Source organism: Oryctolagus cuniculus, chromosome Y, assembly GCF_051225735.1.
Source record: "Oryctolagus cuniculus isolate XC-2025 breed Fujian yellow rabbit chromosome Y, ASM5122573v1, whole genome shotgun sequence".
Lineage (NCBI taxonomy): Eukaryota > Metazoa > Chordata > Mammalia > Lagomorpha > Leporidae > Oryctolagus > Oryctolagus cuniculus.
This window is the reverse complement of record NC_142889.1, coordinates 19,001,673-19,124,686: the sequence shown is the minus strand read 5'-3', so window position 1 is coordinate 19,124,686 and position 123,014 is coordinate 19,001,673. Positions and strand designations below refer to the sequence as shown.

Below are 123,014 nucleotides of genomic sequence, written 5' to 3'. Positions count from 1 at the left end.
TAAGGTGAAAGGTAGGGGTCTTGCTTCATGATTCTGCACGTGGAAATCCAATTTTCCCAGCACCATTTATTGAATAGACTGTCCTTACTCCAGGGATTGGTTTTGGATCCTTGATCAAATATGAGTTGGCTATAGATGTTTGGGTTGATTTCTGGTGTTTCAATTCTGTTCTATTGGTCTATCCATCTGTTTCTGTACCAGTACCATGCTGTTTTGATAACAACTGCCCTGTAGTATGTCCTGAAATCTGGTATTGTGATGCCTCCAGCTTTGTTTTTGTTGTACAAGATTGCTTTAGCTATTCGAGGTCTCCTGTGTCTCCATATAAATTTCAGCATCATTTTTTCCAGATCTAAGTAGGTCTTGATTGGTATCGCATTGAATCTGTAAATTGCTTTTGGAAGAATGGACATTTGGATGATATTGATTCTTCCAATCCATGAGCATTGAAGATTTTTCCATTTCTTGGTATCCTCTTCTATTTCTTTCTTTAAGGTTTTGTAATTTACATCGTAGAGATCTTTAACGTCCTTGGTTAAGTTTATTCCAAGGTATTTGATTGTTTTTGTAGCTATTGTGAATGGGATTGATCTTAGAAGTTCTTCCTCAGCCAATGCATTGCCTGTGTATACAAAGGCTGTTGATTTTTGTGCATTGATTTTATACCCTGCTACTTTGCCAAACTCTTCTATGAGTTCCAATAGTCTCTTAGTAAAGTTCTTTGGGTCCCTTAAATAAAGAATAATATCATCTGCAAAGAGGGATAGTTTGAGTTCTTCCTTCCCAATTTGTATCCCTTTAATTTCTTTTTCTTGCCTAATAGCTCTGGCTAGAAATTCAGAATTATATTGAATAGCAGTGGTGAGAGTGGGTATCCCTGTCTGGTACCAGATCTCAGTGGAAATGCTTCCAACTTTTCCCCATTCAAAAGGATGTTGGCTGTGGGTTTTTCATAGATTGCTTTGATTGTATTGAGGAATGTTCCTTCCATACCCAGTTTGCTTAGAGTTTTCATCATGAAAAGGTGTTGTATTTTATCAAATGCTTTCCTTGTTCTCCTTGATAGGTGACAACTAACTGAGCACCAAAAATGAAACCTGTTAAAGTGAAATGAACACTAGGAGAAACGGTGACTTGATCAGCCCTCACCCTGACTGTTGATGAGTAACTTGATATGTTATCCCTCTTAATATTTTTCTTGTTTGTTCTACTTAATACTTTTGGTTGAATACTGTAATCAATACACAATTCTTCTTAAGTGCTGAAACTTAACTGAAAAGTGATCACTGTTAAATATAAGAGTGGGAATAAGAGAGGGAAGAGATGTGCAATTCGGGACATGCTCAAGCTGACTTACCTCAAACGGTAGAGTTAGAAACATACCAGGGGATTCCAATTCAATCCCATCAAGGTGGCATGTACCAGTGCCATCTCACTAGTCCCAGTGATCAATTTCTGTTCACAATAGATCATAATGATAGGACTAAGAACCAAAGGGATCACATAAACAAGACTAGTGTCTGCAAATACTAGCTGATAGAATCAAAAAGGGAGAGAACGATCCAACATGGGAAGTGAGATACACAGAAGACCCATAGAATGGCAGATGTCCTAACAGCACTCTGGCCTCAGAATCAGCCCTTAAGGCATGCGGATCTGGCTGAAAAGCCCATGAGAGTATTTCAGGCATGGAAACCCAAGACACTCTGGCAAAAAAAAAAAAAAAAAAAAAAAAAAAACTAAATGAAAGATCTCCAGGAGTGAGATCCCAGTGGAAAGAACGGGTCATCAAAGAAGGAGGTACCTTTCTCTGAAGGGAGGAGAGAACTTCCACTTTGACCATGGCCTTGTCTAAATATGATCAGAGTCGGTGAACTCAGGGGGCTTCCATAGCCTTGGCAGCTCATGGCAAGAGCCTAGGGTGATTACTGATGCCATAAACAAGAGTGTCAATTTGTTAAGTCAACAACAGGAGTCACTGTGCACTTACTCCTCATGTAGGATCTTTTTCCTTAGTGTGCTGTACATTGAGATTTAATGCTATAACTAGTACTCAAACAGTATTTTTCACTTTATGTTTCTGTGTGGGAGCAAACTGTGGAAATCTTAATGTATGCTAAACTGATCTTCTGTATATAAAGAGAAACAAAAATGAATCTTGATGTGAATGGAAGGGGAGAGGGAGTGGGAAAGGGGAGGGTAGCGGGTGGGAGGGACGTTATGGGGGGGAAGCCATTGTAATCCATAAGCTGTACTTTGGAAATTTATATTCATTAAATAAAAGTTAAAAAAAAGAAAAAAAAAACAAATAAAATCTTAAAAAAATATTGCTTCCATTTCAATTTCCAGTTGTTCATTGTTGGTATTTACAATAGTAGTTTATTTTGTAAATAAAATCTTAAAAAAATATTGATTCCATTTCAAATTCCAGTTGTTCATTGTTGGTATTTACAATAGTAGTTTATTTTGTATATGAACAGTTAATTCATTTCCTATTATCTTCATCAAATCTCATTGTGATTGGGATTATGTGATCTACGTCTTCTTGAAACCTTAAAATGACATTGAACTATCAGTATATTAATGACTTAGAGAGGACATGGGATGAGAACCCAGGACTACCCCTTAAACAAAGTGTCTTATTGTCCTGCTCTGTGCCTCATGGCTGGCAGAGGCTGTGCTAATCTGCTTTCCTGAGTGATGTAGCTTGAATGCATATATTTGGTTTGGAACATTCACTCCTTTCCTAGTCACTGCTAAATTCTTCTAATGTGGAGTGTAGATTGCAGGTGGTTTATATAACAACTGTCTTCAAAAAATACATTTAGACTGACTGCCTGGCTTGATATTTAGTTGGTAGACACTGACCCACAGAATTTTCATTTAAATGCATGTGCATTATCCCTTCAGATTTGAAAAAGGAAAACCTAATACTGTACATAGATGGCATGGCAATGAATAATACATTCCATGAAATATGGAAGTCTTACCTTTCATCATTGTGTGGCACAATTGTGAAAAACAGGCATGTATAATACAACAAATTAGCATACTAGAGCTGGACATAAATTCACATTAAGGTCTGATTTATATATAATAGTCTATGGATAGACATGGAATTTATGTAGTTAAGTTTTGTACATACACTTGAACATGAAAATAAACTAAGTATTGCCTTAAGAACCATATTATTGAAGAATGAAATTGAAGATCAAGAATGGTAGAACAAAGTCTACATGACAGTCATCTCTGTTTTTATTTTCTGCCATTACACAAATAGTAGTACTCATATAGAGAAATTTCCACAAGGTTGTTTTATGGAAAGCTGTTTTTCCAATTATGAGAAATCAAATCATTTGTTTTACATTGAATTTCTTTCTAAGTAAAGTGCTATCAATTACCTTCATGAAAATTCAATTTGCAAGAGAATTTATAAGAAAAGACAAGGAGAAAATGTGGAAAACTGTTTTTGAGTTTTTATCTTCTGGAAGTATCCAAATTGGAGATATGTTTAATTTATTCTTAAAGATGTAGTTACTTAATTGGAAGACAGTGTTCTTTTTGTTTTTTAAAAGATTTATTTATTTACTTGAAAGTCTCAGAGAGAAACAGAGGCAGAGAGAGAGAGAGGTCTTTCATCCAATGGTTCACTCCCCAATTGGCTGCAACAGCCGGAGCTGTGCCAATCCGAAGCCAGGAGCTAGGAGCTTCTGGGTCTCCCATGTGGGTGCAGGGGCCCAAGGACTTGGGCCATCTTCTACTGCTTTCCCAGGCCATAGCAGAGAGCTGGATCTGAAGTGGAGCATCTGAGTTTCGAACCAGCACCCATATGGGATGGGGCACCTCAGGCCAGGGCGTTAATCCACTGCACCACAGCACCAGCCCCATGGAAGAGAGTGTTTCAGGGAGAGAGGGAGAGACAGATGGAGAGAGAGAGAGAGAGAGAGAGAGAGAGAGAGATGGACACACACACACACACACACACACACACCCCACATCTTCCATCTGTTGGTTCACTACTCAATAGGTTGTAATATCCAGGGCTAGGTCAGGCCAAAACCAGGAGCCTGAATTTCCATCCATCTCTCTCTTGTAGGTGGCTGGGGCCCAAATACTCAAGCCATCCTCTGTTTCTTTCCCAGGTGCATAAGCAGGGCCATGGATGAGAAGTGGAGCAGTCAGTACTCCAAATGGGGCTCATATGAAATGCCATCACCATAGGTCGTGACTTAACCCACTGTGCCACAATGTCAGCCCCAGGAAATATTTTTAAATAAGTGTAATAATTTACCTCTTAACAATGTTACCATGTTTCATATGTGTGCATTTGGGAAATATTTATAAATAGTTAAACAGACAAACTGCACACAGTCTTGGGTTCATTCTTTTTTTTTTTTATCTTTTATTTAATGAATATAAATTTCCAAAGTACGGCTTATGGATTACAATGCCTTCCCCCCCATAACGTCCCTCCCACCCGCAACCCTACACTTTCCCACTCCCTCTCCCCTTCCATTCACATCAAGATTCATTTTTGATTATCTTAATATACAGAAGATCAGCTTAGTATACCTTAAGTAAGCATTTCAACAGTTTGCTCCCACACAGAAACATAAAGTGAAAAATAATAGATGATTTTTTTTAAATGATGATGAAATCAGATCAGACCTATTGTCATGTTTAATCCCAGTGAGAGTCAAGTTGGGAATTGATAATTTCTTTCTTTCTTTTTTTTTTTTTTTACAGAAGATCAGTTTAGTGTACATTAAGTAAAGATTTCAGTCGTTTGCACCCCCATAGAAACACAAAGTGAAATATACTGTTTGAGTACTCGTTATAGCATTAAGCCTCAGTGTACAGCACGTTAAGGACAGAGATCCTACATGAGGAGTAAGTGCACAGTGACTCCTGTTGTTGACTTTACCAATTGACACTCCTGTTTATGGCATCAGTAATCTCCCTATGCACCAGTTATGAGTTTCCAAAGGCTATGGAAGCCCCTTGAGTTCTCCGACTCTTATCTTGTTTAGACACGGTCATAGTCAAAGTGGAGGTTCTCTCCTCCCTTCAGAGAAAGGTACCTCCCTCTTTGAAGACCTGTTCTTTCCACTGGGATCTCACTCACAGAGATCTTTTGCCAGAGTGTCTTGGCTTCCCATGCCTGAAATACTCTCATGGGCTTTTCAGCCAGATCCGAGTGCCTTTAGGGCTGATTCTGAGGCCAGAGTGCTATTTAGGACATCCGCCATTCTATGAGTCTGCTGAGTATCTCACTTCCCATGTTGGATCACTCTCCCCTTTATTTATTCTATCGGTTGGTGTTAGCAGATACTAGACTTGTTTATGTGCTCCCTTTGACTCTTAGTCCTTTCATTATGATCAATTGTGAACTGAAATTGATCACTTGGAGTAGTGAGATGGCATTGGCACATGCCACCTTGATGGGATTGAATTGGAATCCCCTGGTATGTTTCCAACTCTACCAATTGGGGCAAGTCAGCCCGAGCATGTCCCAAATTATACATCTCTTCCCTCTCTTATTCCCACTCTTATGTTTAACAGGGATCACATTTCGGTTAATTTTCAACACTTAAGAATAACTGTGTGATAATTACAGAATTAAACCAGTCATATTAAGTAGAACAGACAAAAAAAAATACTAAGAGGGATAATGTATTAAGTTGTCCATTAGCAGTCAGGGCTATGCTGATCAAGTCACCATTTCTCATAGTGTCCATTTCACTTCAGGAGGTTTCCTTTTTGGTGTTTAGTCAGTTGTCACCGATCAGGGAGAACATATGGTATTTGTCCCTTTGGACTGGCTTAATTCACTCAGTAAGATGTGTTCCAGATTCCTCCATTTTGTTGCAAATGACTGGATTTCGTTGTTTCTTACTGCGGTATAGTACTCTAAAGAATACATATCCCATAATTTCTTTATCCAGTCTACCATTGATGGGCATTTAGGTTGGTTCCAGGTCTCGGCTATTGTGAATTGTGCTGCAATAAACATTAGGGTGCAGACCACTTTTTTGTTTATCAATTTAAACTCCTTTGGGTAAATTCCAAGGAGTGGGATGGCTGGGTCGAACGGTAGGGTTATCTTCAGGTTTCTGAGGAATCTCCAGACTGATTTCCATAGTGGCTTGACCAGTTTGCATTCCCACCAACAGTGGGTTAGTGTCCCTTTTTCCCCACATCCTCGCCAGCATCTATTGTTGGTAGATTTCTGAATGTGAGCCATTCTAACCGGGGTGAGGTGAAACCTCATTGTGGTTTTGATTTGCATTTCCTTGATTGCTAGTGACCTTGAACATTTTTTCATGTGCCTGTTGGCCACTTGGATTTCCTCTTTTGAAAAATGTCTATTGAAGTCCTTGGCCCATCTCTTAAGTGGGTTGGTGGTTTTGTTTTTGTGGAGTTTCTTGATCTCTTTGTAGATTCTGGTTATTAACCCTTTATCTGTTGCATAGTTTGCAAATATTTTTTCCCATTCTGTCGGTTGTCTCTTCACTCTCCTGACTGTTTCTTTTGCAGTACAGAAACTTCTCAATTTGATGCAATCCCAATAGTTGATTTTGGCTTTGACTGTCTGTGCCTCCCGGGTCTTTTCCAGAAATTCTTTGCCTGTGCCAATATCTTGAAGGGTTTCTCCAATGTTCTCTAATAACTTAATGGTGTCAGGACGAAGATTTAGGTCTTTAATCCACGTTGAGTGGATTTTTGTGTAAGGTGTAAGGTAGGGGTCTTGCTTCATGATTCTGCACGTGGAAATCCAGTTTTCCCAGCACCATTTATTGAATAGACTGTCCTTGCTCCAGGAATTAGTTTTAGATCCTTGATCAAATATAAGTTGGCTGTAGATGTTTGGGTTGATTTCTGGTGTTTCAATTCTGTTCCATTGGTCTATCCATCTGTTTCTGTACCAGTACCATGCTGTTTTGATTACAACTGCCCTGTAGTATGTCCTGAAGTCTGGTATTGTGATGCCTCCGGCTTTGTTTTTGTTGTACAAAATTGCTTTAGCTATTCGAGGTCTCTTGTGCCTCCATATGAATTTCAGCATCATTTTTTCTAGATCTGCGAAGAATGTCTTTGGTATCTTGATTGGGATTGCATTGAATCTATAAATTGCTTTTGGGAGAATGGACATTTTGATGATGTTGATTCTTCCAATCCATGAGCATGGAAGATTTTTGCATTTCTTGGTATCCTCTTCTATTTCTTTCTTTAAGGTTTTGTAATTTTCATCGTAGAGGTCTTTAACGTCCTTGGTTAAGTTTATTGCAAGGTATTTGATTGTTTTTGTAGCTATTGTGAATGGGATTGATCTTAGCAGCTCTTTCTCAGTCATGGCATTGCTTGTGTATACAAAGGCTGTTGATTTTTGTGCATTGATTTTATATCCTGCCACTTTGCCAAACTCCTCTATGAGTTCCAATAGTCTCTTAGTAGAGTTCTTTGGATCCTCTAAGTATAGAATCATATCGTCTGCAAAGAGGGATAGTTTGACTTCTTCCTTCTTGATTTGTATTCCTTTGATTTCTTTTTCTTGTCTGATGGCTCTGGCTAAAACTTCCAGAACTATGTTAAATAGCAGTGGTGAGAGTGGGCATCCCTGCCTGGTGCCAGATTTCAGTGGAAATGCTTCCAACTTTTCCCCATTCAATAGGATGCTGGCTGTGGGTTTTTTATAAATTGCTTTGATTATATTGAGGAATGTTCCTTCTATACCCAATTTGCTTAGAGTTTTCATCATGAACGGGTATTGAATTTTATCAAATGCTTTGTCTGCATCAATTGAGATAATCATATGGTTTTTCTTCTGCAGTCTGTTAATGTGGTGAATCACATTGATTGATTTGCGAATGTTGAACCATCCCTGCATACCAGGGATGAATCCCACTTGGTCTGGGTGGATGATTTTCCTGATGTGTTGTTGTATTCTATTGGCCAGAATTTTATTGAGGATTTTTGTGTCTATGTTCATCAGGGATATTGGTCTGTAATTTTCTTTCAGTGCTGCATCTTTCTCTGGCTTAGGGATTAAGGTGATGCTGGCTTCATAGAAAGAATTTGGGAGGATTCCCTCTTTTTCGATTGTTCTGAATAGTTTGAGAAGAAATGGGATTAGTTCTTCTTTAAATGTCTGGTAGAATTCAGCAGTGAATCCATCTGGTCCTGGGCTTTTCTTTGTTGGGAGGGCCTTTATTACTGTTTCAATTTCTGTTTCAGTTATGGGTCTATTTAGGTTTTCGATGTCTTCATGGTTCAATTTAGGTAGGTTGCATGTGTCCTGGAATCTATCCATTTCTGATAGGTTTTCCTGTTTGCTGGTGTACAGGTCCTTGTAGTAATTTGTGATGATTCTTTTTATTTCTGTCGTGTCTGTTGTTATGTTTCCTTTTTCATCTCTGATTTTATTGATTTGGGTCTTTTCTCTTCTTTTTTTAGTTAGGTGGGCCAATGGGGTGTCAATTTTGTTTATTTTTTCAAAAAACCAGCTTCTCGCTTGGCTGATTTTTTGTAATGTTTTTTTGGATTCAATCCTATTAATTTCTTCTCTGGTTTTAATTATTTCTCTTCTCCTACTAGATTTGGGTTTGGTTTGCTGCAGTTTTTCTAGGTCCTTGAGGTGCGCTGAAAGCTCATTTATTTGGTACCTTTCCAATTTCTTGGTATAGGCACCTATTGCTATAAATTTGCCTCTCAATACTGCTTTTGCTGTATCCCATAAGTTTTGATATGTTGTGTTGTTGTCTTCATTTACTTCCAGAAAGTTTTTGATTTCTCTTTTGATTTCTTGAATGACCCAGTGTTCATTCAGGAGCATGTTGTTCAGTCTCCATGTGTTTGCATGCTTTCTGGGGTTTCCTGAGTTGCTAATTTCCAGCTTCATCCCGCTGTGGTCTGAGAAGCTGCATGGTATGATTCTAATTCTTTTAAATTTGCTGAGACTTGCTTTATGGCCTAGTATGTGGTCAATCCTAGAGAAGGTTCCATGCGCTGCTGAGAAGAATGTGAAGTCTGTAGATGTATGGTTGAAAGTTCTGTAGATATCTGTTAGATCCATTTGGGCAATAGTGTCAATTAAATCTGCTGTTTCCTTGTTGATCTTCTGTCCGGATGATCTGTCTATTTCTGAGAGTGGAGTATTGAAGTCCCCCAGTACTATTGTATTGGAATCTAAATCCCCCATTAAGTCCCTTAACATATCTTTTAAATAGACCGGTGCCCTGTAATTAGGTACATATACATTTATAATAGTTACATCTTCCTGTTGAATTGAACCCTTAATCATTATATAGTGTCCCTCTTTGTCTCTCTTAACAGTTTTTGTATTAAAGTTTATTTTGTCTGATATTAATATGGCTACACCTGCTTTTTTTTGGTTTCTGTTGGCATGGAATATCTTTTTCCAACCTTTCACTTTCAGTCTGCATGCCTCTTTGTTAGAGAGATGTGTTTCTTGTAGGCAACAAATAGTTGGGTTGTGTTCTGTGAGCCAGTCAGCTAAACGGTGTCTTTTAACTGAAGAATTCAGACCATTAATGTTCAGTGTGACTATTGATACGTAGTGACTTTGCCCTGCCATTTTCCTGGAAATATTTTCTAGTATATGCTTTGAGCTTCCCATGCTCTTTTACTGGTAGGTGTTCTTCCTTTCCCTTCTTTCATATTGACGGCCGTGTTTCTGTGTTTCTGAGTGTAGCACATCTTTAAGTATCTTTTGCAGGGCCGGACGAGTGGCCACAAAGTCTTTCAATTTCTGTTTGCTATGAAAGGTCTTTATTTCACCTTCATTCACAAATGAGAGCTTGGCAGGATATAATATTCTGGGCTGGCAATTTTTCTCTCTTAGCACCTGTGCTATGTCTCGCCATTCCCTCCTAGCTTGTAGGGTTTCTGATGAGAAGTCAGCTGTGAGTCTGATTGGAGATCCTCTGAGAGTAATCTGACGTTTCTCTCTTGCACATTTTAGGATCTTTTCTTTATGTTTCACTGTGGTAAGTTTAATTATCACGTGTCGTGGTGAGGATCTCTTTTGGTCATGTTTATTGGGGGTTCTATGAGCTTCCTGTACTAGGATATCTCTGTCCTTCTCCAAACCTGGAAAGTTCTCTGCTAGTATCTCACTAAAAAGGCCTTCCAATCCTTTCTCTCTCTCCATGCCTTCAGGAACTCCTAGAACTCGAATGTTGGTTTTTTTAATAGTATCCTGTAGATTCCCAACAATATTTTTTAGGTTTCTAATTTCCTCTTCTTTTCTTTGGTTTGACTGTATGTTTTCCTGTGCTCTATCTTCTAAGTCCGATATTCTCTCTTCTGCTTCACCCATTCTGTTTTTAAGGCTTTCTAATGTGTTTGTCATTTGATCTATTGAGCTCTTCATTTCATTTTGATTTCTCTTCACTATAACACTTTCCTGTTCTACTAGTTTCTGAGTTTCATTTTAACTCTTCCTTAAAATTTCGTTTTCACGAGAGAGATTTTCAATCTTGTCCATTAAGGATTTCTGTAGTTCAAAGATTTGCTTTTGAAAACTTCTATCATAAATTTTTTGAAATCCGTATCTTGCATTTCTTCTATCTCATCATCTTCATACTCTTGGCTTGGGGTGTTTTGCTTATTTGGAGGCATCATAGTGTCATTGTTGATCTTGCTCCCTCTATTTCTGTGTTTGTTACTCGGCATAGTTAATTCTTCTTGTGTCACTGTGCGTTTTTTTTTTCTTTTTTTTTTTTTTTATTTATACTGTGTCCGTGTTAAGTGGACTGCCTGCTGTTGGAGGAGCCTTGGAGGCTTGAGATGGGTGCGGCCTGAGAGCTCTGCCTGGTTCTTCCTGGTTAAGGGTGTGCAAAGTTGACACCCTCAGGTTATGCGTGGTAAATCTCTCTCTTTTTATTTATTTATTTATTTTATTTATTCAGGGGGTAAGTAACACCGCAGGGCATGGCTGTGCAGAATTGATGGTATTTAGATTCCAGTCTTTGGCTCCTCTGGATTCCCACTGGGTTGCCTAGGCTACTGAATTGTAGTGACTCAGTTCCTTAGCTCTCCCCCATTGATATGTAAATCCAGAGAGCAGGCCTGCTCTTTGTCTCTTGGGAATTCTAGCCTTGCAGCCTTGTAACCTTTGCAAGGTTAGGGGGAAGAGAAACCCGGAAGCTTTTTTTTTTCCTTCTTTCCGGTAGTGAGTTTGCTGCACTTTCCGGCCCCCCTCTAGAATCTGACCCCCGTTTCCCCACCAATGTCTCGGGTTATTGAGCTCACCTCCCCTTCCAGCGCCGATGTGTGGACTCGGAGCCCTGAGCATCCCAAGTCTCCCCACTGTTGTCTGTGTGGCATGCACTCCCCTTGGAGCACTGGGGCTTCTGCGGCTCGGTCCCGCGACTTGGCTTCCGCGCGGTGGGCGACCTTGTTCTCCCAGTAGGTCCTCCGATTCACGATTCCCGTGCAATTTATTCCTGGTTCTTTTTTCTGCGGCTACCGTAACTCCCCTTTTATTAAACTAAATTTTCCCGGACTATCGGTGCGCGCCCTCACTATTCCGCCATCTTGGCTCCGCCCCTTGGGTTCATTCTTGTCCTTTTGGGATAATGGCTCAAGAGCAGTTTATCCCCAACACTGTAACCCAGAGCCACTCTCACTGCTTTTGCTCTTTATTCTAATGAGTAAACACACTTCACGTGCTCCACAAATTATTGGAACGTGTGTATTGGACTCTGCATACTGAAAATGACCATGCACTAAAACCCCCAACTCAGTGAAGTGTAAATCATTTGGTCAATCCTGAGCCTGACCACAAGGGCTTGAGAACCATAGGAAGCATACAGGGACTACAGCTCACAAACTTGTCATTTGGAGACTACAAAGGGAGAGAACATGTTTCTGCAACTTGAGGTGGCAGTAGCAAATCTTGTGATATTTCCCAGAAGCATAGTAGCTGCTTCTCTCCTCTGAGGAAGTTTCCTTTTTCCAGGACTTTCCAAAATTCACAATTTCTGGTTTGCCTGCATTCTGTACTGAAGTCTGCTGAACACTTTTCTAGATGACAAATAATTGTTGTCATCATAGCATCCATTGTGACCTGGAGGATGGATGGGCTCTGTGGAAACATTTGTTCCAGCTAGGAAACTGCATTTGAGTGAGAAGAGACTTTGTGGGGCTAAGGCCGTGTTTCAGAACATGAGGAACACTGCCTTTGTGTTATGCAACTGTGGGCACATCCCTTGCCAAGTACTCACAGTCACAAGGACCAGTCTCAAAGCTGACAGGCCTTCTTCATGCTGGGCACAGGAACAGATCTCAGTGTGCTGGGTCCTTTCATTATTGTGGTGTCATTGCACCCTTTGCTGGCTAGATACTTCCATAGTCTCAGCAGGAAGATGTGCACAGATTTCACTTGTATACCAGGCAGTGTGTTTTCTTGGGAATAGGAGTTACAGAGTCACTCCAAAGACACCACTCCATTCTGCCACATATATGTAGGTTGCTGAATATCACAAATTAAGTATTTCCATTGCAATAAAATTTCAGACAATAGTAACATTTTGAGGCATAACTCTGGATGCTAAGGCAATATGAAGTGTGGACCAAGCTTTGAAAATTTGGTTAAGGAAAATCAGGTTGAGAGTAGAAATTCCTGTCATTCTAGCATTGATTAAAGAAGAGGTGTGCTCTCAACACATTGAGGGCATTTCTGGTTTTTGAGAGATTTATTTTTATTTATTTGAGATACAGAGTTACATAGAGGCAGAAAGAGAGAGAGAGGAGAGAGAGAGAGAGAGAGAGAATCTTCTATCCATTGGATTACTCCCTAAATTGGGTGGAACTGGGCTACAATGAAACTGGAAGCCAAGAACTCCATCTGTATATCCTATATGGACCTAAGAAAGTGGGTCATCTGCTGCTTTCCCAGGCATGTTAGCAGGGAGCTGGATCAGAAGTGGATCAGCCAGGACTTGAATTTGAGCCCATATGGGATACTGGTGTTGCAGGTGACAGCTAAATCTGCTTGTTCCATTTCTATGAGCCTGATTCCTTGATGACAGTATTGCTAAAGATGTGTAGTATCCTTAGTATCTTGATATACAAATATGCACATTGTAGCTGAGTAATGTGTCACTTGAAAATGCATTTTCTGCTGTGTTTGCCCATGTTTGATTCACTTGCACACTGAAAATTACACATGCATTTACAAATGCTAAAAACCATAAGTGGTACAAAATGTAGGTGCCAAGGTAGCAGTGTATGGCACTTCTGCACAAGCCAATAAGACTATGCCCTACTTATACCCTGATGAGAATTGGAAAGTATGTGAGGGTTTCTGAGGGTTTCACTATGTAAGGAAATAAGACCTCAGGGCGAAAATTCACATAGGAGAGCACAAGGAGACTTATATATGAAAGACTCCAAGTCACTGGAGCTTCTGGATGAGAAAATAAGTAAAGCAACACCCTTAGATGAATGAAAACCACTGCAATCCTGATTCACATGTTCAAATATGGAAGGGAAATAAAAAGCAATCATTGTGATTAGAAAACTCAGTAACCAATCCATCTGGGGCTATTCCACTTTAGGTGACAGTTATCATTGGCTGACTTCCTTCCTGAGGGTGGAGAGCCAGAGGTAGCAAGAAGAATAAAACATTTAACACAGTCTTGGTACAAATATTGCCACACATGCCCATTTTAACACATACATGCACACACTCATGCATAAAATTAGCTCATGAAGGTAACACAAATTTTAGGTACACTGATGCTGTTGGTTACTGGTAATTGTACTCAGGAGTAGAGTAAACATTTAGGAACTATTTTTGTCATAGATTTTTGTAGTTACAGTATGCAGAAGACCTTTGTGGATTCATGGAGCAGGATTATTAATGCATGAGTGCTGGGCATGGGAATGTAGAGGGGTTGTCAGAAAAGATTGGATTTAAGTTGGATCTGAGGAAGAAACAGTGTGTGTTTAGAGAACTAGCTGTTAATGGAACTTGGAATAAGTATATTTTCACAATGCAGATGTGTTTGAGTGTACTGTTTAAATTGAGCACTTGATTTAGAAGTTTTCTTGGAGATATACAAGAAAAATATTTTTGTACGTTTTCCAGTGGCATAAAGTGTTGCATATATTTTGATAAAATGTCCAAGTCCTTTGAAAATAAGGAGTTGTGCATCATCATGCAGACTATTAAGCTATATCTCTGGATGCCTGCATCCCATATCAGAGTGCCAGATCAATTCCAGCTACTTTGCTTCTAACATTTCCTGCTAATGCATCCTGAGAGGTGAAAGTTGATTAACCAAATGCTTGGGTCCAGCTACCTAAGTAAGGGACCTAGATGTAGTTTCATATTCCTTACATTTTCTCACCCAGTCCTGCCTATATTTGGGTATTTGGAAATGGAACTAGTGGATGAGGAATTCCTTCCTGCCCCTATCTCTCTCTGTCTAATTCTTTCAAATAACAAAAAATGAATATTTCATTGTTGTGCAAATAACTTTGAAATCTATAAATATGAGTCTTCAAAAATTCCATGAAAATGTATATTATGAAATAGTGGGTTTTAAATTAGCCCAACAAAAACTTACATTACTGAAATATTTTTGAAAGAGAGAGAAATCTCCCAATTCCTTGTTCACTTTCTAAACACCATAACTGAGGTTGAGCCTGATCAGTGCTGAATTTGAATCTACCATCTATTGCCTGCTAGGGTGTACATTATCAGAAAGCTAAAATTAGGAACAGAGCTAGACATAATATGAATGCAGCTTTCCAAAATCATGATTAACTGCCAGGCCAAATGCCTGCTCCTAAATTTGTCTTTTAATTCCATTTTCTAGGAAGATTTTAAGTGCCACTATCCTTACTTTTGGGGGCTCTAAGACCCACAAGTTGAGATTAGACCTTATAATGAAAATTTCCAGTGAGTTTTTAGACATAGAACATCATAGCAAGAAAGGGAACTGAAACAACTGAATCAATGAATGAGAATGACAAGATGGTAAGGAATCAAAGAGAATCAAGGCTGAGACAAGTTTAGTTCTGTTCCAATAATATTGTTTGAGGAGACCATGACAAAGACACTGGGAAGGAGTAGCTAGATTAAGTTTAAGAGCCAGAAAGCATGAGGTTTCAAAAAAAAAAAAACTTTTTTAAAACTGAAGATCCAAAAAAGACAATCATGTTTTTTCTGTTGCTCATAGAAAACAGAGTCAAGTGCTGTGACATAGCAGGTTAAGCCATTGAATGTGACACTGGTATTCCATATGGACATTGGTTCATATCCTGGCTGCTCCATTGCCAATCCAGCACCCTGCCAATAACCTGGGAAAGTAGCAGATGTCCCAAGTACCTGGATGCTTGCCACCCACATTGTAGATTTGGAAGTATCTCCTGGTCTCTGGCTTCGCCCTGATCCTGTGATGGCCATCCAGGGAGTGAATCAGCAGATTGAGGATCTCTCTCTCCTTTCATTCTCTCTCTCTCTCTCTCTCTCTCTCTCTCTCTCTCTCTCTCTCTCTCCTCTCTCTCTCCCTCTCTCTGTAACTCTGAGTTTGGAAACAAATAAATCTTTCAAAATTAAGATACAATAGGAATGCTCAGTAGGTCTGTTTATTTGGAAACAGCCGGTCTTTTAAGATTTATTAATATAGAGATCAGCCATTCCAGTGGGGGGAGTGACTAGTGATGCTTTTCAGTCAAAGCATGAAGAGTGTATGAAGAAAGGGCAGCTGTTCTTTCTGCATCATTAGGAAGGGGAGAAGGAGATGGTACTGAAGAGTTGGAAATTAGGTGCATAGGTAGTTTCCTTCCCAAAAAGAAGTCACACACTGCATTTACATGGTGAGGGGAAAGCTGGAAAACAATGGGGAACTTAAGGATGATGGAAATTTCATTTGCAATTAGTGACATGAAATGTTAAGAAAGTAAAAGGAATACAAAATAGTAAAAGGAAAAAAGAATATATTCATGGTTAATTTAATTTTGAAAACAATAAAATGAATAAAAATGAGAATGAATTCTGATATATTTGTAACTTCTATGGCAGCAGAGTTTTTTTTTTTTTTTTATTCATCCCATTTATTCACCTGTTTTGTTAACTTGGAGAAATATCATGAAACCGAATTTGTGGAAGAAAGGTTGAAATATTTATGGAGCATAAAGAAATAGTATCATCTGCTAGGTATAATAATGTTTATAGGTATACATTAATATCACTTAGAGAATAATAAATCTAAGTAGATCAGGGTTGGCATTTTAATAGATACTCTGTCAGGTGCATGCATGGGGTGGGCAGATATATTTGAAATCAAGAGGCTCAGGTGCTTAATTAGCAGATACACTGAATGAAAATATGCAGCCTTGATAAACATATGGAAAAATGAATAACTGAAACAAAATAGCAAGTATAAAGGAGGAGAGGCTGGGTTTATGGAAGGAGAGTGGACCCATTTCAGTAGAACCCTGTGATGAGAATATTGAGTCAGGGCAAGAACTGTGTGAACAAGCTAGGAGGTGACATTCTAGATAACATGTAGATCTATTGTGCACCCCTCAAGGTGAACATGTTTAGAAATCAGACTTTTTGAAAGAGGGAAACCTAATTTCCAATTCTTACCATTCCATATTTTAGCTATAGAATTTTGTTAGAGTACAGGACTTTGTGATTTGCAGTTCTAATTTGGAATTAGCTTACTAATTCTTATACAGTAGGTTTACTTTGAGGATTAAGTAAGCAAATCTATGTATAATCCCATGAGCATAATATACATTTTTCTTTAAGGCACCTCAATACCCATTGGTGAAGTTCATCTTACTCCTGTTTTAACATGCAGCCACCATTGATTCATGCAGCACATGAAATTACTGGTAGGGCACTAGGCACATGTCAAGTTAAATGCTTCAGATACTAAGATGAAATGCAGGATATTACTGCATTATTAATTTAGGACAAGGTTTCAGTTACCACTTCAGAATAACAGATGGAGCCCAATACACTTCCCTAGAATCTTTTGCTGTGTATTTTTAAATGAAGGCTACCATGAACAGGCCATAAGTCAAAACACCAGCTTTGTAGTCTGGGGAAACTCACCATTTCCTATAAAGAGAATTTTGGACTAGACTTATAAGATAAGAATCTCTAAATTGGGGTCCAGGTTGTGATGCCATGGGTTAAGGTGTCCCTTTCAATCATGACCTCCCATAGTAGAGTTGGTTCAATCCCCAAATGTCCACAATGGCTGAAGCTGGACTTGTATCTGGCTGGAAGCAAGATCCAGGGATTCAGTCCAGGTCTTCCAAGAGGATGGAAATAACCCAAATGCTCAAACCATCACCTGCTGCCCCCAGGTTTTTTACTAGTGTAAAGAGGAAAATTCAACAGAAGTTCTCTACTGTGGACATGTTAACTGCTACTCCAACCACTCCCCTCTCAGAAATCTTGTCTTGAAGAAAGAATAACAGAGTAGTACTCATCAGCCCTGCCCCTTCTGTGCCATGTTTTCCCATCTGTCGTCAGAAGCACATGTAAGGTTGAAACAAGTCATTGTTGATGATGGGTGTGTGGAGTCAGTAGCAGTATAATTGAATGGTTTTCTTATTGACTACTTGCCAGGTGCATGTCCCAAATCATATTTTTTTAAATTTTTAAAAAGATTTATTTATTTATTTGAAAGTCAGAGTTACACAGAGAGAAGAGAGGCAGAGAGAGAGAGAGCGAGAGAGGTCTTCTGTCTGCTGACTCACACCCTAGATGGCCACCACTGCACTGATCCAAAGCCAGGAGCCAGACCTTCTTCTGGGTCTCCCATATGGGTGCAGGGGCCTAAGCATTTGGGCCATCTTCTACTGCTTTCCCAGGCCATAGCAGTGAGCTGGGTTGGAAGAGGAGCAGCCGGGTCTAGAACCGGTGCCCAGATGGGATGTCGGTGCTTCAGGCCAGGGCATTAACCCACTGTGCCACAGCACCAGCCCCCCCAAATCATATTCTAAATGAATCCCATCAACCACATCTGAAGAAGGCTCAGTCAGTACTGCAATTTATGAGTCAACCAACCACAGATCAAAAAACATAAAATCATCATGGTTCTCTTCATTGTTTCATTAGTAGAGCATAATAACTATTTATAAAACATTTATATTATATGAAGTATTATAAATAACTTAGAACTGCTTTAAAGTATATCAGAGAATATGTATAGGATTTGTGAAATTTCCAGGCCCTTCCAAACAAGGGACTTGAGCATCCATAGGTCTGTGCTAGTGGGGGGATTTTGAGTCAATTCCCCATATCAAGGAACAACTGTGCTAATTTTACCTTTATTTTCTAGATGGAGAAATGGGAGACTTTTTCTAAGGTCACATGGCCAGTAATTGTAGAATAGGGATTTAACTTCAGGCTTTTCTGACTCCATGGCACATTATAAACTCTTCATTTTACTCTATCATAAAGCCTATATTATATAGGCAGAGATAGACAGTGAGAGAGAGAGACAGAGAGAAAGGTCTTCTTTCATTGGTTCACCCCCAAAATGGCCACAACAGCAGGTGTGCTGTGCCGATCCAAAGCCATGAGCCAGGTGCTTCCTCCTGGTCTCCCATGTGGGTGTAGGGCCCAAGGACTTGGAACATCCTCCACTGCCTTCCCGGGACACAGCAGAGAGCTGGACTGGAAGAGGAGCAACTAGGACAGACTCCAGCACCCCAACCGGGACTAGAACCTGGGGTACAGGTGCCACAGGTGGAGGATTACCCTAGTGAGCCATGGCGCTGGCCATATATATATGTATGTATATATATATATATATATACACATATATATATATATATATGTTTAAATACATGTAGGATGTCATTCTTAAGAATACAATGCATTTTTCTAAGTCAATAAATAGCACTTTTTAATGCTTATTATTATTAGACTATATGTCTGAAAGCTTTTAGATATGTCATTGCACTTAGAGTAACACCTAAATATAATAATACTATTTTTCTAGCACATGCTATTTGATGGACATTGTCTTGAGGCAAGTGCTTTCTATTTATAACTTACGCTAACTTTACTAAGTAGTTAGTATGATTGTCATTTCTATTTTACAGATGAAGAAAATGAAGTCTAGAAAAGTGTAGCAACTTAACCAAGGTCAATCCTGTTGCAAATGGAGGGCCTGATGGAAGGCAATTACTTAAAATGTAGGGAGCTAAGTCTGTTTTTTGATTTAGAACCCAGAATTTCTTCAGGAATGTAGACACATGGAGAGGGTGTTTTTCAAATTGTGGGGGTAATTTAGAAATATCAGATCAAGCTGGGCAACAAATTTTTAGAAGGCAGGAGCTGGGTCTGTCTGTCTGATCACTTTGTCCCCAGCCAGCATAGTTTCAGGTACAGTGGGACCTCCAACACATCTATATCAAGTCCTTTACTTCTTCAAATAAAACCAGTGTTTCCTCCATCCCATGGGCATTGAGTTTGGAGAACTCATTGCTTTCAACTGAGGTTCTTCCCTAAAGATAATGCTAAAGCATCTAGCAGCAGGGTGAAGAAAGGAGTTGAAAACTTATTTGGAATGTTTAATCTGCACAAGCTCTGAACCTAGGAGATATGCAAAAATGAGCACTTACTCCTAGCTTAGAAATTGAGGTTTAAACCAGCTTTTGACTAAGAACCAGAGGTAGCATGCTATATATTCTCTGTGGGAAGAAAAATATTGCTCTTTGAATGAAACAAGAACAAGGGCCAGGACAGTGTCATTCTGATAAAGCAGATCCTTAGGAGGAGGGGAATCCTGGGATACACCTGTGGACCATTTCTTTATTATAAATATTCCCACCCTAGGCTGATTTCAAGTTCTGAATGTGATCTCTAAGAACAGATTTGCAAACAGTGACTCCAAATCTACTATGGAGAACCCAAATGAGCCATGTTCAGACACTGCTAAAAGTAGGTACAAGAGAGCAATAAAATAAAGGCATGTGACATGTCATAATCAATTGTGATATAAATGATTAATATGATGTTATTGTGATATCATAAATCCATTATGATGTCATAAATCAATATTGCGATGCTTGTAAAAACCATTGTTAGTATATCACTTCCATCTCATAATCAATTAAGACATAATCATTTCATAATCAATTGTGATGTTGTAAATATCCTTGTGACATCATAATCAACAAAGATATGATAAACCACCTTTTTTGTATTTAAAACCTACCATTATGATCTCATGATCACTTGAAAATACATAAAAAGTCTTGTGGTGTCATAAATCTATCATTATGAAGTCATAATTGTGATTTCATAAACTACTGGGGCCAGCGCTGTAGCATAGCAGGTAAAGCCATTGCCTGTAGTGCCACCATTCATATGGGCACTGGTTTGAGTCTTGGCTGCTCCACTTATGATCCAGCTCTCTGCTATAGCCTGGGAAAGCAGAAGATGGTCCAAGTCCTTGGGCCCCTGCACCCATGTAGGAGACCCAGAAGAAGCTCCTGGCTCCTGGCTTCAGATTGGCACAGCTCCAGCCATTGTGACCAATTGGGGAGTGAACTAGTGGGTGGAAGACCTCTCTCACACTCTCTGCCTCTCATCTCTCTGTGTAACTGACTTTCAAATAAATGAATGAATCTTAAAAAAAAGAGGTAAAACACCATTGTGATATTATATTCAACTGTTATGGCATAAAATCCATTTTGAGTCCATAAACTGATATTTCGATACCATTAACCAACATGGTGATGTCATAAACCTAATGCTATGATGTCACAATCAAGTTTAAAATCACAAACGCACTACGGCATCATAAACCCACAATTGTTATATCATAATCAATTGTGATGCATAACCCACTCTTGTGATGGCATAATCAGTTGGCATGTCATAAAACCACCAGTATGAATTTATAGCCAGTTGTGATTCCATGAGAGCCATAGAGACATCGTATACAAGTATTGTGGTACAATTAATATACTATTGTGATGTCATTAACCAATAATTCTGTAGTAATAAAACTGTCATGATATTATGACTGTGATGTCAAAAATCACTGATTTTAAAAAATATTTTGATATCATAAAACATTGTGATGTCGTAAGCTATCATTGTTAAGTCTGAATCAATTGTTATACAAATACCCTTCTGGTATTATACTCAATTGTGATTTAATAAACCATGATTGTGATATAAATCAACCATTGTGAATACATAATCACTGTGAGGTCACCCAAAGTATTGTGGCATCATAATCACACTATTGAGTCATCATAATCATTTTTATGTCATAAATTATAATTATGATGTTATAATAAATTGTGTTGTCATATAGACATGATGTCATAAACTATATTGTGAATTCATTATACCACTGTGAGGCAATGATTTTATCATTAGACATCATAGTCAAAAATAGTGTCATATATTAACATGGTTATGTCATAAATCAACATTGTATGGCAGAATTAATTGTGAATTTATTAACCAGCACTGTGATGTAATAATCAATTGTGATATCAGGAAACAATTATGATGCCAAATATTCTGATTCCATGAAGTACTATAATGATGTCATAACCATCATTAACCATTGTGCTGTCATAATGAATTCCAAAGTTACAAATCTGTTATCAGTTCAATTGTGATGGCATACCCAATTGTGATGTCATAGACTTCCATTATGATGTCATAAAGCTGCCATTATGGTGTTATGGACTGTGATGGCATAAAAACCATTGAGAGGTCAAAATCAATTGTGACTATACAAAAACATGGTGACATCATAAGCTACCATTACTATGTCACAATCAATTGTGATAGACTAAAAAATTTATGTGATGTCACAATCAATTCAGATGTGATACACCATAATTGTGCTATCAAAAACTACAGTTGTTCTGTCATAATCAATTGTGAAATTATAAGTCAAATGTTACACCATAAACCTGTCATTATGATGTCATAATGGTGATGTCATAAACTACCAACAGGATGCTACAATCAATTATGTTATCACAAAAATCTTTTCAATTTCAAAAATCAACGTTATGACATGAAAACCATGGTGATGCCATTGATGTCAAAATTTTAATGTCACAATAATGATTGCCATGACATAAAACAATACTGTGAAATCATAATTCACACTTGTGATATGCCACAATCAATTGCAGATGCATTAAAATCGTTACATCATAATCTATAAAGTAATCAACCACCATTGTGATTTCATAGTTAATTGTGATGTCATAAAACTATTTTGTTGTCATAAAGCAGCCATAACTATGTGATAATCAGTTTTCATCTCATAAACCACCATTAGGATTTTTAAATCAATTGTGACATCACCTTAAATAACTATTATCTTGAAGTCTGTTGCAATGTCATAAAAATCCATTTTTATGGGGCTGGCACTGTGGTACAGCAGGTTAAAGCCACCACCTGCAGTGCTGGCGTCCCATATGGACACCGGATCTAGTCCCAGCTGCTCCACTTCTGATCCAGCTCTCTGCTATGGCCTGGGATAGCAGTGGAAGATGGCCCAAGTCGTGGGGCCCCCACACCCACATAGGAGTCCTGGAGGAAGCTCCTGGCTCCTGACTTCGGATTGATGCAGTTCTGGCTGTTGCAGCCATCTGGGAAATGAACCAGCACATGGAAGACCTCTCTGTCTCTCTCTGTGTAACTCTTTCTTTTTTTTTCCACAGGCAGAGTGGACAGTGAGAGAGAGACAGAGAGAAAGGTCTTACTTTTTCTGTTGATTCACCCCCCAATGGCTGCTGCAGCCGGCGCACCATGCTGATCCAAAGCCAGGAGCCAGGTGCTTCTCCTAGTGTCCTATGTGGGTGCAGAACCCAAGGACTTGGGCCAACCTCCGCTGCACTCCTGGGCCACAGCAGAGAGCTGGAAAGGAAGAGGAGCAACAGGGACAGAATCCAGCACCCCAACTGGGACTAGAACCCGGTGTCCCGGTGCCGCAGGTGGAGGATTAGCCTATTGAGCCATGGCACCAGCCAACTCTGTCTTTCAAATAAATAATATAAATCTTAAAAAAATCCATTGTAATATGATAAAGCTACCATTGTTATATCACAAAAGTTTGTGATGTAAAGACCCCTTGATGTCATAATTTATTGGGAGGTAACAAACAACCATTGTTATATCATAAGCCTAATATTGCAATGTCATTATCAATTATGATGTCATAAACACCATTGTGATGTCAAAATCTATTGTGATTTGAAATCATGTTGATTTCAAAATCAATTGCCTAGTAAAAAACCCTTGGTGTATCATAATCTTACATTTTGTGGTAGATTTGGATGTCATAATCAATTGTGATGTTATAAGCCACTATTATATTATATTCCATTCTGATATCAAAAACACCATTGTGATTTCATAGACCAATGTTAAGATGACATAAAATAAAGCTACCATTGCTATTTATTAATCAAGTGTGAGGTTGAAAAACTCTTGTGATATCATAATCAACTGAAATGTCATAAACCATAATTGTCATATCATAAAATTATCATTTCAATGTCATGATCAATTGTGAAATCATAAAAAAATCACTGGCATTATAAACATGCCATTATAGAGTCATAATCACTTACTATGTCATAATCCACCATTCTGATGACAAAAAACATGACTATAAGTTTACTATGGTGATGTCATAATGATCAGGGAATTGTAAAAACAATTGTGGTGTCATAAGCTACCACTGTGTTGTAATAATGAATTTTGATATCATGAAAACTATAGTTGTATCATAAATATCATTTTGATGTTATAAAACTACCAATGTGATCTCATAATCAACTGAGAAGTCATTGAATCATTTGGGTTATAATAAACTGACCATTGTGACATCATAATAAATTATATTATGAACCTCCATGCAATATTGGAATCAATCAATTATGAGGCCAAAAAACTATTATTATGTCATAAATCAATATTGTGATGCCATGAATATCCTCATGTCATAATAAATTTTCATGTCACTAACCACTACCATCATGTTGTAGTCAACTGATATCATGAAAATTATTGTGCTTAACTCTATTGTGATATGTAAAATCTGTAATTTTATAAAATTATAAATGTTATAACATAATCAATTGTGACATAATCAAAACCCTTGTGATATAATAATCAATCAGAATTTGATAAACCACCATTGTGATATCATAAAGCAATCACTGAGATGTTATAATCAACTGTCAAGTCATAAAAGCCATTGTGAAATTATAAATTCACTGTTGTGCCATCCTAATCAATTAAGGTGTCATAAGCTACCATTGTGATACCATAATCAGTAGTGATGTCATAAAACACCTATGATTTCATAGATCAGTATTGTGATGGCATAAAATATTGTGCTGTAACAAACTTACATTTGTTGTGTCATAATAAATTGTGATGTCATAGAATACTTATGATACAAACCAACTATTCTGATGTCATAAAACTACCATTGTGGCATTATGATCAATTATGATGTCATAAACAACCCTAGTGATGTCATGATGACCATGTGATCTCATAAAGCTACCACTGTGGTGGCATAAGTAATTGTGAAGTCTAAAATAATTGGCACATCAAACACTTATCATTATGACATCATAATTGTGATCCCATAAACTAACCATTATGATGTCATATTCAATTTTGAATTCATAAAAACCATTGGCATATCGTAAACCTATAATTATGATGTCTCAGTCAATTACTATGTCATTAGCAAGTATTGTGAAGACACAAACAATTGTGATGTCAGAAGCTACAATATTGATGTTATAATCAATTCTGATATTATCAAAACTATTTTGATGTCAGATACTGATGTTGTGCTGCAATAAATATGTAATAGTGATGTCATAGGTCAAACATTGTATAGTCATGATGAAATATTGAAGCAATAAAAATCATTGTGATGTCATAAAACGACCATTGTGAGGTAATAATCACAACATGTTGTAAATGACATAAAGCTACCATTGTTATGTCTTAACAAATTGTTTTCAGAAAAATTCTTGCAATTTCCTAATCAACCACACTGTTATATCATACACTTACAATTTGCTTTCATAATCAGTTAACTCATAAAACCATTGTGATGTCATACATCTACCAATATGAAGCCATAATCAGTTTGTGATATCATAAGCAATTGTTATTCTGTATAAACCATTGTGATGTTGCATAAATTGTGATGTTATAAACCACCATTATCATGTTATATCCAGCTGTGATGTCATAAAATCTATTGTGATCCTGTTAACCAATATTGCAATGGCATAACGTACCATTGTGTTGTCATAAATGTTCCATTGTTATGTCATAATCAATTGTGATGTCATAAAATGCCAAAAATTCAACTAGAATATGATAAACTACCATTGTGATGTAATTATTTATATTGAAGTCTTAAAAGCCACTGTGATGTTATCAGCCTATCATTCTGACATTATAATCAATTCTGATGTCAATAAAACATTATGATGTTATAAAGCTACCATTGTGATGCCATAGTCAATTCTGTACTCATAGAAACCATTGTGAGGTCAGAAATCTATTTTTTAAAAGTTATAATCAAGTATGATGTGGTAAACTGTCATTGTGATATGATAATCAATTGTAATATTACAAAAACCACTGTTTTGCTATAAATCAATATTATGATGCAATAAACTGGCAATTGTTATGTCACTAACCAACCATTGTGATGTCATAATCAACTATGAAGTTAAAAATATCATTGAAATCATAAACCTAGCATTGTGATGTCATAACCATGATTCCATAGATCACCATTGTGATGTCACATTAAATTGTGATGTCATGAAAGCCACTGTCATGACAATATTGTGATTTATACCATGATACATATATAATTGTGATTTCATAAAGATGCAAATGTTGTTAATTGAACTTTGAAGCCATAAATGCCATTGTGACATCATGAATATGCCATTGTGATGTAATGATTGTGACATCATAAACTATCATTGTGATGTTATAAACTTCCACTGTGATGCCATAAAACTATTATGGTGTTATAACCAATTATGTTATAAAAAATGTGAAATCAAAATCTATTGTGAATCTCTAAACTTTGTGATGCCGTATGCTACCATTGTTTTCTCATAATCAATTGTGATGACCTAGAAACCCTGTTGATATAATAATCAAATGAAATGTGATAAACTACCATTGTGATATCTTAAATTTTTAAAAAGTTACCAGGGGTGTGATGTTACATTTTTGGGGAATTTGCATATGAGCATAAATTTTAAGAAACATAACAACAGCAATGTTCCAGAAAACTTGGGTGTAAATCATATTTAAAATAACATACAATTTTGAAAGCTATCAGGGGTTTCTGGATCTTTCAATGGCCACCTGTAGCAGATCTTTTCATACAGTGAACATCAGTTTGCAATATAAGTGATATCTAATTTATCTCCTGAATGAGTTTCCTTTAACTTAAAGCTATCCCAAAGCAAGATATCCTTATATGTACCTAAGAATATCCTAGGAAGGAGTGTGTCTATGTGAATCCCTAAACTAAATGGGCAACATGTCTCTGGGTCCCCAAACAGTACAGTCTATGACTACTTGAGTTATAAGATTCAAGCTGACCAGCAAGTGTATTTCTGGATGTCATGCTTTTACAATTCAGAATGCTTGGGGTGAGGTTCTGAAATCTGCCTATTGGACCATTTCTGTGTGTGGATCCTAAGCGCACTAAAGTTTGAAAATCACTATCCTTAAAGATTTCCGTGCCCTGTCTCATTATTTATCAACATTGATCTATATGAAGTCATAGGTTGTCTTTCCCTATTGCCAAGATAGTAGCATGATTTCAGAACCATGGCAGTAAAAGTACCTCATTCAATGCAATTCTCCCAAAGTCTGTGGAATATGCCTGCCTTTTGAAATGAGAGCTGTAAAGAGAGAAAAAACTTCTTCCCTTGTTTTAGCAGCTTGGTCTAACAAAGGCAATGAAATGAAAAAAGAAATGTGAAAATTCTATAATGGACATATCCAGTGCTTTGGGGGATCTGGAGCATCTTATTTTCTGAGTGAAACTGAGGATTACCAGATCACTGCAATGAATGTTCCCATCCCATCTCACTCATTTTTTTGCTAAAACAATGACTTCACATGCTGATGAGACCAGAGAGGAAGGTGCATGCATGGAGAGAGCAGAGGGGCAAGGGTTACTACATGGTATGTGAAGATATGAATGCCTTTCCTTCACCCTGGCTCCTCACAGAAACACTAGAGGCCCATCTTCAGCACTGTGGAAGCAGGGTGTAGGTGCTGATTCTGCCTAGAGGACTCAAGAGAAACTCTAGGAAGGTGGGATTTGGATGAGATTCTGAAAGATGACCAGGAGTTTCTGAATGCACAAGAGAGGGGTGCTCCAGGGAAAGTGGATGGTGTGAGTGCTTGGGTACGGAGAAATAAATCCATGATGCAACCAAAGAATGGTGAGAGTTCATTTGTCCTGTTATAGAATTAAGGCACAGAGTACTTCATTCAACTTATTTCACACAAAACAGTACTGTGGAATGCTAAAAAGGTAATGATATTTTGGAGAGATGGGAAAATAGTGAAGCAAATGTTTGAGACATGTATGCCAATTTAGTGTCTATCACAACTATTCAACTCTGGTCTCAGGGATGATAGACAATGAATGGGTGGTCATATGTCAATTAAACATTTTTAAATATTTTATTTATTTATTTGAGTGGCAGAGTTACAGAAAAAGACAGGGAGAGATAGAGGGAAAGGTCTTCCTTCCACTGATTCACCCCCCAAATGACTGCAATGGCCAGAGCTGTGCCAATCTGAAGCCAGGAGCCAGGAGCTTCTTCTGGGTCTTCCATATGGGTGCATGGGCCCAAGTACTTGGATCATCCTCTGCTGCTCTACTAGGCCATAGCAGAGAGCTGGATTGGAAGAGGAGCAGCCAAGATTAGAACTTTGGCCCATATGGGATTAAAGTGCCATAGCACTTGCCTCAACCAATAAAACCTTATGATCATTCAAGTTTGTTTCATATAATTTCCATTGATTATGAAATAATATTATTCTTTTTGTTTTTTCAGCCATCAAAATTGTCAAACAGTTCTTTTAAAATCTATTAATTTGAGCTGATGTATTGCACCAGGTTAAACCATGTCCTACAATGCCAGGGTTATATATGACATCTATTTTGAGAGCACTTGCTTCATTTCCACTCAGCTCCTTCATAAGGCATCTGCAAAAAGATTGGAGGATGGACCAAATATTTGGGTCCATATTACTCTCACATGGAAACCCAGATAGTGTTCCAGGCTTTGGCCTGGCCCAGCTCTGGCATCTATGGTCATTTAGGGGAATGAATCAGTGGATAGAAGATTCTATCCCTTTCTCTTTTTCTCCCCACTTTCCTCCTATTCCTTTCTCCCTGTCTTCCTCTCTCCTTTTCCCTATCATTATGTGTGTGTGTGTGTGTGTGTGTGTGTGTGTGTGTAACTCCCTCTATCTGTAACTCTACCTTTCAAATAAATAAATAAATCTTTAAAAATATAATAAAATGATTATTTATTATTTGGAAAGGCAGCAAAAACTTGAATAACATAAATTATGTCTAACCTCAAGTGGAGACAGAGGTATTTGTCTACAGCCAAGCACACTGGTCTTTTTTAGCAATGCATAATATTCATATGAAGTGGGATCAATAGAACTACATCTATCCTCATATCAGATCATTTGGAGGGCAATTTCATCACTAAGTTATTTGAAAAACTAGCTTTTCAGGGATTTAACCATTAATTTCTTTCATTTTATTTGAGAGAGGAAGAGAGAGAGAGAGAGAGAGAGAGAGAGAGAGAGAGAGAGAGAGAGAGATTGATTTACAGAGACCTTCCATCTTCTGCTTCAGTCCTGACTACCCATCACAGCTGGGAATGGGCTGAGCTAAGATGAAGCCAGGAACTGGAACTCACTGAGTCTCATAAGTGTATGGCAGGGAGCCAAGCACTTAATCCATCACCTGCCACATGTTAGTAGGAAGCTGGAACTGAAGGCAGGATTGAGCTCAGGAATTCTGCGTATGGGCTGTGGGTTCCCAAGTGACATCTTAACCATTGTGTCAGAGCCTCACATTTTCAGGGTCTTTTAGATTTGAATTCATGGACAAGGGAGTATGAGCCTGGAACAGGACTATCAGTATGCTCTTCCTTGATTTATGTAATCAAACAAATAACTGCAGTTACAATGTCTTCTTGATCTATGTCCAACTTTAGTTGTAGCACTGACATGTTTAAAGATACAAGTATTGGCATATTAACTGCATAGGGCATTTATTGTTTTGCTCTGTTTTGGCTTTAATGCTGAGCTTTAGCTTAGATTATTTTTGAAATAACATTTTTCTGACAACCTTTGCCATCTTTGTACTTTTAACCTGTTGCTATTACTACTGTTACATTAATCTCTTATTCAAACTTCATTTTCATGTTTTGAATCTAGAAAAGAAAGAAGAAACTGAAGCTGCACCACAGCAATTATATTCACAGAAGAAGATACAGAAGTAAGAATCATGAAGGATTAAAATAGAAAGTTTCTCAGTGGTAGGGCTATGAATGCCTTATTTCTTCTGCTTATTTGCATTTTCCTTTTCCCTAATATACACACATAATATTATTGCTTAAATCAGTAGAAGTTTTAGGATAGAAATAATGGTTTCTTCATTTTAAAATACTTTACTTCACCATATCATAAATAATGAATATTCACAATTCACTTGGGCACATTTTCTTTCTTTTTTTTATTTTGACAGGCAGAGTGGACAGTGAGAGAGAGAGAGAGAGAAAGGTCTTCCTTTGCCATTGGTTCACCCTCCAATGGTCACTACTGCTGGCATGCTGTAGCCAGCGCACCATGATGATCTAAAGCCAGGAGCCAGGTGCTTCTACTGGTCTCCCATGCAGGTGCAGGGCCCAAGCTCTTGGGCCATCCTCCACTGCACTTCTGGGCCACAGCAGAGAGCTGGACTGGAAGAAGTGCAACCAGGACAGAATCCGGCACCCTGACCGGGACTAGAACCCGGTGTGCAGCAGGCACATTTTCTAAAGGTTACTAACTGGAGAAGAGAAAAACATTTTTTCAATATTAGAAGTCAAATAAATTAGAATCAATAAAATAAAAGCAAATTCTTAAATTTGAATTCTTTTACCTCACATTTATAAAAGGTGCCTATTTTCATTTCCTTCTTTAAGTTTAAATGTTTGTATAATATTAAATGGAACATAAGTTTACATGTGGGTGAAATAAAATAAAATACAGATATTGCTGAGAGGGCATCAGCAAACAAATCAGTAATGTCAAAGCAATAGGCAGACAGGAAAGGACTAAGATGAAGGACTAAGATGGATTTTTAAAGCATAACACATAATGTCGAGATGCTTCAAAATTAAGGTTTTAAATAAGGGCTAATTGTCATATTTTCATTGAAAATATGTTGGTATAAATTCTGAATGAGGGCATATGGTATATGGAGTGAGATGTGTAAAAGAGACTAGAGTGGAAAAGAAGGATAAAACACACCTGGATTGAGGAAATATATCCATAAATATTTAGAGTAAAAATTGTCAGTACCTACTATAGAATGAATTTATATTAAAGAAAAATGCAGAAGGAGCCAGAGTTGTAGTGAAAAGGATTAAACAGCCAAGCTAATGCCATCCTCACTTATGGGTGCCAATTCAAGACCTAAGTGATCCACTTCTAGTACAGCTCCCTGCTCATGCACCTGAGAAAACAGCAGAAGATGGACTAATTGCTTGGACCCCTAACCCAAGGTAGCAGATCCAGAAAAAGCCCTAGTCTCCTGGCTTTGGCCTGGTATATCCCTGGCCATTAGAGCCACTGGGGGAATGCACCAGTGGATGGAAGATCTGTGTCTCTTCCATATCCCTCAGTAACTCTGTCTTTCAAATAAATTTTGAAAAGAAAAAATCTAAGAAAAGAAAAATACTATATGAGAGTCCTTGGAAAACTAGCATCTGATCATTATTTTATGAATCTTCCCAATAACAAAACTGAAATGATCTCCATGAGCTGTGTAAATTACTTATGATTGCTTTTGTTTTTCTTTTCACATCCTCCTGTGTTAAGGAGATGCATTTAGGTATTTGATTTTAAGTATTCTGTGTCTTTGGTTTTAAATGTCCTGCTTTTTGGATCTCCTAAACTCAAGAAGAAATAAGAGAAACCAGTCTTTGGATAGTTCAATAATTTCAGATTTATGGCTTATAGTCACTATTCTAGAAGGCAATTGAAAACACCTATAAAATTATTCATTCCACAGGTAGTAAGAGAAGGGATAAGAAAGATGAAAAATATCCTATGGTTTATTATTTTGATGAAGACAATATGATTGACTAAGGATGCTACATTAAGCAGAACACATAAGGTGCAATTGATAAATGGAGAGTTCTAGAACTAAAATGGATTATATTTTTATTTTGAAGTAATATTTTACTTTCAATATTTCTTATGAACTATTATTAATTAAGTACAGTGATAGATTGTGTAGATACAGCTTTGAAGATATTATATAAGAATTGTTCAGAGCCAGAGCTGTGGCACAGCGGGTTAATGCCCTGGCCTGAAGCGTCGGCATCCCATAAGTGTGCCGATTCTAATCTCCGCTGCTCCTATTCCAACCCAGCTCTCTGCTGCTATGGCCTGGGAAAGCAGTAGAAATGGCCCAATGCCTTTGGCCTCTGCATTTGTGTGGGAGAACTTGAAGAAGCTCCTGGCTTTGGACTGGCACAGCTCTGTCCATTGCAGCCAATTGGGGAGTGAATCAGTGGATGGGAGATCTCTCTCCCTCTCTCTTTCTGCCTCTCCTCTCTCTGTGTAACTCTGCCTTTCAAATAAACAAATAAATCTCTCTTTTTTTTTTGACAGTGAGAGAGAGAGACAGAGAGAAAGGTCTTCCTTCCGTTGGTTCACCCCCCAAAATGGTCACTACAGCTGGTGCACTGCGCCAATCCGAAGCCAGGAGTCAGCTGCTTTCTCCTGGTCTCTCATGCAGGTGAAGGGGCCCAAGTACGTGGGCCATCCTCCACTGCCTTCCCTGGCCACAGCAGAGAGCTGGACTGGGAGAGGAGCAACCAGGACTAGAACCCGGTGCCCATATGGAATGTTGGAACCACAGGTGGAGGATTAGCCAAGTGAGCCACAGCGCCGGACCCTGGATTTCCTCTTTTGAAAAATATCTGTTCAAGTCCTTGGCCCATCTCTTAACTGGGTTGTTTATTTTGTTACTGTGGAGTTTCTGGATCTCTTTATAGATTATGGTTATTTATCCTTCATCAGTTGCATAATTTACAAATATTTTCTCCCATTCTGTCGGTTGCCTCTTCATTTTCTTGACTGTTTCTTTTAAAGTACAGAAACTTCTCAATTTGATGTAATCCCAATTATTAACTCTGGCTTTGACTGCCTGTGCTTCTGTTTTTTTTCCAAGAAATCTTTGCCTCTGCCAATATCCTGCAGGGTTTCTCCAATGTTCTCTAATAATTCGATTGTGTAGGGATATAGATTTAGATATTTAATCCATGTTGAGTGCCTTATTGTGTAAGAGGTAATGTAGGGGTTTTATTTCATACTTCTGCATGTCGAAATCCAGTTTTCCCAGCACCATTTGTTGAATAGACTGTCCCTGCTCCAGGGATTGGCCTTAGCTTCTTGATCAAATATAAGTTGGTTATAGATGTTTGTATTAATTTCTGGTGTTTCTGTTGTGTTCTATTGGTCTATCATTTGTTTTTATACCATTTTCAGGCTGTTTTGATTATAACTGCCCTGTAGTATGTCTTGAAATCTGGTATTGTGATGCCTCTGGCTTTGTTTTTGTTGTATATGATTCACTTCACTATTCTAAGTCTCCAGTGCCTCCATATGAATATCAGCATCATTTTTTTCTAGATCTGAGAATGCCTTTGGTATTTTGAATGGTATCTCACTGACTCTGTAAATTGGTTTTGGAAGAATGTGCATTTTGATGATATTGATTCTTCCAAGTCATGAACATGGAAGATTTTTCCATTACTTGTGTCTTCTTCTACTTCTTTCTTTAATGTTTTATAACTTTCATCATAGAAATCTTTAACATCTTTTGATGGTGTTGTGAAATGTCATGTCTGTTTAAAACTCTACCAGGCGGCCGGTGCTGCAGCTCAGTCTAATCCTCCGCCTTGCGGTGCCGGCATACTGGGTTCTAGTCCCAGTCGGGGCGCCAGATTCTGTCCCGGTTGCCCCTCTTCCAGGCCAGCTCTCTGCTGTGGCCAGGGAGTGCAGTGGAGGATGGCCCAAGTGCTTGGGCCCTGCACCCCATGGGAGACCAGGATGAGCACCTGGTTCCTGGCTTCGGATCAGCGTGGTGCACCGGCCACGGCGGCCATTGGAGGGTGAACCAATGGCAAAAGGAAAACCTTTCTCTCTGTCTCTCCTCTCTCTCACTGTCCACTCTGCCTGTCGAAAAAGAAAAAAAAAAAAACTCTGCCAGGCATTTTCAAGAGAATTATAATAAATATGCAAAGAACATTTAACAATGGTAGTATTTCACCCCCCCCCCTCAGTGTAACATGAACTCCAGGAATTGTGTGATCACAATTTAGGTTGATCATTTTGAAACCTAGGTAAGGTTTGTGGGTATCACAACACCATTAACTCAGTTGGTTAATCATGATTTCTGTAATGGGTATGGAAATGCAAAAAAAAATGTGTATGCTTGTATTTAACTTATTCAGATATAATATTTACAAAATATACATGAAACAACTCAGTTAAAGAAGCTCATTGGTATTTGCAATTGGTTTTAATAGTATGAAGGAATCCTAAAGTCCAAAGTTTCAGAATCATTTTTTTATAAAACTAACTCTAGGGCCTGTCCCATGGGGGTGTTAGAAGTGTGTATCACAGCTTCCTACTCAAGTCAGTTGGAGCCAGAGCATGAGCCTGAGCATGAATGGAGCCTCCAGCTAATGCCAGAATGAGTGGAATATATTCTGAGTGGGTGGTAGTGAAGCAGCCATGTAACAGTGTGCAAGCCTGGACCCATCATGAGACATGGCCATGGCTAACACTAAAGATGATGACTGTCAATCAGAGCTGGACTAGAAATAGGTAGTGGATCAACCCAAGGGCAAGCTAGACCTGGCCTTTTCCAGTGACCCCCCGATTCTCCCAACCCTTCCTGTGGCAGCAGTGTGGGCAAAGATCTCTGGAGCTGTACTTAGACACTGTGGGGTAGGGCAGGCATGCTACAGAGGCTGAGGCTGGAGAGTAGGTGGTAGTTCACCTGGGGAACAAAGCCTTTTTCCACATGGCAATGGAGCACCTGGTCGTGCATTTTCAAAACATCTTTGACCTACGCAAATGGAGGACTGTTTCCTGCCTCATATTCAATGAGCTCTATTTAGCCTTTTCAGGCAGTTTGAGTTGTTTCTCCCTCTCCAATTAATCCTCAACTACCCATTAATGAGATCTTACCATAAGGTAGACTATCAATTATCTATCCTTAATTCATTACAAAAATTAATATTATACAAAGCATATTATACAAAGCAGTTTCTTCTAAGCCACTGAATTTAAGATATTCTAAATGTTAAGACACATTTTCATTACCAATGCTATTTTGCAGGCCCAACATTCCCATAACTTCTAGTTTTCATGAAATGCACCTCACAATCCTGATCCCCCACATATACATAAAAAATATTGGCCCTCCAAGAATAATCGTCCCTTAAGCTCAACATGTATCAGAACCCATTTCTTCCTGAGAATGGCAATAACATAGTTTCCTAAGGAATCAAGAAGCCATTAGTCCTGATAAGTCTTCTCTGTGACTATCCATGACAATTTATTACTTGACAGAATTCCCACTCAGTGATAACTGTGCTGAGGCAAACAGCGTGGAGGATGGAAGAGGACCTATTAGAATACAATAATGAGTGTGGTGAATTAGCAAATGCTTAAGTCTAAAAGAAATAGCAGCTATCTAGCTACAGTCAATTGTCATCCCCTGGGATTATGGATCCAGCATGGTCAGACCCCACTTATTTTTAAATATGTATTTATTTGGGGGCTGGTGCTGTGGCACAGGAGGTTAAAGCCCTGGCCTGCAGTGCTGGCATCCCATATGGGCACCGGTTCTTGTCATGGCTGCTCCTCTTCCAATCCAACTCTCTGCTGTGGCCTGGGAAAGCAGTAGAAGATAGCCAGAGTGCTTGGGCCCCTGCACCCACGTGGGAGACCTGGAGGAAGCATCTGGATCCTGGCTTCAGATCAGCACAGCTCCAGCTGTTGTGGCCATTTGGGGAGTGAACCAGCGCATGGAAGATCTCTCTCTCTCTCTCTGTCTCTACCTCTCTTTGTAACTCTATATTTCAAATAAATAAAATAAATCTTTAAAAAAAGATGTATTTATTTAAAAGGCAGTTACAGATACAAAAGTCGAGGCATGGAGGGAAAACTTTTATCCACTAGTTCTCTCCACAGATGTCTATAATTTTCTGGGCCTGGCCTGGCCAATGCCAGGAACAAAGAATTCCATCTGAGTCTCTCAGCTGCATGGCAGTGTCCCAAGTACTTGACCATCTTTGCTGTCTCCAAGAGTGTACACTAGCAGGAAGCTGGATCAGAATTAGAGGTGGGATTCCAAACCAAGCAATCTGATACAGGATGTGGAAGCCTCAAGTAACCACTTAATTCACTGAATCACAATATTCATCCTAAAACCCCATTGTTAAACCTGCAATTTAATATGAATGTTCCAATGTGTGAATGTGCAGGTAAAACTCAACATTTCTGCCAAACAAATAAAATAAATGGGTAGCTCATGGTTCTAGTATTTATTTAAATTTTATTTATTTTTGTATTTTTTGACAGGCAGAGTTAGTGTGAGAGAGAGAGAGACAGAGAGAAAGGTCTTCCTTTGCCATTGGTTCACCCCCAAAATGGCCACCATGGCCAGCGTGCTGTACCGATCCAAAGCCAGGAGTCAGGTGCTTCTCCCTGTCTCCCATGTGGGTGCAGGGCCTGAGGACCTGGACCATTCTTCACTGCCTTCCCGGGCCACAGCAGAGAGCTGGACTGGAAGAGGAGCAACCAGGACAGAACTGGCACCCCAACCAGGACTAAAACCTGGGGTCCTGGCGCTGCAGGTGGAGGATTAGCCTAGTGAGCCATGGCATCAGCTGATTCTAGTGTTTATTTGCTTATTATTTTTTAGTAAAAAGAATCAGCTAGGTAGATACTCAAAAGATATGAAATAATTCTATAGGAAAGATAACTGAACTCCCCTGTGTATTGTAGCACTGTTCACAATAGCAAGATATGGAATAAACCAAAATGTCTATCATCAGATGAATGCATAAAGAAAATATAGTATATATTCACAATGGAATATTATTTGATTATAAAAGGAATAAAATTCTGTCATTTTCAGCAAAATGGATGGACTTGGAAAACATGGTATTAATTAAATAGTTGAAACACACACAAAGACAAATACTACGTTTTCTCTTACAGGTGTAGAATCTAAAAAATCAATCTTACACATAATAATGATGACTGTAGAATGCTAAGTATGTGTGGGAGATTAGAAGAAGACTGGATAATGGGCATCAAATCACAAATTGAAGGAATATGTTTCTAGTGTTACCCAACAGAGTGGGGTGACAATAGTTCACAATAAACTACTAGATATTCTCTAAGCAAACAGAAGAGAGGTTATAATAGGCTGCAATCATAAAGTAAAGGAAAAAGTGAAAAAATGACAGTTTCTCTGATTTTACCAGTACACATGGTTACCTTTGCTGAATTATACATTATACCTGATAAATACATACAGTTATTGCTGAAGGCATTTTAATTTTTTTTTTGACACGCAGAGTGGACAGTGAGAGAGAGAGAGAGAGAGAAAGGTCTTCCTTTACCGTTGGTTCACTCTCCAATGGCTGCCGTGGCAGGCACGCTGAGGCCGGCACACTGTGCTGATCCAAAGCCAGGAGCCAGGTGCTTCTCCTGGTCTCCCATGCGGGTGCAGGGCCCAAGTACTTGGGCCATCCTCCACTGCACTCCCTGGCCACAGCAGAGAGCTGGCCTGGAAGAGGGGCAACCGGGACAGAATCCAGCACCCTGATCGGGACTAGAACCTGCTGTGCCAGTGCCGCAGGCAGAGGATTAGCCTAGTGAGCCACAGCACCAGCCTATTTTAATTTTTAAGATGGAAAAGTGAGGCCAGCGCTGCGACTCACTAAGCTAATCCTTTGCCTAGCGGCGCCGGCACACCAGGTTCTAGTCCCGGTTGGGGCGCCGGATTCTTTCCTGTTTGCCCCTCTTCCAGGCCAGCTCTCTGCTGTGGCCAGGGAGTGCAGTGGAGGATGGCCCAAGTCCTCGGGCCCTGCACCCCATGGGAGACCAGGATAAGTACCTGGCTCCTGCCATAGGATCAGCATGGTGGGCCAGCCGCGACGGCCATTGGAGGGTGGACCAATGGCAAAGGAAGACCTGTCTCTCTCTCTCACTGTCCACTCTGCCTGTCAAAAAAAAGATGGAAAAGATAACTTCATGTTCCTTTATTCTACCATGTCTCAAAAATAAATATAATTACAATAATTTTTAAAATATTATTCTAAAATCATTTTTACATATTTTATTTTTTTATTTGAAAGGTAGAGTTATGTAAGGGTGAGGGAGAAATGAAAAGTCTGCCATCCATTTGCTCACTCGCTAAAAGTCTATAGTGGCCAGACATGTGCTATTTCAAAGCCAACAGCTCCCTAGGGTCTCCTATATGGGTACAGGGACCCAATCACTTGGGACATCTTCTACTGCTTTCCCAGGCCATAGCAAAGAGCTGTATTGCAAGAAGAGCAGCCAGGACATGAACTGGCACCCATATGGGATGCCAGCACTACAGGAGGTGGCTTGGCCCACTATTCCACAGTGCTGGCCCCTCTGAAATATTTTTAAAAGGATTTTCCATTTGAGCAAATAGACAAGTTAAAATTAAAAAGTGGGCACTGTCCTAGCAGTTGATGTGCCTGCATTCCATGGTGAAAGGTTGAGTTTAACTCCCACTCTAGCCCCTGATTTCAGTTTCCTGTTTAGGAGCACTCAGAGTAGCAGCAAGTGATGACTCAACTAGGGTACCTGGATTGACTTCTCATCTGAGCTGATCCTCATCTGGACTATTGTAGGCATTTGAGGAGTCAGCATGTTTGTGGGAGATGTCTATCTCTCTGTCTGTTTGTATCTATTGATTTTTTTCTCTCTGTCTCTCTCCCTCTGGGACAAAATATAATTGATGAAATGCTAACATTTTTTACTATGATTCCACAAGGAAAATCTTGTGCCAATATTTTTGGATGTACAGATATTTTTTAAAATAAAAATAGCTAGAGAAATTATATGAAAACTACTTTGCCACATAAAATTAAGAAATTATGTGATACAAACATACAGGGAATTAACAAAGAAACAACAAAGCAGGAATAACATTTCCCAGTGATAAAACAAACAAAAAAAAACACTCATATAAAACCATTGGGAGTATTCATTGCTTCCACATTTCTAAGATGTAGTTAGACAAAATGTGTAAAAATGCTACAAATAATATTTTCAGAGTAAGCACTTATTCTAGAAATTAACACACAGGTTTGAGTTCCAGCTCTACTCTGACATGTAGCTTCCTGCTAAAGATTTCTGTTGGGAAGTGGCAAGTGATGGCTCTAAAACCAGGTTCCTACAACCATGTAGGAGACATGGACTGAGTCTAAGCTCTCAATTTAGTCATGGTCCACCTCTGATTATTATGGACATTTCAGAAGAGAATCAGCAGATGGCACTCTCTGTGTTCTTCTCTATTTGTCTCTCAACATATAAATTTAAAAATAACTGTTGACCTATTGAAACAATAGGCTTTATTCTCACAAGGTTATTTGGTATATTATTATATATGTTAGGAAACTGGTTCAGTTTTAGCCAGGTGGCCACATGGCCCAGCTACCTAAGCCAGGCTCCACCCCCATCCTAATGGGATTCACTGCTCCTGCTTCCCTGCCCACCCTTGGGCAAAGTTTTAAAAGGGCCTGTTCCTGAACATGTGCTCTCTTGGTTCTTCTCTCTTGGCTCTTGGCTCTTGGTCCTTCTCTCCTGCACTCTCTTGGCCTCTCTTGACTCCTCTCCTCTCCTCTCGTCTCTCTTCTCCCTCCTCTCTGTCTCTCTCTCTTAGTCTCCTTCTCTTTTTCCTTCGCCACCCCTTCAAAGGTCTGTTGGGCGTTCCCCAATAAACCCTTTCCCTTACTCCAATGTTCGGTGTGTTTCGCAATGGCTAACATTAATATATAACATTGGTGCCATGACTCGGATAGCCTCATATTGGTAATCCAGCATCCCCCAGGGCACTCTGGGGTCTTGGATTTCGGCCAGTCATGAAGCACACCTCCAGAACTCTTTCCAAGCCACTGAACACTCTGTGATCTCCATCCACACATCGGCCTTCTAAATTTTGAGGTAAGATGCGGAATGAAAATTCCTCAGGGTGACTGCTATTTGAGTGGTGGTCTACTGTCATATACTCACCTGACTACTCTCACATAAAGGTCGCAGCACTGGACTCTAGCCACCACTCCTACTTCTCCTACTTAAGGCCTTTAGCCTCTATGGAGACTGTCCAGGCAACAGTGGGTGCGAATGATGACTCCATCTCTTTTTGCCTCTTTACAGGTGAGGCCCTGGGCTCCAGCAGGTGCTTGGGTGACGACCCCACCTTCTGCTCCCATATTCTCTCGCTAGTCAGATAGCGGGGATGAAGGATGCTTGCAATCCACAGATCTGACTCTACAGGTTGCAATGGGAACTTTTCTCTAACCACGTTCTGTCTGATGGTCCCTCTCAAATGGGCCCCAGTCCTCAAAAGTGGCCCCTCCATGGTGGCACATTCAGCCCTGAGGGATCGGAAGTTGGAGTAGTTTGACCCTGATAACATCTTTATCACTTCTGTGAGCATTTGGGAAAATGGAAGGGGATTCCATACGTTCAAGCCTTCTCCTATCTTCAAACCAAACCTTTCCTGTGTACTTCTTGCTCTCCTGCTCAAGTCCTTCTGGTCTCCAAGATTTGCACTAGGGGTCAGAGACCTGAGCAAAAAATCCTTTCTTCTGCCCCCATCCTGTTCCAGCCACTACCACAGCCTCCTTTGATCCTGCAGATGACTTCCTCCCTATCTCCTACTCCCACTCTCACTGTATCTCCCCCTCCCACCTAGGAATTCTTTGTCTCAGAACCAGTCGGGGCCCAAAGTCTACTATCTCTATCGTATTGGCTTGGGAATGGTGGTCTCCATGGTCTCCAACTGGTCTTTTGTCCCTCTCTTGTCCCAGTCTTTTTTTTTTTTTTTTTGACAGGCAGAGTGGACAGTGAGAGAGAGACAGAGAGAGAAAGGTCTTCCTTTGCCGTTGGTTCACCCTCCAATGGCCGCCGCTGCAGCCGGCGCACCGCGCTGATCCTGGCAGGAGCCAGGAGCCAGGTGCTTTTCCTGGTCTCCCATGGGGTGCAGGGCCCAAGCACCTGGGCCATCCTCCACTGCACTCCCTGGCCATAGCAGAGAGCTGGCCTGGAAGAGGGGCAACCGGGACAGAATCCGGCGCCCCAACCGGGACTAGAACCCGGTGTGCCGGCGCCGCAAGGTGGAGGATTAGCCTATTGAGCCACGGCGCCGGCTATCTTGTCCCAGTCTTACCATAAGAATACCAAGGGAGTGGTTAGTCCCATCATTTTGGGCTCCCTGCTTATTGAGAAACAAATTAGGTATCCCACCCTTCTGAGGGCTCTTGTTTTATCATAAGCAACGCAAACAGGAAAATCAGGTTTCCTGCATGGACCTGGCCCACTGTAACTAATTTTTCTTTGAATCTAGGAAGACCACAACCTTTAAAAATATTGCTTTGTAACCTGCTGAACTTATTTTGCAATTTATTTTGACAGGTTTCCAGGTAATCAGTACTCAATGAAACAGCAATGGGTAATTAGTACTTGTTTTAGATGAATGCAATTTTAATTTCAATTAAATTCAGATAAAAATATATCAGCATCCTAAGTCATTTAAGTGTAACTGCTAATTTAAATTGGGTAAAACTTTTGTATACTCAACATGTTATATTCTATAAAAAACTATTCGGGTTAGTTTACAAACTGTCTATGAAAATAGTTCAACACTGTTTAAAGTAACTCAGGTTAAAATTTGATGCGTTACCTTAATCTTAATTTGAAGATTTTTAACAGTTTATCTCAAAATGTAAATCAAGTTTATTGGCAAATGAAAAACATCACAAGTATACTAATCTATTCCTCTTTGACATAGAATTTAAAATCTGATCCTCTGTTAAAGCAATGTGTTAAAGCAATCTATTCTTTTGATGTCTGGTAAATCCTAATTGTTTAAAAACAGCTGAATTTTTATTAAGAGCTATGGATTATTTAAATATGTGCATATTTTCAAATATTTAAATAATTACCTTGTAACAATGATCAAATTTGATCTATATTATGTCATGATGTTAAAGAATCTTATTTCAACCAGATATTTTGGATTTTGAGTCTTCTTGGCATTCTTGACAGGCATTAAAAAATCAAAGTTTCAAATAATTCGGACTCTTAAATTTCCAGTAAATTCTGGACTTTGGTTTTTCCAGTTCAGGCCCAACTGAAAAACCGAAGGACCTATGTCTCTCACCTTGTAGAGACACCAATTAATCAGGCAATTTGGAATATATTAGAAGTACTGTCAAGATATGAAGTGGTGCTAAATTTTAAGTCTATAGTATCAAATACTACTGCCACAAATTTCTAAAAATTAAAAAAGTCTAATGATCTTGTATTACTAGACATGATGGTTATCTTAACGAGAAAGCCCAGAGGCCTAAAAGGGTTAAATGCTTTGTAAAATCCTACAGATGCTTTCAAAAATACTGTGAAGTAAACAAGTGCCTCTTGTTGGTTAATGAGTTTATAATTTCAAACGTGGCAACTTAAAGTCTTTTGTCATCCACAGTTTTGTATATCAGATTTGCTGCTCATAAAACTAAAGCACTGTTGGTTCTGTGTTTAGCTGTCCTATAGGTTCCAATGGACTTTTTCCTGCCACATCTATTGTATTCAGTACTTTGGAACAGCTCTGTAAACAAATGAAGCCTATAATGTATTAAAGGTACCAACTGAGAGAAAGTATGGTTAACTGAGGTTACTAAAACAAAAAGTAATTCAAATCAATTGGTAATTTACAAACAGAAGTTAGATTTTTTAAAAAAGCTATTAAAACTGCTATATTGGTCTATTATGTTACATGTGTATACATGTTATATGTCTACATGGGAAAATTTATTAAGAATTTTATTTTAATTGGCTTATAGATAAGAGATTGTCCATAAATTTAAAGAGTTAAAATTATTCAAAGATATATTTTAATTCATGTGACCTGAATCTCTGTATCAAATGTTTTAAACTTATTGGTAGAAAGAAACTAAAAACACTTTATATGTTTGTGCTTAAGTTTACTGGTTAAACAAGCTACACCATGTTAGATATTTAAGAGATGTTTCCAAATATATGTATTCTTAATATTTATGAAAGGCATTGGACCTTCTGGTAAATGTTTTGCAGAATTCATATCATCAGCATAATTTCCACAAAATAGAAAACTGACCAAATCAGAATCTTCACACATCCAAGACATTCCTTGGAAGTGAAACATGTTCTTGGGAAAATTAAATTCTATAATGTACTCAAGGAATATGAAATAATTTAGTATTAGCCAAGTAAGACACAAAGATAAACAAACGTTTACCAAAGAAAATCTAGCAACATACATAAAGGTTGATGATCAGCCACAAAGCCTTTTGAAACATTTTTGAATTAAATTAAGAACACTTTATGTACTGTGGCTGCCCATAAAACTTTCAGAAGTGGTGTGCTACAATTCTAAGTGCTCACTTCTTAGAAATGAAATGGAAGTGACAGTAAAGAGTGCTGCTCTTCCAATCCAGCTACTTGCTAATGCACCTGGGAATGCAGCAGAAGATGGCTCAAGTGCCCAAGTGTCTGCACTCAGGTAGGAGACCCAGATGGAGTTTCAGCCTCCTGGCTTTAGTCCAGCACAAGCCATTGTGGTCCTTTGGGGAGTAAACTAGAGGATGGAAAAATCTCTCTACCTCCCTCTTCTCTCTGTAATTCTCTGTAATTCTGCCTTTCAAATAAATAAAATGAATATTTCTTAAAAATGAAAAATTTTTGGAAAAAACAGAATGAAGTTGATGGGGGCAGGTACTTCACACAGCAGTAGCACCTGATGAGAATTTCCTAGGAGATTTTCTTTTAAAAAATAGATTTATTTTATTTATTTGAAAGAGTTATAGAGAGAGGTAGAGATAGAGAGAGAGGTCTTCCATCCACAGGTTCACTCTCCAGATGGCCGCAACAGCCAGAGCTGCACTGATCCAAAGCCAGGAGCCAGGAGCTTCTTCTCTCCCATGTGGGTGCAGGGGACCAAGCACTTGGTCCATCTTCTACTGCTTTCCCAGGCCATAGCAGAGAGCTGGATTGGAAAAGGAGCAGCTGGGACTAGAACTGGCACCCATATGTTAGGCCAGGGCTTTAACCTGTTGAGCCACAGCGCTGCCCCCAGGAGATTTTCTTGAATGTTGCTACATCTCTTTTTTTTTTTTTTTCTCTGAAACCTTCTATTTATGGGATGGGTATTTGGCACAATTAAGTCAACATTTGGTGCCGCCTACATCCCACATCAGAGTGTTTGTTTTGAGTCCTGGCTATTCTGCTTCCAATCCAGCTTCCTGCTAATGTACACTCTTGGAGGTAGCAAGCAATGGTTCAAGTACTTCAGTCTCTGCCACCCACATGGGAGACCCAGATGGAGTGCTAGGATCCTGGTCCAGCCCCACTGTTGTGAGCATTTGGAGTGTGAATGAGCAGATGGAAGATCTCTCTCTTTCTTGTCACTCTACCTTTCAAATAAATAAATAACATTACAAATAAATAATGACTCTATTATTACCTCCCTTATGATTAATTTGCTGTTCTACTATTCATCAAACCTTGAGAAAATCTCTTAAATCTATGCCCAACTCTCTGGGAATAAAATGAGCAAAGCTTCATGAAAGTAAAAAACTTGATGGAGGAGCCAGTGCTGTGGCATAGTGGATAAAGCCACCATCTGCAGTGCAGGCATCCCATATGTGTGCTGGTTCAAGTCCCAGCTGCTCCACTATGGCTCTCATCATTACAGCCACTGGGAAGTGAATCAGCAGATAGAAGACCTCTCTCTCTCTCCCTCACTCTCTCTAACTCTGCCTTTCAAATAAATAAGTCTCTGCCCCCCCAAAAAATACATGATGGAGCAAAGGAAATATACACAATTGAGAATTTAAAGTTCTTAATGTACTTATGATAGTTTTAAATTCCCTTTGTAAAATGGCACCAGATGTAGCAATAATCGTTAGATTGCAAAGTTTGCTTGGAAAATGGAAGCACTAATGGCATCCAACAATCTATATTTTATTATTTGTTAAGTAGAAATAAGGGACACAAAATTGTAAGTAGAAAAAAGAAATAATAAAAAAGTACTAATAACAATATTTTGAATGGCTTCTTAAACATAGTAAATTGTAACATTTAGTGCATCAATTGAAAATCCAAGAAGCAGGATATAGAATGTTGTGAGGTGTTCTCAGAGTTGGAATATATGGTCAGAAAAAAAGTCCCATGGGCATTTCAACTAGTCATGCTATTAAAATGTTGTCATTACTATTTATTTGGGGCTTTTAGCTAAGTCTATTTTTATTTAATTATTAAATTTTATCACAATCTTGAAAATTAGGTATTATTGCATCTTTTCACAGATGGTGGAGAATTAAGACTTGAGAGAAGTAAAGATTTGCCAAAAGTCACCCACCATTGTGTGCCAACAATTTCTTTAAGCCTGCTCTGCAAACAACAGATTAAATGCTATGTGATACACAGTTACACAAGTGGTCTCTCCTAAGTCTAATCAGTATGGCAAATGTATGGACTTCACCATATCAAGAGCATTCTGTGATTGATACAGTACTAGGTGCTTTACATACATTTCATTGTCTCAATCTTTTTAGTAAATATGAGAAATGAAGTCTGAAAAAACACAACTCTTGGTTAGCTGGAAGAAAAATAAGGAGGAGGAGAAGAAGAAGAAAAGAAAAAGAGAATAAAAAATGAAAAGAGAAATACCAAATGAAACAATTACCAAAAAGTGTTGAAACCAGCAAAGCTGTGGATGAAGCTGTGAGCCATAAATACAACCAGGTAATGACTATCCTAAACACATCACTCAGTATCCCTCAGAGCAAAGTACAGTGGTTTTAAGAGCTGGCTGTGTGGGTAGAATCCAAGTTTAAATGCTGACTCTGATCCTTCAAACTCATGAAGCTTTGGGCAAGTTCCTGAACTTCTCTCATCATTGTCCTTCTCTAGAATAGGAATAGCAGATTAAGATTATCATGAGTAATAGAACCCTCATATGGTTATCATAAAGCTTAAGAGTTAATAATGAAATTCTTTTGAGAGTTTCTAGCACATACTTAATTCTCAAAAGCATATTGCCTATTATTGTTTTCACTTATGTACACATAAGGTTTTTTTTAGATTTATTTATTTATTTCAAGTTGGAGTTACAGATAGAGAGAGATAGATCTTCCATATTCCATATTCTGGTTCACTCTTCAGATGGTACCACACTCAGCACTGGGCCAGGCCTTGGCCAGGCAGAAGGCAGGAGCTCCATCCAGGTCTCCTATGTAGGTGCAGGGGCCCAAACACCTGGGCCATCTTCCACTGCTTTGTCCAGGACATTAGTGGTGAATTGGATCATAAGTGGAGCAGCTGGGACAAGATCTGGCACCCAGTGGGATACTGGTGTTGGGGAAGGTGGCTTTACCCGGTTTTACTGATGACACGTTTTCTGGAATCTTTAAAGATTCACTGTTTTATTTTTCATTTTGGGGTCTCTGCAAAATGACCTACAACAGACAGGGAGTGCTGCATGTAGTTCAACACTTGATCTTGAGCTAACCTAAAACTAATTGTCCAGCCTTCAATGCTCAACTATTAAAGAATAAGTAATCACTTTAATTTCTTAAATTGAATCAAATTTCACATTACAAGACTGGAATGAAACAATTACACAATCTCTTTACTTCTCTTAAAAGTTCAGTGTCTAAAATAAGACAAAATGCAGACTTAGAATTCCATTAAGATGGTGATTTACAAAATCCCTAAACCAAATACTTTGAATATTCCTTGGAATAGGACAGCACAAATATTTCATAACATAGAAGCTTTTGAATTTAAGACTAATCTCTGACCATTTCTGTGTTTTGATGTATGCTTCAGGGGAAAGTGTTTAAAACCACAAAACAGCAAACATGAAGATAGTTCCATAATAGTGTAAAATATAATACAGCTATATTTTTAAGAAAATGTTGCCAAGGAAACACATATATGTTTTATACTTCTTTCTTCACTTAGCAACTGTAGATACAGGTAATGCTTACAATAAGATGTTAAAAGTAGTTAACGTGGGCTGGTGCCGCAGCTCACTAGGCTAATCCTCTGCCTGCAGTGCCGGCACCCCAGGTTCTAGTCCTGGTCGGGGAGCCGGATTCTGTCACAGCTGCTCCTCTTCCAGTCCAGCTCTCTGCTATGGCCAGGGAGTGCAGTGGAGGATGGCCCAGATCCTAGGGCCCTGCACCTGCATGGGAGACCAGGAGGGGGCACCTGGCTCCTGGCTTCTGATCAGCGCACATGCTGGCTGCAAAGCACTGGTGGTAGCGGCCACTTGGGGGATGAACCAATGGAAAAAGGACACTTTCTCTCTTTCTCTCACTGTCTAACTCTGCCTGTCAAAAAAAGGAAAAAGATAAAAAAATAGTTAATGTGGGCTGGCACTGTGGCATAGTGGGTAAAGCCGCTACCTGATGTGCTGGCATCTCATATGGGCACCAGTTCCAGACCTGGCTTTTCCACTTCCAATCCTCTTTCTGTTATGACCTGAGAAAGCAGTAGAAAATGGCCCAAATGCTTGAGCCCTTGCACTCGTGTGGGAGACTGGGAAGAAGCTCCTGGCCTCCTGACTTTGGATCTGCCCAGCTCCACCCATTGCAGCCATTTGGGGAGTGAACCAGTAAATGGAAGATGTCTCTCTCTCTCTTTTTCTCTCCCTGCCTCTGCCTTTGCCTCTCTGTAACTCCACCTTTCAAATAAATAAATAAATCTTTTTTAAAAAGTAGTTCATGTGGGTAGATATTTAGATATCTGCTTTATGCTTTCTAAACTTCCTGCACATTAACTTTTTTAAAAACTTACTTATTTGAGAGATGGAGATATAAAAAGACAGACGTACACAGAGAGAGAGAGAGAGACAGAGACAGAGACAGAGACAGAGAATCCCTATCAACTGGTTCCACAGTGGTCAGGGTTGAACCTGGCTGAGGCCGGTAGCTGGGAACTCAATCCAGGTCTGTTATATGTGCATTAGCAGGAAGCTGAAGTCAGGAGTCAGAGCTGGGTATCAAACTCAGGTACTATTTTGTGGCAACTTAACCACTAGATCATCCACCCACCCATGCATTTTAGATAAGTATTAAAAAGTAGTATAATTAAAAAATAAAGGTATTTTCATTTTTGAAAGCTCATATTTTTAGATGCCCTAAGTCTTCTGCTGCATGAAAGAAACATGATATGATACTTTTCCTTTCAAATAATCAAGGTGTGATGATTGATGAGCTAGCTATTTTGTGAACCCTTGGAAGAGTCTGTTGGAAATGACCTTGAATTAGGTAGGACCTGTGAAGTCAAAACACTTTGAAAAACAGACTACTAAATTGTCACCCTGGTACTATATATTACATACTCTGAGCTAATAGCAAACTAGAGTGCTGTTCATTGGGGTATCAGCTACTTTCCAAAGTATGGGATTCCTGCCTTATGTCAGCTAGGATCACTTTAATACACCACTGAAATAAACAATGTCTTTCACTTATGAATTCCATCTGATTCCATATGTAAATTATGGCAGAATTTTTAAATTATATAGTGTAGTAGCTCAAGTTTTACACAGTTCTCAAACAAATTACATATTATTTTGTGCTGAATTATCAGACATAGCAATAAGATTATATGTTGGCAACCAACAGCAGCAATTTGACATTTTGATGCTGAAGCTTTCATCAGAACAGGCATCTCACTTGAAAAACTACAGGCAATAGCATAGGAAGGGAATAGTTGATTACAATGGTGCATAGCAGAATTTGTAGCCTTGATATCACACATGCTTAACCTTAGGCCACTATAAGGGACCACGTTCCTGCTCTGAAAGAAGATATTTATCACATTCTGAACAAGATATGCTTTGAAATCTAGATTCTGGAGTTATCCCCTGGTGAATCTCAATCAGGAAGGTCAGATGCATGATGAGATCTATTTAGGCCAAGAAAAGATAATCACATGCCAGAAATCTGTCAACATGACCCATGGCTCTCTAAAGGATGATTTTTCTTTTTTTCTTTTTTAATTTTTATTTTTTGGCAGGCAGAGTGGACAGTGAGAGAGTGAGAGACAGAGAGAAAGGTCTTCCTTTTCCATTGGTTCACCCCCCAATGGCTGCTGCAGCTGGCACATTGCACTGATCTGAAGCCAGGAGCCAGGTGCTTCCTCCTGGTCTCCCATGCAGGTGCAGGGCCCAAGGACTTGGGCCATCCTCCACTGCACTCCTGGGCCACAGCAGAGAGCTTGCCTGGAAGAGGAGCAACCAGGATAGGATCTGGCACCCCAACCAGGACTAGAACCCCATGTGCCGGTGCCGCAGGTGGAGGATTAGCCTATTGAGCAGCGGTGCCAGCCAGGATGATTTTTCTATAAGCCCAAATGCTAAATCATTCTGTTTTGATATGAAAAAGAATTCCTCCTAAATGAGTGCATTTTAATGGCAAATAATCCAATCTTTCTATTTACTCAGTTTCTGTTACAAATGGAGGAGAGAAGTGGAAAGGAATTTAAAGAGAGAAACTGAAAAACAATAGGGACTGAATAGCACACTCTTATGGTTCTTGCCTTTAGAAGTTATAAAAATGTTAACTATGAATATGATATTTTGAAAATAATTACCCTTGGCTAAGACACAGAATTAGGAAGCCCTTTTGAAAGTTGCCTGATTTTAATAAATTACTTTTTAGAAATACATTATTTTTTATTTTTAAGAGATTTACTGATTTATTTGAAAGTTAGAGATACAGAGAGAGGAGAACTGATAGAGACATCTTCCATCCACTGGCTCACTCCCCAGATGGCCACAAGGGCCATGACTGAACCAGGCTGAAACTAAGAGCCAGGAGTTTCATCTGAGTCTTCTACATGGGTGACCAGGGCTCAAATATTTGGTCCATGTTCTACTTCTTTTCTGAGGCCATTAGTAGGAAGCCGGATCAGAAGTTGAGTAGGTGGGACATGAACCTGCACCCATGTAGGATGCTGACATTGCAGGGTGTGGCTTTATCAGCCATGCCACAACTCTGGTCCCTAGACATTATTTTAAATGTATTTTTTATTTATTTGAGAAGTAGAGAGACAGAGCGATAAAGAGAGAGAGACAGACAGACAGACAGATAGATGAAGCTCCTATGTACTGGTTCACTCCTCAAATTCTCACAATGACTTGGGCTGGTCCAGGCTGAAGCCAGGAGCAAGGAACTCAATGAATGTCTCCCACATGGATGGAAGGGACCAAGAACTTGAGCCACTATCTGCTGCCATCCAGAGTTTATGTTAGCAGCAATCAGGAGTGAAACCAGGACTTGAACCCAGGCACTCTGATAGAGCATTGAAGGTATCACAATCAGCAGCTCCTCAGCAGCTAGGCCAAATGTCCACCTCAATAACTTATTTAAAATATCATGTATCATCTGGCATAGTGGCAGAGCAGCACAGCAAGCTGTGCTTCCACTTGCATCACTGGCCTCCCTTATCAGAGAGTCAATTCAAGTCCCAGTGACTCTGCCTTACAAACCAGCTCTCTGCTAATGTGCCTGGGAAGGCTTCAAAGGATGGCCCAAATGGAACTGCCCTGGAGTCGAAGGGTGCCCAGGTGAGAGCCACAGACCTTGCTGGCTCTAAGCTGAAAAGCCCTTCACTTGGCTCAGCTTACAAAGTGACCACTGCAACTGAGGAAATGGCCAAGTAGGGTCAGTAACATTGCAGGCAGAAGATGCCACCTGCCTTTACCTGGCCAGCTAGGTAATGGAAGTCAACAGGGTGCCTTCCCCAATGAGGTTCACACCTCCCTTAGGATGTACCCCAGGTGAAGAGATAGATAGGTCTGGGTCTCATAGCTGACAAGGCCTTAAAGCCCACCAGGTCGTTATCGAATTTACGTGTGGCTTAGATAGAAACTTTTTTAGTTCCTCTAATAATGACTCTGTCCCTTTTTCTTTTTTTCCTGTTATTCTTTTTTTACTTTATTTACTGAATATAAATTTCCAAAGTACAGAATATGGATTACAATGGCTTCCCCCCCCATAACGTCCCTCCAACCCGCAACCCTCCCCTTTCCCACTTCCTCTCCCCTTCCATTCACATCAAGATTCATTTTCAATTCTCTTTATATACAGAAGATCAGTTTAGCATACATTAAGTAAAGATTTCAACAGTTTGCTCCCACACAGAAACATAAAGTGAAAAATACTGTTTGAGTACTAGTTATAGCATTAAATCTCAATGTACAGCACACTAAGGACAGAGATCCTACATGAGGAGTAAGTGGACAGTGACTCCTGTTGTTGACTTAACAAATTGACACTCTTGTTTATGGCCTCAGTAATCACCCTAGGCTCTTGCCATGAGCTGCCAAGGCTATGGAAGCCCCCTGAGTTCACTGACTCTGATCATATTTAGACAAGGCCATGGTCAAAGTGGAAGTTCTCTCCTCCCTTCAGAGAAAGGTACCTCCTTCTTTGATGACCCGTTCTTTCCACTGGGATCTCACTCGTGGAGATCTTTCATTTAGTTTTTTTTTTTTTTTTTTTTTTTTTTTTTTTTTTTTTTTTTTTTTTTTTTTTTTTGCCAGAGCGTCTTGGCTTTCCATGCCTGAAATACTCTCATGGGCTTTTCAGCCGGATCCGCATGCCTTAAGGGCTGATTCTGAGGCCAGAGTGCTGTTAGAACATTTGCCATTCTATGGGTCTGCTGTGTATCTCACTTCCCATGTTGGATTGTTCTCTCCCTTTTTTATTCTATCAGCTAGTGCTTGCAGACACTTGTCTTGTTTATGTGATCCCTTTGGTTCTTAGTCCTATCATTACGATCAACTGTGAACAGAAATTGATCACTGGGACTAGTGAGATGGCATTGGTACATGCCACCTCGATGGGAATGAATTCGAATCCCCTGGTAAGTGATCCCTGTTAGGAATTTGGAAAACATTATGTTGAGTGAAATAAGCCAATCCTAAAGGGACAAATACCACTTGTTCTCCTTGATAGGTGACAACCAACTGAGCACCAAAAAGGAAACCTGTTAAAGTGAAATGAACACTATGAGAAACAGTGACTTGATCAGCCCTCACCCTGACTGTTGATGAGCAGCTTAATATGTTATCCCTCTTAGTATTTTTTTTGTTTGTTCTACCTAATACTTTTGGTTGAATACTGTAATCAATACACAATTCTTCTTAACTGCTGAAACTTAACTGAAAAGTGATTGCTGTTAAATATAAGAGTGGGAATAAGAGAGGGAAGAGATGTGCAATTCGGGACTCTGTCATTTTTTCTAGACCCTGCTTAGCCCACTTGGGCCCTCATTCATTTGTAATCATAGCCTCTACTCTAACATCAATGGATCTACTCCCAACCTGTATCTATTTGTGGTACTCTTCCCCAATTCATGTTATATGATTGTTCAGAATTTCCCTACACACAAATCCCTCTACCCACAAAAGATTCATGGCCTTTCTCCCAGTCTTGGTTGAGATCAGCTTTAAATCATGTCCATCACACAGTCTCCAACAGGGTCCAGAGACTCCCCTCATTTCTTCTCCTCTATGAAATCCTCTCATTACTTGGTTAATGTTGAGAGGGGTTAACTAACCAAGAGTGGTTAATGCCACTCTTAGGATCATTGGTTGCTATTCTCACTCTGTCTACTACAGTGTCTTTTTAAGTGTTTACAAGGCCTTCACCAACCAGGCAGTCAAACAAATCCTGCTACAGGGATATACTCGACTCCCCACCCAGGAGTCAGCAGCTTGTGACATCACCCTACACCAGCAGAGAGTACCTTATCACCCCATATCAGCAGGAAGTAGCTCTAAAACCAGACCATCATCCCTCTACCCTTCCTGGACTTTTGGGGCTAAGGTAATCCCATACAACTCTTGCTTTATAAAAAAACAAAAGCGGAGAATGTTAGTAAGATGGTGCAGTCTTATTTATGACACAATCTACACCCCAGACACCATCCTAGGCTCTAGCACCTGCCGCCATTGCTGGAAGCCAGATGGCCACATGGCCCAACCAGCATTGTCAGCTCCATCACCATCCTAATGGGATTAACTGCTCCTACTTCCTTGCCTTCCCCCTGGCAAAGTTTTAAGAAGACCTGTTCCTGAACATGTGGATCTCTTTCTCTTCATCTCCTTCTCTCTCTCTCTCTCTCTCTCTCTCTCTCTCTCTCTCTCTGTCTTTGTCCCTCTCTGTCTCTTGATCTCTCTCTTACACTCTCTTTCTCCCTCTTTTCCTTATTCACCTCTTCCCTCCGGTCTATCGGGTTTCCCCCAATAAACCCTTTCTCTTAAAAAAAAAAAAGATGGCCCAAGTGGTTGTCCCCTGCTGCCTGTGTGGGAGACCCAGATGGACTTCCTGGCTCATTGCTTTGGCCTGGCCCAGCTCTGGCTACTGCAGCCATTTGGGGAGTGAACCAGCAGATGGAAGAGTCCTCTCTCTCCTCTCTCTCTCTCTCCCTCTCTCTCACTCTTTCTGCCCCTCTTATTCCCATCCTCCCTCTCTCTCTGTCAATCTGCCCTCAAAATAAATAAACATACATAAATCTATGTAAGGAATCTGCATCAAGATTTTTTGCACATCTCTTACATGACAACTGAATGTGAAGGATAGCAAAAAATATATCACACCAAAATATGCCACTTTGGAATAAAGATTGCTTTCAAATAAAGACACTTCAGAAAAAAGTATATGCAAGAAGTATGCTCTGACATCCCCCTTTTTCTTTCTAAAAGCAAAAGATAAAACCTCCATATGAAAGATGCCCCTCCTGTAGTATAAGGAAAGTTATATTCTTATCACCAGAGTTGGAGGTTGGGGCTCAGAAAAACCTGTAAAAATAACTCTTGTTAAACTAATCTTTAGCTTCCCAGTTACTTTTCCCTCATTACCCACCATAGATCAAAACCTCTTATCAGCCCTGAAGTCTTCCTGGTCTGGCTAAAAAGCCCATAGAGCATTTCAGGCATGGAAAGCCAAGACACTGTGGCACAAAATGTTCTACATGAAAGATCTCTGTGAGTGAGACCCCAGTGGAAAAAAGTGGCCATCAAACAAGGATGTACTTTTATCTAAAGAGAGGAGAGAACTTCCACTTTGCTTATGGCCTTGTCTAAATACTGATGGAGTTTGTGGATTCAAAAGGCTTCCATAATCTAGGCAGTGTATGTCAAGATCCTTGGGTGGTCACTGACATTATACCTATGAATGTTAATTATTAAATTAACAATAGGAGTCACTGTGCACTAACTTAATGGAGAATGAGACTTGGAAGGGGAGAGGGTAGAGGAGGAGTGGGAGTGTGCATGGGAGGGCAGGTAGGATGGGAAGAATAACTATTCCTAAAGTTGTACTTATGAAATTTGTATTCCTTAAAAAATAAATTAAAAAAAACCCGCTCATTTGGTAATGTTTTCATGTTTTGCTAAGCTTTGTCTAATTCTTTAAATAAGCCTTTAACTATAACTGCTTCTTTGGATTTTCATTTCCTTAAAAAGGATCCTATGTCGTGTAAATTTTATATTAAATAAATATATGTTTTTCTCCTGTTAATCCATCATGCCATTTTAATTCTCGGGCCTAGTCCAATCTCCTGAGAGAAGAATAAAACGTTGTTTCTCCTATAAATATATCCTAAGAAAATGAATGTTAATGTACACAAATATGTGGCTAGAAGAATGTTCATCCCATAACAAATTGGAGTGGCCTTTGTACAACCACTTAGATGTCACTTAGGATGTCTGCATCCCATACTGTAGTGCCTGGGCTTGCATACCAGCTCCACTTCCAATTCCAACATTCTCCTGAAGCACACCAGGGAAGGTAGCAGGATATAGTTCAAATACTTGATCCACTGCCACCCATGTGGGAGACTTGGATTGAACTCCAGGCTTCTGGCTTCAGCCTGGCCCAACCCCAGCTGTCGAGGGTATTTTGAGAACCGAGTCAGAATTCTCTGTTTCTGTTACTCATTCTCTCTCTGTATTTCATATACAATGAAAAATTTAAAGGATATATTTATAAAAATATGAGAACCCAAGTGGAAACCATCTAAATATATAAAAATGTGCCATTAGCTAAATGAATTATAATGTTTTGCATCATGAAATACTGCTGCACAATCCGTTCACCTATGCTCTTGAAATTCAAAAAGTATAGAAACTCAAAAGTGCATAGATAACCTATTTGGCAGCAAAATTTGACCTTATTGGTACACATTTGACTGCAGAACCTAATTTGAAGTAAAGCTATTCACAGTTTTTATATCACAGCATGTGATTATTTTAGTTTCACTATCTAAATATTAATGTTTTTCATTTCAGGTACTGCCCCAAAACACTGCTGAAAATGTTACTGGATCTGTATATTTCAGCTATTTTATATTTGAAAAGTTCAGAAAACTCCAAACTCTGAAATACCACAAGAGTCTTACATAAAGAATTGTGACATTTATATTTAGTGGGGGAAAAAAGTAGATGAAAATCTTTGTATACTTGGTATTCTCTACCTGAAATGTCTTCCACTCTAACTTTTATGTGGTTTGTTCCTTCTCTTCCTTTGGTTTGGACTTAAATCTCCTTCTGAGTAAGTTCCCATCTGCCATGTCCAACGATTCTTTTTTTTAAATATTTATTTATTTATTTACTTGAAAGTCAGAGTTACACAGAGAGAGAAGAGGCAGAGAGAGAAAAAGAGAGAAAGAGGTCCTCCATCTGCTGGTTCACTCCCCATATGGCCAAAATGGCCAGAGCTGCACCATTCTAAAGCCAGGAGCCAAGAATTTCTTCTGGGTACGGCATGCGGTGCAGGGGCCCAAGGATTGAGCCATCTTTCACTGCTTTCCCAGGCCATATCAGGGAGCTGTATCTGCTTTCCCAGGCCATATCAGGGAGCTGTATCAGAATTGGAGCAGCCGGGACTCGAACTGGCATCCATATGGGATGCTGGCAGGGCATTAACCCACTGCGCCACAGTGCAGGCCCCCCAAAGATCTTCCATCACACCAAGCTCTTTATTTCCTTCACTAAGTAGGGCCTTGATTATGTATTATGTCCCTTCTTTGCAATTCTAATAACTTCCCCAGCAGGAATATAAGCTCTAAGAAGGCAGGGGCCTTATCTGTGCTGTTCACTTCTGTGTCCCCAGGTCCTAGGACAAGGTCAGGCATATTGTCTCCACTCAGTATTTATTGGATGAACAAATAGGTGAATGAGTGAGTGAACAAATGAGTTTTTGTAAATAGATGTGCATTTAAAGATTTTTAAAAGATATAACATTAACATTTTGGTGGTATATAGGTGATTCTTTTCCTTAGGGGCTTAACTCTGTTTGAAATAGTCCATAAGGACAGTATATTCATTGTGCAAGGAGGGGAACAATCTCTAAGTGGATAGTATAACCCACTAAATTGATTCATGTAATACAGACACTTTGTTCAAAGCACTTCATAGTACAAAAACACACAATCTTATTGCTACCACAAATTTCTGCCAGTTATGATCACACAGTTTAGTTCTCTCAAAAAGAGAAGCCAGGCAAAATAAAGGGGCAACATAAAAGACTCCAGTCCTTTAGCCCTTCAACATGGTGGATTGTGATATTTGCTACTTCTGCCCCATTTTCTGACCAAAGCACATTAATATTTTACCACGAGTAAAACTTGCATTTGGTGTGTGCAATCTCTCTCAACAATGGGCCCTTGGAAAATACAGAATCTAACAAAAACCTTGGGTTCATTATGAAGAAAGGATGAGAATTAGAAGCACATACCTACTTCAACAAGGTGAATCTTCTTTAAAAAATGCAATAAAGCATTTCCAAAATTGGTTTATAACACCACCAAGTTAAGGTGGATTGCTTTACAAACAACACATGCAGTCAAATGTTTAAAGCTCTGATCTGTTCCCAACCACTCAGCCAAAATATATATTGGCTTTTAAAATATATTTTAAAAAACTAACACAATTTAATTTGCTATTTTACTGAATTTTAGTTTCATAAGTATTTTTCCCATATACAACATCACATAAACTATTTCCTAAATGATTCTTTTACATAAAAAGGTGTGAATATTCACAACAAATAGAAGGTGCAGTTCTGTTAATATTGTGTAAGAGATTACAAAAAACAAGAATGAAAAATTACAGCACAAAGAAACAATTTATCTATTTCCATCACAACTGTGATGTTTAAAGAATTAATGTTCGTAGTACTGCCTAATATGTATCCAGTGTCATATATAAAAATACATTTTTTCTATTGGGTTTTTAAAAAAAGTTTTATGGAATTTAAAAAGTCAGTTTTAAATGGCAATTTCATAAGTACACATAACTTTTTTTTCCAGAAAATATTTATCATGCTTTTATATGTCATGGTCTTATATCCTGGGGCTGGTGCTGTGGTGCAGCAGGTTAAGCCATTAAATTAAATGTTTGATTAAATGTTTAAACTTTAAATGTTTAAAACTTTAATAAATTCTGGCATGTACCTATTAAAAACAACTCTTAGAACAATACAGAAACAGTAACTTCCTTATGTGATCAAGATTGCCTATAATGACCCTACAACAAACATGATACACAAACATGATACACAGTAATATGGAATCATTGAAAGCTTTTTCCCTCAGAGTGGACTCAGACAAGGTTGCCGCTGCTCACTACCTGTCTCTAACATTGCACTGGAGGTATAGTCCTGGAAACACAATGTATAAGGATCTACTTTTATACAACAACATATGTAACTCACACTATCATATAGGTAACCCAATATAATCTAAGCCCAAATACAAAAATTCAAATAATTACTGGATCTGAAATCAATAAATAAAATTCATAGAATTACTATGTACCATCAAAAACCAAATAAAAATAATATTAAATGACAAAAGCAGAAGTTTGCAAAAGCTTAAAAGAAAAATTAACCAAAAGAAGACTAATTTATGTGATATCCATAAAGAGATATCAACCAAGCAGTATTTAAGAAATACAAGTGAGTTGAGAATATAGATATAATAATAACAAAAATAAAGTCCAGAAGCCAATGAACGTTCAGTGAACTGGAACTTACCTGCAGCAGGCCCCTGCAGCTCCAGATCACAACTTGCTAGCAGGATCTCAGACATGTGGGTTCAGGAGGGACTCCAGGAGGGACTGACAGGAATGGGATCTACCATCAGGTGTAAGGAGGCCAAGAGCCAAGCAGAAACAGGCTGCTTCAAACCGGAACTCAAACCTCACCCCTCACTCCCAGTTCACTCAGCAGAACCCAAAGGAGCCCTCCTGTGACAGAGAGGATTCTCATTGGCTGCGTCTTTTGTGACGTCTTGCATACTCAGCTTTCGCAAACTGTCCAATCATCAGGTACCCATGTCATAGTAGAGAGCAGCGGTAGTTCCAGATGGGCTTGGCTGACAGGAAGAGAAAGGTGGTGAGTCGCTCAGGCTTTGCTTTCCATGGCTTTATTTTCACAGCAGGACCTGACAAAGAGGACATCCTGACCCCTCAGAAGCTGGAAATGGTGAGTGTAGGGGGCTGGGCATCACGTGGGAGACTAGTACATAGCTGCTGGAAATCTACTAGAAATGTCTGTAGTCAACTCCAGTCCTCCCAGTGGTCAGCTCTAGGATTTACAGACCTGAGCTTCCTGCTCTGGAATCTCCTCATTAAATGCCTCCCTTCCCCTCCAATGTCCAGGGGATGTGAGCTTGGCCAAGATCCAGGACCTCAGTCATCCCATCCCATACCTACAAGCAGTGACTTTGGCTAGTTCCCTGAGCCTCTCTGGGCAGCTCCACACCTGCAGCCCTGTGTCTTCCCCATTGTGTGCTGAGGACTGGAGACCCATTGAGGAGAACCGGGAATGCATGTGTGGGGTTCATGTGGGGAGAAACTGTGATCTGTGTTGTTCTGGGTCTATCTCCCTAGTGGCTATCCGAATCCCTTGAATTTTCTGTACTGCAGCCCAACAGCATGGTGCTTCCTAGAGTTTGAGTCCATTTGCTTTGCCTAATAACACAGTGCCACAGACGAATAAGTTGGAAAGAAAAGTTTTATTTTAGCTCCAAGTTATGGTCTAAGGTTCAAAGGCAGTAAGTTCTGAATGGCAGAGTCCTGAAGCTGTGCAGAGTACAAAGTGGACTCAGAAAGAGCCTCTAAAAGATGACAACTCAGTTTGGCTTTCATAGTAGACCCCCTGGAGAGAACTCACTTATGTGTGTCTTCAGCCATTCTTGAGGGAGAGACCTAATGGCCCCTGAAATGAGACCCCTTTTAATTTCTGATAATGGGAACTAAATTTTCACAAGAGATTCAGATTTGATAAAGTAGGTGTCTTCTCTGAGCTGGTCCCCTTTCACATCTCGTGTAGAATCTTAATGCCATTTAATTACTTTTAATCTACCAATTTAGGAATTAGTTTTATGATTTGTGCATAAGTGTCTCATTTTCTTGGATTTAACCTGGTTAGATAGGATGATAATGTTTGTGGAAAAGGAAAGAGAATTCTTGAAGTGTTTGCTTCCTGCTAAGTTGAAATAGGAACAGAGGGACCCATGGACTGACCACCCAGGTGGATCAATGGGCCTTGGTCAGTTCAAATGTCTTCTGGATATCATTCACCTTTGAACCCAGAAGTGGCAAAGTCTTGTGTTTTTTTTTTTTCTTCCCTATTTGGTTTGATTTGGTTTTCTTTTTTCCTTTTTTTTGTGATTTTTACTTTACCATTTCTACCAAAGAGGAACTTTGCTTGGCTTTTACTCTATTGCAATTTTGATATTATATTGGAAATATTTTTCACTTTTGTGCATGTGTGCTGCTGTCTGAAGCTGTGCTTTAGAAATGCACTCATTCAACTGCTTAGGGGACTTGGCTTCTTTCAAGTTTGTTTTTGAAGGTGTTGTCAATGTCATTCTTGTTCATGACAATGCATGGTAATTTTTTATGTGATGAGAAAAATTGGGTTGTAGGTTGTGGATCAAGTTAAATTTAGTAGGATGTGTTGGCAGTGTATGAATTTACTGATCTTTTATGGAGGTATATTTACTTATTCTTGTGATTTGTCAATATTTGGAGTGATAGAATTTATCTTTTCCCTCTAATATTAAATAGCATCTCTCTATGATTATATACTGCTAAGTACTCATTACCACATTTGAATTTATACTTTGCTATTTATTTATGCTAATTATCATTAGTGCATATACTTTTCCTTGTAATTCTATAATCTTTTCCTCATGTAATTTGGTGCACTGTTAAGTTCATACACATAAGGAGAACTGCCTCCTTTATCATTATGTAATTTTAGTAGCCATGATAATTTTCTCTGACCTAAGGCCTGATTAGTCAATAGGACTGTAACTAATCTGTTCTTTTAAATGGTCTTGCAATGGTCTTTATACATAACTTTAACTCCTTTGAATTTTTTTATCTTTTATCTTTTAAAATACCTAATTTTATATCTCAAACTAGCCAGATTGAATATGTTTGTCAGTAAAAGATAGTTTTAAGAAATATATATGTGGAATATATAAGTCAATGTGAAATAACTAAGTCAAGCTGATTTCTCTGTGTATTTTATTATACATGTATTCTTTATCAGAACAATTTATTCTTTATCAAAACAATCTGTAATACTTAATCTCTCAGTGACTTTTACAGTGAATATAGTGCCATTAAATAGTGTCACAATGCTGTACAATAGATCATTTTTACTTATTCCAATATGAATGAAATTTGCTGTCCTTTGACAAACTTGGCCTCAGATCCATCCCCTTCATATGTCTTTATATTTAAAATGTAGTTTTGGAGGCAGCAGTATGTTAGGTTTTGTTTTTCATGTACTGTGTCAGTCTCTGTCATTTAATTGGTTTTCTGGTCTTATAGCTCTAAAATTCCCTTTATGTTATGGGTGTTCACATCTTATAAGTAAATGTGTTCAAGTATCTTCTAGTTTTAGGCTTTCATTCTCATTCTCTTTAGAGTAACTAGGGAAGAATACACAATATTATTGTAGTTGTATTTCTGCATTTTTCTCAAATTGTGTTTTTTAAGTATTTTCTTAACCAGGAGGTACATACTTTTTTAATAATACTTGAGTTTAACTTTTCAAATGCTAATTTTGTTATCTACCTGTAAATTTCTTATTTATATTATGTGGAGAGGAGAATTTGTATAGGAATATTCAGAAATACAACAATTTACAGGTTTTAAAGGATTTGTACAATTATGCCAACTGTTTAAACAACAAAAGGTTGTCTCAGGAACAGAGAACAACAGAAGTGGTGGTGTTTTATTTTTTAAATGAACAATATATATACTGTCCTCAGCATAAGTATTTATGAAGATTTTGTATGTCATGAGCTCATTGACTAGAGAGACAATGTAGTGAGGTTGGAATGAACAATGCCAAGTGGATAGATACAGGAGAATAGGAGTATTGGAACAGGATCCACATTCATCACAGGAATAAGGCAGATTAAGTAGCAGCACAGAGGTACAAGAGCAGGAGTAATAGTCAGTTTAGTATAGCTCCAGAAGACATCATCTTGTCCAGTTTAGACTGTTGAAAGATCTGCATATGATTATGCCTTCTCATATGTGTTAAAAATGCTTCCCAGCATCTGACATATAAACAGATGCATATACCAAGTTCTTTTATGGAGTATTATGATTGTTCCATTTCTATTAGTAGTGTTCCTAATTGCAACTCTAATAATCATTGTGTGCAAATAAATGATAAACTAATGAATGGTAAATACACCAATCTTCAGCTAATGACACCAAGTGTCTTGCTAGAACAGATTGTCAGTAGGAAACAGGGACAAATGGAACACAGGCATGCTTATTCTTTACATATTGTTTATGGTTGATTTCATGATACAACAGTAGACCTGCATGTATCAATAGAGATGTGTGTACTCCCATGTCTGAAATATTTCTTAAGATTTATTTCATTTATTTATTTGAAAGGCAAAGGTACAGAAAGGCAGAAGAATATTCCATCTCCAGGCTTTGACCTGGCCCAGCCTGTCCTTTCAGTCTTTTGGTGAATGAACCATTGGATGAAAAAATGTCTATCTTTCCCTCTCTCTTCCTCCCTCTCCTATCTCCTCTTCCTCTGTTATTGTAACTCTTTCAAATGAGTAAATGTATCTTTAAAATGAATGTTAACAGTTAATAGAAATGAATTCAATAGATGTTTAAAATTTATATATGAAGTAATTCAACAACTAAGCAGGAAACCAGAATACAGATATCCCATCTTTTAAAATGAGCAATTATAATTAGTTGATGTTACAGCAAATAGTTTTCTATTGAAAGGAATCACTTTTTCATTATCTTTGACATCTATGTTAGCCATTTCCCATCAAGTGTGGCAAAAAGAGGTAATTTTTTTTTACTACTGTAATTTTAATCATTAAATATTTCAGTTCTTGATACTGCTGAGATGTGAGCTATAGCATTTGCAATTAATAGTAACAGAATTTGGAAAGGGAAACTGCCTCTATAGCATAACTCTTTTTTTTTCTTTTTATTCAAACTTTTATTTAATGAATATAAATTTCCAAAGCACAGAATATGGATTACAATGGCTTCCCCGCCATAACATCCCTCCAACCCGCAACCCTCCCCTTTCCCACTCCCTCTCCCCTTCCATTCACATCAAGATTCATTTTCAATTCTCTTTATATACAGAAGATCAGTTTAGCATACATTAAGTAAAGATTTCAACAGTTTGCTCCCACACAGAAACATAAAGTGCAAAATACTGTTTGAGTACTAGTTATAGCATTAAATCTCAATGTACAGCACACTAAGGACAGGGTTCCTACATGAGGAGTAAGTGGACAGTGACTCCTGTTGTTGACTTAACAAATTGACACTCTTGTTTATGGCCTCAGTAATCACCCTAGGCTCTTGCCATGAGCTGCCAAGGCTATGGAAGTCCCCTGAGTTCACCGACTCTGATCATATTTAGACAAGGCCATGGTCAAAGTGGAAGTTCTCTCCTCCCTTCAGAGAAAGGTACCTCCTTCTTTGATGACCCATTCTTTCCACTGGGAACTCACTCCTGGAGATCTTTCATTTAGTTTTTTTTTTTTTTTTTTCCCCCAGAGTGTCTTGGCTTTCCATGCCTGAAATGCTCTCATGGGCTTTTCAGCCGGATCCGCATGCCTTAAGGGCTGATTCTGAGGCCAGAGTGCTGTTTAGGACATCTGCCATTCTATGGGTCTGCTGTGTATCTCACTTCCCATGTTGGATCGTTCTCTCCCTTTTTTATTCTATCAGCTAGTACTTGCAGACACTTGTCTTGTTTATGTGATCCCTTTGGTTCTTAGTCCTATCATTATGATTAATTGTGAACAGAAATTGATCACTGGGACTAGTGAGATGGCATTGGTAACACTTTTAGGATTTTTATTTATTTGAGAGAGAGAATTACAGACAGGGAGAGGCAGTGACAGAGACAAAGGTCTTCTATCTGCTGGTTCACTCCTTCTATGGCTGTTACAGCTGGAGCTGAGCCAATCCAAACCCAGGAGCAAGAAGCCAGGTGCTTCTTCCACGTTTCATATGCTGGTGCAGGGGCCCAAGCATTCCGGCTGTCTTCAACTGCTTTCCCAGGCCATAGCAGGGAGCTGGATTGGAAGAGGAGCAGCTGGGATTTGAACCAGTGCCCATATGGATTCTGGCACCACAGGTAGAGGCTTACAGTGCCAGCCCCTAGCAAAACTTCTTAATGTAGCATCTATAATAAATGGTAATTTCTTCTAATTGTAACTAATTATGGGAGAATCTAGTGTGTAACAAGATGCCAAAATCTCCAAGTGGGGAAACTCTAGAAAGACTTCTGTTTAGTAACAAAATTGCCATTAGTTTAACATGTTTTTACTTACATTCCCATTAAACATTTTTTTTTTAATTTGTACTTTTTGTCAAACAGATGCCTAACACTTTAAGACTGAGTTATAGTCACTAAGTAAAGAGCTCCCTTTGGTTACTAGGGAAAACATTTCCTAGACATCGACATACATAAAGTATAGAGAGTGGGAGGAAGCACCTTAAATATAGGAATAGATTCACTTAGTTTTTTTATTTCTATGAGAAAGAAAATTGTTATGGCCACATATATGTTAGTAAATATATATCAACAATATCCTGTACATGACAGAGGCAAATTGAGTCACCAGTTTTAAATCAGAATGTGAGAGTTAATAATTAGAAGAACATTAACATTGCCAAACTCTAGGGCTAATGAAATATGGGAAATATCATCACACTGCATTTCCCAGTGATTTATCACAGCTGTAAACATTGATCTCAGGCTTTGATTATATGCACAACTCTTGCTATATGATTTCTGAAAAGCATCAAGCATGTAAATATAAACCAAAGCAAAAAAAAAAAAAAAACCTACTTTTTTAGAAGGTACAATATCAGTCATGCAACTTATTTTATTTTTTATTTTATTTTTTAATTTTTTTTGGGACAGGCAGAGTGGACAGCGAGAGAAAGAGACAGAGAGAAAGGTTTTCCTTTTGCATTGGTTCACCCTCCAATGGCTGCCGCGGCTGGCGTGTTGTGGCCGGTGCAGCACGCTGATCCGAAGCCAGGAGCCAGGTGCTTCTCCTGGTCTCCCATGCAGGTGCAGGGCCCTAAGACTTTGGCCATCCTCCACTGCACTCCCTGGCCACAGCAGAGAGCTGGCCTGGAAGAGGGGCAACCAGGACAGAATCCGGTGCCCCAACCGGGACTAGAATCTGGTGTGCCGGCGCCGTAGGCAGAGGATTAGCCTATTGAGCTGTGGTGCCGGCCATTATTTTATTCTTAGTCCTCTTCTCAATGACATCTTGGTATTACATATCCAGCCTAACCTTTTATTTTCAATCAAATTGATCAGTTTTCATCAACTACCTTGATGGTCACCTCACGAAATAGTGAAGCATAAATTACGTGCTAGTCCCTTTGGCAGAATGCCCAAACAGCAGTGGCAGCACGTGGGCTGACATTGTTGAATGTTAGCCTATGCTAATAGATCTGTGTTTAATAAGTCTATGATCACTTTCAATTTGAGCCACCATGGTCACTGTGTTTTTGTATCCACTGTGTAATAAATGGGACTGGGCAGTAGCAGAGGCCTGTTGAAACCAATGGCTCACATCATTCTGTCTACATGGGTGCTTACTGTTTCTTCTTTCAAAGTTGCTATCTAGTCATTATTAGGAAGCACTATAAAGACCACACATTATAGCCACTCTGATAGGCACATTTCACATATCCTTCTCAAAAATCCATGGTACAAATCTACGGTTTTCAATCTTCTGATCAACCAGGTAAACTATTATGTCCTGAGAACCTATAATTATCAATGTTTCTGGTAATTTTTTCTCCATGAATTAGATCAGGTATAATACTCAGAGATTTACTTATACCACTAACTTACAGGTCCCTTAACAGGGTACTACTGTTATCCATATACTTTCAATTGACATTAATTTGCTAAGCCAATGAACAAGATTCAGCTGCTTTTTTTTTTACTTTCTCTGACAGTCATATGGTAGTCTCTGTAAAATCACTAATACTAAGGGAGGTGAGTCTCACTGTTTGTCAGTTTACTTATGCCTTCTGGGCCTGCAGTAGCCTGAGCTATGATGCATCTTTCCATTTATTGCTGCTATAGCTACTCTTCTTTAGAACTTAGTAGTTTTGACAGAATGCATCATTGCCCTCATAGTCTCTTGACCCAGCATAGTCAAATACCCAGTCCTTACTAGAACCCAGGAGCAAACCCAGAGATAGTTTTCTAATGGTATATATTTACTTGCCATAGATAATATGTTCTTTCTTGAGAACATGTATATTTTCTGTGTTATGATAGTATGAAGGATAGCCATGAAATCCAGAGAGCATTTTCTCACCAGGAGTATCTCTGCTACCAGAATATCTCTCTGGTTTTTTAATCCAAGTTGTGATTTTACAACCCACAGCTCAGAACTACTACAAAATCATTTCCATATTTATATCCATTTTAAAGCTCAATAGGCCTGATTTTTACCAAGCAAAATAGTTTGAGCAGAGTAAAATATGCTATGTCTTGAATGCCTACCTACTGTCAGTCTTCTTTCTTGGTAGCACAATAAGGAGCCTTTTTTATAAGAATGTTTCCCAGCCTAATCTGGTCACTGGATCCCAGCATAAGTATTCACATGGAAGCCATCAACCTTGGTAAAGTTTACCTCTCACATTCTTAGATGAGTTTAATGAGATTTGCAATGTTTTGTTTAGATCTTGCCTATTTGGTGTAACTTACGTGGTGACAGTAATTCAGTGGAATATTGTGTTTTGTACACTAATTAGAAATAAATTTTCCCCAAGAGATAAAGCAGAATGACAAGCATTTATTTTTTGGTTTTAAGTATAGTTTTAGTTTTTGACATGGAAGAAGAACTTTTATTTGATGCTTATATTTGATTTAAGGATATGTTGTGAATTCTGTATTGATAAGTAGACTATTATAATCAACAATTCAAATCGATCAACTTAGTTGTACTGTTGTGCCGTGTTTGGCCAAACACTGTTATTGATGTTGCTATGTAGATATTTTATAGATGTGATTAACATCTAATATTGATTAAATTCTGAAAGGACAGAAAATACATAATCCTGATTTTTCATTTTAAATCAGATGCTCCTACAATATTTTTTTTTCGTTTGGTAAATGTTTCCTTTTTTTTTAACTTTTATTTAATGAATAAAAATTTCCAAAGTACAGTTTATGGATTACAATGGCTTCCCCACCATAACATCCCTCCAACCCGCAACCCTCCCCTTTCCCACTCCCTCTCCCCTTCCATTCACATCAAGATTCATTTTCAATTCTCTTTATATACAGAAGATCAGTTTAGCATACATTAAGTAAAGATTTCAACAGTTTGCTTCCACACAGAAACATAAAGTGCAAAATACTGTTTGAGTACTAGTTATAGCATTAAATCTCAATGTACAACACACTAAGGACAGGGTTCCTACATGAGGAGTAAGTGCACAGTGACTCCTGTTGTTGACTTAACAAATTGACACTCTTGTTTATGGCCTCAGTAATCACCCTAGGCTCTTGCCATGAGCTGCCAAGGCTATGGAAGTCCCCTGAGTTCACCGACTCTGATCATATTTAGACAAGGCCATGGTCAAAGTGGAAGTTCTCTCCTCCCTTCAGAGAAAGGTACCTCCTTCTTTGATGACCCGTTCTTTCCACTGGGAACTCACTCGTGGAGATCTTTCATTTAGTTTTTTTTTTCCCCCAGAGTGTTTTGGCTTTCCATGCCTGAAATACTCTCATGGGCTTTTCAGCCGGATCCGCATGCCTTAAGGGCTGATTCTGAGGCCAGAGTGCTGTTTAGGACATCTGCCATTCTATGGGTCTGCTGTGTATCTCACTTCCCATGTTGGATCATTCTCTCCCTTTTTGATTCTTTCAGCTAGTATTTGCAGACACTATTCTTGTTTTTGTGATCCTTTTGGTTCTTAGTCCTATCATTACGATCAATTGTGAACAGAAATTGATCACTTGGACTAGTGAGATGGCATTGGTACATGCCACCTCGATGGGATTGAATTTGAATCCCCTGGTATGTTTCTAACTCTACTGTTTGAGGTAAGTCAGCTTGAGCATGTCCCAAATTGCTCATCTCTTCCCTCTCTTATTCCCACTCTTATATTTAACAGCAATCACTTTTCAGTTAAGTTTCAGCAGTTAAGAAGAATTGTGTATTGATTACAGTACTCAACCAAAAGTATTAAGTAGAACAAACAAAAAAAATACTAAGTGGGATAACATATTAAGCTGCTCATCAACAGTCAGGGTGAGGGCTGATTAAGTCACCGTTTCTCATAGTGTTCATTTCACTTTAACAGGTTTCCTTTTTGGTGCTCAGTTAGTTGTCACCTATCAAGGAGAACAAGTGGTATTTGTCCCTTTGGGATTGGCTTATTTCACTCAACATAATGTTTTCCAAATTCCTAACAGGGATCACTTTTCAGTTAAAATTTAAACACCTAAGAAAAATTGTGTGTTAATTATAGAGTTCAACAAATGGTACTAGAACAAAAAAAATACTAAAATGGATAAAGTATTACATTGTACATCAACCATCAGGACAAGAGCTGATCAAGTCACTGTTTCTCATAGTGTCCATTTCACTTCAACAAGTTACCCCTTTGGTGCTCAGTTAGTTGTCACCAATCAGGGAGAACATATGATATTTGTCCCTTTGGGACTGGCTTAATTCACTCAGCATGATGTTTTCCAAATTCCTCCATCTTGTTGCAAATGACTGAGTTTCATTGTCTTTGACTGCTGTATAGTATTCTATAGAGTACATGTCCCATAATTTCATTATCCAGTCTATTGTTGATGGGCATTTGGGTTGGTTCCAGGTCTTAACTATTGTGAATTGAGCTGCAATAAACATTAATAGCAGACTGATTTTTTGTTTGCCAATTTCATTTCCTTTGGGTAAATTCCAAGGAGTGGGATGGCTGGGACGAATGGTAGGGTTATATTCAGGTTTCTGAGGAATCTCCAGACTGATTTCCATAGTGGCTTGACCAGTTTGCATTCCCACCAACAGTGGGTTAGTGTCCCTTTTTCCCCACCTCCTCTCCAGCATCTATTGTTGGTAGATTTCTGAATGTGAGCCATTCTAACTGGGGTGAGGTGGAACCTCATTGTGGTTTTGATTTGCATTTCCCTGATTGATAGTGATCTTGAACATTTTTTCATGTGCCTGTTGGCCATTTGGGTTTCCTCTTTTGTAAAACGTCTGTTGAGGTCCTTGGCCCATCTCTTAAGTGGGTTGTTTGTTTTGATGTTGTGGAGTTTATTGATTTCTTTGTAGATTCTGGTGATCAACCCTTTATCAGTTGCATAGTTTGCAAGTATATTTTCTCATTCTGTCGGTTGTCTCTTCACTTTCCTGACTGTTTCTATTGCAGTACAGAAACTTCTCAATTTGATGCAATCCCAAATGTTAATTTTGGCTTTGACTGCCTGTGCTTCTGGGGTGTTTTCCAAGAAGTCATTGCCGGTACCTATATCTTGCAGGGTTTTTCCAATGCTCTCTAATAATTTGATGGTGTCAGGTCGTAGATTTAGGTCTTTAATCCACGTTGAGTGGATGTTTGTGTAAGGTGAAAGGTAGGGGTTTTGCTTCATGATTCTGCATGTGGAAATCCAGTTTTCCCAGCACCATTTATTGAATAGACTGTCCTTACTCCAGGGATTGGTTTTGGATCCTTGATCAAATATGAGTTGGCTGCAGATGTTTGGATTGGTTTCTGGTGTTTCAATTCTGTTCCATTGGTCTATCCATCTGTTTCTGTACCAGTACCATGCTGTTTTGATTACAACTGCCCTGTAGTATGTCCTGAAGTCTGGTATTGTGATGCCTCCGGCTTTGTTTTTGTTGTACAAGATTGCTTTAGCTATTCGAGGTCTCCTGTGTCTCCACATAAATTTCAGCATGATTTTTTCTAGATCTGAGAAGAAGGTCTTCGGTATCTTGATTGGTATTGCATTGAATCTATAAATTCCTTTTGGGAGAATGGACATTTTGATGATATTGATTCTTCCAATCCATGAGCATGGAAGATTTTTCCATTTCTTGGTATCCTCTTCTATTTCTTTCTTTAAGGTTTTGTAATTTTCATCGTAGAGATCTTTAACGTCCTTGGTTAAGTTTATTGCAAGGTATTTGATTGTTTTTGTAGCTATTGTGAATGGGATTGATCTTAGCAGTTCTTCCTCAGCCATGGCATTGTCTGTGTATACAAAGGCTGTTGATTTTTGTGCATTGATTTTATACCCTGCTACTTTGCCAAACTCTTCTATGAGTTCCAATAGTCGCTTAGTAAAGTTCTTTGGGTCCCTTAAATAAAGAATAATATCATCTGCAAAGAGGGATAGTTTGAGTTCTTCCTTCCCAATTTGTATCCCTTTAATTTCTTTTTCTTGCCTAATAGCTCTGGCTAGAAATTCAGAATTATATTGAATAGCAGTGGTGAGAGTGGGTATCCCTGTCTGGTACCAGATCTCAGTGGAAATGCTTCCAACTTTTCCCCATTCAAAAGGATGTTGGCTGTGGGTTTTTCATAGATTGCTTTGATTGTATTGAGGAATGTTCCTTCCAAACCCAGTTTGCTTAGTGTTTTCATCATGAACGGGTGTTGTATTTTATCAAATGCTTTCTCAGCATCTATTGAGAAAATCATATGATTTCTTTTCTGCAGTCTCTTAATGTGGTGTATCACATTGATTGATTTGCGCACATTAAACCATCCCTGCATACCAGGAATAAATCCCACTTGGTCTGGGTGGATGATCTTTCTGATGTGTTGTTGCTTTCTATTGGCCAGAATTTTATTGAGGATTTTTGCATCTATGTTCATCAGGGATATTGGTCTGTAATTCTTTCAATGCTGCATCTTTTTCCAGCTTAGGAATTAAGGTGATGCTGGCTTCATAGAAAGAATTTGGGAGGATTCCCTCTTCTTCCATTGTGCTGAATAGTTTGAGAAGAATTGGAGTCAGTTCTTCTTTAAATGTCTGGTAGAATTCAGCAGTGAATCCATCTGGTCCTGGGCTTTTCTTTGTTGGGAGGGCCTTTATTACTGTTTCAATTTCTGTCTCAGTTATGGGTCTGTTTATGTTTTTGATGTCTTCCTGGTTCAATTATGGTAGGTTGCATGTGTCCAGGAATCTATCCATTTCTGATAGGTTTCCCTGTTTGCTGGCATACAAGTTCTTGTAGTAATTTCTGATGATTCTTTTTATTTCTGTGGTGTCTGTTGTTACATTTCCTTTTTCATCTCTGATTTTATTGATTTGGGTCTTTTCTCTTCTTTTTTTAGTTAGTTGGGCCAATGGGGTGTCAATTTTGTTTATTTTTTCAAAAAACCAGCTTCTCGTTTGGCTGATTTTTTGTAGTGTTTTTTTTGGATTCAATCCTGTTGATTTCTTCTCTGATTTTAATTATTTCTCTTCTGCTACTAGATTTGGGTCTGGTTTGCTGTAGGTTTTCTAAATCCTTCAGGTGAATTGAAAGCTGCGTCCCTTAAGTTTTGGTATGTTGTGCTGTTATCCTCATTTACTTCCAGAAAAATTTTGATTTCTCTTTTAATTTCTTCTATGACCCATTGTTCATTCAGGAGCATGTTGTTCAATCTCCATGTGTTTGCATATGCTCTAGGGATTCCTGAGTTGCCAATTTCCAACTTCATTCCTTTATGGTCTGAGAAGCTGCATGGTATGATTCTAATTCTTTTGAATTTGCTGAGACTTGCTTTATGGCCTAGTATGTGGTCAATCCTAGAGAAGGTTCCATGTACTGCTGAGAAGAATGTAAAATCTTTAGCTGTAGGATTGAAAGTTCTGTATATATCTGTTAGATCCATTTGGGCTATAGTGTCGTTTAAATCTACTGTATCCTTGTTGATCTTCTGTCCTGTTGATCTATTTCTGAGAGTGGAGTATTGAAGTCCCCCAGTACTATTGTATTGGGGTCTAAGTCTCCCTTTAAGTCCTTTAACAAATCTTTTAGATAAACCGGTGCCCTGTAGTTAGGTGCATATACATTTATAATTGTTATATCTTCTTGTTGTATTGATCCCTTAATCATTATATGGTGTCCCTCTTTGTCTTTCTTAACAGTTTTTGTGGTAAAGTTTATATTGTCTTATATTAAGATGGCTACGCCCGATCTTTTTTCATTTCTGTTGGCATGGTATATCTTTTTCCAGCCTTTCACTTTCAGTCTGTATGGATCTTTGTCGGAAATGTGTTTCTTGTAAGCAGAAAATAGATGGGTTTTGTTCCTTAACCCAATCAGCCAATCGGTGTCTTTTAACTGGACAGTTCAGGCCATTAACATTCAATGTGACTAATGATAAGTGGTAACTTTGCCCTGCCATTTGCCAAAGATAAGTTCTAATATATGCTTTGAATTCCCTGTGATCTTTTGCTGTGAGCTTTCCTTCCTTTACCTTCTTTCATATTGATGACCGTGTTTCTGTGTTTTTGTGTGCAACACATCTTTAAGCATCTTTTGCAGGGCTGGATGAGTGACAACAAATTCTTTCAATTTCTGTTTGCTATGAAAGGTCTTTATTTCACCTTCATTCACAAATGAGAGCTTGGCAGGATATAATATTCTGGGCTGGCAGTTTTTCTCTCTTAGTACCTGGGCTATATCTCGCCATTCCCTCCTAGCTTGTAGGGTTTCTGATGAGAAGTCAGCTGTGAGTCTGATTGGAGTTCCTCTGAGAGTAATCTGACGTTTCTCTCTTGCACATTTTAGGATCTTTTCTTTATGTTTCACTGTGGAGAGTTTAATTACAACGTGTCATGGTGAGGATCTCTTTTGGTCATGTTTATTAGAGGTTCTGTGAGCTTCTTGTACTAGGATTTCTCTGTCCTTCTCCAAACCTGAGAAATTTTCTGCTAATATCTCACTAAAAAGGCCTTCCAATCCTTTCTCCCTCTCCATGCCTTCAGGAACTCCTAGAACCTGAATGTTGGGATTTCTAATAGTATCCTGCAGATTCCTGACAATATGTTTTAGATTTCTAATTTCCTCTTCTTTTTTTTTTTTTGGTCTGACTGTATCCTTTCCTGTTCTCTGTCTTCTAAGTCTGATATTCTCTCTTCTGCTTCACCCATTCTGTTTGTAAGGCTCTCTATTGTGTTTTTCATTTGATCTATTGAATTCTTCACTTCATTATGACTTCTCATTACTATAACAGTTTCCTGTTGTACTAGTTGTTTTGTTTCATTTTGATTCCTCCTTAATATTTCATTTTCACGAGAGAGATTTTCTATCTTGTCCATTAAGGATTTCTGTAGTTCAAGAATTTGTTTTTGAGAACTTCTTAATGTTCTTATCAATTTTTTGAGATCTACTTCTTGCATTTCTTCTAACTCATCATCTTCATAATCTTGAATTGGGGTGTCTTTTTCATTTGGGGGCGTCATGGTGACTTCCTTGTTTTTATTACCTCGGTTTTTGCGTTTGTTATTTGGCATATTGGAGATATTTGGTTTCTTCACTGTGGTGCTTTTTCTTGTTATACTATGACTCTAGATTAAGTGGACTGTCTGTTTTTGATGGAGCCTTAGAGGCTTGAGATGGGTGTGGCCTGAGAGCTCTGTTTGGTGTGCCAAAGGTGACACTCCCAGGTTAGGCGTGGTAGATCTCTCTCTCTCTCTGTTTCTTTCTTTTTTTGATTTAAAAGGGAAGTAATTCCACACAGCTGAATGAAGTTGGAGGTAGTTAGCAGGCAAATGATATACCCACAGGAGCCAGAGATTGGAAGCTCTTTCCCAAGGACTACACAGGGAATCTCTTCTGCCCTCAGAGTGGGCTCAGAGTCTCCTTCAGTCTCCCACTGGGTTGCCATAGTTACAGAATTGTAGCGTCTCTGGAGAGTACTCATGTGAATTCCATGAGTTCTCTCCCCCACCGTCTCTTTTTTCACAGTCTCAGTTCAGTAGCACCACAAATTTACTAGGTCCTAATCTCCTGTTAATTCGCCCTGCCCAGAGTCAGGTTTTTCTGCTAGGCTCAGGGCTGGTGCAGACCTGAGGTTGCTCTGCTTATGACATATGTCCAAGATGGTGCCTGCTCTTTGTCTTGCTCGCCCTTGAGAGGTGAGCGGAGAGAGAGAAACCCGTGTCTGTACCATTCATCTTTTTTTTTCTCTCTCTCTCTCTTCTAGTTAGCCTGGTGAACTTTTCCCCCCCGGTGGTCATTCCCTCTAGTCTCCTCTCTCCGCTTGCCTGCCAGTGTCTCGTGCTATTGAGGTTTGGCTCACCTTGCGTTCCAGCGCTGGTGTGTTGAGTCTGCCGCTTGTGTTCCGAACTGTGGGCTCCCATGCTCTCCACGCAGGTCTGCTGTGAATCACGCATTCCGGAAGAGTTTCTTCTGCTGTTTCCTCCCCTACTCTTCCTTGAACCTGCAGTATCTCCACTTTTATTAAACTGTCTCTTCCCGGACTATCAGTGTGCTCCCTTCCTTTTCGCCATCTTGCCTCCAGTTGCTCCTACAATATTAATCATTCCTTCTCATGATAATTACCATAGTTTGTTTTAAAACATCTGCAACATTTATGTGTTGTTTCTGTCTTTGAATATTTAACAGCTACCTATACAGATTTAATGTATTTTTATGGGCTATTTTTAAAAAGTTTCTCTTATCTCCTGTCATTTAGTATTGTTTCTAGGAAATTATTCATTCTTTCTCACAGTAATCACAGCATATTTCTTTACATTTCATAATATTTGCAGCATATTTGAATTTCTTGGCCTTTGACTTTCTACCTACCGCATGCATGTATCTTTAATTTCCTAGTTTAAGTTAGAATTTGCCCAGTGAAATGGTGGCCATCTTGCTTGGGTTTTACATTGTGAGGTCATCAGCTTTCTAAGTTCTCTGTAAGTTGTCCTGGCAACATTCAAGTACAGTTTATCAGAGACACTTTAGACTGTGTTAATCATTCACCACTACAAGGTAATATATTTTGTACATTTTACGGATGTTTATGGGACTCTAAACTTCCCTTTAATTGTGAAAGCTAAAGAAAATGAAGACTATTGTGGTGTCATTGTCTTTGATTTTCTTTTTCTTGAGTATTTTCTTTTTTAAAGTGTTTAGTAATATGTTTATCACCAATTTTCCCATATGTCTTTTATAAGTCTATTATTTCTCCCACTATAATACTCATTTCTACTCACTTAATAACAATCTTTTATTTTCTGAAATATCCAATTAGTTTATGTTCCATCTTTCATATTATCATTACCTGTGTTTTTTAAATATCCTAGTCTGTTCATCTGTCCATTGTGAACCTATAAACAATTTGAATTTTGACTATTTGTTCATGAGCTCAAATAAAATTATTTAAGTTGTAATGACAACAATGATATTCATATATTTGAGAAATCTTGGCATCCCTGATAATTCACACTATACATGTAATGCATTTTTAAAGCCACCTTTTCTTGTTTTCTTTTTTAAAGATTTGTTTACTTCTTTGAAAGAGCTGCAGAAAGGAGAGATAGAGCTCTGATATCTCTGGTTGACTCTGCATATTGCTGCAATGGCTGGGTGAGCCAGGCTGCAGCCAGGAGCCAGGAGTTTCTTCCCATCTCCCACATGAGTGGCAGGGGCCCAATCACTTGGTGTATCTTCCACTGCTTTTCTTAGGCTATTAACCATAGAGCTGAATCAGAAGAGAAGCACCAAGGACAGGAAACAGCACCAACATGGGATGCTTGTTTCACAGATGGCAGCTTTACCTCCTGTATCATGGTGCTGGCTCCTGTGCAACATATTTTAACTTATCTGAATGTTGCAGGCCTCTATCTTTAATATTAGTATATGAGAGTTGCATTAGAATAGCTACTGACACTGCCTTCTTTGGTTTTGTGCTTCTAACTTGTTTGATCTTTTATTTCCATTCTGTAACATTGTGTAACATACATTTTACTTTTGAGGATAATTGTAGTCATGTATTTTCCAGCAAAAATACTTATATCTACTAGTTTTTCTACCATTGTTTCTCTGAAATTATTGTTTCTTACAGTATATTTGATGTCATAACATCACCATCCTTATTTAATTTTTTCTATTTGTTCTTGTAACTATCACCTACACATATCTTTAGTAATATATTCTCTGCAAATCTTACCACTGTGAACCTCATGCCATCTTGCCTAGTGTTTTCTTTATGAGATTATCAGAGGCCACAATACTGTATAAGCAGTTCTGGGAACTTTCATGTACACAGTTTTTCAGAGGCATTTTAGGAGAATCTGGTCATTACCTTCTTCAGGGTATCATATTTCTTGGTAATTGTGATTTTATGGAACTGTGACATATCCTTTGATTTTTTGGAAAATGTCAGTAGGTTAGTTTTAAACACTGATATCTTACCTGAGTTTTTATTCTTGCAGGGTGGTATTTTCTTTGATTTACATTTCTTGAAAAAATTTCATTTATTTTTCTTTTTACATTAATTATAATAGCATAATTTTAAAAACAATTTATTTAAAAGGCAGAGTTACAGGGCAAGAAGGAGAAAGAGTGAGAATGAGTGTGAGAGAGAGAGAAAGATATATATAGATTATATATATATATATAGATAGATAGATAGATATCTTGGCATATACACATCAGAGAGAGAGAGAGAGAGAGAGAGATCTTTCATCCTGATTCACTCCTCAAATGCCTGAAATGGCCATGGCCAAACCAGATTGAATCCACAGGCCAAGTGACTTTTCCAGGTCTCCCACATGGGTGCAGGAGCCAATGAATTGGTCCATCATCTAGTGATTCCTTAGCTAAGAAACCTGAATCAGAAGTGGAACAGTGAGGACTTGAACTAGTACCCATATGGGATGCCAGCACTACAGACAGTGACTTTACCCATTATGTCTCAATGCCAGCCCCAATAGTCTAGTTTTCAACAGATTATCTTCTTGGCATTCCATCATTGCTACTGAAAACTATTCATTTTTCTCATAGTAATCATAATATACTTTATTTCATAATATCTTTTCTTATTTGCTTTTGCATTTAAGTTTACAGCCAACATTTATATATCTCTTTGACTTGGTACTATATGCCAGTCCTAGCACTATGAGTGCATGGTCATCATGACTAGCTTTTTCATTATATCATTAACACCGTCCTAATACTATGGTTTTTGCTGGCAACCATCATGGACACCTATTTCTGAGACATCCTAGATCCATCTGATAATTCTGAAAATTCATTCTTTCAGTTAGCAAATGTTTACAATTTCTGATTACTTGGAACTCCAATTTTTGAAAATTTTGATAGAATACTCCTAGATACATGTTTCCTATAAGGTAATAGTGATTAAGAAAGAAAAAAAATAAGATAATTGTGGTAAGATATTTGGTCTTTATCTTTTCTGAAATATACTTTTTGGTTTTCCTGTTTTCAATGTACTTGTATTGGTCTGTTTTAGAGTAATGTGTCATATTTCTTATTCACAAAATTTCTGTTCCAACTAAAATTACTCAATTCTTCTCAGAGCAATTATAAATGAATTTTATTTCTTTTTAAACTTTTATTGATTTAAAAAGAACAGCTTTCATGTAGCTTACTGATACAATTCCAGGAATATTACCACAATTTTCCCTCTCCCTCAATTCCCCCTCTTTTCTTCCCTTTTTCTTTAATTTTGCAATAACAATTAAAATGTACTTTATAATCAAAGACTTAATACACCACTAACCATAATGTTCAACAAGTAAAAAGTAGTAGAAGAACATTATTCCATAGGACATAAGAATGGCTATAAACAGTGATTATAACATGATGTCAATTTCATTCTTGTGTATTGTGTTTTTTGTATTCTATATTAACTACCACATATAAGAGAAAACATCTATTGCCTTGTCTTTCACTGGGTTATTTCACTAAGCATAATGGTCATGGTCTCAGGTTGCATCCGTTTTGTTGTAAAAGATGGAATTGCATTCTTTTTTCCAGACTGAGTAGTATTCCATTGTGTATATTTGCCATATTTTTATTTCATAATGTTTCTGATTCTTCAATTTTGTTTTTGATGTCATGTCTTATTCATGTACTAATATTCTTTTTCAATATAATATTTATATCAAAATGATAAGTTGTCCTGACAATCTTCATTTACACAAATCTTAGAGCCATCTTTGGTCTCACCAATTATTCATCTTTTCTTGTTGACAATTTTTTAAATCTTTCCTCAATTATTGGGGTACTTTGCATTTCCTATGATTTTTTAAATACCCAATTGAGTTGTCCCATGTAGTATCATATTTCATTTATGATTATTTTAAAGGAAATGTGGTTTTTTACCTTCCCTTTATTTTTCCCATTTTAATGATTTATTTTCAGCAAACGCCTTTATAATTGGTTGTGACTTTATTATGACTCTTACCAGCTTACTCATTTCTTCACACAGTAATAATGCTAAAGCTATCATGCACACAGATTTTAAGTAATATATTTTTGCTTGTTCTCATTTTTTACAAAACTTTGCCTTTGATTTCTGACAGTTACAATAGAATATATGTGTTACATTTTCTTTGTTGTTACTCAGGTAAGTGGCATCATATATTCTTTTTTTATTTCTTATTTTTTTCATCATATATTCTTAATTTATGTTTCCTGGAAAAGATTTAATTTGTTTTACCCTTTTAATTCAATTATAATGGACTGTTTTTAGCACCTTATCTGAAATTAGTTTATCACACCTCATTCCTTTTTTTTAAAAAGTTTCATTTTTTGAAAATCAGAGCTACAAAGGAGGGAAAGAGGAAGAGACAGAGAGACAGATCTTCCATCTGCTGGTTCACCTCCTGGATGGCTGCAACAGCCAAGTCTGGTCCAGGCTGAAGTCTAGGAGTTTCATCTGGGTCTCCCACGAGGGTGGCAAAGGTACAAGCCCTTAGGTCCTCTATCACAGCTTTTCTCAGGTCATTAGCAGAGAGTTGGATCAAATGTGGAGCATTTGGTACCCATATAGGATGCTGGCATCACAGATGGTATCTTGACCCATTAAACCAGAAAGTCAGTCCCCACTGTTGCTTACCAACTTGTTTATTTTTCTCACAGTGATCACAATATATATTTTATTACATCTGCATCACCCTATCATTTTGTATTTCTGCATTTGACATTTTACCTACCACCTTTGTGTGTCATAAGTATATAGAAGCCAGAGCCTTCCATGTTACCTTTTTCATTCTGATGTTATCAACCCTGTGAAATTGTAACTTTACCTCACATTTGTGTACATATTTTTTCAGAGAAATTTAAGGCGAGACCTGTCCATTAACCATTTATATATAACATTTTGCAGATTTTGTTGATGTTTTGGGGAATCTAAATTTACCTTTTATTATTGAAAGTGACCTATTTCTATATAGTTAAGCCTTTTAGCTTCTTTAAAGTTTTATTGTAACTGAACAGTAGAAAAGATAGATGGAGGAGGGAAATTTTATGTATTTGTTGCCCACCTAATTGCCAAAGCAACTCAGGTTGAGCCAGGCCCAATCAGGATCCATGACTCCATCTGGACCTCTGATAGGGATGGCATGAAACCAATTATTTAGGCCATTATCTTCTGCCTCCAAGGTGCATTAGCAGGAAGCTGGATTAGTAGTGCAGAACAGATGGTACTCTAACCCAGCACCACAATGTTTGATGAGGGCATGCCCATTGGTAGCTTAATCCACTGCACCAGAACACTTTCCCTGGACATGCTTATTTTACTTCTGTGATAGAAGGTATGTTTGGTATAACTATGTTGGATTTCTTAACATTCATTTTTAATGCAATTGAAATGATCTGTGCTTTTGTCATTTGGTCTATATTAGCTTATTTTTATTTTTCATCCCAAGTTATTCATTTTTTCTTACAGTGATAATAATAGGCTTTTCACAATTGCATTACTTTTTAAATTATATCTATTACCTATATATACATATATATATATATATATATAAACATACATATATATTTAAATGTTTATTTATTTATTTGAAGGTCAGAGTTACACAGAGAGAGGAGAGTCAGAGACTGAGAGAGAGACATCTTCCATCCACTGGTTCTCTCCACAATTGGCCACAATGGCTGGAGCTGACCCAATCCGACACCAGGAGCCAAGAGCTTCTTCTGGGTTCCCCATGCAGGTGTAGGGGCCCAAGAACTTGGGCCATCTACTTCTGCATTCCCAGGCCACAGCAGAGAGCTGGATCAGAAGTGGGACAGCTAAAATATAATTCTGCACCCATATGGAATGCCAGCACTGCAGGCAGTATCTTTACCCACAATGCCACAGCACCAATCCCACCAGTATATATTTTAAATATCTTAATCTGAGCCAGCCAACACTATGTGTTTAGCTTTTTGTGAAGGTATAACACACTCATATTCTGTAGGCTTTCTGGAAATTGTCATATACAGTTTCTCAAAGTTTTTCATCTGCTTTATTGTCTGAGATATTTCAAAAACTTTGTCTTCCAGCTCAGCTATTCTTCAGCCTCACTGAGTCTGTTGTTCAGCTTTCCCACTGTGTTTTCTCTTTGACATGTTGAATTGTTCATTTCTTTTTTTTAAGATTTTTTATTTATTTATTTGAAAGAGTTACAGACAGTGAGAAGGAGAGACTGAGAAAATGGTCTTCCTTCCATTGGTTCACGCCCCTAATGCCCACAATGGCCCAAGCTGCACTGATCCGAAGCCAGGAGCCAAGTACTTCTTCTGGGACTCCCACATGGGTGCAGGGGCCGAGTGACTTGGGCCATCTTATACTGCTTTCCCAGGCCATAGCAGAGAGCTGGATTGGAAGAGGAGCTGCTGGGACTAGAACCGGTGCCCATATGGGATGCCGGTGCCACAGACAGAGGATTAACCTACTGTGTCACAGTGCCAGCTCCTGAATTCTTCATTTCTAATATTTCAGTTACATTTTTAACAAGTCTTATTAGCAGAATTCCTCATCCATATTATTCACAGATTTAAATCATATTAATTTCTTCTCTGATATTGAATTACCTTTCAATCAATCTTTTGACTTCCTTTTGACACATTTCATCAATCTCCTCATGTTCACAGTCTAATATTGAAGTCTTATGGTGTTCCTTTTTGGAACCAGACTATATTCCTTATTCATGTTTCTTATATTTCTATTCTAATTTTTATGCATCTGGATAAGCAGTTGTTGCTATTTCCTGTGAAGTCTTTGTTTTTGGAAGTGTGCCTCTAGGCATAGTGGGATGTCAGCAACTTTGGGAGATATCCAGAAGTGTGTACTAGGTGGAGCAGGAGCTCTGGCCAACATTTGTGGGTAGGGCAGAATTCCAGGGTAAGTTCCAAATTGTTAGTGATAGTTTCTCTGTAGCCAGTGAGATTGAAGTGATCATCACCCTGGCTTGTATGATCACTGCCCCACCTTTCTCTGTGCCAAGGTGAACCCCTTTGTGCCTGAACCCCTGTCACTAATACACATGAACTACATAATATGTGCATTCTGTAGTGTGAATGTTTAGCCGTCTTCAATGTCCACTCCCAATACTCAGGGAATTCTGAACTTCTGAAATTTGACTTCTGAAATTGCCAAAAGACCCAGCCACACCCTATTATCTTATTAATCCTCCCACCTATTGCACATTCACAGCATTCCCACGGTCACAGGGTGCAGTATTCCTGCAGTCACAGGCTTCATGGAATCCACTCTACCCTGCAAACCTCCCTATCCAGAGAGCCACCCCATTCCTGATCCAGGTCCCTTGGAGGATAGGGGAGTGAAACAACATGGCCTCTGTTCCCAGAGTTAAGTGGGCACATTGCCCTCTGCCAGCTAGTCTTCATGCACTCAAAGTCAGTGTGGATTATATATTTCTCTCTCTGTGAAAATCCTCCAGATATGCTTGGGCTGCTGAAGCCTTATTCTGGGAAAATGGTGCCTTCCCCTCCAGCTGATGCACATCCTGGTTGAGGGGTGGAGAGAAAATAAATATGTCCCCATTCAAAGAGTTAAGTGAGCACTTTTCCCCTGCCTGCTCCTCTGCGTGGATTCAGCAGGGGTCATGAGTCATTTCTTCAGACAAGATCACCAGTGGCCCAGAGCTGCAGATTCCTCTCACCTTGTTCTGGGAAGATAGCCTGCCCTCCAGATGCTGTCCATGGAAGTTGCTGGTGGGAATTGCAAGCTGCTGCATGTCTGTGCAATCTTTACTGCTTCACAGATGCCTTCTTCTTTCTACAGGCTTTTCATTAAAAGGTCTATTCCAGTTATCTCCTAGGAACACAGATCCTCTTCTGTTTTTCTCTTATTTTATTGTGATCAAAATAGCATGTCTTTTCCCTACTCAATCATGTTGGAATTTTATCTTTTTAGAATTTAATTTTCATTTTGGTTTTATACAATGTAATTATGATCTAACTTGGCACAGTGATTTTTTTTAATTTTGTCCTTCGAGTGCAATAAACACTATGGATTATATTTTTGTCAAGTTTGAAAAATTTGGTGATAATTTCCCCAAATATTCACCTGACCATTTTTGAGATCCTATTTAAATATATAATGTAATGAAGATCAGTTCAGCATTTTAAAACTTTTCTTCTCCTTAAATTGTGTTTTGATGATTTATATTGCTGTGTTTTCATGTTCACTCTTCATTTTTTTCTTAAAATTCTCATCTGCACAACTTCCATTCCATAAATTACTCTTTTCAGACATTTTAACTTTTACATCTTAAAGTTGGTCTTAGGTCTTTCTGCATATTTGCCCTGTGTTTACTTCTATATAAGATTGGAATGTGTGTCTAAAAACTGTTGCAAATTTTTCATTAGTACTCCCTCTGCATCTTCTGGATATAAAGGATATCTCTAGCTTTTGTTCCTGTTCCTCAGATTCTTTACTCTTGCAGTTTTAGGAGCAACATCATTTCTGCCAGTTATTGTGTCTCACTTGGTTTGATGCAAGGATGTGAGGTGACTCCACATGGGAGTCAACTCACCAGAAAGACAATTCAGCTGCTGGGCATTCTTCTTCATATGGGGGGTACTTCTGCACTTTTAGACCCTTTGTCTGAAAACAAGGAACTAAATGTGTAGTTAATGTGTAGTTAATAACCCATGAATGTCATGGATCTACAAATGGTCTCTCTGTAACATTCTGCATCTATATTCAATGGAGTATGCGTTAATATTGATGTCTTCAACTCTGATCCAATACATATATATTTCTGGATGATTCCCTTGCTTACCTATGAAGTCCCACTCCAATAGTGAAAAGTTTGTCTTCTTCCACTTATTTGTTCCACCTTAGTACATGCCACTTAACCATCTCAAAATTGTGGAGCCACAGCTCTAGTAGTTAGTTACTTGATGAGCCAAAGAACTATATTTAGGCTTAGTTTGCCAAACTCCAATCACAATTTTTTCCAGATTTATTGATTCATTGAAAGTCAGAATTACAGGGAGAGGGAAATACAGACAGAGCTACACACACACACACACACACACACACACACACACTGAAAGAGAGGAGGAGAGAGAGGGAGAGGGAGAAGGAGAGGGAGAGGGAGAGAGAGGGAGAATGTTCCACTTGCCAATTGACTCCCCCAGATGATTGCAATGGCCAGGGCTGACCAGGCCAAAGCCAAGAACCAGGATCTTTAGTAGGGTTTCCAAATAGATGGTAGGGGCCCAAACAATGGACATACTTATATTTTTTCCTGAGGTCATTATCAGAAAGCTGGATAGTAATTGGAGCAGCCAAGACATGAGCCACCACCCAGTTTGGATGCCAGTATCACAGGCAGCAGCTTTACCTGCTTTTCCACAATGCCCATGCCTCCACACACTTTACAGTTACTTAATTTAGCACTATTCCCATATCCTTCAATGAGGTTGTTTCTTATATTTAGAATACATTATTCCTCATTTCTTCACATTCTGTGTTCAGTTCCTGAATTACCTGATATTATTTATCTTTAATTTATGGACTTTAAAAATCTATAGATTTGGACAAACCGATAGTGTAATATCATCCTCCAGAGAAGTTTCAACATTCTTTAACACTCCCCTGTGCTCCACATATACATTTTCTTTAATGCATATGTCACAAACACTAATTTTCCCATCATTTTGGTTTTATCCTTTCAGATAGAAACACAGCTTTAAAGACTCCAGCTGGATCTGTGACACAATAGCCATTTCCTTTATATTGCTGAATAGAATTAACTTGTATGGGTATCCTGTGGTTTATTTATTTTTGATAAAATTATATAATTATATATAATATATATATAAATATAAATTTCAAAAGTACAACTTTTGGATTATAGCAGTTCTTCCCCCCATAACCACCCTCCAAGCTGGAAACCATCCCATCCCATTCTTCATTAAGATTCATTTTTAATTACCTTTATATATAGAAGTTCAACTTAGTAAATAAACTAAGTAAAGATTTCAACAATTTTCAACCACACAGACACACAAAGTATAAAGCATATTTTGAAGACTATTTTTACCATTAATTTTCATAGTACAACACATTAAGGACAGAAATCCTACAAAAAGAGTAAGTACACAGTGACTCCTGTTGATTTTTTATGCACCTATGAAAACACATCAATGCCTTACGATTCTTTTTTAAATGTCCTTTATTTATTTTAAAGGTGGATTTTCACAGAGAGAGGAGACCCAGACAGATGTATATGCACACACACGCACACACACTCACACACTCATAGAGAGAGAGAGAGAGAGAGAGAGAACTTCCATCCACTGGTTCTTTTCCCCAAATGACCATAAAGGCCAGGGCTGTGCCAAGGACAAGTCAGGAAGATTTCCCTGGATCCCCCACATGCTTGCAGAGGTCAATGGACTTGTTCCATTTTCTAATGATTTCCTGGGTGCACCAGAAGGAAGCTGGGTTGGAAGTGGAGTAGCCAGAACTCAAACTGGTGACCATATGTTATGCCAGCACTGCAGACCATGGCTTAACCTATTGAGCCACAGCACAGACCCTGACTTTTGATTCTTGATGGTTATAAAGTGGCATCAGTATTTGCATACATGGAAGATCTAGTGTTGACTCAAGGTTTTGGATCACTGAGGTAACTCCCTAGCTGTACGATTGCATGATCTGCATTCAAGCTATTTTAAATCTATGTAGGAAGAAGCTCAACTGTGGGGTATTCATTTGGCAAACTGGTGGAGACACCACTTTAGACAGAGCTCCTGGCTTAAAGTCTTGGCTCCACTTCTGATTCCTGCTTCATTTAATACAGACGATGGTTGGCAGTAGGTGATGACTGAAGTAGTTGAGTCCTTGACCCAAGTGGCAGATTCTAATTGAATTTCCTACTCCATTTTTTTTTTCTGACCCAGCCTTTGATGTTGTACATATTGGGTGTGAACTAGCAATTGGGAGATATTACTCTCTGTGCCTCTGTGTGTCTCTGTATTTCAAATATATATTCTAAATAAGTAAAAATATTAAAAATAGAGACTGGAACTGTGGCATAATGAGTTATGCTGCCATCTGTAAAGCTGGCATCCCATATGGGCACCACTTTTAGTCTCTGATGTTCCACTTCCTATACATCTCCCAGATAATGAGCCTGGGAAAGCAGTAGGAGATGGCCCAAGTACTTCAGTACCTGCACCCATGTGAGAAACTTGGATGAAGGACCTGGCTCCTGGGTTCAGTCTTGCCCAGCTCTGGCTGCTGTGGGGAGTGAACTAACAGATGGAAGATCTCATTGTCTCTTCCTTTCTTCCTGTAACACTGCTTTTCAAATGATATTAAAAATGAAAAATATTAGAAACTTCCTAACTGAAATTTGAGTTGCTTTACCATGTTGCATTTCTGGCAGCAGTGAAACATGGCTCCTATTCTTTGTTTTGTCAAATATTTGTATTTATTTGTAGTGTATATGTACTGATGTCTCCATGTGGTTTTGATTTTCAATTTCCTAGTAAAATATGATGGTAAACATTTTTCCATGTTTTTATTGGGATCTATTGATGTAAAATAATGTGTTTCCTTCTTAGATATTTACCAAATTTCAGTTAGGATGCATATTTTTGTAGCTTTGTTTTAAGGGATGTGTTTTTATAGCAATATGTTAAGAAAATCATATTAATATAAGAACAGATTTCACGCATTTCATAGGTAACAATTCCAAGAATATAACCATATTCCCTCCCTCAATGCCCTTCCTTTGTTTTTTGTTTTCATGATTTTTGCAAAAACATAATTTCAATCTGCTCAACAATAACAGGCTAAATGCACCACTAACCATAACATTCAACAAGTAAAAAGTAGTAAGACCACAGTTCCACAAGAGTATAAACAAGAGTTAAAAATAACAAATAAGAATGTGTTCATTTCATCCCTATACCTTTTTTAATCCTAGAGTAACTGTCACATATCTGGGAAAACACATGTCTTTTAGGAAATAGATTATTTCAGTAAGCGTAATAGTTTCCATTTACACCCATTCATTGTGAAAGAGGATTTTACTCATTTTTATGACTATTAAGTACTTCATAGTGTGTGTGTGTGTGTGTGTGCGTGTGTGCACCATCCTTTATTTATCCTGTCATCATTTGATGGGTAACTGGATTGAGTCCACATCTTATTTCTTATAAATTAACCTCCAATAAACATGGGGTAAAGAATAACTATTTCACATGCTCACTTCATTTCTAGTAAATTCAAAAGAATGGGATGACTGTTTTATTGTAGTTCTATACTCAGATTTTTGAGGTACATTCATATTGACTTCCATAATGGTTGTACTAGTTTATATTGCCATCAGTAGTGGATTGGGATAATTTACTGCCACAACCTTACCAGAATTATTTTTTTAATTTTTAAAGATTTATTTATTTAATTGAAAGTGAGAGTTACCTAGAGAGAGAAGAAGAGGCAGAGAATGAGAGAGGTCTTCCATCCTCTGGTTCACTCCCCAGTTGGCCACAATGTCTGGGGCTACACCAATTTGAAGGCAAGAGCCAGGAGCTTCTTCTGGGTATCCCACATGGATGCAGGGGCCAAATAATTTGGGCCATCCTCTATTGTTTTCCCAGGACATAGCAGAGAGCTGGATCAGAAGTGGAGCAGTCAGGACCCAAACCAGTTCCCCTGTGGCATACCAGTGATGCAGGTGGAGGCTTTAACCCCTATGCCACAGTGCCTGCCCGTTTTTTTTTTTTTTTTTTTTTTTTTTTTGAATGCTAGCCATTCTCACTGGATTGAGGTAAAACCCCATTGTGGTTTTGATTTGCATTTTATTTTTTAAATTTATTTGATAGGTAGAGTTATAGACAGTGTGAGAGAGAGACAGAAAGGTCTTCATTCCATTGGTTCACTCCCCAAATGGCTGCTACAGCTGGCACACTGCACTGATCCGAAGCCAGGAGCCAGATGCTTCCTCCTGGTCTCCCACGCAGGTACAGGGGCCCAGGCACTTGGGCCATCCTCCACTGCCCTCCCAGGCCATAGCAGAGAGCAGGACTGGAAGAGCAGCTACCGGGACTAGAACCTGGTGCCCACATGTGATGCCGGCACCACAGGAGGAGGATTAGCCAAATAAGCCATGGCGCCAGAAGATTTGCATTTTCCTGATGGTTAGTGATCTTGAACACTTTTTTCTTGTGTCTGTTGGCCATTTGTAAATCACCCTTTGAAAAATGCCTATTCATGTCATTTGCCTATTTCCAAACTGCATTTTTTGTTGTTTCTTCAGTTTTTTTCCAGATTATGAATATTAATAATTTATCATTTCCATAGTTTGCAAATATTTTCACTTGTTCTGCTGGTTGCCAATACACTTTGTTGAGTGTTTCCTTTGTAGTGCAGAATATTCTAAAGTTGTTGTAATCCCATTTCTCTATTGTTTATTTGGCTGTGCTTTTAGTATCTTTTCCAAGAAGTTTTTCCCTATGCTGATGTCCTGCTGTGTTTCCACGAATAATATTTTATCTCAATTTTGACACAGATGTATTTTCTAGTTGTAACTTATCATTTTTTTAGATGTGTCTTTCAAAACATATGTTTAGCTTTCACACAGTTCCTATTAATTTTTGTTTAGAAACTGTGGTATTGGTATGACACTGAAATCTAATTATCAAACACAGGGTCATCTTTTTGATGTGAGAATTCTGTTCTTTCACATTTATAATTTAAGGGTATTATTCATTTTAGTTAAATTGCTTAAAGTGTGTATCTAAGATACTTTTTTGCATGTTTGTCCAAATATTTTAGGTGAGTATTTTTATGCTCTTTAGGTTTGTTCTGGGAATCACTTAAGTCATTTAAAACCAGTTGCATCCTTTCAAGTTTTAATTTTATTCTTCTGTGGGTGATTATGGATCAGCATTAAATTCTGCATAAATTTTTCCCATTATCAAGGCAAATATATTAAAATTCTAGTGCATGCCTCTGGAATGTATGATTCTACCCTGGTTGGAGGGAAGTGGCTCTATGTCCATCTCTGTTAGCACTGATATTGTTTGCTGTGATTCTATGGATGATTCCCTTCCAGTGGTCATCTTTCAGGCACGTCCTGACCAGTCCTCAGCTACAAAACTCCAGGGCACCCCTACTCATCTCGGGTCTCAGTGTGCACATATTTCCTTTTTGGGAGCCCATCTTAAACCTGTTTTCATTTTTATTTCATTGATTGTAAAATTGCTTTTTAATTTTGAATAATGCATATATTCTTTAACATAAATGACTTTTGTGAATATTTTCTCTCATTTTTACCCTTTTTCCTTAACATTGTCAGAAGAGATGCTTCTCATTTTCATGATGTCCAGTTGGTAATCATTTATTTCATGGATTATGCCTTCAGTGTTGTATCAAAAACTCAGCATCACACCCAATATTACCTTAATTTTTTGCAAAATTATTTTCTGGGAGACTAATAATTTTCTTTTCTTGTGGTTGGATGTATAACCCACTATAATATTTAATTTAATTTTTGAAAATCTATGCATGGATTTTCATTGTATTATGTGTTCAATGTTTGTAGCAAGGTTATCTCTAATCTATTATATTGCATTCACTCCTTTGTCAGTTATCGACTACCTATACTTGGAAAGATCAATTCTGGGTCTCTATTCTGTCATTTATCTGTTTGCTAGTTCTTTCACCAATATTGCACTGTCTTGGCTAACACTCTAGTAAGTGCTGAAGTTGAATATTGCTGATCCTCCAAGTGTATTTTTCTGGTTCTTTAATGAGTTGAGTTGGCTATTCTGTATTGTTGAATTTTCAGTATTAACATTAGAGTCAACTTTCATTTATAATCACAAATCAACTGCTAATATTTTGGTTGAGTTTATGTTTCATCTATATATCAAGTGGGGAAGGACCAATAATCTTGGTTATATTGGGTATTCTTATGCAGTCCATAGAATGTATCTCCAAATATTAGTTATTTGAAACAACATTCAGCAAAGGCTTATGAGTTCCCTCATATAGAGGTTTTGCATATTTTTTATCCTATACCAACATTTACATAATTTGTTAGGATTATACCAAGATATATCTTTGGGGTTTAATGTAAATGGTAGTGTGCTTTTCCTTAAATTCAATTGGATTATTGCTGGTATATAGGAAAGAAATTGAACAAAATTATATACAATCTTGGTATGATTGATCACTGGTTCAAGGAATAATTTAGTTGATCATTTAGAATTTTTCAAATCAATAATTATGTCCCTTATGTACTGACTGTTTTCCATCTCAATATATAGGCCTTATATTTCCATTTTTCATCTTATTGCATTAGCTAGGATTTCTAGGAGGATGTTTACAAGCAATAGTAAGAAGGAATTTGCTTGCCCTGTTACTGATTATAGAAGATTTTATAGTTTTCAACCATTATCTTTGGTGCTAGTTGAACTGTTGATGTAGAGTTTTCCTTTAATTAGATTGAGAAAATTCACCCTCCATTCTAGTTTGCTTGATGTTTTCATTTTTTATCCATTTATTTCATATTAGTATTGAATTTTGTCCAGTGTTTGTTGATGTACTGAATTCATCCTTTGATCTATTGAATTGATCAAATTGTGTTTCTCTTTTTGTCTGTTGATGTGATGAATCAAATATTTTTTATTATTTGATGTCTCAAATTATGCAATTAATACCCATTTTTATGAAGTATCACTGTATTTATATCTTTTGGATTCATTTGAGAATATCATTTTAAGGTTACCTGCATCTAAGTTCATGGTCTGTAATTTCTTTTCCTGCACTCTTGCTGTACGGTTTCAATAGTAGGAGAATGCTATCCTCATATCAGGTATAAGAAAATACCCTCCTTGTCTCCATCTTCTAGAGAAGTATTTTAAAAGTTGGTGTAAATTCTTAACCATTTTATAGAATTATCAAGCAAATTAATAATGGCTTGCTGCTTTCTGCTGTGGAAAAATATCAAATATTGACCCAGGATCTTTTCAAAATGTATTTAATTTTTTGAAGAACTGGAATGTTCCATCTCTGGTTTTCTCCCTGGTTGAACAGGAGCTGAAACTGGACCAGTGTGAAGCCAAGAATCATAAACACAATCCAAGTCACCTATCTGGAATGCAGGGACCCAATAATATGGGTTGTTGACTGCTCCCTAGCAGAGTGCACATTTTCAGGAAGCCAGGACTGGTAGTGGAGCCAGATCTTGAAATCCAGCCCCTCCAATAGAGGATGTAAGCATCTTAACCAATGTGAAACACACACCACCACTTTATTCAATTCTTTTAAGATATAGGCTTGTTCAGAATGCAAACTTTTTCTGGTGTGAGTTGAAACACATAGTTTTTCTAGGAACTTGTGCATTTCTTCTAGGTTAAATATACAATACCTTAAAGGGAAATTTAATATCATTAATCCAGCATTATATATGCTTTAAGTGGGATGACTAGTCAATGCTACTCCAACATAACCAAAGGGAACAGACAGCTTTCTTTGTATCCTATGTTTACATTTGTTTTAATGTCTTGTCTGAACAAATCTGAGGTGTTTAGTGTTGGTTTCCAAAGTATTTTAGTAAGTTATAAAATAAGTCTACTTACTATAAATTTCTGTGATCTCCTTTCGATGCCTTTGGTACTAATAATATGTTAACAAAGTCTTTGTTGGGTTAGCCTCCTGATACAGGTACAGCCTGTAATATAGCTGTACCCCTCTTATCCCAACAGCAGGTTCTCTCCATTGAGCCTATGTAGTTCACCTGAACCATGCCCATCCACCCCTTTATCATGGACTTGTAGGGACTCAAGCTTTCATCTTTGATGTTTCCTCCTCTTTAACTTCTTTCCTGTACAGATTAAAGATATATTAGCTGCCTCAAAATTTGACAGCTTCTGCAGTTCTGTACTGACCAGTTGTGCCTGAAATCCAGCCCATTGTGCAGTAGGAAGCCCTTTTCCCAGAATTACCCAAAAAAGCTATTACTTGATTTGAAATTTTCTGCCCAGGTACCTCAAACATATATTTCCTGCTATCATGCTGTTATGGCAGGAGATTCCAACTAGGCATTGAAAATAAAATTATCTGATATGATTTCTACATCCATATTTTGATCCATTGAGAGCATATGCTGGTTTCTCATAAGATAAAACATGTATTTTTTCAAATATATTTTGATATATTTAAATATATTTTGATAGAATATAAGATTCTAAAATCTGATATTTTGTTATAATAGCCAGAACTGACTCATGGAGATTTTTATTAAGAGTTTCACATGGTATCCAGTTAGGAGATCCAGATGCTTCTGTGATCAATTACAACAATGAAGTCAGTTCTTATTTAATAATTATCCCCTCTAAACATGAACTCTTTCAAGCACAATCTAAGTCTGTCTCATTTATAGAACAGTGTTTTTAAAGTAAAGCCACATCAAAAGTTACCCGATTAAATGAGTGAAGGAACCAGTTAAAGGAGTAGGAAGAGACACACATGCACATGCACACACGCACACACATATGCACCTTGAAAGTTTATGTGTGATAAGGAAACAGTTGTACCATCTGTTGTTTCTTCTAAACTCTCCCCATGGATGAAGGGAGCTACACCCCACTCTCATTGGCACACCCTGTTCTTTCTAGGAGCTGCCACTCACCTCCCACCATGGAAGAGTCCCAGAGCTCATATGAACATTTAAAAGAAATATAGCAATTTCTTAATCAAACACTTCCTATTTATTCTTCAGTCTTAGGCCAAAATCCAAATCATTATTATGATAAGGAAAACTTCTCAGGTCCAGTCATGGTCCACCTCAGTTTCCTCCATTCTTGCCTCACTCCAGCCCCACCTGAAGTATTCTTCTATAAGTCACATTGAGGGGCAGGACTTGTGCAGTGAGTCTTCTCTCTGCCTAAGACAGTACAGACCCCAGAGCTTGATATAATTACTGCTTCTTCTTAACAGCCTTGCAGATTCCACCTGCAGTTCTCCCAACCTGGAACTAAGCTGGGCCACCTTGATTTACTCTTTCAAAAAACCTGCACTTCTTTACCAAACAGCAGATGGGGAGTCTCTCTCTGTCTCTGTCTCTCCCACTATCTCTGACTTTGCCTCTCAAAAAATTAAAGTAAGTGTTATATGGAGAAAAAGCAACACTGCAGTGATGGTGAAGGAGAAAGCCTAGGCTGTTGCACAGCATGCAGTGTGTCTGAGTGTGGGAGTGGGGTGGGGTGGGAGCAAGGGACCTGCACAACTTCCATGGTCACAGTAAGGTCAAAGCAATTTGGTGTTGCAGAGAATTGTAGAAATAAAGATAGGAAATGCAAGGACAATTAGCAAGAAGGTAAGTGGGAGACACATCTAGGGACAATTGTGCATGGAATGAAAGGATGTCATAGCAAAGTCTGCAGGAGTGTGGATGTGGCCCACAGGACCTGTGAAGAAGTGATCACATGACATAAGGTATCTGCTCTTCACCCACATTGCCTGTAGGCTAGTAGTCACACATCAAGCCATAGGATATTTTGTCAGCCTAACATTCTCCTAACAGTGGAGAATGGATGAGTCAGGCACTGTGAGTGACATACCTGAACAGCTTTACCCACTTCAACTGAGTGAGCTTAATAAACTTGCAGTGTAGCACGTGTGGATGAGCCCTGCCACTGAGCCTGGGTGGGGAGCTGTAAAGCTGTCTCCCTGAATTGCTGGAGAGAGCATGAGCTGGAGGAGAAAAATCCTGTCATGGTGAGAAACAAGGGTCCTGTTTGGAGAATTGATTCACTGCAGATGGGGTATTTGGTCTGGGGACTTTTGAAATCAGTGGACCAGCATGTTAGGTGCCAGGGTCAAGGTCAGTGTTGGTGTTTGGAAGGGAGCAGATGGGAGACTCAGTAAACAACCAGGACCTATTATTGTATGAAGCATGAAGCTCAAAACCACCTACCATTGAAAGGCCGGGAACTGAGTGCTTAGTTGACCCCATAGGCCCAGAGGATGGGGTCTCACCTCTATGCTGATTTCAGATTTTTGGAGGTGGTTGCTAGGTGGCACCAGTATGGGACACCACCGTTGGTCCAGAAACTGATTATAAAAGCTTTGAGCTGAGCTTATAGCCTTTAGCTCAGAGTTCTTGGAAGATGGGTGATGAGGGGCAGAGGAGGGGTAGAGGAGGGGCTGGGGTTTTGGTGAGAGTTGGGGTTAGGGTGGGTGAACAGAGGTTCTTCCATGAAACTCCAAGGAGTTCAACCTTGACACACATCACAGGCAGAGGGTTTCACTCCATTAGATTTCCACCTGCAACAGGCAACTGGCTTGCATTGGCACTGACAACTCCCCATATGCTGACTGGCCCTAGGAAAAGGTTCCCCTGGCTTCTATGTGAAAGAAGTCCTGGACCCAAGGAAGTATGTCTTCCCACAGGCTTTCTGAGGGTCTTGGCATTGCAGTCTGTACCCATAGATCCCAGACATCCTGTTTGGTGGCTAGCATGTGAACCTTCCCCTGGACCAACACCTTAAACTATACTCCATCCAGTTTTGACTCCTTAAGCCATAAAGTTGTCATTGTGAAAGAGAGTCAGCTGCTCTTTTGGTAGGGGAGGAGTAGAGATATGGCATGCTGGTATGGCCTGAGTGAGTAGGTTGACCTTGAGCACAGGTAACAGACTCCCACATAATAAATTCTGATGTCATAAGATTTATGGAGATATAATCATTTGAAAAATAATAAAAAACTATTAAATGACATAAATGTACCATGGACTCATAATCAATCATGATATCACCATTGGGATGTGATAAAACACCATTGCAGTTTTATAAAATCCATTGTAATCCATTTTACATACCATTGTGATGTCATAAACCAGCACTGTGTATTATAATAATGTGTAGTGACATGAAAAAATTGTGATATCGTAATCAATTTTAGTGTTATAAAATCATTGTGATTGTGGGGAGCAACTCGGACTAGACTAAGTTACTGGAATTAAGACTTATTCTATGCATCTGCTCTCCCACAATATGGCGCTGGGAGAGGAGTAAACAACTTCTACACAGCTGCCTCCAGTTCGACCAATAACCTGCAGGAGCTGATCCTGCTCCTGATTGGAGGAGAGCAGCGTACTCGGCATGTGGGTAGCAGAGTTGGGATTGGTGGAAGAGGACTATAAAGGAGGAGAGAGACAACATGCACAAGGAACATCTAAGGGGAACATCCGGATAACATCTGAGCAGCCCCCGAGAGAGCCGGCTGGCGGTGTGCCGCTCCCCTGCGGAAGTGGGGAAAGTGGCAGGAGGAGCCGCCCTTCCACGGAGGTGGAAGGATTGGCAGCCAACCCAGGAAGAACCAGCAGCAAACCCGGGAAGGGCCGAGCAGACAAAAAACAGCGCAGGGTCCAGTGTCGTTCCTCCGCGAAGAGGGGGAGTGACAGTGATGTCATAAACCAAAGAATGTGATGCAGTAATCAATCATAATTTTATTAACAATCAATGTGAATTCATAATTTATTTGGTACCGTAAAATTTATGATTTCATAATTGATTGGAATGTCATAGATTCCATTGATATATCAAAATGAATTGTTATAAAAACAATTTTGATTCCCTAAAACCCATTGTGAAGCCATAAACCTACTTTGTGACATTATATCCAACTGTGACATAAAAGAAATGCAGGTGATATCATAATCTATGGTGATGAGATAAGCCAAAATTATGATATCAAAAACTTACCGTGTGATGTCATAAAAAACTGAGATGTCATAAACTACCATGTTATGTTACTTCCTTCATGGTATTATAGCTTTTTGATATCATAATAAATCTTATGTCATGAAATGTGTCAACAACATCTCATAGATGTGATAAACCTATTATTGTTATATGATAAACCAGCAATTTTTTATAATAATTTTTATGATGTAAACCTGTAAAAACATAAACCACCCTTGTGATGTCATAATTGTTGTCATATAGGCACTGCAATGTCATAATCATTGGATGTGATTAACCACTCCATTTTTATCATAATTCAGCCCTTGTGATGCTACAATAATTTTACACCATAAAAACCTTAACTCTGTGATAATTTTATGTGATAAAACAATATGCTGGGCTCATAAGTCACCTTTGTGACATCATAATTTCAGTGTTATTAAAAGCACTTGATGTCGAAGATGGCGGAATAGTGAGAGCGCGCACCGATAGTCTGGGAAAATTTAGTTTAATAAAAGGGGAATTATGATAGCCGCAGAAAAAAGAACCAGGAAAATATTGCAGGGGAAACCCTTCTGGATGGAGCAGCCGTGAATCGGAGGACCTACTGGGAGAACAAGGTCGCCCACCGCGCGGAAGCCAAGTCGCAGGACTGAGCCGCAGAAGCCCCAGGGTCCGCGCGCCAGTGCTCCAAGGGGAGTGCATGCCACACAGACAACAGCGGGGAGACTTGGGATGCTCAGGGCTCTGAGTCCACACATTGGCGCTGGAAGGGGAGGTGAGCTCAATAACCCGAGACATTGGTGGGGAAACGGGGGTCAGAATATAGAGGGGGGCCGGAAAGTGCAGCAAACTCACTACAGGAAAGAAGGAAAAAAAAAAGCTTTGGGGTTTCTCTTCCCCTTAACCTTGCAAAGGTTACAAGGCTGCAAAGCTTGAAGAATTCCCAAGAGACAAAGAGCAGGCCTCCTCTCTGGATTTACATATCAATGGGGGAGAGCTAAGGAACTGAGTCACTACAATTCAGTAGCCTAGGCAACCCAGTGGGAGTCCAGAGGAGCCAAAGACTGGAAGCTAAATACCATCAATTCTGCACAGCCGTGCCCTGCGGTGTTACTTACCCCCTGAATAAATAAAATAAATAAATAAATAAAAAGAGAGAGATTTACCACGCATAACCTGAGGGTGTCACCTTTGCACACCCTTAACCAGGAAGAACCAGGCAGAGCTCTCAGGCCGCACCCATCTCAAGCCTCCAAGGCTCCTCCAACAGCAGGCAGTCCACTTAACACGGACACAGTATAAATAAAAAAAAAAAAAAAGAAAAAAAAAACGCACAGTGACGCAAGAAGAATTAACTACGCCGAGTAACAAACACAGAAATAGAGGAAGCAAGATCAACGATGACACTATGATGCCTCCAAATAAGCAAAACACCCCAAGCCAAGAGTATGAAGATGATGAGATAGAAGAAATGCAAGATACGGATTTCAAAAAATTTATGATAAGAACATTTAAAAGTTTTCAAAAGCAAATCCTTGAACTACTGAAATCCTTAATGGACAAGATTGAAAATCTCTCTCGTGAAAATGAAATTTTAAGGAAGAGTCAAAATGAAACTCAGAAACTAGTAGAACAGGAAAGTGTTATAGTGAAGAGAAATCAAAATGAAATGAAGAGCTCAATAAATGACAAACACATTAGAAAGCCTTAAAAACAGAATGGGTGAAGCAGAAGAGAGAATATCGGACTTAGAAGATAGAGCACAGGAAAACATACAGTCAAACCAAAGAAAAGAAGAGGAAATTAGAAATCTAAAAAATATTGTTGGGAATCTACAGGATACTATTAAAAAAACCAACATTCGAGCTCTAGGAGTTCCTGAAGGCATGGAGAGAGAGAAAGGATTGGAAGGCCTTTTTAGTGAGATACTAGCAGAGAACTTTCCAGGTTTGGAGAAGGACAGAGATATCCTAGTACAGGAAGCTCATAGAACCCCCAATAAACATGACCAAAAGAGACCCTCACCACGACACGTGGTAATTAAACTTACCACAGTGAAACATAAAGAAAAGATCCTAAAATGTGCAAGAGAGAAACGTCAGATTACTCTCAGAGGATCTCCAATCAGACTCACAGCTGACTTCTCATCAGAAACCCTACAAGCTAGGAGGGAATGGCGAGACATAGCACAGGTGCTAAGAGAGAAAAATTGCCAGCCCAGAATATTATATCCTGCCAAGCTCTCATTTGTGAATGAAGGTGAAATAAAGACTTTTCATAGCAAACAGAATTTGAAAGACTTTGTGGCCACTCGTCCGGCCCTGCAAAAGATACTTAAAGATGTGCTACACTCAGAAACACAGAAATACGGCCATCAATATGAAAGAAGGGAAAGGAAGAATACCTACCAGTAAAAGAGCATGGGAAGCTCAAAGCATATACTAGAAAATATTTCTGGGAAAATGGCAGGGCAAAGTCACTATGTGTCAAAAGTCACATTGAACATTAATGGTCTGAATTCTTCAGTTAAAAGACACCGTTTGGCTGACTGGCTCACAGAACACAACCCAACTATTTGTTGCCTACAAGAAACACATCTCTCTAACAAAGAGGCATGCAGACTGAAAGGGAAAGGTTGGAAAAAGATATTCCATGCCAACAGAAACAAAAAAAAGCAGGTGTAGCCATATTAATATCAGACAAAATAAACTTTAATACAAAAACTGTTAAGAGAGACAAAGAGGGACACTATATAATGATTAAGGGTTCAATTCAACAGGAAGATGTAACTATTATAAATGTATATGCACCTAATTACAGGGCACCGGTCTATTTAAAAGATATGTTAAGGGACTTAAAGGGAGATTTAGATTCCAATACAATAGTACTGCGGGACTTCAATACTCCACTCTCAGAAATAGACAGATCATCCGGACAGAAGATCAACAAGGAAACAGCAGATTTAATTGACACTATTGCCCAAATGGATCTAACAGATATCTACAGAACTTTCAACCCTACATCTACAGACTTCACGTTCTTCTCTAGGATTAATCACATACTAGGCCATAAAGCAAGTCTCAGCAAATTTAAAAGAATTAGAATCATACCATGCAGCTTCTCAGACCACAGCGGGATGAAGCTGGAAATTAGCAACTCAGGAAACCCCAGAAAGTATGCAAACACATGGAGAATGAACAACATGCTCCTGAATGAACACTGGGTCATAAAAGAAATCAAAAGAGAAATCAAAAACTTTCTGGAAGTAAATGAAGACAACAACACAACATATCAAAACTTATGGGATACAGCAAAAGCAGTATTGAGAGGCAAATTTATAGCAATAGGTGCCTATATCAAGAAATTGGAAAGATGGCCGGCGCCGCGGCTCACTAGGCTAATCCTCCGCCTAGCGGCGCCGGCACACTGGGTTGTAGTCCCGGTCGGGGCGCCGGATTCTGTCCCGGTTGCCCCTGTTCCAGGCCAGCTCTCTGCTGTGGCCAGGGAGTGCAGTGGAGGATGGTCCAAGTGCTTGGGCCCTGCACCCCATGGGAGACCAGGAAAAGCACCTGGCTCCTGGCTCCTGCCATCGGATCAGCGCGGTGCGCCGGCCGCAGCGCGCCGGCCACGGCGGCCATTGGAGGGTGAACCAACGGCAAAGGAAGACCTTTCTCTCTGTTTCTCTCTCTCACTGTCCACTCTGCCTGTCAAAAAATAAAAAAAAAAAATAAAATAAAATTAAAAAAAAAAAAGAAATTGGAAAGGTACCAAATAAATGAGCTTTCAGTGCATCTCAAGGACCTAGAAAAACTGCAGCAAACCAAACCCAAATCTAGTAGGAGAAGAGAAATAATTAAAACCAGAGAAGAAATCAACAGGGTTGAATCCAAAAAAACATTACAAAAAATCAGCTCAACGAGAAGCTGGTTTTTTGAAAAAATAAACAAAATTGACACCCCATTGGCCCAACTAACTAAAAAAAGAAGAGAAAAGACCCAAATCAATAAAATCAGAGATGAAAAAGGAAACGTAACAACAGACACCACAGAAATAAAAAGAATCATCAGAAATTACTACAAGGACCTGTATGCCAGCAAACAGGAAAACCTATCAGAAATGGATAGATTCCTGGACACATGCAATCTACCAAAATTGAACCATGAAGACATAGAAAACCTAAATAGACCCATAACTGAGACAGAAATTGAAACAGGAATAAAGGCCCTCCCAACAAAGAAAAGCCCAGGACCAGATGGATTCACTGCTGAATTCTACCAGACATTTAAAGAAGAACTAATCCCATTTCTTCTCAAACTATTCAGAACAATCGAAAAAGAGGGAATCCTACCAAATTCTTTCTATGAAGCCAACATCACCTTAATCCCTAAGCCAGAGAAAGATGCAGCACTGAAAGAAAATTACAGACCAATATCCCTGATGAACATAGACACAAAAATCCTCAACAAAATTCTGGCCAATAGAATACAACAACACATCAGGAAAATCATCCATCCAGACCAAGTGGAATTCATCCCTGGTATGCAGGGATGGTTCAACATTCGCAAATCAATCAATGTGATTCACCACATTAACAGACTGCAGAAGAAAAACCATAATATCTCAATTGATGCAGAGAAAGCATTTGATAAAATTCAACACCCTTTCATGATGAAAACTCTAAGCAAATTGGGTATAGAAGGAACATTCCTCAATATAATCAAAGCAATTTATAAAAAACCCACAGCCAGCATCCTATTTAATGGGGGAAAAGTTGGAAGCATTTCCACTGAAATCTGGCACCAGGCAGGGATGTCCACTCTCACCACTGCTATTTAACATAGTTCTGGAAGTTTTAGCCAGAGCCATCAGACAAGAAAAAGAAATCAAAGGAATACAAATCAAGAAGGAAGAAGTCAAACTATCCCTCTTTGCAGACGATATGATTCTGTACCTAGAGGATCCAAAGAACTCTACTAAGACTATTGGAACTCATAGAGGAGTTTGGCAAAGTGGCAGGATATAAAATCAATGCACAAAAATCAACAGCCTTTGTATACACAAGCAATGCCATGACAGAGAAAGAACTGCTAAGATCAATCCCATTCACAATAGCTACAAAAACAATCAAATACCTTGCAATAAACTTAACCAAGGACGTTAAAGATCTCTACGATGAAAATTACAAAACCTTAAAGAAAGAAATAGAAGAGGATACCAAGAAATGGAAAAATCTTCCATGCTCCTGGATTGGAAGAATCAACATCATCAAAATGTCCATTCTCCCAAAAGGAATTTATAGATTCAATGCAATACCAATCAAGATACCAAAGACATTCTTCACAGATCGGGAAAAAATGATGCTGAAATTCATATGGAGGCACAAGAGACCTCGAATAGCTAAAGCAATCTTGTACAACAAAAACAAAGCTGGAGGCATCACAATACCAGACTTCAGGACATACTACAGGGCAGTTGTAATCAAAACAGCATGGTACTGGTACAGAAACAGATGGATAGACCAATGGAACAGAATTGAAACACCAGAAATCAACCCAAACATCTACAGCCAACTTATATTTGATCAAGGATCCAAAACCAATCCCTGGAGCAAGGACAGTCTATTCAATAAATGGTGCTGGGAAAACTGGATTTCCATGTGCAGAAGCATGAAGCAAGACCCCTACCTTACACCTTACACAAAAATCCACTCAACGTGGATTAAAGACCTAAATCTACGTCCTGACACCATTAAGTTATTAGAGAACATTGGAGAAACCCTTCAAGATATTGGCACAGGTAAAGAATTTCTGGAAAAGACCCGGGAGGCACAGGCAGTCAAAGCCAAAATCAACTATTGGGATTGCATCAAATTGAGAAGTTTCTGTACTGCAAAAGAAACAGTCAGGATAGTGAAGAGACAACTGACAGAATGGGAAAAAATATTTGCAAACTATGCAACAGATAAAGGGTTAATAACCAGAATCTACAAAGAGATCAAGAAACTCCACAAAAACAAAACCAACAACCCACTTAAGAGATGGGCCAAGGACTTCAATAGACATTTTTCAAAAGAGGAAATCCAAATGGCCAACAAGCACATGAAAAAATGTTCAAGATCACTAGCAATCAGGGAAATGCAAATCAAAACCACAATGAGGTTTCACCTCACCCCGGTTAGAATGGCTCACGTACAAAAATCTACCAACAATAGATGCTGGCGAGGATGTGGGGAAAAAGGGACACTAACCCACTGTTGGTGGGAATGCAAACTGGTCAAGCCACTATGGAAATCAGTCTGGAGATTCCTCAGAAACCTGAAGATAACCCTACCATTCGACCCAGCCATCCCACTCCTTGGAATTTACCCAAAGGAGTTTAAATTGATAAACAAAAAAGCGGTCTGCACCCTAATGTTTATTGCAGCACAATTCACAATAGCCAAGACCTGGAACCAACCTAAATGCCCATCAATGGTAGACTGGATTAAAAAAATTATGGGATATGTATTCTTTAGAATACTATACCGCAGTAAGAAACAACGAAATCCAGTCATTTGCAACAAAATGGAGGAATCTGGAACACATCATGCTGAGTGAAGTAAGCCAGTCCCAAAGGGACAAATACCATATGTTCTCCCTGATCGGTGACAACTGACTAAACACCAAAAAGGAAACCTCCTGAAGTGAAATGGACACTATGAGAAATGGTGACTTGATCAGCATAGCCCTGACTGTTAATGGACAACTTAATACATTATCCCTCATAGTATTTTTTTGTCTGTTCTACTTAATATGACTGGTTTAATTCTGTAATTAATACACAGTTATTCTTAAGTGTTGAAAATTAACTGAAATGTGATCCCTGTTAAACATAAGAGTGGGAATAAGAGAGGGAAGAGATGTATAAATTGGGGCATGCTTGGGCTGACTTGCCCCAATTGGTAGAGTTGGAAACATATCAGGGGATTCCAATTCAATCCCATCAAGGTGGCATGTGCCAATGCCATCTCACAATTCCAAGTGATCAATTTCAGTTCACAATTGATCATAATGAAAGAACTAAGAGTCAAAGGGAGCATATAAACAAGTCTAGTATCTGCTAACACTAACCGATAGAATAAAAAAAGGGGAGAGTGATCCAACATGGGAAGTGAGATACTCAGCAGACTCATAGAATGGCAGATGTCCTAAATAGCACTCTGGCCTCAGAATCAGCCCTAAAGGCAATCGGATCTGGCTGAAAAGCCCATGAGAGTATTTCAGGCATGGAAAGCCAAGACACTCTGGCAAAAAGATCTCTGTGAGTGAGATCCCAGTGGAAAGAACAGGTCTTCAAAGAGGGAGGTTCCTTTCTCTGAGGGGAGGAGAGAACCTCCACTTTGACTATGACCTTGTCTAAACAAGATAAGAGTCGGAGAACTCAAGGGGCTTCCATAGCCTTGGAATCTCATGACTGGTGCATAGGGAGATTACTGATGCCATAGACAGGAGTGTCAATTTGTAAAGTCAACAACAGGAGTCACTGTGCACTTACTCCTCATGTAGGATCTCTGTCCTTAATGTGCTGTACACTGAGGGTTAATGCTATAACGAGTACTCAAACCATATATTTCACTTTGTGTTTCTATGGGGGTGCAAACGATTGAAATCTTTACTTAATGTACACTAAACTGATCTTCTTTAAAAAAAAAAAAGAAAAAAGAAATTTTCAATTCCCAACTTGACTCTCACTGGGATTAAACATGACAATAGGTCTGATCTGATTTCATCATCATTTAAAAAAATCATCTATTATTTTTCACTTTATGTTTCTGTGTGGGAGCAAACTGTTGAAATCCTTACTTAAGGTATACTAAGCTGATCTTCTGTATATTAAGATAATCGAAAATGAATCTTGATGTGAATGGAAGGGGAGAGGGAGTGGGAAAGGGGAGGGTTGTGGGTGGGAGGGACGGTATGGGTGGGGGAAGCCATTGTAACCCATGAGTCGTACTTTGGAAATTTATATTCATTAAATAAAAGATTAAAAAAAAAGCACTTGATGTCAATTGTGATGTTATAAAGTTCATTGTGATGTCACAGGTCAACCAATATTTATTCTTAATGAATTTTAACATACAGCACTATTGTGATGTCATAATCATTGTAATGACATGTACAAGTCTAAAAACCGCTGTGAACTAACCAGCATCGGTATGCCATCAAACTACCATTGTGATGTCTAAACCATTGTTTTGTCATAAGCATTTGTAATGTCATAAACCACCTTTGTGAGTCTATCAATTTTAATGTCACAAAAGCATTTTGATATTATAGATCAACATTGTGATTATAAAGCAGACCATTGTGATCTCATAAAGCAACCATTATTTTCATAATCAATTTCAATGTGATAATCCACCTTCATGTAAAGAAAAGCCTACCAATGTTTTACATAATCAATTTTTATGTCATAGAACACTTGTCATAATTAGATATGATAGATCTTCTTTGTAATGTCATGATCCATTTTGATGTCATAAAATCATTGTGATGTGATAAACTAACATTAGATTGCCATCAAACTACCATTGTGAAGTTATAATGCAAGTAGCATGATTTCATAATCAATTATGATGTTATAAAATAATCGTGATGACACAAGTATGATGTGATATCAGAAATTTGCCATTGTGACATTATAATTGTGATATCAAACCCACAATTGTGCTATCATAATCAAAAGCAATTTAATTTACCCAAACCTATGGTACCCTAAAATGTATTGTTGATATAAACAGTTTTGATATTATAAAATAATTATGATATGTTGTAATCAATTGTGATGTCACAAACTAACTTTGTGATTATACGTGGTTTTGTTGCCATGAAATATAGTGTGACAACATAATCATTATGTAATAAAGCTACAATGTTATAAACAACTGATGAGATGTATTAACATTCAATTGTGTTGTTACAAACCAATAATTGAACAGTCATAATAAATTATGATGTTATAAAAGTACCATCATTAGGCCATAATTGTGATGCTATAAAGTGACCCATGATATCAAAGTCAATTGTCAAATCATAAGCTCTAATTGCATAATATATTACATTGTGAGTTCACCATAAATTTTGGTCATAAAACCTAACATTGTGATGTCTTAATGAACCATTGTGGTGTTGTAATGGATTTCAATGTGATAAAATTTTTGTGAAAGCATAAATATACTATTGCAATATCATAATCAATTATGGTGTCTTAATCCAAAACTATGAAATCATAATCAACGTGATGTCAAAAACTACCCTGGTGATATTATAATTAGGATGTCCTGAGTCACTGTTGTGATGCCATGAACCACAATTGTGATATTATAAGCCTCATTTGCAATGTCATATTCTATCACAATGCTCTGAACAGCATTCTGATGTCATCAAAAGCAGGGATGTGAAAATCTGCTGCAATGTCATAAAATATTGTGATGTTGTAATGCTAAAAATGTGATTTTATAATAAACTGTGAAGTCATAAAAACTTGAGTCTTGAAATCATAAAACTAACATTGTTGCTCTAATCAATTCTGATGCCATAAATATAATTGTAATGTTAGAAACTAATAGTTATTCCATACAACTACCATTGTGATATAATCAAAATAAATGTGATGTTATAACCACTTTGATGTCATAAGCCACAATTTGGTGTCATAAACCACATTTGTGATATTGTAAGCCATTATAATACCATAAAATATCTTAGAAATGTCAGAACCAATTATGATATCATAAAATTATGTTGTATATTGCATTATGATGTCATTATCAATTATGATTAAATAAAAATATAGTCATAAACTTACAATTGTTATGTCATAATCCACTGTGAAGACAAACATCATTATGTTGCTAGAAATATTTGTAATGTCATGAGAATGGCATTGTGATTTCATGAAAAATATTTGCCATGTCAAAATTTACAGTAAAATCAAAATATCACAGTGATATCATAGAGCTAACGTAGTGATGAAACAATCATTTGTTATGAAATAAAATTGCTTTTTATATAATAATCAGTTGGCATGTGATAACCCACCACTGTGATATCATGATGCTATGATTGTTACATTATAATTGTGAAGTCATAAAAACCATTTAGGAATTATGATCGTGTAAAAACTCTTGTGATATTATCACTGAAATACTGTTGTATTGAATTGTGATGCATTAAAGTACAACTTTTATATTGTAAAGTGAGTGTTGTGATGTTATCTACAATTATGATGCAACAAAAGCCACTGTGATGCCTATTCAAGTGTGATATCAAAAAGCTAATTGTGTTGTAATAAACTTAGCATTGCTGAGTCATAACCAGTTGGATTGTCATAAAAAATTGTAATATCATAACACATTTTGATGTTATAAACAACTATTGAGGTGCTATGAAGGCACTGTGATATCACAACCAGACAATTGTGATGTCACAAACTGCATTTATGATGTTTTAATCAATTGTGGCATCAAAAAGGTTGTAACATCATAATCAAATGTGTCATAAAATTCACTGTGATATCATAAACTTATTGTAATGTAAGTCCATCTTGATGTCATAAACTAAACATTGAAATTTCATAGAAATAATTGTGAATTCTAAAGCTACAATTGCAATGCATCAATCAATTGGGATGTTGTATACCTCCATTTTTTTAATTTTAATTTTTTTTTGACAGGCAGAGTGGACAGTGAGAGAGAGAGACTGAGAGAAAGGTCTTCATTTGCCATTGGTTCACACTCCAACTGCCACTGCGACCGGCGCACTGTGGCCAGCACACCGAGCTGATCCGTAGCCAGGAGCCAGGTGCTTCTCCTGGTCTCCCATGTGGGTGCAAGGCTCAAGTACTTGGACCATGCTCCACTGCACTCCCTAGCCACGGCAAAGAGCTTGCCTGGAAGAGGGGCAACCAGGACAGAATCCAGCATCCTGACCAGGACTAGAACCCGGTGTGCTGGCACTGCAAGGTGGAAGATTAGCCTAGTGAGCCGTGGTGCCAGCTTCCATTTTGTTTTAATATACTTATCACTGATACAATCAATTGTGAATTCATAAAAAGCATATTGACACACTAAACTAGTGAGTTATTATAATTGCATGATGTGATAAATTTTGTGATGTCAATCATTGACATGCCATATGGCAATCATTGTGTTGTCATGGAATATTATGATGTCATTCATAATTTTTATGTACATTCCCATCACTTGATATGTCCTAGGCTGAATGTTGTGATACCATAAATATTTGTGGTTAGTCTACTGTGATATCATAAATGAATTATTTTGTTGTCTTAAACCATTGTGGTGTAATAATAAAGTTTGATATAATTTAGCACTGTAATGCCATAAACTTACCATTTTAATCTCTAAAACAGTTATATCATAAACATTTGTAATATTTTGTACCATTGTGAGGTCATAAAACAAACACTACAATGTCATGAAGATTTGTGATCCCTTTCAACTCTGTGATATCATAAACCAACCATTTGATGGAGTGAAATTAGGTCAATCACATTCTGATGTCATAAACCATCATGAATTTAAAATTGTTCATTCACCAATGTGATGTTATGAAACAAACATTGAGATGATAAAGCTAAACAATAGTTTGTGTCATTCACCACTGAGACATAATCAAAACACTGTGATGTCATTCAATTCCTTGATGCCATATACCAAATATCGTGGTATCATAAACATTCAGAATTGTGCTGCACTAGAAAAAGCATTGTGATGTTGTGAACTACAGTGATGTCACTCACATCATGATGTCACAAACCATGTGTAATAAATTAAAACTTCTGATGTCATAAAACATCACGATGCCATTCACAGTTGGGATTTCATAAACCAGACAGAGATATCATAAGCTAACCATTGTGGTACCACAAAACATTGTGATATTATTCACCATTGTGATATTTTAAAATAATCATCTTAATGTCATAAAATATGGTGACATCATAAATCAACCCATGGCATGTTAACAACAATATTTGTGTTGTTATAAAGCACCCATTATGAAGTCCTAAACCATTGTGATATCATCCACCATTTTGTCGTCATATTCTAAACATATATCATAAACCATTCATGTGATGCCATAAACAATGTGAGCAGTTCATATGGCAAGTGCTGTAGCATTGGTGGGATTTTCCCTGTGGGTAGGAGGAAATGAGTTCAACTTCATTTCTCTGAAAAGGCCTTCTGTTCCTTCTGGCTCATCCAATCCACCTCCACATGTACTGTTTTTTTTTCTCAGCTCAGTCACATATCAGATCCCCATGCTGAGTCCCATTTCATAACTTTTTCTGATGTTCCCACAGCTGCACCTGGAGAGATTTATTCTATATTAATCTGTTCAACTGGGCCACTGGTGCCAGGGCATTGACAGTTCTCTTGGGAGACTGTTTCTCCATGGGACAGCAAGTTTGACTGCAATTTGAGCTGATATGTAACTTTGAACTTGTGCGTGAGAGTAATTCCAAGGAGAAAGGAAGAAGCACCAAATATAAGCACAGAGAAAGCACCCTTTTCCCTTACCCAGCTGAACCCATTTGGTGCACAGAGGATCAGTCCACCTTCCCCATCATCTGCCTGTAAGAGTTAACACAGGGTGCAAAACCGCTGTAGTTCTGTCACTCCAGACTGCAGTGCATGAAATGCATGATGGAAGTCTGTGAATGCCAAGGGCTATTCTGCATGTAGGAACTTTAGTGCAGGAGACAGTGTACTAAGCCTCAAAGTGGAAGCTGAGGATGTGGAGTCACATCCAAGTTATAAATGTGGGCCTTGTCTATCTAGAGGATGCTCCCAGGGACAAAATCATGAATTTAAGTTGTAGAGTCATTCCTGGATAATAGGACTGGGGATTGAAGGGATGTACCCAGATCCCAGGAAACAATTTGAATCTAAGAACAAATGCTTGGATTCAGGAACCCAGACATGGAGACCAGGAATGAGTATGAAAGACTCAATCTAGAGTTGTGATTCAAGCTTCTGGGAAGAAATTTAGGGACTAAGGCCTTTGCTACTGAAAGAGGGAACACGTTTGGTAATTCTGGACATAAATGAAATAGTTCAATGTAAATGCTTCAACATTCTGGATTGCATATTCCTAAGCACAAAATCCCAAAAGCTTCAATTTCTGAGACATTTTATGTGCTGACATGAGATAATTATTGGAAATTTCATATATAACCTAATGTGATGGACAACACACTGTTTGAGTACTAGTTATAGCATTAATTCACATTGGACAACACATTAAGGACAGAGAGATTTTGATATTTTGAATTCAGTTATCCCAAGAATCATTGAGATTAATAGCACACAGAGTTTCTGACCTTGAGTATGTTTCAAATTTAGTGGAGGCAAATGTATAGTTGAGATTCTAAACATGGGAAATTTAAATACTTTGCTTTAAGAGGAGAACAATGACTGGAATATTTGTGCTTTGCCTACTGGGTTTGCCTCATTAAATTAGGAACATACTCAAGGTCAGAAACTTTGTGTGCTATTAACCTCAATGATTCTAGGGGTAACTGAATTCAAAATATCAAAATCTCTCTTTAATCTTTTTGGGAGGGTCAGGCAGAGTTAGACAGTGAGAGAGAGACAAAGAGAAAGATCTTCCTTTCCATTGGTTCACCCCCACTATGGCTAGCGCATTGCGCCTGGAGCGCTGCGCTTACCTGAAACCAGGAGCCGGGTGCTTCCTCCTGGTCTCCCATGTGGGTGCAGGGCCCAAGGACTTGGGCAATCCTCCACTGCCTTCCTGGACCACAGAAGAGAGCTGGACTGGAAGAGGAGCAACCAGGACAGAATCCAGTACTCCGACCAGGACTAGAATCCAGAGTATTGGTGCCACAGGCAGAGGATTACCCTATTGAGCCATGGCACCAGCCTCCCTTTAATCTTTCAATGAGACAATTAAAGTAATTTGACATTGATATCATTCTAGTCACAGGAAAAACCTGTCATGGAAAAGAGCTGTGCAGATGGCCAAAATGATTTCTTAATCTAGAAGGATTTACATGGTTTACCTAATTGTATCAGTCACTGTGTATAGGGGCAAATTCTAATACCAGAAGTATACAGACCAATATCCCTGATGAACATAGATGCAAAAATCCTCAATAAAATTCTGGCCAGTAGAAAGCAACAACACATCAGAAAGATCATCCAGCCAGACCAAGTGGGATTTATCCCTGGTATGCAAGGATAGTTCAATGTTTGCAAATCAATCAACATGATACACCACATTAGCAAACTGCAGAAGAAAAAAATATGTTTATCTCAATAGATGCAGAGAAAGCATTTGATAAAATACAACACCCTTTCATGATGAAAACTCTAAGTAAATTGGGTATAGAAGGAACATTCCTTAACACAATCAAAGCAATTTATGAAAAACCCATGGCCAGCATCCTATTGAATGGGGAAAAGTTGGAAGCATTTCCACTGAGATCTGGTACCAGACAGGGATACCCACTCTCACCACTGTTATTCAATATAGTATGGAAGTTTTAGCCAGAGCCATTAGGCAAGAAAAAGAAATTAAAGGGATACAAATTGGGAAGGAAGAAGTCAAACCATCCCTCATTGCAGATGATATGATTCTTTATTTAAGGGTTCCAGAGAACTCTACTAAGAGACTATTGGAACTCATAGAAGAGTTTGGCAAAGTAGCAGGATATAAAATCAATGCACAAAAATCAACAGCCTTTGTATACACAGGCAATGCCATGGCTGAGAAAGAACTGCTAAGATCAATCCCATTCACAATAGCTACAAAAACAATCAAATACCTTGGAATAAACTTAACCAAGGAAGTAAAAGACACTTTTGAAATCTTTCAAGTGACATTAAAGAGAAGCAGAGATTCATCAAACAAATTAAGAACAAGCAGTATTGGAATACTTAATGCTTGTACATATGAATATGAACCATGAATATATCTTTTTATTATGGGGAATCAAGAAGGAAAGACTACCTATTTTTCAACCACATACAATCCATGCCTGAGACATTTTTAAAACTATGCTGAATATGTATTAGAAGTAGAAATACATAACGAATGATGACATCATCCCTGACATCCCTTTCCACTTAGTGAAGATATACACACACCCAGGGTTCCTGAAAAGCTCAGGTGCCATCAGTTATTTCATTAAAGTGTGTTTTATTCCACTTTATTAAACAATGGCTACTATTTATTGCCTACCTTTATTTTTTCCAAAAACAGATGCACTGAATTTTAAGATTTTATTTTGTGTAATTATATCCAATGCCTTTAGTTTCCAGATTATTTGTGATGATTTCTTTACAATTCAAGTATAATATTTTGGTATCTAACTTTACGTTGAAAAATTAGCATCAAGAACACATTTTCTAAACAGCAAAAAAAGCCTGACTGAAATTTTTATAATGTCTCATCTTTTTTGTAGACTTGAATTATGTCAACCTCCTCAACTTGGTCTCATTTGAATTAAAAAGTTGATTTTTAATGATATGTTACATAGTTTTCCTTATTTTAAGTGGAGTACCTAATAGGAAACAGTGCACCATACAGTGCAGGAGATCTTTCCAAGTTTGGCTATTGAATTACACAGGCAAAAATAAAATAGGTCATGAAGACCAGGACTGGTTTCCCCTCAACAAAAATAAGACTTGGGTTGTTGAAGAGATTCATGATTATGTCATACACTGTCAGCATCATAAACTATTTCCCCGTGATTTCCTTGGATTAAAACATAAGGGGCCGGTGCTATGGCACAGTGGGTTAATGCCCTGGCCTGAAATGCCGGCATCCCATATGGGTGCTGGTTTTAGTCCCGGCTGCTCCACTTCTGATCCAGCTCTCTGCTATGGCCTGAGATAGCAGTAGAAATGGCCCAAGTCCTTGGGCCCCTGTACCTGTGTGTGAGACCCGGAAGAATCTCCTGGCTCCTGGCTTTGGATCGGTGCAGTTCCACTCACTGCAGACAACTGGGGAGTGAACCAATGGATGGAAGCCCTCTCTCTCTCTCTCTCTCTACCTCTACCTCTACCTCTCCTCTCTCTGAGTAATTCTGACTCTCAAGTAAAAAATAAATCTTTCAAAAAAACATAAAATGTCATTGTGTAAACAAGTGTCAAAAATGGAATGTGACAACGTTTAAAATCATGGAAATGCCCATTATTTCCCTCTTGTTACTACCACGGACTGGTGCTCATTCCAAATTATCTGTAGCTGCACCTATTCTTTCTACCTTCCTGGTAAGGACTATTAGGCAGAGAAAACTTCTTCAATACATACAATACAGAGAAGCATCTTATTGCTTGGAATAATAATCATTACACGTGAAATAAGCCCAAATTCATTAATAAATTCTTGTGAACATCTTCTTATTGATGCACAACAGTCATTTGAACTTCACAGCATATTTGCTATAAATATTTATAGCTCTTTTCATAATAGCTGTCACCCTGGTGGACCTTGGAATATGTACATTCAGAAAGCTATTTGTGTATCACAAGAAAGAACTCATGACAAAAATTCAGATTATATAACCATGAAAATTAAAATTTATAGGAGGAAAGAAAGAGCTAATATTAGATACACAGAGTAATACTATCAAATATCGAAGTTCTCAACAAAAGTAAATAATTGAATATAAAATTCATTGGATCCATAAACAGAAAGGCATATTCTGTCTTCTCAGTAAATGAAAGTCACAGTATTAGGATGTAATTTGTTTGAACCCTTAATATATTCACACCAGAAATTGGGGACAGATATTAAACACATTTTTATCATACTACAAGCACAAATAAATTCTCAAATTTAAGAACTACCATTGTGATATAGGCAATTGTAAAGTCATAAAACAGAATATCATGTCGTAAACAATGATGACATCAAAATATAAGGTGATTTCATAAACTAATACTTTACTGCCATAACTGTGATGTCATAAATACATTGTACTGTAATAAACCTTTGAAGTCATAAAATTGCCATTGTGATTTCATAAATACAATATGATGTTGACATTTAGTGTGATGTCATAATACCATTGCAATGTCATCTTTTTGATGCCATAAGCCACCAATATTATGTAATAATCAATTATGATGTTCTAAAAATCATTGGGATGCCATAATCTGTTCTGATGCCATAGAATTGTGATATATAAGCAACAATTGTGATGTCACAAATCCGAAATTCTAATGTCATAAAACAATTGTGTGAGAAATCAGTTATAATGTCAGGAAATCAATGTGAGGTCATAAACCTCACATTGTCATACAGTAACCCTACCATTGGGAGGTTAAATTCCAATTTTTGTGATGTAATGAATGAAATTGTAATGTCATAAGTCATGGTTGTCATGTCAAAATAAATTGTGATATCATAAACTAATATCATTACACCGTAAGTCCACCATGGCAGTTTTGTGAATCAACCAATTTCTTCTCATAATCAATTGTGATGTTATAAACTTCAGTAGGATATAAAATTCAATTGTGATGCCATAAAAAACATTCTACTGTCCTAAACAATTTTATATCCATACATCAAACACTGTAAAAATTTAAAAATAATTGGGCTGTCAAAATCAAATGTGACATCATATAAATATTGTGGTGTTATAAATAATCACTGTTACTTTGTAATCATAATTTCATACTAATGTTTCTGATTTATAAATTTGGATATGATAAACCACTATTGTTACATCATAATCTGATGGTATGAAATCATAATCGATTTTGAAGAGATAAAACCACTGTGACATAATAAAATGAACTTTTTGATGGCATAATCAATTATGATGCTATAAGCCATCATGCTGTAATGAAGAATTTTTATGTCAAAATCAATGGTGATATCATAAACCAACAGTGTTTTCATATGCAATTGTGATGTTTTAAATCACCAAAGAGATGGGCAATCAACTCTAAGGTCCTAAAAACATTGTGATGTCCAAATTTATTGTGATGTATAAATCCATCATTATAATGTCCTTTCCAGTAGAAATGCTAAAAAAAAGTTGATTGTGATATCACAAACCAATATCTTATTCTTAAAACCACGATCATGATATCATAAATATGCTATTGTTTTGTAATAATTGTGATGTCATAAACCACTGTTTGGATGTCATAAACAATTGCTATGTCATAAGTGTGATGTCCTAAAATCCATTGTGAATTCTTAATCAAGTATATGCCATAAAGTGTGATGTATGATTAGCAAAAACATAAACATCATCGTAAAGTCATAAAACACTTTTTATGGCAACATAAATTGTGACAACATGGAAACTATTGTACTGTCATAGTTACCATCATAATCAATTTTGATGTCCTAAACCTACAGTTCTGTTTCACTGTGACTCGAGTTGTCTGTTGTCCTATTTTAATTTAATTTTTTTTATTTTTAGAGCCCTAGAAAAGTCTGGATTTGGTTTGTATGTTCTCCCCAAGCATAAGTTAGAAGCTTCCTTAGAGAAGCTGGGTCAGGCACAAGCTACGACTGCCTCTTAGAAGGTTTCACAGATGAGGTGTTGGATTTAGGCAGCAAGTGCTTGTATGAAGAGGATAGGAAATAACACATGAAGAAGGTTTTGGACAGGAAAGGAGGAGGACATCAGAGATGTCAATACTGCAGTGAGTTGGGGCTACTGATGGAAGTCTGAGGAAAGGATGCATCATGGTGGACACGCAGGAGTTCCTCTCCCTTTCCACAATTGCTCTCAAGCCCCTGCACCTCTCATCTGGACTAATCCTTCAGGTTATGGTTGGACACAGCTGCCTCCCTCCTGAAACCCAGAGCAGGCAACTAGAGACATCTCTGTGAAATTGAAGTGAGGTCAAATTCCTTCAGTGCCTTCTTTACTTGAGAGTAAAAGTCTGAAGCATTCGTAGGGCCTGCAAGCTCTACACGACCTTCAGCACCTTCCCAGACCTCAACACTAACCCCACCTGTCACCCCATCCTCCCGAGACCCTTCACCCTCTTCTTTTCAGCAGCATGTGGTCTTCCTTCCTTCCTGAAAGGCTCAGATAACTGCATGGTTTATTGTTCCTTGGGATTTACCTTATCAGAATATTAGTCACCATTCATCATCTATTTCAAAATCTACGGTCTCTTAGGTTTTGTACTGACCCCTATCCAGAAGGACTCAAGGAAGAGATTTAAGGAAAATGAATAGAGGCAAGACTTATTTAAAGCAGAAGGCACACTGACAAGCAACACAGGTATGCTCAGGAGAAAGAGCTGCTATTGTGTTATTTTTAAAATCTATCATCTATATCAGCTCTCAAAAGTTCCTACCATCGCTTGTGCCTACACCATGTGCCAGTCATATGAGTTTCCACCCCTGTGTCTATAGCAGAACTTTCTTTGCTTGTCTCCACTCTGCATTCAATGATGATCTTTGTGTGCTCCAGCCTCTCTGCATGTAGTCTTGATCTTCTATCAGTTATCTACATTCCTTGTTCAGAATGGTTTTGAGCCTACCATGGAGTGACTTTATTTCCTGAGCTTCCATATCATGCAAGACTTTAGATATCTTTATGCCAATGCTTGAGGCAATTGTCTTTATCAGATGCCTCAATGCCATTTACCTATAGCCATTGTCCTCCTTATGTTTCTGGAACCAATATTACCACATCTCAGGGTTTTCTCCTGTGTCTGTATGCCCAGTGACTACATTCTAAACATCTCATATGTGTTGATCTGTTCTCCTTCAAAGGTCTCCAGTTACTTTGTTGGCTTGGTTATCTGGTTAATTACTGAGAAGTAATTTGATTCTGTAAGTTTTGGTCACTGCCATATATATATGGGAGACCTGGAAGAGACTCCCGGTTTCTGACTTTGGATCAGTATAGCTCCTGCTGTTGCAGCCATCTGGGGACTGAACCATTGGATGGATGACTGTCTCTCTCTCTCTCTCTCTCTCTCTCTCTCTCTCTCTCTCTCTCTCTCCCTCTGCCTCTCTGTAATGCTGCCTTTCAAATAAATAAGTAAGTCTTAAAAATAATAATGGGGGACTTTAACAACTACCTTTTGTCAATGCACATATGAAATATTCAAAATTAAATGAAGAAATATGACTAATCTCCTAACAGAACAAAGGAACCTAATTGACACCTATAGTACAGGTTCACCCTACAACTGTGGAGTTTACAAACACAAGGAGATTGAACAAATGTCCATTTTGAACAGTGGATGAAAAATGGAAATAATAATATCTGAGGAACAAATTAAGATAACAACACAATATATCCAAATTTATGGGATCCAGCATAAGGAATGTTAAAAGGAAATGTTACAGCAATTAGCATGTACATCAAGAAGTTAGAAAGGTCTAACAATGCATCACAAAACCTAGAAAAAAACCCAAACCCCAAATTAGTAGGATGAAAAAAATAATTAAACTTGAAAAAAATAAAACAAGACTGAACATAGATGCAAAACGCTTCAACAAGATACTAGCTAATCAACTCCAAAATGTATCGGAAAGATCATCCATCTGGACCAAATGATATTTATTCTTGTTATGCTGGGTTGCTTCAACATTCCAAAAAAAGTGAGCTCCATGAATTCAAAGACCAAACAAGTAAATAGCCTAATGCCCTTCATGAAATGTTAAAGCTTCATGATAATACATAAAGGCTATAAAAGACACTAATAAGAGTGATGGAAGTGGCATTAGATTGTTCTCAAATAGTATGAACATGAAATTTGCTCAGGCATTTTCTAGAATTTAGACAGATGATGCCTTACCAGAGACAAAGCAAAATAATGTACCCTGAAATTTCTTGTGCTAGATTTGACATAAATTAGGTTGAGTATTTAGTCAGGTGGTAGATATAAATTCAAATACAATAGATAAATGTTCATTTTTCTATGTGTATTATATTTTGACTACTGGGTATACCAGTGGGGAATGTTATAGGAGCAGAATGGGTTCACAAGAAGATATAATGGATATAAATTAAATAGTCAAAATTAATTTAAAATACAGAAATGTTGCAGTCATTTAACAAGGGAATCATAAGCAGTTTATTTCTTTTTTATTGTTGTTTAAAGATTTATTTATTTGAATTACACAGAGAAAGAAGGTGATAAAGAGACAGGCCTTCCATCTGCTAGTTCACTCCTCAGCAGCACCTATCTGAAGCCAGGAGCCAGGGGTTTCACTAGGTCTCCCACACAGGTGCAGGGGATCAAGGACTTGGGCCAACATCTACTGCTTTCCCAGGCCATAACAAAGAGCTGAATCATAAGTGCAGCAGCCGGGACATGAGCTGGTGCCTATATGGGATGTTAGCACTGCAGGTGGCAGCTTTACCTGCTATGCAACATTTCCAGCCCCAGTTTATTGCAATAATATTTTTTTCTTTTTGAAATTTTATTTAATATATACAGGTTTCCTGTGTTTCATACATACTGATTTAGGAACATGGCAATATGACCCTCTCCTCCCTCCCACCCTCCAACTCTTCTTCCTCCTTCCCCTCATATTCCCACATATAATCTTGAAACTGTGGAAATAGTGTCTCAATCCAATGCATGGGCATTTTAAAGTGAATGGCAAATGGTGAGACTAAAAAATAAACATGTGAAAAAGGTATTTCATCAAATGTGTAAAAGTGCATATCATCCTAAAATGATTTGATAGACCATGAAGATGGAAGTTGCTAGGACAAGTCAAACAATTTTCAGTGAATTTATCATGTTAAAATGTAAAGGCCCAAAAGAACAATCGTATATTTGTAGTGAAAAGATTGGTGAGCTTATTAATTTTGATAATATGGGATAAAAATAATAAAACAAAAGAAAAAAATTAAAAAAATAAATCTAATGGACATGACAAAGTAATTTTCTGCTTTGATTCCCCTTACCAATAATGAATATTTTAGGGTGTACCATAATTAAAAGACAAACATATGCATGCATATTTGCTGAAATGCAAAAATGTGGTATGATACATTTTGGAAAATTTAAAAAAACGGAAGTTAGTTAACAGATCCAAGAATATAAAAAGCAAACAAACATATATCCACTACTGATAACAATTCTGCTGGCCTTCCAATGCTTAAATCCTGTTAACCTGAGTTAGGACAACTTGCAGCACTTAGAGCAAGATCATATAATGATAAAGAAACTCATGGTATCTGTGTTAGGATGGTCATAAAGTAGGGTTTTCTTAGCTAGCTATTCAGGTAGGAATAATAAAGTCTAAGGTAAAATGAGAAAATTTCTCATTTATAGAAGATGTTTGATTTTGAATATAGGATGTAGTAGCTAACTTGATAAAATCAGTAATGGAGTAACAATTCTATATAAAGATATAGATATAAAGTTCTTAAAGTTGCATTCAAATTGATAATGAAAATTTTGGGATTTTAAAGCAATAAAATGTTATGCTGCCTAGTGTGCTAATATTTTATTCAACATGTGAGCACCTAGATTCAGAAAATTTTAGCAATACTTACAGACACCTCATAAAGTGTGTGTATCATACAGCATAGTAGCTGTGGTATGTGCAGTTACCTGATAAGTACACAGAAAATTATGCTAACATAATTATTGACTCCAGGCAAAACACAAAATTGTATGAAAAACAGAAATATGGCTTGTTGTCACACTGTTTTGAGAGTTCACTGCTCACAAGACAAAACACATGCTCGTGGGAAGCATTAGATCTTCCAGCTCAGGCATCTGGGGGCTGGAGATGGGCTGAATTGAAGAGGTTACTGTGAGCTTCAGTCTCCCCACAGCTTGGGGATAAAGATTCCCACTTTAACAGGGCAGGACCAGGTCATTTACCCAATGAAGGTTAGGACTATCTGATTCTTCACAAATGAAGTTAACACCCTAAAAAGAAAAAGATGATGCCAATTAAGGAATGAGAAACTGTACCTGAGAGGTCTAAAATCATGGCAGTTGGCATACATAAATATTTTCTAAAGCAGGTAAATGTGACGCTAGCCTGATTGTCAAGAGAAACAAACTTAGAGGAGTGTATGCAAAGGTCCTGGAGAGAGTCCATTAACAGCACACATAACTTATCCCTATATCTCACAGCTCCCATTGCCCCATAACTGCTCAGTGCACTCTCATCATCATACCAGGCTTATCCTTGGATTTCCTGTCCTGAGTTTCTTCTCATTTATTTTTTGATATGACTTGCAATCTGGAATAACAACATAAGGACTCCCTCCAGCCTCCTAATGAAGGTATTATACTCATCCATCCTCATCCAAGATCTTAACCAAGATATCCTAAACTATCTAATAACATCAGAAAACCATGAACCACAAGACAGCACTGTAATCGCTACTGGAGTTTCTGCACAGAGATAAGAATATGTTCCCAGAAGACACACATTTCTATTTGGAAAACTTCAAAGAATGAACCAGAAAGCTCTTGGAATAATAAATGATTATGGACATGCTGTAGAATTCAAGTTTATTAAATAAACAAGTAAAAGAAAACATAATTTGATACTTTTTCTTTAAAGATTATTTTATTTTTAAAAAATTTATTTAAGGTATGTAAATTTTCTTTATTTGTGGGCATCTAGAGGGGTGAACCAGTGGTGGAAGATAACTCTCTCTCTCTCTCTCTCTCTCTCTCACACACACACACACACACACACAAACACACACACTTTATGTGTGTGTGTTTGTGCATTTAAAAATAGCATTTGAGTTTGTGCAGGTGGCTTCTGTCTGTCATTACAGTTCTTTTGTTTTATGTGAATGTCTAACCTAAGCCCAGAAATTTTATCAATCTTTTGATTTCTGGTTCATTTAATTGTGGTATTATCCTCACTGTGATCCAGGATTACCTTTGTGCATTGGAATATAAGTTGAAAGCCGGAATAAAGCAAATGAATGTTGTCCACACTTTCTGTATCCTGAGACTGTTCATGGGCTTCACCTTCAGACCAAGTATCCACAGGTTGTCACTTCTTAGAGTGATAACTGAGCTGTACATCCAGATTTTAAGTAGTTACCTTGTTCAATAAAGGACCCAATTATTCTTTACACTCTGACAGAATTATAGGTGACCATGCTCAAACTTTCTTCTATTCCATTTCTCACACATCAGTAGAATTTTATTATAAATTCAGTGATCATGAAATGATGAGACTGTCAGATTACTCACAGAAAAACTTATGATGTTAAATTAAGTTTAAAATGTAAATATACAATAAATATCATTTTTGTATTCTTACATATGGTATAGACCACCTAATCTGGGGAATTTAGACAACTCTTCAAAATAAATTATGTAAGTGATTGTACTTCATCTGTTAATGACCTTCCACATCAACCATGATTTTCCCTCATTCTGGCTGCATGTTACCCAAGAGCTTCATTTTAAAAAGAGCAACTGAAGATCTGTGAGATCAAATCAGTTTCAGGGAATGGTGGGCAATTACAGAATGAAGGATACAAGTTAGAGAGAATCATCCAAATATTGCTATGCAGTAAGAATAAAATATTTAAACACTTATCTACTTGTTTATGTAATTATTGTGTCTCTTACTGAATTGCTAATAGTAGTAGGAGTAGATCAATGCAATTATATACATATACAGCTATAAGAATTGCATAGATATTACTCCATGCTAACATTAATTAATGGAATAGAATTGATTATGATCCTTCAAACATGGAAATAGTCCTTTAGTCAATATGATCCTGGGGCTTTTCCTGGATCTATATTGTCCAGAGGGTGCAGATGTATGTTTATGGAACAATAAGTTCTTCAGCTCTGATACATAAATATGTTTGGTATATTAGCCTTTGAAGAAATTTCAACAAGTGCTTAATCACCTGGAAAATGTGTCCTTTGACACATTACTCATGCAGGTGATATGGTTGTAGAGGAATTTTCTACTTCAGCCATTCTTTGCTGAATACAAATTTTGTTTGCTCTGTGTGTGTGTGTGTGTGTGTGTGTGTGTTTAAACAGAATGCTTCAAAAAGTTTACAGGAAAACGAAATTAAAAACACATTTATTTTGTTGCAAAAGTTTTTGAAATCTACAAATAGAGGGATATTCAAAGGGTTCAGAAAATCGATGTTGGATGTTGGGACAAAACTTCATTTATTGTAGAGGGTAGTTCAGAATTTTACTACCAAGAATTTATATAAAATAAACTGGATTTGTTAGAAGTAAGTGGGCAAAATAAAAATGATTTTTGATTATTTTCATGACAGAAAAACTACTGATGATAGGTCACCTTTTTGTTTGATTTTCAGGTATCTAACATGTTTCTTCTATGCTGTTAAGATCAATGAAATTTCCAATTATGTTATTAAGAAATATGTTTTTTTTTTCCAAGCTGGAATTGGAATCTTAGCCAATGCCTTCCTTCTTTTCTTCCACATCTTCACAATCTACCACACTCATAGGCCTAAGCCTACTGATGTGACCATCTGTCACCTGGCTTTTGTCCGCATAGTGTTGCTACTCTCTACACTGGATATTTTATCTGCAGACATGTTCAAGTCACTGAATTTTCCAAATAATGTAAAATGTAAGGCTTTGTTCTATATGATCAGGTTGATGAGGGGTCTCTCCATCTGTACCACCTGCCTCCTTAGGATCATTCAGGTCATTTCCATCAGCCCCAGCACCTCCTTCATAAGACTTAAGCAAAAACTCACAAATTATGCTATCCATGCTTTCTTCTGTTTTTGGTCCTTGAACTTGTCCTCCAAGAGTAGCATGATAATGTACACTGTAGCTCATTCAAACATTACCCATCTACTCCATGTCAGTAAGTACTGCTCACTTTCCTCAATGAACTCTATCTTCATGGAAATATTTTTTATTCTCACATTGTCACAGGATATCTTTTTTGTAGGAATCATGCTTCTCTGCAATGCATACATGGCGATTTTCCTAGCTAATCATCATCAGAGAAGATCTGAGTACCTTCACAGCATGAGCATTTTACCAAGAATCTCTCTAGCAAAAAGGGCCACCAATACTGTCCTGCTGTTGTGAGTTTCTTTCGTGATCATGTACTGTGTGGATATTATAATGTTATCCTTCTCAACCATATTGTGGAAATATGATACAATTGTCCTGGGTGTCCAGAGACTTGTGGGAAATGTCTATGTCACTGTCAGTCCTTTTGTGCTTATTAGTGCTGATAAAAGAATAATTGGTATTCTACAAACATGATTGTTATGACATCCATTTTAACAAGTTGATGAAACAAATCTGAAAACAAATCATAACATCCATTAAATATTTTAAAATAGTAATATTTTAAATATTTTGAAATTTTAATTATTTTAAAAATTAAAAAAATTAAAATTAAAAATAAAAAAAATTAAAAAAATAAAGTTAAAATTTCAAGATTTTAAAGTATAATCTATACATGTGGATTTTTACTTGTATTTTTTACTTGCATCTAATTTTTTTTTTACTTTGACACGCCAAAGACCATGTGCCTCTCTTAGTTCAATGGTCTTCATGAATTGAAGCTTTATCCTTTGTACTTTCTTAACTTAATGCAGAAAGAAATCTTCTTTCTCTTTTTGGTGTGTGCACCTATGAATTTTCTTTTGGTACCTAATCCCAAGATCTTCTTTTCTTTTAAGAAGTAAAGAAATGATCTTCTTACTGCAGAAAGTAGTTTAAATTTAGTTTTCTTTGTTGAAGGCATATGAAATCACTATCAAATTCTACAATAATGACAGTTTCTCTGTGATCTGTCAATATTTATTTCTGTTTTCACACTATACAACTATGGGAATTTTGCTCTTGTCTTTGTAGACTGTAATCCTCTTTTTTCACTTCTGTCAATCTTGTTTTCCTCTTTGATGTTACAAAGTGTGAATATTAGTTAAGCATTTTTATTAAATTTTCACTTTTTACACAATCAACTTGTGAATTCATGGATTTTGTCTTGTGGTCAAGTTTTGAAACTTATACAATATAAATAATTAGAATATTGTCTTTTATTTTGTTTCCATAGTTCAGAGAAACAATTAGGTTATTTAATTCCTTTTCATTCTAACCTTTGTCTATGTAAATTTATATTAAAAATTGTATGAATCTAACTTCATTGTATTTGACTGCACTAACTGTATAATGTTCAACATGTTTTATATTAAGTAGATTCACTATACTTTTAGTTATTTACTTTCTTTTTCCAAACATGCCTTTTTATGCATATAGTTTCTTGTCATTTTCATGCTAATGCTATTTTTTGTGATTCCTGATCCCCATTATATTGACTTACATGTTAAAAATATAATCCATGTGTTTGAAGCTTAGGTAATGTGGAATTTCATTTTGGTACATTATTTCTCATATGAAAAATAATGTAAAGATTGATTCTCATATAAGTAAGAAATAATCTTGGAAATTTTGAAGTTAGTTATTTTTAATGCCTTTTGATCCCTCCAATATGAACTATGCAAATTAATTTGTCATATTTGTGGTGAATCTTCTATGAATGGAATATTTGCTTATTCATTTGCTATTTTCCCTGGACCATTTTCCTTGTCGTTGGGAGTCCCCAAAATTTTATTCCAATTTTATTAGACAAATGAATGTAATAGCATTGAATATTTTACCTTTTTCCAATCTAGGTTGCTAACATTTTTCTCCAAAAGTGCAATTATCAATAGTATAGAGAATGGCATTTCACATAGATTTTCTGAATTAGACAACAATATTTCACGAGAAATCCCCTTTTCCTATTATTTGGAACACACTCCTCCTCACCAATGCACTACAGGGTAGTGATTATTGATAGAATATAACTTTAACACTATAAAACTGATTTCATATTCTTCACAAACCTATGAAATATTACACTCCTTGTCAAGAATGGTACCTATATACAAGTTCAGAATTAGTTTTGCTCTAGCTTTAAATTAATATTGGTGGGCTTATTTTCTGAATTCAGGATTTCATCTTTTTTTGTATTTAAGATGTTTTTTTTTAACTTTTATTTAATGAATATAAATTTCCAAAGTACAGCTTATGGATTACAATGGCTTCCCCCCTCCCCATAATTTCTCTTCCACCTGCAACCCTCCCCTTTCCCTCTCTCTCCCCCCTTCCATTCACATCAAGATTAATTTTCAATTCTCTTTATATACAGAAGATAAGTTTAGCATATATTAACTAAAGCCCTGACTGTTGATGAACAACTTAATACGTTTTCCCTCTTAGTATTTTTTGTTTGTTCTACTTAATACTTTTGGTTGAATACTGTAATCAATACACAGTTATTCTCAAGTGTTGAAACTTAACTGAAAAGTGATCGCTGTTATATATAAGAGTGGGAATAAGAGAGGGAAGAGATGTGCAATTCAGGACATGAGGATTTCATCTTTTATCATCATTTTTCCTCATTAACCTTCTCATTAATCTACAAAAATAATCCTTCTGAATTTCTTGTTTAAATTGTAAGTTAACTTAAACAGTCTTCATTAAATGTACATGTAGGTACATATCAGCTTTTGTGGTTACATTTTA

At 38.0% G+C, this 123,014-nt stretch overlaps 1 pseudogene; it reads left to right on the top strand.

Annotated features, from left to right (window-relative positions):
- The first annotated feature begins 58,077 nt into the window (after window positions 1-58,077).
- LOC149119325 (putative vomeronasal receptor-like protein 4) lies at window positions 58,078-120,701 on the top strand (annotated as a pseudogene).
- Window positions 120,702-123,014: the final 2,313 nt, after the last annotated feature.